This window comes from Myripristis murdjan, chromosome 12 (assembly GCF_902150065.1).
Source record: "Myripristis murdjan chromosome 12, fMyrMur1.1, whole genome shotgun sequence".
Lineage (NCBI taxonomy): Eukaryota > Metazoa > Chordata > Actinopteri > Holocentriformes > Holocentridae > Myripristis > Myripristis murdjan.
This window is the reverse complement of record NC_043991.1, coordinates 19633309-19775869: the sequence shown is the minus strand read 5'-3', so window position 1 is coordinate 19775869 and position 142561 is coordinate 19633309. Positions and strand designations below refer to the sequence as shown.

Below are 142561 nucleotides of genomic sequence, written 5' to 3'. Positions count from 1 at the left end.
ACTGGTCACAGGCTGGGGACTGATCCCCTGGATAAATATGAAGGAAAAGACAGAGGAGAACATGACAAAAACAGCCACTACAGTGACTACAAAGATGTTTTTTTCTGCAAAATACACATAAAAAGAATCATGGCACATAAAACATAATCATGGTTATGGTTTTATACTCTGGTGCATCTGGATACATTCAGAGGCAAGCGTCAACTTTGTAGGGAGGCGGTTACAATGACCAGCGCAATAATTCCATCAGGGATTTGAACTGGCAACAGTATGGCCACCAGTTGGGCCTTTCAACTTGAAAAGCATGCTGTGGAGGAGTGATCCCAGACGGACTGCATTTCCAGTTCATTTTTCTTTTTAACATGTTGTTGTCATGCTACGTGAGCAAATGCTACTTTATGAGCAAAGGCAAAAGCCCTAATTTGCATTTACATCCTTTGTATTTATCCACGAACATGAATCCACATCCCAACCAGCCACATCCTGCCTAGTCCACCTCCACTAAACAGGACAAGGCACATTTTAATTAGTTAAGGCTCATTTGAACCTGCAAATACAGCAAAAGGTTAGACTTTTAGAGCAAGAATTAAACACAAAAATCAACAAAAGCTTCTGATCCCACAGCAAGAGTTGTACAAAGCACATCATATGCCAGAGGGCAAAAAGAATGCATGAGAATGATCTCCCTCGCCTATCAGACCTGTCAGAGGTGAAGGCAATATTTCAGAAATGTTAAAGGAGGAGGGTTCACCATACTGCTAAGACTTCATGCCTTTGAGAACAATTAAGATAAATCTCATGCAATTAAAAACAAATACAATGAGTCACAGTACATTTGTTGAAACTGGCTGCAAACTGTTATGTAACCAGTGATTACCATGACAACATAACAAACTGTATCAAAACTCTTCCACCTCAGTGTTTGGTGATTTCTCAGTCTACATATTCTCCATATGAAAGACTGAAAATGGTCACTACATTATTATATGTCTTTGTTCACATATGAAACACACCACAATTAGGACTGTGTGAAGCAATAAGGGCTGCTGTCAGACAATTTTAACTTTTATTCTCATTTTGGTAACAAGAATCTGAGCTTGAGTGAATTATGTGAATTTTCAAGGCAATTACTTATCGTAGGAAAAAGTCCAATAGAGCTGTTCCAGAAAAGTGAAACAGTTATTAACTGCTAAAACAAATGGAGCAAGATACAGAGAGAGAAATCAAAATAAACTTCTTAGAAGTATATTCCTACACCATCTCTTTCATTCATTCAAGAGTTTTAAACTTTTTCATGTTCTGGACCCCCAAGTTGACTTAGTGTTGACCTCGGGACACAGATTTGAAAAGATATTTTGTTTCGTGTTTATTTTATAACTGTTTAGGTGTCATACTTGTTAAATAAATTCAAACTGGTGAGAATAAGTTCTTAAGCCAAATGTTTACAAGAAAACTACCCAAAATAATACGGGAGCCCACTTAGAAAACCACTGGTCTAGCCTGTTAGAGCTCAGTAAAGAAGCACCAGGGTCAAGATCCACATGCAACAAACCTGTGACCTCAGTCTGTAACACTTGCAATTGCTGACAGCTGTGGCTGGACGGCTCTCCCAACAGCCTCAACGGAAGGAGACCTAGGGTAGCTAGATTAGACAAGGGAGGCTACGGAGAGTTTGTGGGCTGAGTTGTGTGGGGGGTGCAGAGGACAAGGGGAACTAGGAGCCTATGTCTAATGCCTCCATAATCTCTCTTGTCAAGGGGAGGGGAGATGGGTGGAGCCATGGCTCACAACTTGATTACTTCTAGTAACAATCAGTGTCTCACCATTTATGGCATGAAAGCAGAAGGAGGTACTGTGTCTCAGCAAAAGGCAACTAGTAAAACAGATTGCCTATGAATACCAGGGTTGACTGACACGTGTTCGACCGGCGTGAGGGAACTCTCAGTTTGGGACTTACCACTTGACCACAAGGGCTGAACAGTCCTGTGCTTCAGATGAATGAACTCATCAGTGAAGAAATTTGTGCATTTGTTGCAGCCACTTAAAGACTGTTAAAAGATCTCCCTCTGCAGAAAGCACCTCAAGGACCATTGAGGATTCTTTAGGAACGGGAGCATAAGTATCATGAAGAAGAACTGAAGCTGAACGACTTATGGACAAAGACAGAAGGGACATGGAATGACTGTCCATGGTGAGGAGTTTCAGTCAAACTTGCCCAAAAGGCAAGGGATCTAGAGGAAAAAGAGACTGATAGAGGAGCTGGAGGTAAGCGAGGCATTTATCTGCATTTATCTGACCTGACTTTCTGCTCCCACATGCTACCAGGCTTTTGTAGCTCTTGGGCTGGAGTGCAGATTGCCTGTGTTGTGTTTACACCGTCTGGGCCTGCTGCATGAATATTTCATAAAGTGCTCTCAAAGTCCTCTCTGATCATAACCAACTTATTTAGGGTTAGGGTGTTGGGAAGGGGGGGTTGTATTCTGTCTTAATTTGAAGGCTTAATTTTATGGAGTACTGATTAAATTTAAAGTGATAATCTAATCTATCTAATCTCTTTTCTTAGATTGGGCACCACCTTCAGGGTATTTTTGGGGTAATTTTTACCATTTTGTTTGTTTTTGTTTATTTTGTTGTAATCTTTTACAAATTTCTTGGGTCATATACAGGTCTTTTTTTTTTTTTTTTTTTGCTAATTTGCTTTTTTCTCCATGTTTTTGAAAGAAATCAAGCAAATTTGTTCAAAGATTTAATTTGAAAACCTCAAGATACTCATAAAAGCTGGCCTGGATTTCGAAAACTCAAAAATCAGGGTGGACTCTGTTTCTCCTCTGACAAACAGCAGGAATCTGAGGTTAGACCTGCTGCTTTGGAAGTTTAATCTTAACCTTTATTTACTTCAGAACTAACACTAATCTCTCAGCTGGAAATCATACCATTTAAATCTACACTTAAATCTGAAATATAGAGAATTCCAGTTGAAAAGTGCAATTTAGCCTGCAACTATAGGCTTAATCCTTGTCTGGGAAACTGCCCCCCCGCTGGTGCTTGAACCAATGAAAAGCCTGGTGCTATCCGCAGGTAGTCTCTCTGTCTCTAAACCTGCAGTTTAAATTGGTGCAAAAGCCTGTCATGCATGTGTAAGCAGATGCCAGCATGTGTTTGTGGTGCAGATCAGCTGGAATCACATCCTCCTGCCCTGGTTTCAACTATGTGTGCTTGTGTGTGGATGAATAAGTGGGTGGGTGAGAGTGAATGAGAAACAGAAATAGTGACACAGCTCATAAGGGAGTGGGAGAGACGAGAAAAGATAAAACAGGCATGTCTAATAAGTTTTGTCAATGTCATTGCCACTGAATGATTTTGAGGGCTACCAAAGACAGGCTTGGTAATCATTTGTTGTGTGGTCGCTTATGTTTAGTAGCAAATTTACGAGTTTGTCTGACAGACAGTAATCTGTGTGTGGCCTCAACTGTTTTATGGTGTCTGGGACGCATGCTGCATTTCCACAGTGATGGGTCTATTGCTGCATTTCCACAGTGATGGGTCTATTACAACCACCGCCATGTTTTGGCCCACAATTCCTGCACCACATTGTACAAAAACAAAATTTGTATTTTGCAGTGTTTCTTTGATCACACTACATTATTACATATTCTGTTAAGGCTATTTTGTGAGCGTGAAATCTTAAACCATGCCCACAAAATAGTAAGTCAAGGTCAGAAAATCCTAGCTGGTGTGCAGTGGTGATTTAATATATAAGCTGACAGCAGCCATCTGCGTTGTTGGGGTTCTCTGATTAAGGAGTATTTTGACATGGGGATCCATTATGAATCACTGAGAACCACAGCCTTTCATGTCATTATAATGAGCAGGAGGATCTTAAGGGTGCATGAACTCTCATGGCATCAAAATACTGATGCAGATCAAGTCACTGAATTCAGTGTAAACCAGCTGCAAGGCAAAGGCAGATAGCATGACTATATATGGATGTACTCGGAGTTTACAGGAGGGTATCCAAAGTTTTAATGTATTATGAATTATTATTATTAAAATTTATATTAAATCAGATAACTTATTATGATCTTTTGGTTAAGTTGGATATAGTAACCATCCAGTTTGCACATGCAACAGTAGGGGTCCATTCTCAGACAATGTGGGCACTATTTCTTTAAACAAGAGCACAACTTAGGCTAAATGTGGGCATGCACAGTTTCGTTAATTTGAAAGCTCAAGATAGAAAATTGAGAGCTCAAAACAAGTAAATTGCATGCACGAGTTAGGATTCCATTTCCTTGATTTAGTATTTTGTGGACACAAATTAGTTCACCATGCCCACAAAATATGAAAGTCTGGGCTCCACAGTAAGCCAAAACAATTTCTGCTTATCATAAATTTGCACCAAATTAAATTTGCAGATAGTCCTGGAACAAAGAAATTCTAGGCCCTTGGACAGCTAACTATTTTTGCTATGAAAACCTTCCAAAGTTTAGTCAAATTTTGTGGACAGGCTCTAATTTACAAAAAAAGTCAAAAATAATTACATTAATGGGCCATCTAAACCAAACTGGCTACAAATTTGCAGGTAGATATATTAACGATGAGTTGGTGTACCAAAATGGGTGACATCATTCATGAAACATCAACATCCACTGCAATGGGGTCAACCCCATCTATCCAAGCTTAAGAGTTTCCCCAGTCCCTCAGTAAAAGCTGGTCTTTGTGAATAGCTTTTATGCAGCTTTCTAAATAGGTTTTCAAAAACTATCTATAAGCTAGGAACTTTTAGTGATAATTAGGAGAACTCTTACAGGTAAAGGTTTTGTGCATACGGCACCTGATCTTTAAGCGTCTGTAGAGGTGCAGGTCTACATTTGATTCACAATATTCATTTACCCTATTGAGCTTCCTCTAGCTACAATAAAAGGATTCCTTGTTGATCACGGCTAAAAAGCAATAGCCCGCCTCATGAGTGCATTAGTAGTCAAAAAGAGAGAATGCTGTGGCCTTGAATAAAGAGTAGTCTCAACCATTCAGACAAAATCATGGGCCATCTGCAAATGCTATGAGGCCTCATGCCAGGCAAATTAATGTGAAAAATGAATTACGACTGAACTGAAAAACTAAATATAATTACTCACATATCAAATTCAGCCATGGTTCACTTTAGCGAATGATGGCTTTTGAATGATAGTCTAATCTTCATTGCACATTTTTGAACGCTGTGATTTTCTAGGCCAAATGGATAAAAATCCCCTGATATGGATTGAACTGTCTGGGCTAAGACACAGGAATTGGATGACTATGTTATGACGTAGTTACCACTATCTCCAACAACTGATGATAACACTGATATTGTCATGGGAGATTCTTCTCTTTGAGTTTTATGTTGTTGAACATTCCGATCCTCTGATGACATTTTTCCTCGAGACCCACAGAAAACACCACCAAAACATGGAATGCTTTCACAACCAACTCGAAGCCAAGACTGACGATAGAGAACGAAATCGAATCAACATAAGCAAGGCCCCCTCAGTTAGCAACATACATTAATACCTTGTGCTTTGAATGTTTCTTCTTCACTATTTTAGAGGAACTGTTGGAAATAAGGAACAATCTTAATGGGTAGTTACCCAGTACAGTGACTAGAAATTCTAAAAATTGCAATGGCACAAAAATGTGTCTCAAAATTGAAGCCTAAAGAGTAGCTATACCCCAGACCCAAATCACTGTGAAGCCTGACCTCTAGTTGTGAAATAGTTTCTGGCGTTTGTTGGCAGGTGACGTCTCCACCTGTTGTTCTCTATGGATGATGACATCACCTGCCACCAAAGACCAGGCACCCTGCAGTTCACAATTAGAAGTCAGGATTCACACAGATTTGGATTTGGGGTTTAGTTACTCTTTCATATATTGGAAAAAAAATGACAAAGAAAAAAAAACAATGCATTCCATACCAAAACTAAATTGTCTGTTGGATTTTAGTTCCAAAATCTATATGTAGCCTTTACACAAAAGTAAAGGATACATCAGGAACTAGCACTATGTTAAGATGAAAAATGTGAAATCTGCAAAGAATCTGCAAAGTATATAAGACCACATCAAAATCATGAATCAGAGTGCATAGAGTTGCTTGGTCTAAGATATTGTGAATTCAGAACTGAAATGCATAAAACCAAATGCTTTTGTTTGAATGTGAAACTTCTGAATACACCCTCCCAGTGTTGTGCTGTGGTTTCAGATGAGGTGAATGAATGCTACACTGGACAAACCTGACATGCTCCACCTGTTCAGGAAGATTGCTTTTAATACTTGAAAGAAAAGTTGATCCAAAAAGAAGTTGTTTTTCCTCATGAGGGACAGTGTACCTTTTGGCAAACCATACCCTTTTGGCAGATGAAATGTTTTTCTAGGCCATACACTACCACGTTTCAGTATCACTTTAAGGGTGAAAACAAAATGTTAAAAACAATTAACTGATAATCTCTTCACCTTTCACATCTTTCAGAAAACATCTTGGCAGGAAGGCTGCACAATGATTTTCCCTCTGGTGGTTTCACTGGTTCTCCAGTTGGTCTGTCGCCCTGTATCTTCTCTCCAGGGGGAACCCCAGGAAATCGACAGCAGAGATGAAATCCAAGAGAGGGATTACATCTATGGACAACGTCAAAAACGTGCCGTGGCCGCAGAACCCACCATCTCTGAAACAGACAAATGCTCCTACACTTTTATTGTCCCTCAGCAGAAAAATACCGGGGCCATCTGTGTTAACTCCAAGGAGCCGGAGGCCACGCTCGAGAACCGAGTCAATAAGCAGCAACTGGAGCTGCTGAACACCGAGTTGCAAAAGCAGCGACGACAGATTGAGGCACTGCAACAGCTGGTAGAGGTAGATGGAGGAGTGGTGAACGAGGTGAAGCTGCTGCGCAAGGAGAGCCGAAACATGAATGCTCGTGTCACACAGCTTTACATGCAGCTGCTGCATGAGATTATCCGCAAACGTGACAATGCTTTGGAAGTGTCACACCTGGAGAACCGTGTGTTGAACCACACCTCTGAGATGGGAAGGCTGGCTGCACGCTACCGTGACCTTGAGCACAAGTATCAGCACCTGTCAGTGCTTGTAGGAAACCAGAGTGCTCTAATTGTGCAGTTGGAGGAGCACTGTAAACGGAGCATGCACTCATATGGCACAGAGCGAGAAAGAAGCCGTCAAGTCCGTCCACCTGTGATCCCTCCCCCTCCACAGAGGCCTGCAACACCCATGAACACTAAACCCTACCAGCCACCAACCTACACCCGCCACACAAACAACCAGATTACAAATGAGATCCAGAGTGACGAGAACTCAAAAGCGTTACCACCTCCACCGCCTACAATGCCAAGTGGTGCACAGAGTTTCTCCACCACAAACAAGCCCTCAGGTAAGTCTGTGTCCATAGTGGATTATGTACTGTCGACCCGTCCCCTCATGTTTAACATTTACAGATGTAGCCAACGGAGCTGGAACATTAATGCCCACCTTTTCAGTCTCTGCAAGTAATTTTCCCATTATTTTCTCACACAGACTTTTCAAAAAAAAAAAAAAATTACTAGAATATTCACTTGAATGGCACTAATCCCCTATGAGATGGATCATGACTTTCATTTTGAAAAAAAAAAAAAGAAAGCAACATTAAATAGGGAAAGTCACATGACTATGTACAAAACAACAAATACTCATTCCCAACCCTTGGGCCTCCTGATACTCATCTCCTCATCTCCTCATGGCTTAAAAAAAAAAAAAAAAAACACAAAATATTTGACAATGAAATCATGCTTGGAACGACAAACGAAAAACTTCATCTAAACAGTCTGACATACTCAAAGCCGTTCCCATCAGCTAACAGCTATCATCAAAATTCAGAGACCCCTATCTCTTTGAACAAGGTGTTGCCAGTGTACATCAGCAAAATAACATTTATTCTCAAAGACATGCTTTCTCTAAGTGCTGTTGATAGTCAACAAATTGATTGATTGGTTTTCTGTTGTACTCTAACCCATCAGGAACCTATTTCCAATTTTCATTTTTTTCCACTGCTTTTTTACATGGATTACTGGTATTACTGACTTAAAATTAAAATTGTATTTTTGATATGCAAGTAAATGTGTCTCCTAGGTTAAGAATTTATATCAACGTAAAACAGGCAAACACAACATACATGAAGGGGTTTGTTATTTTAAAGGTGAGTCCACCTCTACAAACTAAACTAAAAGCACAAAGTGCCTGCATCTGTGCTAAAGGGTGGTCTGATCTCTGGTCTGGCATCCTGATCTGTACAGATACTCCCCTCTGCTGGACCCATTTTGGTGCAAGCAAACAAGCGCAGGCAGGGAAAATTACATCTCTGCCAAATAAAATCACCACTTCACCAGTGGTTAATCTGCAATGGCACGAAAATAGCCCTCAGTCTGATAACCTCTGGGCAAACTTCACAGGGCCTAATAGCATTTTAAAGCTAAATTGGGGCTCCAAATGGAGGTGACAAGGAACTGCAAAATTTGAAAAAAAAAAAAAAAAAAACAGAAACAGAAATCATGTCTAGTATCAGCACTAAACTGCACACACCACGCTCATGTGTACCAAACCCTTTGGTCTATGATAATTCATACTGTAGGATACCAAAGATGAGACAAGCAAAAGATCTGATGTTGGTGAGCCCTTTTATTTATTTATTTATTTATTTTTTTGAACAGCACGTTCGATATAATTAGGCTCTTTCCTCTGGCAGTAAATTAAAAGCAATTCTTCCAAGCTGGTTTCAATCTTTAGATGCAAAGAAAAGCAGATTTTTTTTTCTTTTTTTTTTGTTGAGAAAATCAGACAGGGTAATCAGCAATGCTATGAAAAGTGGAACTCAGGGCTCTGAAAAAGGCAAAAAGCAACCAGAAAAGTGATGAGGAGGGAAACCACTTCAATGTTTGTCACTGCTGCCAGAAGAAGAGTGCAGCCTGAAACAAATTGCAATGCAAGTGATCTGCGTGTAGATGTAAGGCTGTGTTTTTTGTGTTTGCATAAACCTATGACGCTGTGCAAGATGAGTATTTTAAAGCAGTAATCAAAGGTTTTCTGCACATTGCAGTGGTTTCCCTCCCCATCACTTTTATAATTTGAGTTCTACATTTCCAGAAGGAACTGTGAAGTGTGCTTAACATAAAACACGTCATTAAAAGTCGATTGTGCACCAAATATTTAGAATTATATATCATTACGGTTCTGTGTATGTCTTGACAAAGAGGTCACTGAAGCCATGAAAATATAGTACAAATAGCAATATGACTGAAAGTTTTTTTGAGGTATAGTGTAGTAGTCTAATTTCTGTTCGGTAACTTGTGCACATATCACTCACTTTCTCTCTCTCTCTCTCTCTCTCTCTCTCTCTCTCTCACGCACACACACACACACACACACACACACACACAACTCTGTTACAAATCAACAAACAATGCCATAATTACCACTAAATTGCACTGGAAAATCACTTAACTAATTAAAAGTGAACACTAAATTATGCCTTGAGGCAGAAATACTTCTGTAAATGCTCAGGGTGAGACAAACACCTCAGTAGAGGGGTAGCACCATTAGACACTGGAAGGGTTTATAATTAAAAGCAGAACATATAAAAAGTGTCACATTAACTGATTATTTCCAATCTTCCATTTCCCAAATAAAACTTGATCGCAGCCACTGAAATAACACCAGACCCACTTTAACAATCAGTTGCTGTTGCCATGTGGCCAGCTGGCTCATGTTTGAGTGGCTTCATTTCTGTCCTTATCTGTCCAAACACACACATCATTATACTTTGTTTTATAGTTATATATCTCATCCTTTTTGGATGCTAACCGAGTTTCTCTGACTTTTTTGTGCTGTGTGTTGTGCACATTACTTTATTGACATTCCTTAAGCAACCAGCATAGAATCTAGTCAAGTATACTGTCTGTGAGTTTTCTGTGAGAAACATGAGCTCTGAGACAGATCTTAAGCTCTTAATACCTGGTATGCATACCCACTAAAACAAGCTTTTCTTGAGTGTAGCACCTTCACTTCAATCAGTGCTGCAATGCTTTTGCTTTGTAATCTCTAATCTCTAGGGAAGGATGAATGAGGTGTTTAAATGTAATTAATTTATTATCTATGTATTTAATTCTTGAAGCCCCCAACATTCATTAGGGTTTCGTCTTTGATTACTTTTGTAAAATGTATCTGTGCAGCTCAAATGTGTAGCACAGCTGGTATGCGTCACATCGTCATGATGACAAGCTCGGGCTGGATGTTGATCTGAGCTTGCCTCCCTCCACCCAGTATGTTCAAGAAGACACTCGTGACCTAAGCCAGAGAGAGTGCAGGCACTTAGCTGAAATATCTGGCAGAAGCATCTTTTCCACAGTTGTGTACAAGACAGGCATAATGAGGCTTATCATTTTGTCCAAACACAAGCCCACACTTCAGCGGGGTAACCTTGGATTGTTAAAGTCAGTGCTGTGCCTAGACTGTTGGAGGTCACTTTAGTGCTTTTTATTTCTAATTTTCTAGAGGATTATTTTTTGGCAATTTTCTTGTATTTCTTCTTTCAAAAAAAAAAAAAAGAAAAGAAAAGAAAAGAAAAAGAAAAGAGTGACTGGGTGTGGGGGCCTTAAATTGAGGCAAGTAGAGCGTCTGTGGCCTCGGCTGTGCCTAGCTCTGTTTATAGCGCTGGGCTTGACTTGGCACACAACTACCTATGGCAAATATTTTGTTATGGTTTGTTAGGGCACTGTATCATAAGTATCTTAAAGTCAGTAAATGACAATTTTACATTATAAAATAAAAACTGATACAGTTAAGTTTTATTTTATACAATTTGCCACAGTAAACACTAACACATGCCCATTTAAAATCAACAGCAATAAAACCCTTCTTAGATTACGGACATACTGCTACCTTTGCTTGTCACTGATTACTTCAATGTCTTCCGCAGGTCCTTTCAAAGACTGTCTACAGGCTCTGGAGGATGGCCACACCACCAGTGGCATTGTTCTTGTGAAGCCAGAAAACACCAACCGCCTTATGCAGGTTTGGTGTGAGCAGAGACACGACCCCGGTGGCTGGACCGTCATTCAGAGGCGTCAGGATGGCTCTGTCAACTTTTTCAGGAACTGGGAGACTTACAAGGTAATAACCACAAAAGCAGAGTACTGTTGCCAGTAATCTGTAACACTATGAAACTACAGCCCCTGCTGACAAAACAAGTACTGCAACATCTTCTACAAGAAAACAGGAAGTTCCCAGCAGACATTACAGCTATCAGTATTTTACTCTTAGTGAGAGCATGTATAATCTTTTCTGTCTCATATTTAGTGCAATATCTACAAAATACCTCAATTCCACTGCATGAAAATGAACTTTCAGAGACCGCAAGTTGCTGTTTCATTGTGACTTTACCTTATTTAATACAATTTGTATCAAGTCATGTCCTCATTAAAAAGTCATTCAAAGCACTTACATGTGAACAAAAACAAGAACAAAAGAAGGATTGCCAACTTCTTACCACAAACTTCGGCCTTGCAATCACTAAAGCATGGCTTGTCACCCTTTATTGGGATTATCAACAGAGCTGGAATGCATGTTTGACCAGTCAGTCTGCTTGGCTGAAACTACCCATTGTATAACACGAGTAATCAACAGGGAAACTAAACAAATCAATTCTGTGAGACCACATTCGCCATTGCCGAAGTGAAGTGAGATCATTTCTGTCAGTGTTGTAACCAATGCAGTGATTTAAAGACTTAATAACCGTACAGCACAGTTCCTACTGATCAGACTAAAATTATGTAAGAAGAATGCACGAGGTGAAGTAATTAGTTGCGGAGGACTTGCGTTCTTGCATCCCAGAGGGTGGACAGGCCAATCTGGATAAATTCTAAACCCTTTAATCTTAAAACTAAAACAGAATTGAATACTCCCAAGTTGCCCTCCACCCAACTACTCACCCACCCTCGATGAGTCAGTGAGGCATTTTGAGATACACAAGAGTTGCCAATCACATGCTCACATGTGGCAGGGAAAAGGGTTCTCTTCTTCTTAAATCCACGTGCACTTTAATTATTGCCAGCGATTCAGATGCACGGAGAGCTTTGGCAGAGAGCATATCTTAAGAACATTACGCCACTGCTCTTGCTCTGACATTATGCCAGTGCTGTACAGATGCTTGGAAAACATTGGTGGTTTGTCATTTGTGTTGTCACGGCTGTATCCAAGGGGAGAGAAACATTTTTTCTTGTAAATTTTTGAATAAGCAAGTGTGTGTATGGCTGGCATATCCCATCAAAATGCTCTGTGGCGTAAGATTATGAGCACAGATGGATTATTATTAATTCAATGTCCTCCTCCTCTCACAGCAAGGGTTTGGAAACATAGATGGTGAATACTGGTTAGGCCTGGAAAACATCTACTGGCTAACTAACCAAGGGACCTACAAGCTCCTGGTGACGCTGGAAGACTGGTCTGGACGCAAGACATTTGCAGAGTATGCCAGTTTCCGCATCGGGTCTGAGGCGGACTCCTACAAGCTGAGGGTGGGCCGGTACCATGGCAATGCTGGAGACTCTCTCACATGGCACAACGGCAAACGTTTCACTACACTGGACAGAGACCATGATGCCTACACAGGTTAGTAAAATGCAACAAATAACAAGGCAGTCATAAAGGTTAAACGGCTTTGAATTACAAGTACTGCATGATTCTGTAAATCATATTTAATCACCCCTGTGGTTTAGGCCCTTGATAACCGAGGACACACTCTGGCAATCATAACCTAGTTGTTTATGTGATGTTGGAGCAGTCTACATAGGGGTGCCTCTGCCACATAGAGACACAAATATAACAAATCCCAGAATCACAGCAATATTCTTATGCCATGCAGCTTTGACGTGGTCTTAAGTTCAAATCCCTGCCACCCTTGTCACAAAAAATGCACTGTGCCGCCTGATTGCTACTGACACACCACCAACCACGCCTCTGAACCCACTCTGGCTCACTCAAGTTTAAGGTGACTCATCAGAATAACAAACAGGCACAGGTGAGGGAGAGGGAAAAAACATACTTATCCTGCCTTCAAGACCAAGTTGGAAGCTCTTACTGTACTTCCAACGTCAGAACGGCTGCTTAAGACTTACTTGACTGGCAATCAAATCCTTTGGCTGGCCAGAGCACGGCAAAAAGAAAAAGATGCCGTTCAAAACCTGATTTTGTTGAAAAACTACAAAAAGCAAATATTGCATTCTAAGGTAGAGCTGTTTTTTTTTTTTTAAATCAGCAGCAGGATAAAGAGTGTATGCACATCAGATATATCCTGTATCTGTATTCCTTTCCCCTTTTAAAATCATTCATTTCTGTTCTCATGAAACATCAGAACTTGGAAATTTAAGCATCATTGATATTTCCCAATTTCCCATGAGTAAATACACTTTGGAGGGGGCATTCAGGTGCTTGCAATTCATAATTGTGGTAAATAGAATGATTCCAATGAGCATTTGAAGGCACTATTATTGTCAAGTATCATTATAGTACATGCAAAGTTTAAGTTAGATGGGCCTTGACACATCCTGTAACGAGACTCAATATCTGAAGACAGAGCTAATTTCTGTGGTCTGATTTTTTTTGTCCTGCATTAGAGCAAATATAATCGCCCTATTGCTGTTATTCTTGTTGCTCTTGTACCTAATTTCTATGCTGCACTGAGTATGTATACATTACAATACCACTTATAAAGAAATTAGGGAAAGATCAATATTTAATAGGTTATATACAGCAGAGCTGACTGATAAGTAATAAAACTTTTGCACTCACCTAGTGTAAGACTGGAAATATAATGCAGAAAGTCCTCTCAAATAAGATTCAAATATCCAATTTTCTATCATGGTAGCCTACATGCAATTATACAACAGAGTATTATCAAAGGGGAATGAAAATGAGAAATGATATTTTCATATGTAATCTTTGTCTCTCCAGGTAATTGTGCCCATTACCAGAAGGGAGGGTGGTGGTATAACGCCTGTGCTCACTCTAACCTGAACGGTGTGTGGTACCGCGGTGGGCATTATCGCAGCCGCTACCAGGATGGTGTCTACTGGGCTGAGTTCAGAGGTGGAGCTTATTCCCTGAAGAAAGTGACCATGATGATCCGGCCCAGTGCAAACACCTTCCACTAATACTTCAGTCTCAGCAGGGCTGACTGACAACTCAAACTGACTGCAGGCATTTTTTTCTGGATAGGCATTTTGCTCAAAAAGGGCCATTTTTTGTATCCTGAGAAGAGGTGCAATTAATTTTAACTTCAGTCTCATCTTTTTTTTTGTTTGTTTGTTTGTTTTTCTTGGTTGCTTTACATTCCCGATGCTAATGCAGTGTAATGGCTGACATGGCAACATAGTAGAGAAAATGCAGGATTTGGTATTTTATTCCTTCACCGGGTATAGATTTTATTAACCTTGCTGGACTCAACAAGCAGTGCTGTGGAGGATTCTCCCTAAATTTGTTCTCAGAAGTCAATGTGAATGAAAGTCAGGTAACACATTCTTTTGATAGTCCCCTATAGATATTCAACAGAATGTGAGTTGATATGCAAGTTAAAATAATATGCAAGTTAAAAATGAACAAGAGTTGAGTAGAATTATTTTGGATCCCACCATTCTTCTGAGCAAAATACGGCCACCAATGTTGTGATTGGTCAGAAAATTTGTTGGCCTGTTGCCCCTTCACTAAAAAAGGTTTTACATAAGCCCTCACCCAACCATAATCTTAACTTTAACCCTGTGGGTGGGCCTTGCCCAGAACTCTAGTGGGTTTAGTGACACTGGCACAGAGATGTATGGATGTGGTAATATAAGCACACTCAGGCACATGTAGTATAGGTGCAACAGAAAATATGAAAGGCTGAATATAATGTTTACCATATTATAATTCAAATAATTGCAATAATTACCAAAATAAACAATATATGATTTTTAAGTCCATATTCTGTAGCATTATATGCAATCATGGTGCTTTCATTTTGTCATTGGTATGACGGCGTATTAGTGCCATTGTAGGGAAAATGAGAATGCCTTACTGGCAGAAACAACACTGAGACTTATGTGTCAAACTGTGTGTTCCGCTGTTATATGAGGAGCTGATGTCATAGAATTCAACTGTCAAAAACAAACAAACAAACAAACAAACTGCATCCTTGTCTCAGTGACTTGTTGGAGACAATCATAATCAATATACAAGAATGAACTGTTAATGGAGCCAGGGTCAGCGAATCCACTCACATCTATTCTGGAGAGGACCTGTGTCCACATTGTGCATGTGCATGTGCATACTGAGATTACTGAGAGCAGCTTCTGTCTTTAGATCAACATAACACTGTTGTTCTGAATTCAGCACACATGTATTACCCAATCACAATGTCCATGTGAGGATGTGAGGATAATGACTTTATTTATGCATCCTTTTTTTATGACAAATTTACATGAGTTCTGCAGCTATGACCAATATCCAAATCAAGTGTGTGCACGTTTGTCATGTTTTCAATGCAAGTTTGTCATGTTGGAGGAGCATGTAAAATACATGTGGTCACTACAACTATAAAGGCTGTTGACCGAGCAGCTTTGGCCAACAGGGGTTACAATAGTAAAGCTGAGCAAAAGCAGTGCTGGTGCGCCACCAAATAGGGTAAGATGAAAGCTTAAAAAAAAAATAAACATAATCTTGTGCTCTTACTGTACAACAACATTTAGTACATTCAGGTATTGATGTTAGAATTTGAAGAATTGATTCTGAATCAGATAAAATGAAATTATGATAAACTGCAGTGATTTATTTTGCCCAGCTCTACTTGAAAGTGCAGATGTATTTCATTTTTAATGGCTTGTCATGACACTATGTACTTAGACAAAACTCAAATGACATCAGGTCCAGTTGAGTTACCAACGCATAACCATACTGATTATAATCACCACTGGTAACACTTTAAAGTAAGATTAACTTAATTAACAAGAGTTAATGTAATAATGAGCATAAAGTAACAGTTAACTAATATGTCAAAAAATCATTTAACAATGGTGTTCATGTAAGATTAACATCTGAAAAGTACATTACTGTGGTAACATGGTATTCACCACTGTGGAAATAAGCATTAACAGTTACGTAATGTTTCTGGTAATATGTGTTAAAAAAGCATTAATTAACAGTTACTAAATGCAGCAAGAATCATCTACTGCAACAATCATTTAATCTGGAATGAATTATTTTAAAACACAAAGCTGACATGGTGAGGGACAAGAACATGTCTACTTGAGAAACACATTTTCTCCAGTACAGGCATTTTGGTCCACATTTTGGTGGACAAATACGTCCAAAAGTAGAATGAATTGTTGTGCATGAAGGTTTTCATGGTGATTATCTAATTTTCCTTAATACATTACTAATTTTTGCACACTACAGGTTAATGTTAGATAATTTTCCAAATTTGATTAATGACTAACCTAAATCATCATAAATTATGCAGTACTGAAAAATACATTCATTACTAAACATGAACAGCAACTGATTATTAGGTATTAACTTTTAATTAATGCTTTTTAATGCACTGCATAGTAACACAACTGTTATGTAATGCATATCTACATTTACTAATGTTACTTTATGTACTCTGTGACTGTTAATTAACATCTTTAACATGAACAGATTAATAAATGATTACTAGTGACATTAGTTAACTCTTAATTAATGCGGATTGATTTATTACTAGAGACATCTTATTGAATTCAATGTTAATTATTGTAATTATTGTAATTAATATTTACTGCTGTATGAGCTAAGGTACTCTTAGTGTGACGCCTGTCCATTTATACAGGCTGAGCTTTGGGCAACACACAAAATGGTACAATACACAATAAATGTTGCATTTTGCCTAAAGAAGAACAAATAAACAGCTTCACTTATACAAACACAAACAAATAGATGCTTTCTTTTATCATAACACTTAGGCTGAGTGTTTACTGTTCTGATACATTAGTCAGTTTTACTGGTGCCTGGATATGCACCTGGTCCCCTCTGTACATATGCTGTTTAAGATCATTTTCATAATCTGTATATTACCAGTCTTGCAATAAAATATGTACATTCATTTCTGTGTAGTCTAATCTCCCCTTCTGTTCCTGAGTTATGGTGTTGAAAAATGGCCAGAGAAGTGTTTTTGCAGACCATCAGGATTGCCACGGTATAAAATGCCATCACTTGATTTTATCCTATTACACATGTAAAACTTTGTCACAACTAGCAAATAACGTCCAAAAACATGTTTTATGAGGTCCAAGAGAACATTTCTGCCAAATTTGAAGAAATTCCCTCCAGGTGTTTCTGAGATATTACGTTCCTAAGATGGGACAAACAGACAGAAAAACCAAAAACATACTGCTTCCGGCCATGGCTGTCACCGGCATACCAAATATATTTTCTTATTATGGTCCCCAAGGCAAAATAATTTTAGATGGGTGCCTATAGGGCAAATCAAGTCAACCTGGGGATCCAGAAGATGAACAAGTTTGAAAATCCCTGCCTGAATGAACTATTCATGGGTGCAAGGTTCAGCTCAACCACTCAACATGTTAGACAGGATCTGAGTTCACAGTGTGCAGTCTCTCCATCTTATTGCTCATGATAAAAAAAACTGTGGAGATAATACACATAGAGGTTTCACCGATATGCACTTTGAAGCTGCCAATATGTAATATTTTGCTTGTTTTTCATTCAGCCATACATCACTGCAATCTTTAAGCGTAAGACACTAACAAAGCCACCAGCTTTGTCCTGTCTTTTCCCAAATCCTAGTCAGCAGATCAGAGGGCCAACGTGGCAACCATCTTCAAAAGGAGACACAGTAGTGATCATTTCAAAAGGCGCCCTTGATGTCACTCCAACTACACAAATCAAACCTGAATTTAACTGCATGCCTTTGTTGCCATGATAGATTAAATTTCCAGAGAGACTAAGAAAGTGTTCCAATAAATGGGCCTGGAAATTTATTTCAAAAAGGAATGAACTCTATCACTCCAACAATCTGCAACACATGCAATCAATTGAACCTTCAAGGGTGAGTAATTGTTTTTGTATTTAATTGAGTCAGTGATATTAATGATAAAGAGCTCTATTTTTTATTTTTAAAATTGGGTTGTATTTCACTGACACATTAGAAAACTCATGGTTCTCTCTGCAGTTTCTCATTTCTATTCTGATCTAAATGTCATACTTACTGACAGTAACTGAGAAACAGCTACTTAAAATAAACCACAGATAAACTCTGTCATGAAAAAACTCTTTACACTGGCAACATAGATGTATTATGTACATATACACACTTAGCCCATGTCCTAATGTAATTTGCAATAATCTGCACGTCATTCATAAGGCTCCATAATACGGTGAGAAAACCACTGCCAGGAGACATATTTACACTGACCGACGAACTGAAGAATTGCTAATGTAGCACGGTATAAAGGGGATTACATTACAAACATTGTATGCATTTAGTTGACTGCTATCCACAGAAATTAAAAGTTGCTGCCTGTAGATTTTGAAACTTGTTGCCTCGTGTCCCTCGGTGGTTAATGTAGCAGTAGCTATCAACAAAGAGATTTGCCCCACCCCTCCTCCACCACAAGGTGCAGAGACAAGATGTGTACAGAGGAGGTGATGTAAAATTCTTATAATGCAAACTGGTTAGTGTAAATGACATACAACTTTGAAAGTTATTCCCATAATGCACGCAGGAAAGCTGCCGTGAGCTAAGCATGGCAAATTGTGATCACTCAGTTACTCATGGAGAAACGGAATCAATCCTTGTAAAAAAAAAAAAAAAAAAAAAAAAATCTCTTAGTTATATTAATACTGTTCATGTAAAGCAGCCATTTCAAGTTGGACTTGATATTTGGAAAATAAAACACTCGTCTGGGAGGGCTCATAGACAATGGAAGGAAAACTAGTCAACATGCCCACAAGTGACCAGCAGGGCTTCAAAGCAACATGAGAGAGTCCTGTCTGCAGAGGAAAACAAACTCCAGAAAAGCAGAGTCGAGCCAAGCCGGTACCATGTAGTGGAAAAACGGCATTAGTAGGGATATTTAGTAGGACGTGCGCAGGTGCATCGTAAGTCTGCATGGTTTTGTGCTTGTTTTTCCTGGGGCGTGAGATGTGCTCATCAGGAGTCAAATTTAGGTCAGTCAGTCTATCACTTTGTCAAAAGCGCTGCCTCATGATTCAGCCTGGCACAGCCATACAAAGTCAGCAGTAGTATCGGTAAGCATTTCATTCTTTGCCGTTTGTAGGGAGGAATATCTACACTGCAGCAGGGTCACTTTTTGTGTCACTTAAAAAGGACTGAGTTTGGTTTGTTTAAAAAAAAAATAAATAAAAAAAAAAAGATTCAGGGTGGCTATGACAGATACCCATGTCTGCTGTCATTAAAATGCAAAAGAGGCCAGTGTGAAAGTGAGAAGCTGTACATGTAGGATGGGTCAAGGGAGAAAGCATCATCTGTAAAATACTTTCAGATAAGAGATAAGATGTGGCCAAACACTCATGTCTCTGTTTTTAAGATCTATTCTTTGAACAAATATTATTGCTAGGTCTGTAACAACTGGAGTGTTTTGAAGGATCATCATACTCAATGTATTATGGTTTCTGGGGTCTCTCTACCTGCTGTAAGGTTTGTACAATTTTTTGAAGTGAGACTTAATGTATCCTGGAAGCATTTTGCTGAAATGTTGTTGAGACAGAGGTGGAGAACTTACCGAGGTAGGGAATACAGGGCACCATCTTGAGGGAACGGATGTATTCTCTCATGCGAGTGTAGTTCTCCTCCTTCGATGTCAAGTAGTTGAGCTTCTCAAATGTGGCCTTGTCTTTCCGGCTGATCAACTAGAGGAACAAGGAGGGAAAAAAGTCCGCTTGTCTGATGCATCTCTGCTGTGTCATTCAATGCCTAATTCTTGAAATGGAACTGTGACATGAACAAATAAATGTGCCACTGATGTCCTGACGATAACACAGTGCAAACTCTGTTCTACAATCCACAAACATAACGTTTGTAATGGACCTTTTTCACAGCAGCCATATTGACATGAAATAGCAGGGTAAACATAGGTGTTACTGATGACATTAATAGAGATTTTCATCCTTTATCATTTTTAAAATACAGGATTCAAATGTACTTAAGCTTGCTGTATCACTCGGTTATGTTTTTCAGTTTTATTGCAATTTGAAAATTGCAATATGCATTTATTTTATGGTCCTGAGCTAAAAATGAAATGCTCCTGACCTCCATTTTACAATGTACAACAGGGGTCACCAATCATGTGCCATGGAGGGCCGAGAGGCTGCAGGTTTCCAACCAAGACCTCCACCAGGTGATTTCACTGATTAGCTCCTCCTTTCTGATACAAGGTAAGGTGATCAGTGAAATCACCTGGTGGAGGTCTTGGTTGGAATGAAAACCTGCAGCCTCTCGGCCCTCCATGGCACATGATTGGTGACCCCTGATGTACAATCTACTGTTTTACACTTAAACTTATATGTGAGTAAACAAAATGCATTTTTTTCACTTTCCATAAGAAAATAATCATAGTTTCCCATTAAATGTGCAAAAACATACATCACATACTGTATATCTTAGACCCTGAATGCTGATTGAACAGCTTTAAGCAGTGATGGGCAATAGGCATTTAGCTTCTGCACTACTTACCAGTAGCCATTAATGTAATTGCTCATCTTCATGGGAACAAATACACAGTAAAGACAGTGTGTGGTAAACTGCAATTCAACTTGGCCTCTAGTCTGTCTTTAATGTGCTCTGTAAAATCCTCCCAAAAAATGTGTTGATGTGATTTCTTACCGCCCAGGTTTTGCTCAGTCTGAATATGGGAGCGCTCTGCAGGGCCGATACCACAGACACCAAAGAGTGGAGGTTGTTCAGCTCCAGGAGTTTCTGAAAAAAAAAGGAAGCAGGGACAAATACCCTCAGAAGACAGTGCAAAGTGTGCTCTTCAATTTAAAAAAAAAAAAGACATTTCTAATTATTACCTCTGCAAACAGTCGGACAGGGGTTGGGTGCTCGCCCCATTCTGTTGTTTGTTTAATTGTCTGTTTGTTAGCAGAATATCTCAAAAAAGTAAGAATAGATTTGCACAACCCTTTGTGGAAAGGCTAATTATGGACCAAGAAAGAGCTGATTAACTTTTCAAGCTGATTGGTCAAAAAGTGCCAAACAATATATTTAAAATGATACAATAAGGATGCAATACAAGAACGGCAATAAAGGAAAGCTTGAACACCAGGGAAAGTATAGAAATACATTATGTGTGTGTGTGTGTGTGTGTGTGTGTGTGTGTGTGTGTGTGTATGCGTGTGAGTTAACCACAGGGAGAAGACAACTCTGTAATCTGATCTGGATATGTGTTTAGGCCTTTAAAAATTAGGAAACATATTGTTTCCTACAGCTGATTCTGACTTTGTGGATATGATCAAATGTGTGTATTGATGCAAAACCAATTGAGAACCATTGTTATTACATTTAAAGACTTTCCTGTTTTTAGTGCTCTATATCCTTGTTTATTTGCCAAGGATATTATGTCATGGCTCCACAAAGTTCTTGCCTTTTCATCCCACGCTCCGACCTCAGGGAGCAATTATTTGCTGATCCCACCAAAGCCAGGAGGAGAAAAGCCTTTTTGTTTTTGTGATTAGTTTGCCTGCTTTTTCCATTTCTCCTTGAACACTGTCATAAAATTTCAAGGTAGCTCCTGTACACTTCCGTACCTGGAGGTCTACAGAGTATTGGCAATCATATGATCATAGTTCTTCATAGGTAACAACCTGAAACAGTGATTCTTAGCTAGTCTTGCCTCAGGGTCCACCTTTGTTTTTAGGCACTGAGTCACACACAGTCATCCACAATGCTTTCATGCATCATTAAACTCCTGAAAGCTAAATGAAATACTCTATTTCTTTCCAAAAATATTTTAAAAACGCTACTTGGGTTTATGAAGACAAAATTTGGTCAAGAACAGTAAACTCTCACATACACAATGAGCATATCCATTCAAACACTACACACATTTCATTTTTTTAATAATGGGTTTCACTGACTATAATAATGACTGTTAGATACCTTTAAAAGATCTAATTTGCTTTTTTATTACATTTTCATATATCTTTTTACATTTACTAACTTTAAAATTTTTATTCTAATTTTTTGTAATTCAAAGTTTTGTACTTTTTAAAAAGGTTTTTTAATTAAATTGTGTTATTTAGATTTTTTAACAGATTTTTTTAGGCAAGCAACTGCACTGGATGACAGCAGTTCAACGTAAATCAGCTGTGCTGGATATATGCACATCACAATTTTTTTTCTTTTGTGAAAAATTGGCCTGGGTCCACTCAAAATCAACCTGCAGACCACCACGACCCACCAGCTGAGAAACACTGACCTAAAATACTCCTAAACCTGCAGTTTCAGAAATCTGGATCTGTGAGCCATAATACAATGAACCAGGGGTGGAGATGTTCAGCAGTTTTTTGGTATAACCTTGAGGTGTCTTAAGGTAGAAAATAATTCTAAAAGAAAATTGTGTACCTTCTTTGTTTCTTTCTTTTTTTTAAAGAGTGATTTAGGATGAGTGAACAGGTAGAGGTTCAATCTTGAGGTTCAATACTCAATACTCTATAAATCTCAGAATAAAAAGAGCTATACTTTAAGGGGCAGTTTCCCAGACAGAGATTTAATTAAGACAGGACAAGTCCTTAATCCAGTATAGCTAATTATGGTCTAAAAGATGACTTTCCAAAATACAGTTTAACTTCAGATTAGTTACTTCTGGATTCTTGTATGGCTTTAATTAAATTTGAATTGATAAGCCACCAAATCCATGCTTTTCTGGGTTTGGGTGTCACCTTTCGGGTATTTTGGAGATACTTTTTTTTTTTTTTTTTTTAACCATTTTTTTGGGAAATTTAGTTACTTTTGCCTTTTCTCTTTGAGCAAATTCACTTTGCTCAAAGAGTTGATTTGAAAACCCAAAGGTGCTCATAAATCCTGGACTGAATTTGGAAAAGCCCAGGACTGTGTGGGACTGGAGAAGAGACAGGGGATGGACATTGTGTAGTTTCTCCTCAGACAAACAGCAGTAAACTAAAGTTAAACCTGCAGCCTTGGAGGTTTAACTTAAATCTTCAGTGACTTCAGGGCCACTAACCTTTGACCTGGATATCAGACCATTTAAATCTAAATTAAGATACACCTAGGGATATTTCAATCCATGTGAATTAAAGTTATTCCAGTTTAAAAAGGCCATTTAGTCTCTGACCAATCTTAATCCCTGCCAGGGAAACTGCCCAAATACGACTTATTGGTACCAGTTTAGGAAACTTGACTCACCTTTGCTATTTTGACAAAATGGCTCAGGATTTCCGCTCGGATTTTCAGAGTCTGGGCAGTCAAAATTTCTCTCACGAGCCAAAAGCTTACCTGAAAAACAACAGCACAAACAAACAAACACAGCCAGGATGATTAGAAAGACATGAAAGCCTCTGCATCACATTTTCTCCCAAACATGTCCTTAATATAGATATTTCATTTTCATATAAAAATCTTCTACTTGTTCATGGAATGGAACGGAGCCATCTAGAGTTAGTCATTACTAGAGCAACATGCATGATGTGCTGCCATAATGCCACAATCTCAACCAAAGTTTATGGGTAAACACCACATGGTCTCTTCCTCAGGCTGGAAAGGCAGTCCTCACTGAGACTGACACACATAACCAAGTGCTGAGGTGCATGGCAGCAGCACTTGTGGAAAAACTGAAGAGCCAGACAAGCAACAGACAGAAATATTCAGTGACAGCAGTCATGATCATCTGTGTAGTCACAATTCATGATTTGTATTCTCGCCACAAACCCTGGAGCTGCTCATGATCTATCATCTGTACCTAAATCATCCTGCTGACAGCTATATAATTAACTCTTAACATGCCTGCTCTGTTGACAGAAGCATTGAGGCTTTAGCGTTTCATGAAAAAGTGAAGAGTGTTCAGTTGTTCGGGTGCAGCTCAAACATTTCAGCGCGCGAACATCACACCAAACAACAGGAACGACATGCACATGACATTTGACTGGGTCACATGGTGAGATGACATGACAGAAATCGCAGGTAGAGACAGTTTCCCTATGAAAATGGCACAGTATTTATATTTTAGTAAACAGGATGTACACTGACCAGTCAAAAATGAGACATTAATAAAAATAACGTCAATTGGTCCATTTCAGTGAAGGGCAATGTCATCACAACCAAGAAAATTAATATTTGAAAGTGAATGGGCAGAATGTTTACTAAGGTTTTGGATAACAGTCAAAAATTAGGGCTAAGATGTACAACTATTTTAATTTCATCTACAGGAAAAAGCTTAATAGCAGCTCCTCAACCGTAAAGTTGTCCTTGTGAAAATCTATCTGTCTTCACACTGCAGCGGTCAGTTTTTCCCCATCTCCTCCACCATGTGCCTGCATGAGTTTTTGATTTCAGATCAGAAAGGGTGTGGTCCGCATCTTTAAAGTGACACATTTGAACTGTACCTGAGCACTTTTTGGGCTCTCTTCACCTTGTCATAACACAAGAAAAGCAACCTCGCTCCAAGCTTGCCTCACTGTCAGTGGTGTGCAGGCTTTATGGATCTGTGCTTGGATGATTTTTTTTTTTTGGCGTACACAACTACAATAAAATGACTTTTGAATTGGACATTATTAAAGGCGCAGTGAGGGTCCCTGATACCATTTCATCGCATGCCAAGTATATTTTTGTTCTGGATTCATTTCAGATGCTGTGATGCATGAAACTGCTGCCTCCTGCTGATGTAGTTTTCCAACCATCAAGATTTCACAGTTACTCCTTTACAGCTCCATTTCGACCTGAAACGGTTCTTAATACCCCGGCATTAATGTTGTCACGGCACCAAAATTATGACTTCAATATAATACCCTGTCTAAACATCTCAATACTGATACTGAAATGAAACCACTACACCACAGCAAAAACCTAAAATATCAGGAAAAGTAATAGAATATTATATTAGATGACAGCACATGTAAATTAAAATTCTATTGTAAGTATTTTGATACTGCTTAAATGTAAAAATAAATAAATCAAAATAAATAAATTCAAATATTTTTGTCATGGCTACTGAGCTACACAGCTATTGAATATGTTTTTTTAAAAAAAATGAAATTAGTTATACCTCCTAATCTTTGTAGCTATATTTGAAAAAATAAAAAGTAGCTCAATATGTTGTTTTTTGTTTTGTTTTGTTTTGTTTTTTTGTAAAAAAAAAAAAAATCATGTTGATCCATTCAGAACTTTTCAAGATTACCTCCTTGGTGGAGGTAAATATGGTAGTTCAGGGGAGAGCTGTTTTCCACATTGTTTTTATGTCAAAAATGGTATAAATAGCTAAGTAATAAACACAAATGTACACTAATTTTAGGGTGAAGTGCTATGTTCCCCATGTCTACAGCCACAGAAACTACATGGCCGGAAAGGTTAAGCCTCCCCATACACACTCCTTTTTAACCTTTGTCTCTCTACCACAACTGCTGATCTATTAATGGAAAATAAGGGTAAGTATATTTAATATTTCAACGCAGATCCACTTTGCTAGACTCCAAAGGAAATCCACTGAGCTATGGAAGCACTTGTTCTTTTCATCTCATTCTAATTGAAGGGCATGTCATTATGTTATCTGTCACACTCACTAACCTGTCGCGCTTTGAATTTGTTCAACAGGTCAGTATGTCTGTCAGCACAATGCTATGGCAAGCTGAACGTGTTTGCTCCCTTGGTCTGCGTGCGTTTGAAATGCTGCATGCGTCTGCTTTGAGCACACAGAGCACTTGTACTTGTACTTGCAGCTATGGCTCTCACTCATCACCATGAAAGATGCGGCGTGCATATGAGAGGAAATATGACACACTCATTCTTAAAGTACCGGTACTAATAAAACGGGGTACAGTGCTATTTTTAACTGCACGGTGATACCTTCCTAGCGTCGGTATATCGTGCAACACTACCTGGCATAAGCACATGCCACGGTATGGACTCACCTGGTTGAACCGGCGTGTGAATGCCACCACATTGGGAGCCAGCGTGTGTTTCTCCTTCCTGTTCCATCCACAGCTTGCCAGCTCCTACAAACCACAACTCGATCAGCAATTCAATCAAACCAACCACTAAGCTCTGAGGACATGTGTCAACCAGATTGGTGATCTTATTTTTACACAACAGATTAAAAGACTAAAGTGCATGAGACAGATCAAAATTAGAGTCTGACAAATATGGGTTTCTAAAGACCCACAGTGAGTGAGTCTATGATCACTTATCCTACCATTCCCAGTTATAAAAACCAGTTAACAAAATGCATCTGTCATACCTCTGGTTGTATCGCTTTGAATACTGGGGCATCCATCAGGGTGATTTGGCTCTGGAATAACAAGACATAAATCCAAATTAGCCTCCCAATACATGCAAAAGTAACTGTAAAAGTTAAACTAGGAATTAACTGCTCAGGATTGTTTGAGGACATCAGCTGACAAATGTGTTTCATCACTGTTGTTGATTGATGAATGTGATGTGCGGCTGTATTTCCTGAGGCTGCAAGTTGTGCTAAATGTGGATACTGCTGTTTCTGCTCTGAGAGAAACAAGCAGAATTACTCCAGTTATCACATGGCAACAACAGGCTGGCTGATATTATGTCTAAGTTGCCAACCATCCCTGTTAAAGTGCCGTTGAACCTGGAAAACCTTTTGCCATTAAGTGATCAAATACTGTGACTGGCTCATTAAAGAGTAGACCTCAAACCCAAATCTGTGTGAAGCCTGACCTCTCATGGTGAAAAGTGGGGCTCCTGGTTTTTGGTAGCAGGTGATGTCACGGTCTAAAAACCAGGCATCCTGCTTTTCACCACTAGAGGTCAGGCTTCACGCAGATTTGGGTTTGGGGTTTAGTTACTCTTTAAAGGACTATACCAGTGAATTTTGAATCTGTCCCTTTTACTGCCATATACTCACATGGTACACTGCAACAAACAATAAATCATGCAGGGGCACCAAAGTGTTCACAACACACATTCAAAATTCCACTGTTACAGTTAAATTTGAATTTTTGGTTGAAACACCCACCGTATAATGCTCCGCTTCTATGGCTAACAAAATCATCACCATTTATAAACCACAGAACTGATAACTGGCTGTGTAAAGCAAATGTGTCCCTGGGGACTATTTTTCCTGGTAGAGATTGTTTCACTCTGCTCAATTTCCCAGTTTCCATTGACACAGTGCTGCCGCTTTTAGGAAAGTTGAAAGTTCATTTTCTTATCATAGTGGAATGAATGGAAACCAGTGTCTGGATAAAAGATTGGAAAAATGATATTGGTGTTCTAAAATACGACTGTTTGGTACTGTCCTTTAAAGAAACCATGAAATGAAACTGAAACAGAATATCTGTAATGATGACCTCATGCAACTCTAGTGGATATAAATAAATTTTTACACAATAAAGCTTTCACAAATTCTTGAACAATCCTCCCCCTCCTCCTATTCAAACTGTGTTTCGTTTTGTAACTGATCTCCAGTTGGTTTACACTTTTGATCCTTTCCCACGTTATCCCCCGCCCCACCATCCTGTTTAGCAGGAAATACATATATACATATACACTATTTCATGGTGTCTTTAATATACCATATGATACCTCATACCGTATAATTAATTTGAGAAATACTGAGTGACAGTTTCCTCATACTCACGGCAAACTCCTCTGGTGTCACCTTCAGCACATCAAAGACGACTGCATCGTAGCTTTTGGCGTAGTCCACACCAGGCCCATCTAAGGAGTCAGAGCTACTGCTGGCCTGAGGAAGACAAGGTGAAACATGAACTATAGAATCAGATCAACACACAAAGGAATTTGTTTTTCATTGTTGTTGTTGTGGTTTGGACTTTTGGAGTATCAGAGAGGAGTCAAGGTCAAATGACCTTATGAGCCCTGTGAGGTATGCAATAGTGTGTAGAAGAAACTATAAACAAATATAAGCCAAAAAAGTAGTCTAATACTGCTGGTCTACAGGTCTTACCTCTGAGGTGACCGAGTTGATGCTGGTGCCATCTGAGAGCCCGTTCCTGCGATACATGCTCACTGAGGGACAGGTGGGATGCACAGGTCGGGGCGACAGAGGCCCTTAGCTGGATGGCACACATAACCTCTCACCCATGCTGCTGACAAAAGGATAGGAGAAATTACTTTTAATATGTAGGAAAAGAGAAGAACTCAACATTAAATCGTGCACACTCTAGGTCATTTCTAAAATTTCATGACTTCTGTCTCCAAAGTTGGATAGATTCTTTCTCGCTTAATGCAATTAAAATCATCCATTGTCCTACGAAGTCATTGCCTTACAAAAGAATTAAATGGTATTTTGACAAACTATTTACAATGTATATTGACATAATATTCACTGTTTGGGTGTAGTCTCCACATTTTAACCATGAATGGAAAAAAGAAGCAAATACAGCTTTGTGTACGGTAAGAATTCAACATGACCCTTAGTTATAATTTCATACATGCAGCGCAAACTATAAATCGGTGGTGTTTACAGTTGCAACAAATGATTACATAGCAGTAGTTAAACGCGTAGGAGCCACTTCCTTAGTAGACAATATTTCTACGGCTTGTGAGGAAACAAGGACCAATACCAAGACCGAGTATAGATACGCACAGACAGTAAAGACAATAACAATCCGCTCATGGTATCGTTAACATTTATTCTGTTCTGACAGAACAGACAACATCAGCTACAGTCACTATCATATTTGTTATACAATGACATGAGCTCTCTGGCCACCATTACACACATGTAACCAGTAGATGGCAGTAAAAACTAGTATTAACCATATAATCACAGCAGGAGCTGGAGATAGCCACTGCTGTCTCATCATGTTCTCTCCTGCTTCCCTTGTTTTACCAACAGCAACAATGCATTGCAACAATTCCTAGTGAATTAAATCACAGTGAAATTAAACTAGCTCTGATTTTGTTGAAGACCCCATGGAAGCCCCTCAAGGACCCCTGAGGGTTCCCAGCCCTCACTTTCAAAATCACTGGTCTCTGTTAGCAACAGAATAGAACAGTACGTGAAATTTGCTGACATTAATAAAAGCTTCTGGAGGTTTTATGTGTGGATGACACGCATTTCTAAGTCACTACCTGAATTTTGAGCATATGTACTCAAGTCAGTCATCCCAGAATCCTGTAGTTTTATGTCACTGTGCAAAGCAACAGACGGTGTGTGAGTTCTATTACACACTGAAATAAAAAATAACCTTTTTGCACAAATTATACACACAATCATTTTCCATGTACACAGCACTTTGGTATTTCAGCAACAAATCTAATCTCTTTTGGACCCCAGTCGAATACAGTCAAAACACACAAACCTAGCTGTAAATTACCTGCAACACATACAACCATCATATTTCTAAAAATTATTTTTCCGCTTACACTGTAGATCATTAACTCTTGTCCCTCATGAAGGAAAACAAATTAATTTTTATTAGTCATACACAATCATACACAGTACAACGTGCAGTGAGATGCTTAGGTGTCTGTCTCTGGCAAAGTGTAAAAAAGAATAAGGTACAAAAAAATAAGCAATGGAAAAAAAACACAAAAAGGTAAAAACAATGTAAAAAATTATGTAAAAGTAAGTGGCGTGAACACCTCTTTAGGGGAGTCCCGTGGAGGTTTGCAAAAAAGGGGTCAGAGAACTCTATGGTGATCAGATTTCAGAGGGGCATCTAGGGAGTGAAGGCAAGTGTGAAAGCTATTAGTGTGGGTTGTCTGATGTGACAAATCACCCTTTCCCATAAAAATAGATTGTGAATTTTCAAAATAATACACTTCCATCTGTTTCAATGTTAAACTTAAACTGTAACAACACTGCCATAACACTTTTGTTCATTCCGTCTTGCAAGTTTCTTCCCAGTTTCTTCCCTCAGCAGCCTTTGAGGAGAGGGTGTAAGATCTTTCCTGAGGTATGTTTCACTCGTCGCACTAGGCAGTCACTATCATATACTCTCCAGGATGACCCATGCATTTAAGTTTAATCCCATTCAGTGAGCGGAAATAAGTGTGTCAGCCAGTAGGGGTTGGACAGACTGAAAGAACTTAAACTCCATCCATCCATTTTCAAACTGTTCATATAGCACAGCATCCCAACTGTACTTTCATATGCAGAAACATCCTCAACTGGATGCAAAAATGCCTTCCTCAACTACACACAGAAAAATAAAAAGTTCTAAAAGAAAAAAAAAACTGAACATTTGCATGCTTCTAAGCAAATTCACTAGATTTCCTTCAAAAACATGGAAAAAAGCAAGAAGTGGCCCAAAAATTAGCAAGACATTAAAAAGTACAAAAAATGGGATGTAAATTAGTAAAAAAAAAAAAAAGAAAAGAAAAGAAAAGAAAAAAGAAAGAAAGAAAGAAATGAAAAGAAAAAAATGCACAAAAAAGTATCAGAAAATTTGCCAAAGCATTACCATAGCAGTAATAAAACATTATTGGATCAGATTTCTTGTGTTTAAATGCTTGTGAAACCTTTGATAAACATTTGATACCTAAAACAAAATATCCCTTGAGATCCCTGTAATGCAAAAACGACTACAAATGAGGGTTTGTGGCTTATTCAAAGTAAACTTGGAGGTCCAGAACATGAAAAAGACTGAAAACCCCTGACCTGGACACCAGTCCTCTCTTCTCTTGCCCAGATAAAAATTAGTGTAACACTGTATTCTCATGATTGATGTTATCTGACTGACAGGGAGCCTCTCTAATTATTTCTATGCTCATTTTTTTCAACTGCTGACAAAAAGAGGAGAAGTAATTGTGAGTGCAACATCTTGTAATACTCCCAGCTAAGAAGCAAAGCAAACAATGTGTTCATTAAAATGAGAGGAGAGTACATTTTTGACAGCATAAGCAGAAAAGGACATTTTAGTATTGCGAGGGAACATATGATGCAAGAGATTTATGCAACAACTGTGTGTGCGTCACATCTGCTGACTGGACGGTGGCATTAGAGGGCAGTGGAGGTTAATGGGGAACCATTTGGTGTTGGCAAGGTTGCTGTCATTTCTATTTTAAGTTTTGGTTTGTTAGATTATCACTGTATGAAGAGCAGTGGATCACTGTGAATAAGTTCAAGCTTACAGATTCTAATGCTGAACTTGTTGGCTGCATATTTAGTTTATACATACCTGGATATATTCTTAATCATATGATATTCAGCCTCAGAAATGTAAAGACAGTTGCTTAGATATAGGGCTGGATAATAAGATGGTCATGGAAGTGGGCCTGCTGGTTATCTTAAAGTGGCACCTTCGTCAAGAGAATCTTCAGAAATAAATGCTTATTCCAACACTCATATTGTTGGAAGCCTATTAATATTAGGCCAGTACTCCAAACACACTGGGAACCTAAAATGTTGCCTAAAAAGCCTCAAAAGTAGTGAAATAAAGAAGGCACATAACAAATAAACCTTTTGTTGTTCCAAGGGCAGTGTTTTTTTTTTTGTTTGTTTGTTTGTTTGTTTGTTTGTTTTAAATTACTGTTGCCACACCCTAGCATGGCAACAAAAATGGAAAGATTTGTGATTAGGATACAAATGTGCACTAAATTTCCTGTTCTGATGCTAAGGAATAAATGACTGATTAAAAAAGTACAATGAGCTGCAGATTTCCCGGGGTCACTAATGAAGCACAGGTGCCTCGCTCTCACGCTAACGGGTTGCCATGGGAACCACGGTGACGTTGCATCACTGCTCAGGTTTGATTGCTCAGCGTGTGCGGCTGCGCGCTGTTATCAGTCAATGTAAAAAATGAAGAAACAAGTTTTGCTTGATACTTAGATTATTTGGTCCTTGGAGTTTGTAGTTTTGTGGTGCAATTGATTTGATAATTAAAATTAGGGGTGGTGCAACATTCCAGTGTGAGGCCGACCTATTCTCTGGCTTACACTACGTTTTGGTGAAAGGATGCCACTGTCTTGTTCTTCTTTGTTATGCCTCCCACCCACAGACTACAACCTTGAATTAAGTGACTGATCCCTCCAAATAATACACCAGAAACCATCAACATGGATGAAGTGTGTTTCACCCGTTCTGCCTACTCTCCCAGTGGTGTGCAGAAACACAACAGAACAAAACACACAAACACAGAAACAAAGGGGGGAAAAAAGAAAAAGGAAAAGCATTGGTGGTAATGCAAAAAAAGAGGAAAAGCTGCACATAACGCTCAACTGTCCCAGACAGTGCAATCAGTGGGACAGGTGGAGACTACCGATTAAAAGCAATGGCAAAAATGTCAATGGAATGACCCCAAGTTTGCAGCTTATTACATTGTAAAGATTCATGCAGCAGTTCCTTGGCCTCTTGAACATTTCGTGTAGAGAGGTTTCTGTGAATATGTTTTGTTACCGAGTGTGAGAAAAGTGCAATCTGTGCACAACTTTAAATTGTATCAAAGCACGCCTAGCATCTATTGAACTGCAGTGAATATTTTCAGTACAGGTTTCCCACACTTCATACAGTCTAATTTCCAAGGAAGGCAATTATTGGGAAAGTTAAATCACCTACTAAAGCCTGAGACTTGATAATGGCACTCTAAGCACATTGCTGTTGTGCTTACCTCTCAGTTTTCTCTTTTGATGAATGAGGGAAACTCAAGAGTTCAGCCTCCTATTTGTGAAACAGCCACACAACCTGAATGGAGCAGGACGGACATTGTGCTGTCTGCTGTGGTCATTTGGCCGGTACACAATAAAATGGCGACTGTAGCTCTTTGCTACAAGGGAGGATGTTTGGTTACTATAACCAGGAAGCCAAGACAAAAATCAAGAAAATGGATTTGTGGTTGAAACATAGCAGCGATACAGCTGAAAACATGGACAAATTAGTGAAAAAGAAGTGAAAACACAGCAGCCAAATATTGTCAATATCAAGTTGTTGTTTCAGACACTGATGGAGCCGCATTGGACGTCTGTACATGGGCTTTTTTTTCTAAATTTTTTGCACTGGGGCACTTGGCTGAGAAAATATTGCAAAGGGGGTAGATTATTGGAAAAAGTTTGAGAACCGCTATTCTTTGTGGGTTTCCACCGGGAGCACCAGTTTCCTCCCACAGTCCAAAGACATGCCAGTCAGGCAAACCGGAGATACTAAATTGCCTCTAGGCGTGAATGTGTGTGTGAATGTGCTTGTTTGTCTGTCTGCCCTGTGATGGACCGGCGACCTGTCCACGGTGTTTCCCCTGCCTTCTGTCCAGTGAGCCCTGGGACAGGCTCCAGCACCTCCACAACCCTGATTAGGGTAAGCAGTTTGGAGAATGAATGAGTGAAAGTATCTCCCGTTTCCTCTATTCCACTAAAGGCCAAACTGCAGACGGTTGTTTTGAGAACTGAAACATGTCAGCTTTCAGAATGTTCACCGCTGACTTTTTCCAGACCCAGTTTGCATTTGGTGATGTTACTTGTCTTTTTTTTCTAGCTAGCAGCTTTAAGTCTTTGGCTGTCCTAAGGGGGAACTCTAATGTCCTTGAAAAGGGGTCTAACAAAATGATGTCCCACTTTGCTCGCTGCTAAGTGGAAACCTGCCACCTGCTGGGCACCACAGGAGAGAAGTGAAGCAAACAAGCCCACACATAAACAGGCAAACACACAGACACACGTGACTAGAAAGTCAACAAAGGCTGACATTGTACTGTTGCAGGGGTTATTGTAGTGGAACCTGTGGCTGTTATTTTTGTCTTTAATGCACCTCATTCCTCAAAGTATAATTTTACCGCCATACGCATGTCCATTTGCATGTTGAAGTTAACATTTGGATACCTGAATGAAATTTTTCAGCTGTCAATTACGTCTTTTATTTAATACAATGGAAGTAAAAGCTGCTCATTGGCTGTTAATGTTACATCAGAGAGTTAAAATCATGAGGTCATGAATGGGTGATAGGCATTTGGAAATTTTCATAGATTTTCCATGTAAATGATACGTAATAATTAGGCTAATGCAACGGCTGCAGTTCTTTGAAATGGCAACGACACATAAAAATGGCCACCACTCCAACCATCCTGCTATGTTGATTTGAATGGGAAAGTCCGTTATACTCCAATTCAGGTTCAGTGGTTACCTCTGTTCTGAGCTTTAAAAACACACAGAATTATAATTGTTTTTATTGCGTCACTGCTAGACTACCTTTATGCCCTGATCTTGTCCATAAGAGCGCTGCCAGGCTTTTAGCTGCAACTAATAGACAAGTTCACATTATCTTAGCATTTCCACACTGGACTAACTCTGACCTTGAAGGCACTTTAGGAAGCGCCTACTTCCAGTTCAGATCACTTAACCTCATGTTATTGTGTGTGTAGGCTGATCTCCTCAGTCAGGAGCCTCTTGTCTGTTGTGGAGTCTTGCATAAAAGGCAAACAAGCTTCTGTCTAACCTGTCAGAGGAAATCGGGAAAGCTAAGTCAGTGTCATTTTGAAAATCTCTTCTTAAAACTTCCTTAAATCACATAGCCAACCTTTGATCCAGTTGTGATTTCAGCTTCATTTATTGCTGAATCTTTCTTACTGAATCATCATCATTAGAATTATAGCTATTTTAATACGGTTTCGATTGTGTCTCTAAGCCAGCCACAAATGCAAAATCCTACCATGATACCGCACATCCAATTTATGCCAGCCAGGTCCCTCTCACTCCCTAAAGCAGACAGCAAAAAGTGGACAAAGTAAGATATGATAAATTCAGAATCACTTATGAGTCAAGAGCCAAGCTCACATCCAGTGGTCTTCATTATAAGCTGCTGCTGATAAATTCAAATTCAGAGTAAGACCTAGACTTAAATAGTCATCTTATCTAGGATGTTACCTAGCTGGCAGACATTTAAAACTGTAACTCAGACACATTCAGAGTTATCCAAAATAAAGTCACGTGAGGTCCGGCTTTCAAGAAAGTTTCACTGAAGCAACCCAAGCTAGACCATGCAAAAGAAATCATGAGGTCCAATAAAGTCAAGTAACAAGAGGGATGAAGTCAAATTTCTAGTCAAAGTAAAAGCTATCTGGGTGTCAGAATGCATGTAATACAGTAACGCAGGAACCAAGCCATTCTAAACCTGCATTATAAAAAATTTTACATTTATTTATCATTCATTTGTACACATTCAACATTTCTGTAAATGTGCCAATTTAATCTTGGCTTAATTTCAACTGCAGTCCCTGGGCAGGTATAACGACAGCGAAAAAAAGACGCATATATTAAAACAAGGGCAGCGATACACAAAGCATGCTTCAGGGTATTTGAATAAATTACAGGGTATGATGTTGCAATACCATATATAAAAGGTATATAAGTAGTAAAGGGCAGATCTACCTTTCAGGAATTTTTTATGAAAGGCAGCGTCAGCCAGTTGCAGTCATGTGAATGCAACAGACCAAAACATGCAGAGACTTCCAAAACCACTAAAATAACATGTTTACACTTGGTAATAAATGTACAGGTTTGTTTTGATGCATGTTCCTAATGGGTGTTGTTCATGTGCTGCAAAATCAAGAGCTGTGTTGGTCATAGAGAAACGAAACCAACTTTCCTGGACTTACTGAGCTGCTATTGGTTCGAGCACTGTTAAAGTTCAAACCAGAGGCCATTCAGTGTTGTCAGGAATACACTTAGTTTCACTTAGTTTTTAACACCTGTCTGAAGTCTCAACACCAAATATAAAAGCATCACTTAGACATGAAGGCAAGTCTGTTTCACATTCACATACTAATGCACACAAAGGTGTCTTTGTGAGCATTATCAAAGACCCCACCAGACATATTCTGAATCCTTAGAAAAATTCTGTGGTCAATTGTTTTACATGTTTATTCTGCATTTTTAAAAATAAATAAATAAATAAACTACTGAAAATGGTTTGCAAGCACCCCTATTTCCTATTCCTCACTGAGGATTAGGAAGGCCTCAGTCAGACTCTGATTCTGAACAAGAGCCTTGTGTGCATCAAAATCAGCCTGGTCTGCATCAAAAAAAGCTCCAGTCAGACTCTGATTCTGAACAAGAGCCTGGTGTGCATCAAAATCAGAGACCTGTCAATGGGTCTGAATGGTAGATTTATTTCTCAGTTTGTTTAGATCACTGTCAGCCTGCAGCTATCACATACAAAGCAATGGCAGCTCGCTCTGTGCGCTATAAAATTAGCTGCAGTAATTGAACATACAGCATGTCTAGTTTGTGTCGGTCATAGCTTTGATTTTAACATTTGTTTCATGGGAGACTTATTTAAGTTAAAGTTCACTCACCAATCACCACACTGCTTCTGACACTAGTGTTTTGGCAACGGCTGGCATTTGTCTGCTGTCCACAGTGGGTAACGTTTTACATCACCAACGGTTGCTGCGCTAGTTTCAGCATCATCAGACGTTACTCTCTAATTTGCAGATTTGCAGGTTTGTGGCATGTGGCCGGCACAACACCAGATTTAAGGGAAGTAAAGACAAGCCTCTCCCCTTCACAGGAGGAATGTGAAAACGGTGCTGCAGTGGCAGATTTGGCACAAATACCAATCTGTTGTTAAAGTCAAGCATTCAAGAGTTTTTTGAGTGGATGTCTTTCGGTGAGCCTGATTTGGCTTCATAAACACATTTGCTATAACCAAACATGTTTAACCACATTTTGTTCACATTACAGTCTCATCCTCGCCTTTGTGGAGAAACAAACGGCTGAGGTATTTGCAGCAATTACCACAGGCATGATTCATGAATAAAATATTTCACTTTTCATATTTGCAACTCTTCCTCTGTGAACACAGTATAACTATGAGTATTGACTGCCCAGAGTCATGAGTCATTCTTTCGGTCACAATGGACTTCTCCTCTCAAAGTATTAGCATACACACTACCTGAGTGCCAAAATGTTCCTTTAAGAAAGCGAAGAACATAGGGGACACCAATGAGCTGCATGCAAATTACAGTGGGAGAGATGAACGCAGTACTCTAACACTTGTAACACTAAAATATCTTCCCACCCTCACACTGGTAAAAAAAAAAAAAAAAAGAAAAAAAATACACGGTCATGGTTCTGATGTCTCTTCTAAATTTGTACTGTAGAAAACGCGTCATTCCTAATCCCAGAGGAAGTAATACTATATAATCATAATATCAATCAGTTGTTGAAAAGGACAGTATAGTGTATCTACACTCCTGACTCTTTGATATCACATGTACTGAATGAGCCAGCTGTAACGTTTAAGGACAGGCATAAGAACAGCAACTGTAAATGGATGGAGGATCTATATTATGTGCATCATCACGCAGCAGAACTACACGCATTTCTGAGACTGGAAAAACACTCAGAAACTTAAATCCCAGCATCGCACAAAGATTTCAGACAGTCTGTCAATCATATATGCTCACACTAGATGATTCGGGGAGGATGGAAGGGATGAAGATGCAACTGAGATTCTTAAAAATGTGACATGTATTTACACACAGAAAAAAAGACCACTAAAGACTTGGAGTGCATAAAGCAAAGACACGGTGGGACAGAGTTGGTCATCGTGTGCTGTAATTCTCAATAGAGTCAGAGGGCAGTGGGCTTCATCAGAAAAAAGTAATGCAACAACTGCTGCTGGGCTCTACTTTGCCACATGGAGGTCACCAAACTGCAGAAAAGCTGTTTAGTGGCAAAAACGATCAGATGACTCCACACTCAATTTCGTGGAATTTTGTGCTGGTGTGCACACACACACAAACACACACGCTAGGACCATGCAGGACCATGGCAGAGCAGAAACTACTCAGCGTCAAGCTGCTGTGGTGACACGGCTTCAACCAGACTTGCTTATTTTTGTTCAGTTCATTTGTCAACTACCTGAATCACCAAAGCCCTGAACCTCCCTCTGCTCCAGTGGAGCTGCTCAGTGACCAGCACAAGGCTGCAGTTGATCTGGGCAGCTCCCAGTATACATGTTTGGAACTGTGTGAAGGTGAAACAGGGTGGAGCTGCATTTAAATTGAAGAACAAAGGGTAACAGGAAATAAGGATATAAGGAAATAAGTTGGTAACAAAAAGTACTCACTGGGAAATTGTCTAGAAGCTGAACTGTAAATACTAAATAAATTCCTAGTAAGTATTTAGGAACTTAATTGGAAAGTAAATGATAATAGACGTCTGTTATTTATAACCAGATACAGAACACAATATGCTCATGTTTACCAGAGCAGCTGGTCTGTGATGCTTTATACCAAAGAATACCAAAGAGAAAGTGAAAAACTGAATGTGGGCGATTCTAGCTTCTTCTGAGACAGAGCGCTGCTCACCCCTGGTTTAGGAGACAGTCTGGATTTCACTGTTGTGATTTGTAATTCAACAGGTCTTGCGGACACAGAATTTCATCTAGAAAAATAGGATGAAGGGATAGGATTCACCTCAGCGCTGCCACCTCACTTCCTGATGCGTGGGATGATAAGATGGCTGGTTTTTTACAGAAAAATCTTGCTAAGTGCAGCTTTAACTACACTGGCTAAATATATTATTTAACAGCCTACATTAGGAATCTTTGTATTAAAATGCAATTAGATCACAACTTACTTGTAATGGATAGGGAGTAGCAGAATGGAATTAGAAAAATGGATAATATGAAGTCTCTGTGGTGCGATACTACAGTTTTGCTATTCTGCCTCATGCTTTTTCTTTAATGATTCATTTATAGGTTGATATACTGACGTATTTATCTCTGTCTAGCTTTGTGTGTGTGTGTGCGTGTGTGCGTGTGTGCGTGTGTGCGTGTGTGTGTGTGTTGTTGTTTTGTTTTGGTTTTGGTTTTGAATGTGAGTGCGTATGTTTGTAAGCTTGTCTGCAGATGTCATGGGATGATGATAAAAAATGAATGCAGTCATCAAACATTCTGTCATCTCTGTTGTAGCATTACGTTTGTGAATTCCTTAACTAAAGTTTCAGCATTTGAGGTGCATAAGTAGTACAGAAGATTGTAAGTTAGTGATATATGTTAGTATAATTTTGTGGAAATCCATCTCGATAGCAAGTGTGGACGGCTAACATTTATCAGGAACATGAACCACAACACAAAAAGCAAAGAGGAAAAAAGGCAGAAAACAAATCAAACCAAAAATTACAACCAAATCCAAACAGGGCTGAACAATTGACTGAAATATTATCAAATTCGCAATATGACCAAGTGCAACATTCAAAACACAGGAGCTGCTTGATAAAGGTCAAATATGTGACATTGTTGTAAAGAATGTATGATGGTGCTACAGAGACGCCCTGGCCTACAAATTTGCTATTTTTTCATGTTTTCAGCAAAAAATCACCAGCACAGCATTATCATTTTAACAGCTCTTTCTACTAAAACCGTGAATCACGGCACAATATCTGCAAAATTCATCTTTCAGCCCTTACTGAAAGATTACTCTCCTCACTTGCGATAAAACTAAAAAAAAATGAGGCTATGCTACCAAACTACGCCTGGGTCAACCTCTATGTAAACATGAATGCAGGTGCTCTTGAGGAAATCCCTGAAGAAGTCGAGGAAGGCCCGAAGGCAGGAGGAAGTAGACCAGTAAGGGAAAACCCAACATCTTGGCAGCTGAGAATCCCTTTACACAGACACCCTGACCTTTTCTACTTCAAGGATGTGATTGGACAGGCTCAGCGGCACTATCCAGGGCAGAACATTTCCCTAGATCTAGATCTGACAAGTCACAGTTACAAGGAAATAGCAAGTTTGGAGGAAGATTATTTGTCAACTCCACTGCCATGTATGCGATTTGAGAGGGACTACTGTCATATATGATATTCACATGCATCCTAATCATTATTAGCAGTGCATCAATGCCTCACAGAGATCACCTCACTTACTTGTGCATGTCTCTTAACCTGCATGGTTTATATTTATCCAATACCTACAAAACAGCTAGGCATGATTTGCCTTTGTTATTACACCTGCAGTGAAGCCAAACACACAAAAAAATAGCACTAAAATGATGCAAAGCACAGTTCATGGTGCATCAAACATGCACAGTGATTAGTGACATTGCAGCAAATGAGGGAGAAATCTGTATGTGCCATTGTATGTGTGTGTATTGGTGGTGGTGGTGGTGGTGGTGGGGGGTGTCCAGCAAGGAAAGCAAATAACTGGCATGGCAGCCACAGATCTGCACAGGATAAATGAAAGAAAGAGTGATTTAGCAGTGTCATGTCATTTCAATCGGAATCAAAGCCTTTCTTTATGCAAAAAATACATATGAAGAAAAAAATCGCACACTCTTGATGTATCAGGCTCCTCCACAATATCATCTTATATCTTATTATTACCGAATCTACCTTGGATGTAGTCATTTAAGCTAACACCAAGACGGGCAGAGTGCAGCATGCATCCGAGAGACAAATAATTAGCACAACAGTCTGTTTTTTTCCACTGCAATCACAGTTGTGTTGCAACCTGCTGACCTACACCCAGCGGAACATCACACGGAGGAGAATCACGTTGCCAAGACAGATGCGATCAAAGTCAAGTGTCGCATAACCCAGATCCGTGCGGCCAGCCTACGTGACAGCGAGACGTACACAAACACGCACCTCCACGTTATCGCCCTGTGGCACCGTCACGACCATGACCGCCTATGGCAAGGTGTTCATAGCCTGTCCCATAAGTAAAACGCCTAAGCCCCGCTGCTGTGGCTTGAGAAATAGGCTTCACCTCTGTAATTGTAATTCACAATGCCGTACACTTGAACGGTGCAGACATACCTCCACAAATCAGGGTCCCTCGCCGCCGCCGCCGCTGCTACCGTATCAACAAAAAAGACAATACAGGTCCACATAAAATAGTTCAATCACTGTGCTCCTATATATCCGAGCGGTGCTTCGCTGCCGCCGACGGGTTCCTCCTTTCAGGCGAACATGAAGCCAAGGTCGCAACGCTTGAACCGCAGGGTCCACAGACCGTACGCGATACATTTGACGAAATCATACAAACATGGCAGTGATGTGTAAAATTGCTATTCGAAAAGGGGGGGAAATATATATATAAATACCAACAGCAGGAAGTGTCAGGTAGGTGCACTTATCTTGACGGTCAGGTGTATTGCCTAATCATCCGCTCGCATCCGGATCAAGTCCCGCCTACAGTGAGGGCTGGCCAATCACAGGGCGGCTCCGTGCAACGTCCAGCAGACGCAGGTGCATGTATGCTGCCTTCACGTAGTCGGCGTAAGCTCCTACATCAGACTTCCCAAGTCAGGAGAAATATGAAAGGTCGACGCATTCAAGGGCTTTTGTATAGGAGAGAGAAAAAAAATGGATCCTCTCGCAAAAGTATTTGTTTTGCTGCTTTGTTTTGTTCTGTGAAGAGACACAGGGTCATGCAGTGCCGTCCCAAGACATTTGGGCGCCCTGGGCGAAAAAATAAATAAATAAATAATTTGCTGGGGAGGGGTTGCGTTTTATCATCAATAGATACATATAGGTGCAAAAGATGAACAGCCTCACTTTCATTTTTATTTTTGGGGTAATTTTTTTTAGGATTTTTGGTAACTGTGGTAATTTCATGTTTTTGTTTTAAGTATTTATTTATTTATTCATAGGGGGTTAATTTATTTGTCTTGTAAAGTAATTTTAGATATATAATTATTTACTTTATGGATTTTTTAACTAGTTCTTGAGAATTTTCTGGGATTGTTTTTCTAAATGTCTAGTAATTTTCCTTTCATTTCTTACTGAATTCTTACTGATTGCACTGCATGTCTTCTCATGTCACCATGTCAAAAAAAAAAACCCAAATATTCCATTTAAAAAAAAAATTAAAGCTACATTAAGCCTTACATTGACCCCTTGCATATCAGAGTCATTACTGTAGGTCTTCTTTCTACCGTACAATTTACAGCCTCTTGTTATTTGAACTTTCTAAATTTCTGTATCGGTCGAGAATAAGCTCCTCCTCTGCTTTCGTCTTCACCCCCTCGCTGCTTCAACTTTCTGCAGATGAAGGTATCCAAAATAACTTGTTTATTTGTTATCTTGAGGTGTCATTGATTATTTGTTCTTGGGCTAGCTAGTTGGCAGATCAGGAGGCACTAAAGTCAGGGCCAAGCCAAGCCAAGCCAAGCCAAAAAAAAAAAAAAAAAAAAAAAACACTTGTTACACATTATATCCACAGACTGAAGTGGAAAGCTCACGTAAAACTCAGGCCCACAGCTGCTATAAAACGAAATGGCTCCATCCCTGGCTAGCTGATTAGATCCCTAGCTAGCCGCTCTCTAGCTGTCTCCCAGAAGCAAAACACAAAATCTGACCACCGATGGGCTCTACTTTCCTCCAGCGAGGTGATCGAGCCGCAGAAAGGCTGTTTTAGCAGAACAAAGTGGTCAGACTGACAGACAGTGGGCATGCTGATTCTCGTGTACACACAAACAACTAGGTGCATCTTGTCTGTCTGCATAAAAGTTGTTTGGAGCACAGTCCAAATAACAGAAGACCTACTAAAGCAGAAATGCATTCCAATATGCAGAAATGAGTCAGCGTGACCCAGGGAGTATAAGAAAAATATATTATGGCTTACAGTTCAAAATTATAGGACAAAATGTAACATTCATTATCATAGCACTTTATCTTGACTATACGAAGCTGTATGAAGTTACAAAGAAATGACGCAGATGAGGACAATTTGTCCTAATAACCAAATAACAAACATGAATCATCAGGACTTTGCTTTAAAGAACTTGTTTACAACATTTTGGATGAAATATTAAATAGTTATTGTATTATGGAGGATAGGTTTTCTCAATGCCACATCTGTGCCACTGTGAACAACCTGAGGTACCTGTATGTTAAAGGAAGCAATGGGAAGTGAATAGCTTACAAAGGCGGCTGGACACTGAGTGTGCATATGAATGCCTACACAAAGTGATCATAACTGTATGATAAGCTCATGTAATTCTTAATCATAGAGAGATTAGCCTACTAAAACTGTCACAAAATTCACATTTTGGTTAAATAATAATCATGTAAATTTAAGCACAAAGAACAAAAACATAAGTTATCACCCTTCCATATAGAAGAAGGATCTTCTGTCTAATAGTTCAGTATGAGTCATCCAAGGACAAAACCACAAAAATAAACACATCAGTGAAATATGAGACTCACAAACATTTATTGCTGAAGATACCATTTCATACAAAACATTCACAACTTCTTCTATAAGAAGAAAATGACCCTAAAAAATGAGTGGGAGGAGGATATTTTGTTAACACTAATAAATGTGCTAGATTTGTGAGGTAGATTTTGTTTGTGAGAGGATATGCAGGGGGCATATTCCCAAAAGCAGACGTGGGAGTCAGGTTTTCTATATAGCCTATGATGTACTCACTGATTAAAGTAGTTTCAGTTTTGTTTACCAGAAGCCATTCAGTCACAAAACTAGCCCAAGAGACATTACAGTAAACTGTTTACAAATCATTTATAGGCCTGTGGTCATGCTTTCAGTCCACATATCCACAAATCTATAAATTGATTTGTTGCAGAATTATAGTTCAGTAACTAAGGTAACTGTTTTTCGGCATCACAGATAATCAATGGAGAAGTCAGCATTCTGTTTTGAAAAGCATGTTAGCCTTTAAAACATGAAAAATAATAACTGGCCATTGCACTTCTCCAGGGGTTCAAGTCCCACGAGGGTGGTTGTTTTACTACTTGGTTGCGTTTTGTTGTTAATGAGATGTAAGGAAAAATTCTTTTAATATTGTTTAAAAGTTAAAACAGCAATAAATGATACAAAGGCCATTTTCAGCTTAATTTAGTTGGAATTTCAGCAGATGTGGTGCATTTGCTCATCACCAAAAACTGAATTTTGATTCTGATTTGTACATGTGGAGGGGGCCTTTCAAATAAGGGCTTCAAAATTGAATAATAAATATAGGTTGGCACAATCACTAGAAGTCACACATACGCACTCAACATCATGTTATGGCACACTGGGGGTAATGCTGTGGCACATCTTCATAGTTACACAAATCCTCTATTTATTATAAAATGTCAAGGATCCTGATCACAGGCAGGACAGATCGTCACATTGAGTGCCTCACCATCCTCAAAAATACAAAGATGAATACATAAGATATAAATTACAGTCTCACTGAATGGATGTACTATGAATTAAGAAAGGTGTTTGCTAATCTATGTTTATGATGATCGCAGTTTATAGTGGTTTGATATATATGATGGGGAGTGGATGCAAGTGTATGTCTAATGTTTGTGATACATGTTTTCTTGTATTGTGTGCAGCAAAACACAGAGACAAATGCCGTACATTGAGTTATGACAATAAGTACTGAATCTTAAGTATTTGTACACTCCCCTTAAAAGACCATGCCAATGATTTGTTGTTTATTATAATATCTGCAAAATGCATATACCTCAGGTTCTTCATAATAAATATCTTTAATATCCTAACATGGGCTTGAGCCCCTGAGTTTGTACTGGTGGCTGTATTTGCCTTGTTTTGAATTTACAAAGCGTAACTGTGTTGCTGTATTAAAAAAAAAAAACATAGCACATATCCCATACATGTTAGACAGTTAAAGTATGTACCTCTATACAGAACACACATTTTATAGAAAAGCTATTCTATTAAAAGCATTTCATTGGCAGGTTAACTGGCTAGTGATACCTAAAAATAGTTGAGAAAACATTAATGAAAGGCATAACTTAAGTACAGTGTTTGTTTTGTTCTGCATTGAACAATCTCCTTACAATAGAGTGATAATGCTAAATAGTAGCTGGTTCCTCCAAAAATGCTGTTAAGTAATTTTCAAAGACACATTGTGACCCGTAAAGTGAGGCTCAATAAGCTGAGAATTTTTGCTATGAAATATGAACATCAAAACCTTTGTCCTACATCCAGTCAACAAACCAGCTACAAAATAGTTACAGTACTACAAAAGCCATTTATGGCATGCATTAAAATGAGAGGTAGATTATACATTATCTTGGTGTTGTTGTTTTTTTGTTTTTTTTTAGACAAAGTGTGTCAATAGTTCACAAGCAGATCAATACCTCATAATCTTAAATCCTTAATTCCTTGAGCTTTGTAATGATTCTATGTCTGAGAGGTAAACATACAACTATCTGTATTATATATATGAACCTTTATCATGAAAAAGTAATCTCAAAGCCCAGTATAAGTTACACTGACATTATTTGGGTAATACAGTACACTGTTACATTTCTGTTCACCAGCATTCACTATGAATTGCTACCACTAATTCTAGTAAACATAACCTCATTTACATTATATGTTCCCAAAATCTATAGCTATGCTAGATAAGAGCTTATCTAATCCAATGCTGATATCAGATCATAAGAAATCAAAAAAAGACAAAGAACATAAGATAATCACCTTAGAGGAAATTACATAAGTAGACACCTGAGGAAAAGGATGTACTGTTCTTACAGTTAATAGAGGAAAAGCCAGTGCAGGATCACAAAAACCATACTTATCATGGCTCTTGTAATTGTGCTCATTAAGACTGTGTGAGGTAAAGTGGATATTCCTTAGGTTGTTGACTCTTGTTTTGATATGGATGCTTGAAATCTGGGTATCTAATGCAATGGTCCCTGCTGCACCAGCCTCTATAAATTAGGGTGTAAATTCTACACTCAATAATTTGACACCAAAGCTGTGTCTTTGTTTGATTGCACCATGGAGACTTATGTTGCATCTTAACTGTAAAGGGGCCACTAGCTAAAATAGTGTTGCAGACTAGTGATGCAAGGATTGGCTCTGACCTCATCTGAATCTGCATGTAAGCATAAATCATCCCCCCGCCACATGCCCGAATGAATTATTGCCTCCAATTTAGAGACCCGCACCCACATGGACACTGCACTCCACCTCTGGCTGTCCTTGTAGGCTATGTTGCTTTTTAAATTATGTTGAGCAGCACAAGCTTTCCAGGGGATTTTTTATTGTGTGCTGTATGATGATGTGTTATTTCACTTCCCCGCACCTTGGACTGCCCCTGAACACTGAAGAGATGATTCATCCACTGGAAACCCCCTAGATGACCTGAGATTCTTCAAGATGAGCAGACGTTTTTGTTTTTGTTTCTGTTTTGTTAAGATTGTTACTGGGCATTGCAATATGACAATAACACGACATATTCTTGTAAGAATGAGCTGGGAATACACTGAAATATACTACATTTTTATGTCCTTTAAGAACTGGTAGATGCACAGTTAATTGGCTTAATTAACTGGAGAATTGCGGAGGACAGTACTGAAGTCACTCTGACAGCCAATCTGTCCATAATCAACACAAAAACACATCATATGCACATGTGCGAAATCAAGACAATACCTTCAGAACTAAACAAAATCATCAAGCATCAATCTGTCATATTGAAATGCTGACTCTGAGTCGACTCGAGTTGGGTACAGCCCTTGCCGCAACCCATATGCTATTAATAAGAATGTTAATTTTATAACCTGGCCTGCCTGATCCACAGATTATCTACCACTGCCCGTGGATATAACTGCAATCTGCAGTGACTTTCTACAGCGACCAAAATAATCAACAGTTTCTAAAGTACCATTAATGTCATCTGACCCAGGGTAGTCACAAAAATAGATTAAGTGACATTAAAAAAATTGTTAAATTGTAAATGACAAGCAAAGAGGTATGTTATAGAGTACAACTTAAGCTTACAGTGATCAAGATGATATATTATAAGGATTCATTGAGTTCATAGGGGCCTAAGCAACAAGGACATCAAGCGGTTTAATTATTATTAACCATGTTCTGAAATGATCCAGTCGCAAAAATATCTTAGTGCTAAACACACTTGACGAGAAATGCGAAGGAAACTGTCTCTGTCCATGTCAGGCTGCAACTTGGTGAGAAGATCCACAATTTTTTGTATCTCTGCGCAGGAGAAGACAAAAGCACAAATGTATGTCTAAATCATCATACAGATCAAAAGGATGTAATCTGTGATGGAGGATAGATTTCAAAGGTATAATGGACTAAATGGACTAAATCCTCCTCCAGCATGTTTCCCCACCATGTCAACAGCTTATTTTACAGAGGACAGGATACCTAATAGGAGGCATGTGTAACTTTAAAGTTGCAACTGAAGTCTATGTTGGAACTATTTCAGTGGATGCATCTGTTAAAAAGTTCAGTAATGTGTAAACTTGGACTTCACGCTTAAACTAGCCCACATAGAACTTAAATGTAACCGGCGCAACAGGCTGCTGGATTAAACTCATCCACAGAAGTGGCCGAACAACAAAGACAGCGTCCAATACTTGGGGTGTGCAGGTAGTCTTCGTGGATAGGACTGACCAACCCATGTCAACCCATACTAGCCTTGTGAATCTTATCCAAAGATCAGGAAAAACAACCTAATGCATTCATTAAAAACAAACCCAAGGCTGTTGAAACAGTTTTAGGGCATGGACTGATCGGTGACTCCCTGCCTGGCATGGTGGGTCTTACTACAGGAGGAAATGTGCCGGTTGAAACTGTCCCTCCACATGAATTTCTTGGAGCAAAGCCTGCACTCATATGGCTTAATGCCTGTGTGTATTTTCATGTGGCCTACCAGGTGGTGCTTCATTTTGAAGCTCTTGCTGCACACAGTACAACAGAATGGCCGCAAGCCTAGGTGCATGCTCATATGACGGTCTCGCTGACTCTTGTGGGTGAAGCTCTTGCCACACTGGCAGGGATAGAGCTTGTAGACCACTGATGCAAAGCCAGAGTGGGACGTCTCATCTTGATGTCCACTCGCAGTCTGCCTTCTGGTCGGCTCGTCATCCTTGCATTCCCCTATTGCTGCCTCTAGTTCTTCTTTTGGACTTAAAATGTTGATTTCACACTTGCCAGCAGAAAAGCCATCCAATGAGGTACCATAGAAGTCCAAAGGATCTTCATAAGTTTGTTCACCATCTAGGGTTTCCTCTAACTGAGCTACAAGTTTCTCATCTATGCTGTCAGCAAAAGAACCTCTACTTGTCGAGGCTTGGGAACGGTCAAAGTTAAAATGTCCTATGTCTGGACCTGCTTCACAAAACAAGCCACCACAATTATCCCGTTCAGGTCTCTCAGCTTTCACATGAAGCCACTTCCTGTGGCCCATGATACTTGGCGGGACATACGCAGGTCTTGTGTGCAGGTACTCCCCATCACCTTCCTCTTCACCATTCTGACTAGTAACCTCACTGCCAGAGCACTCTGGCTCAACTGGAGAGGAACAGCTGCCGCAAGCCTGGGCATCTGGATCCAAGGCAGGAGGAGAGAAGCTGCTGTTCTCCAGAAGTTGCTCCATCTCGATCTTAGCAAAGTTGTCCACACTTCCACCAGTGCAAGAATCAAGAAGCATGTCAACATCTCCAGGACTGTGGTAGCTACTGTCTCCCGGGGAAGGCTTGCCTTCAGCTCTTTTATTGCATGCCAAAGTCCCCAGTCCTTTTTTTGACTTCTGCTCTACGTTGCCAGTACACCCACCTACCTCCAAGAGTTCAGTGCACTTGTCCACCACGTGCCACATTTGAAGGAAGCTAGCTGCAGTGAGGAAAGCTACTACTTCACCAGCAGGTAAGACAAGTGTTCCAGTGTAACAGGAGTGAAGGAGGCGCTCAAACACAAGGGGTTGCATGACATCTGGGAGCACAACCCGAGCACTATTTTTTAGGAGCACCTGGTCACAAAAGTAGGGAGAACTGGCAGCTAAGACTGCCCGGTGTGCGCGGTACTGGTGACCCTGAATGACCACAGTAACGTCACAAAGTTGACCTCTCTGTCGCTGCTGGTTGAGCTTCTGCAGAAGGGAGCAAGGGAAATCTGGAAACTCAACTCGAAGTGCATTCCCATCTGAAGTCATGGTTGCCACAGGTCTAAATCTGCAATGTTAATGGGACATTTCAGAAAATTGTGCATACACATTTCAAATGGTGTGGCCATATAATCCGAGCTAACATTTACTCTGTTGTTTGTTCAAGGTAGAGCATGCTAAGACAGGACAGCTGGTGCACTTGAAGAGTTGTGTCCTGATTGGATCGCTCCACTCTTACTGGCTCTTGTGACAGTAACTTTTTAATCCTCAGCAAAACCACTCGTATGAGTCAGGAGAACACAACCAATTTGCAAAAGTTAAAGGCAGACTATGGAGGTACAAAATGGCACATCATTTTGTTTACAAATGTTAAGGATGAGGCTGAGGAAGGAAAAAAAAACCTGAAATTCATGCCAAGACTAATAACCCATAAAATTAATGTAACACTTTGAAATGAAGGGTAAAAGACTGAACTTCAGAGGCATTTCCCAGTTATATTCAGTTGAGAGTTGAGTGGCATTCATCGTGCTTTACCACAAGGTGAGGCTTCCTCCCCTTTGAAACTGCACAGTCTGCCTTTAACTCTGTCTTACATCACAACAGATCATAAAAACACATACTGTTGTTCAGAATGAAACAGATAGTATAGATTCAAGGTACGTTATACCATATACAATAAAGCTGAAAGAGGAGGAGGCAATTATGACATGTTTCAGCCAATAGTTAGTTGTTTATAAAGGCCTTTGCTAAATAAATAACAATATGATATATTGTTCAAGACATGCAAAAGCAAATGTTACAGCCAGTGACAAAAGTTGGCAACCCTGATTTAGGCTAAACTTGGTTTACACACCTATTAAGGCTGACATAAAGATATAAGTAGAAATTTATGGAGTGGAGTTATACTATGACCGCAATATATGTCATATAAAGTATTATCAAACTGAGGTACAAAAAAAGTGTGTGCTGCAGAGTGTTTCCCATTCAAAAAAAAAAAAAAAAAAAAAATAGACAGCCATAGCTGTATCCTTGCCATTTTATACAATGCCTTTTATCATATGAAACAGAATAACAAAGAGGTTGTGAAAGGGGCATTAATTAATCCCTTCTGAAAAAAAAAACTTTATTTTTGTTTACCTTGGTGATTGCTTGCATTATCATGTTCACAAACTTAAATTACATCAGATGTGCAATATAAATGTAAAACTATAAATGCATTTGGGACTTGTGTATATGGTTAATAAATTATTCAGCCATAACATTCTGTATAGTTGTGATATACCTTGCTGTGCATACATACAGTATTCTAGTTATTATTCCTATTTATTTCCTTTTTTTCTCTTTTATGGCCTTTCTCTTTTATTTTTGAGCGATACATTTAAGTACAGATTCTGATCTGCTAATCCTTTTTTATTATTATTTTGCACTGTTATGATCAATGACTCTATTGATGACTCTAGGTGCAGGCATATAGCTCTTGTGCAAGTTATTGAAAATCCTCTTCAGCAAAGAAAATCCATGGCTACAATTTTACTACTTTTGGCTTATTTTGTCTTTTTAGGCAGCTCTAACTGGCAACCGATATTACACCGCATGAGCCGTAGGTGTAGTAACGTTACCTCAGAGGAGATGTCAGCCTGTATCCCAAGTCAAATTAAACCAGATCTGGGAGATTAATCGAAAATCATTCCGAGTTGATTTAAGATTGCAGTGCATCTGTGTGTGCAGAGCATGTCTGTATCATAAGACCGCCGGTGCTGACACGTTTAAGGTGTTTATTCTCACAATGCCGAGAGCATCACTGTTACATAGCCGTGCACATAGCGTGGTTTGAGGCTGTGCAGCACTGCGAAAAGCTCCGCGTCGTGCTACCTGGGTGCACGTACTGTTCATTTCCCACGACGCCGCACACCGCTCTGGTGATACGCCGAAACACAAACACAGTTTTCTCACCTTGGGATTCATTATAGCGAGTAGAAAAAAAAAATCGCCGCTTCTCCTCACGAGTTGCACGAGCAGAATGTCCCTGTTATTACGTCATCACGCAGCGAGACCGGAGCCGCATGGCGCGTGATCGACAATGTAAACAAACACGCCCCCAAAGTCCAGGTTGCCAGGTTTGACTGAAAACCCCCACTTTCATAGGGAAGGGGTTTTCAAAGTGGGGTCCAGGGAACACCAGGGGTCATTGGGCGTCTTCCAGGAGGTCCTGAGCAAAATGAGTAACTTTTTAAATGGAAGATTTTTTTTTTTTTACTTCTGCTCTTTTTTACTCATGTCTTTGTTTTCCTGTTTTTCACTTGATTCCTTCACTGTTTTTGAAAGGAATCAAATGATATTGCTCAGGTTTCAAAATTTCACTGTAATTTAATTCACCACAAAATGTTACAATACAAAGAGATGCAGTTGTGATGTGATTGTTTTGGGGTTACGCTTTGGTGTCACCACTTTTAATCGGTTTGTCAGTGTTCAACGCTCGATCAGTGTAATGCTGAACACAAACTTAAATCTTCACATCAGGGTCCACTGGGCAAAATCACTTCAAGTGGGGGTCTGGGACCTAATGGGATCATGTATCTTGTACCGTGACAAAATTAACAGGTTCTAATTTTAAGATGTAAGATATTCTCATGACTTATAAATGTGATTAATTAAAATGTAATATGACACAAACCAAAGGCATTACTTAATAAAATTGCTCCATTATAGAAAGTATTGGAGGTGCAAGTCCCTACAAACAACAGCAGATGGCGATACAGGCAAAAGGGAAAAACAGGGAGATGGTGACTGGCTGTGACTTATTAGAAATGGAAAAGAAAGAAAGAAAGAAAGAAAGAAAGAAAGAAAGAAAGAAAGAAAGAAAGGAAAAGTAATGAGATGGAAAAAAGATAAACATCATGTTCTTTATGACCTTATAAATTTTAGTGTTTGTGTCCAACTTGTCCTTATTTGTTGAAACAATGAAACACACAAAGACACATGCACAAGGACAGACACATGCTCACACACACACACATACACACACACACTCAAGAAGCAATCTTGATGATAGACAGATAGATTAGAAATGCAGAAATGTAGTCCATTGAGATATAGAGATTTTTATTCATTTTATTTATTCATTGCTAATTTATGGTTGCGTAATTAAAAAAATAAATAAAAAAAAATACAATGTAGAGGCATTTTTCTGGTTTTTGTTTCCAGTTTTCTGGATATTGTAGTCTTACACTAATATACTTATACTCTGCACTAGTATTATATACTGATAGGATTGCTGGACCAACTGCTGGAAACTATTAACACTGATTACGGCTTTCAGCAAGCAGCCACAGCACAGCATATCACTAGCTAGTGTGACGCACACTATGAAGTCCCTACTGACGTGTGTTGTCACTAACTAACCACAATCACCATTTTATTGTGTACCAGCTAAATGACCACAGCAAACGGCTCCAGGACTGTTCCACTCCGCTCAGGCTGTGTGATGTGGTTCATCAAGGCCACAGCAGTGAAGATACAAAGGAGCGAATCCGGGAGCGATAGATGTCTGAACTTTGCATCGTTCCAGTGTGGATCTCAACAGGAAAGCCGGGCAGTTGAGCATCTGGAGGGAGTTCAGAGGCGGTGAGAACATCTGCTGGGATATGGCTGAGCTTTGCTTCATCCCGGAGCTCAGGGTGACTCCAGGCGCTCTGGCAGGGAGTGAGGAGCTGAGGGAGTGAGACTGCTCATGGTTCCCAGGAATACATTTTGTTAAACTATTTCACAGAGTTATCCTGTGGCAAGCAGCATTAAACTCTGAATGTTAGTCATCTTCTGCTTCTTGATTATTAAGATACTTTGATTTGCCAAGGGTGGGATTCACACCTGGGGGCTGCCAGCGCCATAGGCATCATTTCAAAAGCGAGCGGTGGGCTCTGCAGGAGTAAGACTTTTAAGTTGTTGTTGTTTTTACATAATTTACATAACCATTTCTAGCATGATTTGCTCATCATCTTTTTCCTCATGTTTTTGAAAGAAATCAGTTGAGTATGCTCAGGTTTCAAACAGTTCAAAGGGTTTCAGAAGCATTTGTTGCCTTTCATACTTTTTTTTTTTTGCATTTCTGCTTTATTTAATAGTGATAGTAGAGAGAGGCAGGAGATGCAGGGGAGAGAGAGGGGATTGCATGTAGCAAAGGGCCCGAGACACTGCAGTAAGGATTCAGCCTTGATACACGGTACACACTCTACCAGGTCAGCCATCGGGACACAAGCCTTCACAAGCATTTAAATGAGACCAAAAAAATTCCAGAAGTGAGGTGTCCAGGACAACCACAGTCTAACACTGTTATGCCTTACCCAAAAGAGCACCAGGGAAGGTAACAAACCACACCCACACTTTGCAATTCTTTTCTTTTTTACCTTTTTTTTTTGGCATTTCTGCTTCATTTGACAGTCACAGTAGAGAGAGACAGAAGAGACAGAGGGGATGACACGCCGCAAAGGGCCTGAGGTCAGATTCAAACCCAGGATGGATGCTGTGGTCAGGACTCAGCCCCGGCACATGGCTCTCGTCTTATCCAGTGAGCCACCGGGGGGTCCCACTTTTTACTTTCTTAACTTTACTTTTGAAAATATCCAATTCTTTTGAGGCAAAAACAATATTTGTTTTTCTGATTTCTTTTGGTTTACACAGAATTATTCAAATGAAGACTGATTTTCAATAGTCATAAATGAACCTTGATTCTATCATAAAACAGTACAGTTTCTATCTATGAAATTCAATGTTCCAGTATATGGGGAATTTGGTGTTACCCTGTTATTATGATATTACTGACAGTGCTACTAGCTTTTGTTAAAGCATAAAGATCCTCTCTACTCAAAAACTGGTTTGTTAACATTACAGTGCCCAATGCTAGCCATTGCAGTGCAATTGAAAGTTGCAGGGTGACAGTGATATAAACAAACTAAGAAATAAACCATTCTGACACATCTGCAAGTCTCCAGTTTTACATTAAGCACCAGCATAGAGTCTGACTGAACAATTTGAAATACATCTGGAGTTTTCTTATTTTTACTCTTTCTTATCAATCTTATTAACCCAAACTATGCCATCGAACTGCTTCCAAACTGGAGACCCCAGAAACTTCCCCAGTGATACAAATTGTGAGGCCTTCAAAAATGCAAGTTTCACACTATATAGAGACACTGTCTGTTCCTCCAACAATGCTCACAACATAAAGCCATGGTTTACTGAGGAAGTCAGGAACCTGAGGAAAATCAAGGAGCAGGCCCAGAGGAAGGGAAATGAAAATGAATACGGCTTGGCCAGAAGCCACTTCAATAAGGCAAACAGAGCTAACAAATAGAAAAAGGAAAAAAAAATCAGAGGCCATGAGAAGTTATCCTCGCCAGCTGCAATGATAGGGACTGAATACTGAACACAGAGCTCCATGCTTAGTCTAAGCTGTACAGTATCTTGCACTGTGCCATTAAATTGTATGTGAGGTTCTGTTGCTCCTGTGCCATGCCTGTCAGTCTGCTCTGTGGTACGGTGGTAGTGGTACATAAGTATTTGCATCAATTCCACCAAGATAAATCACTTAGAATATATTACTGTCGGCAAATGAATCAATGCTGATTCTGATTTAGCATGTGAGTAGGACTGCATGATCAAATCCTTTGTGTACTGCTAAATTCTAGGTAGTCAGGCCAGTAAAAGGGTGTGGCTCTACATGCAAGTTGTTTGATAGTCATTTTTAAATATCTTGAATGACCCGAATTGTATTTTATCTGGAAACAAAGTCAGCAGTTCTGCATGCATTTAAAAAAAAAAAAAAGAAGAAGAAGAAGAAGCATACTCTCCCTAGAGTGCACTTCTCAATGCTTTACAGAGGAATGATCCTAATATTTGAGGAAACAGAGGCTGACCAATCAGCAGGGTCTGTTATATGCTCTGTCAGTGCATGAGGCCCATGTGACCTTTCAGTGCCCTGTAATGCAAGTTGTTTCTTTCGCTCCTGCCGTTCGTTTGTTTATTGTTTCATAAAGTGGCCGTTCTCTCGCTCTCTCTGCTGAGATCATTAGAAGCCATGGAATAATTTTGGGCCCGAACTTGCAGTGAAACCTAAGCTCCGACCGGCAGACATTATTCATTAATAACACCAGGCTCTTGATGACATCACTAGCACAAGGGGAAAAGCACTCTGTCATAAACATTAAAGATGGCTGACACCTGTCTGCAGCTACATTAGCAACTTGCTAGCACGCCAGGAGTGGCTCGGTGAATGTGGAAAAGCTTGCCCTTTTGTGACCTGGCATTTCAGGTGGGTCTGAAATATGTTTGTCACCAGCTGGTCCTGGCATGTGTAACTGAGGTTTATACTGTGTGAGCTGAAATTATGTATTTTAAGTATTCCTAAGCAACAAGGTACAAAATTGGACTATGAACTCATTGTGAAATAAGAGAACACCCATGGTGTGACATGGTGTATGTATGAAATGAATGTGAAGCCATGTATTTTGTAGACACAGATATATTACAGTAGGTGGAGTTGATATTTGATATTTACAGAATATAGAGACTGCAGCCAAAGCAAAAAAAAATATGATAATCAACCTTTCTTTGAATGATTTCTATCTAAAATAGCCATTTCTCTTTATATGAAACTATTTCCCTCAATCCTAAACCAATCAATCATGACTTCATCTTACAACAAAAGGAATTATATTTCAAAATAATAAGGCATAATTGACTACATTGAGGTGTATGGTGGATTAAACAGATGTGTGATTATCTGGATAATTACTCATAGTGTAATAATCCATCTGATCTGAGGTCATTTGACTCTAATCTCTAGTTTGATAAACTCTGGCCTATATGTTATTTGTACTGATTATACAGATAGCTCACCTGTTATGTCATTCAGTTTGTCAGAAGAAGCCTCTGTGCGCATGTGTGTGTGTTTGTATGTGCATGTGTGTCAGATAAAGAGCGAGAGAGAAAGAAAAAAGGCCATTAAGTTGTACGTAGATGTTATCTAGTTTGCATTCCTCCTGTCACTGGTTACTTTGATTGGCCTGCTATTTTTGTTGTAGTTGGAAAGGTGTTGAAATTCCATAGAGATTGATGGGAAATCAGCCAATCAGATGAATTAGTAAGCAGGAGGCAAACTGGCATTCTGCAGTGTTATGGATCTAGTTGTTTATACACCTTCACCAAAAAGGCATAGAATTCAGTGATGATCTGCAGCACTCAGCCTGTGGCCTTGTTCCTACGACCAAATCACCTCTTGTGTCATATTGCTCACATCAATATCTCACAATGTTTGTCCTCTGTGCATGCAAATCAATATCATAAACCCTACAGATTATACATTTACATGGCAATTCAACTGATTGTTTTGAATAGATTTAAAGCTACAGTTATAGACTTTTCACTGAAGTGACTCAGGTGATGACTGTTTAGAGACTTTTCTGACAAAAAGATTCACTGTTTCAACACAAATACGCCCACAGCCTTACTTTTGTGGTGCTCTTTTGTTGTTTTGCAAGTTAATTTCCTGACCTCGTAAGTTTCTGTTAGTGAGTGAGGATTATTATGATATAACTCTGCGAAGTAGAATCTACAAGACTACAGGGGGGATGGATGGGAAGGACTTACATCCACAAACAGCACAAATTTCTCTGATGGAGCTATGGAGCTCCCCAATGGTCTTATGCAGATTTCTGATAATGAAATTCTGTTTATTTGCCTTCTTCCTATTAAAGGCAGAATGGATTAAAGGCAGGAAAAAAAAGCATGCATAGATTCATATAAAAATAATCCCTGTTTATCATCACTGATGAGCCACTAGAAGTGTGTGTCTGCAGAGACCCTGCCCTCTGCCCAGATTTTCTTGTTTTGCTGAGCTTGGGACTTTTCTGGGTGGCAGCCATTGGGCAGTGGGTGTGTAGCTCCAAGCCAATAGCATCACAGTACCAGATCAACAGCATGACATCCAATAGGAAACTACGAACATCGCAGGCTCATGCTTTGTATAACAGGCAAGAGGTCTCTGATGTTTTCCTTTTGTACATACTTGAGGTTTTTTCCTCTGATTCCACACCAGCATGAGCATCCTCAGACAGACTGGGCAAAGCCCTGAGCATCACCTTTATACCATCACCAAATGACAAAATCAATCTAAAATGAAGGGACAGGATGATGAAAAAGGCAAAGACCTAAACTGAATATTCAGGCCTTGGGTAGTGACCAAGAAGCTGTACTTGCCTGACACAGCAGCAGGCTTTGTGTCAGTGTCAGTGATGGAAACACACTGCAGAATCCTTATGACTTTTTGATTTTTCCTGCTACAAAGTCTTCATCATTATAACCTACCACCATAAACACGTTGCTCTTATATTTTGCCCCTTTACTGTCACATTATGAGTAGTTAGGCAATCTAGAGGATCAGAATTAAGACGAGCAACAGATTATTTTATGTCATCATCACAGCCTCCCTCGATAAATTTGGTTCCCGTCTCTCCCACAGCAGATGGTGGGAATACGGTCCCAACACTTATTGCTAGAGTCAGTGTCTCTCAACAAGGGCTCCACCGAGGTTTTTAAAGTTGTGCAAGTTTCTTGTGCACTGCTTGAAATAAAGTATGTTTCAAATCTTCATGTCCACAGGCGGATGAATGTCCCAAAGTGAACAATCAGCTCTGGACAATCATTTCAGTAGTGATGCTTAGGCTTAAGTGAATGATTCTGAAATGTCTGATATGCAAATACTCATCTATCAAAGCTCTCAAATATGCTACCAGACCGATGGAAATGGCTGGAGCAAAACCAAGGTCCACAATCTCTCTCTCAGCTGTAAGACCGGCTGGAATACTTCACTGTATCTGGGGTATTTTTATTTTATCACCAATCAATACCAATAACATTCCAGAAAACATCAAATCTGAAGTGCATGTCTATGTTGTCCAGCCTTTTGGTTCACCTCACAAAGTTTGCTGTTGGCATCATCACCAAGATATCAAGATATTTAAACTGTTGTAAGTCTTTTAAGGGTAAGTAAACCCTTTCCTTAGTAATAATGTTAAATGTATAATGCTAAAGCATATCAGACAGTGCCTTCAAAAGTTCACGGCCAAGACAAGGAGGTAATCCAGGCTGACAAACATAAACATTTGTGAGCTCTTTAAATATGGAGTCAAATGTAATACCACCACATCTTCTGCTTCCACATTACACTCTGAGCCTCGGCATGTTCATGATATGACTGGCATGCGGTCAGAGCCCTTGGCTAGAGGATCTGCCAGAAATGCTTCCCTATGAATCTTACAATATCTGCAAAAATGTGAGCGCTTGTCAAAATTCTCAGTAAAGCCCCCAGTTTTGAACCCAGATGATGACCTGCTATGGCACAGGTTTCCTTTGCAGAGCCGACCATCCATTAAAGTGAATCATCCTTTACAGATCTTTTACATCTTTAACTTTAATGACCTTTTTAAGGGTTGCAGTGTGTACTCTTTGTAGGCTAGGAGGAAAGCAGAGAGAGAGAGAGAAAAAAAAAGAAAAAATACAGAATTATACTGTGAAATTGCACAGTAGCTTGTTGTTGACATTTTGTTCCTCTCAGTATTCAGCTATATTCAAGAGGAATGGTACATTATTGTACCATAAGGAGAAACAGGCCTGGTGTTATAAACATTTAAATCTCTCAACAATGGCACAAAAAATCAATAACTCAAACCAAACAATAAGTTTGCCCCATTTACTAGAATTTATCCACATTTTGCATTGCGGCAAACCATTTTTCAAATCATCCAGTTGAGTACTTCTGAGGTGGGAGGGGATCTTTGCATTTCTGTACTTTGGAAATGTGGGAGAACAGACGAGGGAGTTTACCACACATTTTTATGGCCACTTTGATCAAAAACAGTCAAATTCACAATATCATCATGTGCTCAATATCTTCATGGTAGTGATACTTTTTGTTGTCTGGGTTAGGTTTACTGACAACACAGCTCGTGAATTTGATGCTTTTAGTGGAAAATGAGTGTAATTTTACAATTTTTTTATTATTATTATTATTATTATTATTTTAAAACTTTATACAGGTAATCTCGCTGAGACATGGGGTCTCTTTCTAAAGAAAAATCTGTCCAAGACAAACACAACAATACAACACTGAGTTATAAGCAAGCAAGTCATTCAGTACAGAGGAGTTTCCTTTTCGGAAAACAGTTTATCTTCACCTCCGTTTAATCACCTTGGAAAGTTGCAGGACAAAAGCTCTTCTATGTAATTTTGATGTTTGCCTATTTATGATCACTTTTTCATGGTAAGGTTAACGATGGTTTCAATTTGCCATCTGCCCTCTGTCACTGTTAGCAATTTAAGTAACAGTTACAATACACATCTCTGCCTGCTTGTGTTGAGTTTGATTCTCAGCAAAGTTAATATTGGAACTTGAGATAACACAGATGATCTGTAACAGAAGTATTTGTCACTCTGTAACATAAAATAGGTAAGTAAAATAGGATCTATAGCAAGTTTAATTATGCTTTATGTTAAGCATTTGCTTTTATATTAAAGGCAAGGTAACCTAAAATTTAAAAAAAAAAAAAAAAATCATTAAAATGTTTTTATTGTCATCACTGTGTGCAGAAATCAGGAAACTGTAAGAATCTGAAGTCCTTTCTCTGCAGAAAGAGGCCTGTCAGATGATTTCTCCTGACTCAGCAATCAGTTTTCGTGGAGATTAAAAAGCTACTTCACATGTAGGTTTGTGCACGTGCAAAAGAAGACGGTAAATTGAGACTGTAAAAAATAGCTGGCAGTACTGGTTTCAAAGTAGAAAGGTTCAAAATGTGGAACGTATGTGGACAGCTACCTGCCTCCTGGCAGCTGTTCATCTGTCTCAGATGTAAACTCAGGTGTTATTGACTGTTCTCTGAGGTGAGGGAAGGTATGATAGCAATGTGACTGAAGGTGAGAGAAGTATTGTAGAGGTTGCAGTGTCAAGCAGAAAGCAGGTTCCTTTCCCACCTCTGTCAAGAACAAGATGTCTGCCCTTTGCATGAGGTCAGCTAACAGAGAGCCTGTTATGACTGCTGTCCTAGCAGAGCTGTCCCCAGGGCAGAGGCCCATGATGTCAGATTACCACAATGATAAGTCAAGAAGAAATGGTATGCTGTCAAAGGTTCTCATTGTACCAAATCACTCTCACACCTTGCTGACAACTGCTTTAGGCCAAGAGCCCAAAGCCCTGGGGACACCTTGGAGAAGTTCGTAATACTTGTCTCATATTTACATGAAAGCACCAAGTCTTGCATGTGAGGATTCCTGTAACAGATAAAATCAACAGAAAAGTGAAAGGGCAAAGCTGCCTTCACTCATGTTTAACTATCAGGAATGACATCTGAAATGCAGTGGTTTGTCTTTGTAATGTACACCCATGTATTTGTGTAGGCATGTGCACAAGCTCGTCTTTTCAAAAGACACTGTATATGAGTGCCACATCTAGATTCTAGGTTTCTATCATTGTCTCGGTGTCTGCTCTGGAAATTAACTTGTATCTGGTCTGTTTTAGTCTTGTCATGTCTGGTGGGACCGCTGGCATGGTCGTGCATGTGACACTGAGTAAAATGCCACGCGTTTTGACAGAAACATAAATTCAGCAAAATTAATTCACAAAAGTATGCAGCAAGTTGAGTAGTGCCATTTTGTTAATGGACAAGTTTGATTTACAATACACCCAAACCAGGATGCTGTGAGAAAAGTGAGGACTACACCAGTCTGAAAGTGGTATGAATGGTAAACTTGTCCATGTTGGCTCGGCAGATTGCTAAAAGCAAGAAGGCACACATACTTTCACAACTACGCAACTCAGGAGTATCCTTATCTCAGTGGCAATAGTGATGGAGGGTTGATTCTTCTATTCTGACAAGCTGCAAAGTTGAAGTCGAAATTAATGCAATCAAGGCTACATGAGAAACGACTTTTTCTGTTCCACAATTCCATTATTTTTCCCCACGCTGACTGGCCAAAAGAGGCGGGAGAACAGTGGCCTCAGCTGACTTTGTGTTTGTGTGTAATGTTGCCTGTAACGCCCAAAACTGCACCTCAGGTCCCACAAAAAGAGTGCATATGTATGTCTGTCTGGACAATGAATGAAATGTTACAAATGGACTGAGAGTCCATGGAACCATGACCAAGTGAGGTCGAGGAAGGGTCTGGACAGAGTTGGAGTTGAGTTAGAGTTTGCAAAAATGCGGGAGTCGTGCACATCTAACTGGCAAAGCCATGAAAACACTGCTCGCCTTTCCTGCCAAGCACTGAGAAACTGCAGTGAGTGATAGGGTGACACATCTCACTAATTTACAAGGTAAGCTACCACTAATTAACGCTGACATCCAATTATTTTTTTATTCGTAAAACAATGAAACACAAGCATTAGCATACCACTACACAAACCTCAGTCTAGCCCTTAATGCCACCTATTAACATTCAAATCAAAAACCCTTGTGTCTTACAGAGCTCAAAAAATAAAATAAAATACAATAAAATCAGAACTGCTTTTCACAGAATATCTTTTTTTCCCCCCAATTTTAAGAGGGGCATTACATGCTGAAGCTACTGAGAGGTAGAAGACACTTTGCTAGAGAGATGTGAAGGGAAGCATATCTAACTGTTAAGATTTTAACCGACTCTGGTCCTCAGGAACCCCAAATATAGCTAATAAGGGACATATCTCAATACCTATTTTAATTAAGTTCAATACTGCTGAAAAGAAGAAGTGCCAAATAATGTCCCGTTTTTCTCTTTATTGCTGCTGGTGCACCTGAAGTATTGCGGCCTCAGCCATTTTACTTCATAAACACAATTTCCTTGATAAACTTGTGTATGGTTTATGAACTTATGCATGTCTACTACTGCACAAATAAAACTATTTTGTGAACAAATATGTCTATACATATTTCCAGTAAAATAATGGAATAATAATAATGGAACCACAGTGAGGAGTCTTGTAACCATGTTGTGTCACCTTGGCCTCTGAATCACCTTGGAAGTGTTTGTTAGTAACGCCAAACCCAAACGTTGTTGGGTGACAGGTTTCATCGTGCCGAAGGCCGGTGACATCTGTCTCGCTTTCTAACTTCCACCTGACTGAGCTCAAAGGAAGAGGCGTCTGTCGGCCGCTTTGTTCACTCCTGTGTATACGGATGACTTTTTTATGACCAATTGTTTGGCAGTGAGGCGGCTGTTTGTCTTTCACCCTCCGGGTTGACGGAGTGGAACAAATTGGGTTATTCCACTCGTGTTCACTATTGCTGATATACAGAGGAGCAAGGGATTTGTTGCCAAGTGTGTAAATATTGTTGCCATCTGTCAGTCATGAAAACTACTTGAGTTATACTCGAATATGTTCAGTGACCCTCAAGAAAGCATATGCATCTACCATGTAGGTCTAAAATGTAAATCATACTTAAGTGAATATTGATTAAAAATTAGATGTGTGAGTGTTTGCAAAGCCAGTTGGGCAAATTATTGTTGACTTTTACAGTGTACATTTGTGTGTGTGCATGTGTGTGTGTGTTAGTTAGTATTAGGTTTAGGGTTAAAGGTTCATACCAGTGACTTTGAATGTTTGGCCCATTTACTAGTTTCCCCACATTTTACATTGCAGCAAACCATTTTGCATATCTGCTGGGGTGCTAAAGATTTCACAACATACAATCAACTAATTTTTGCTTCTGTGGCTAACAAAGTCATCACCATTTACAAACCACAGAGCAGATAATTGGCTGCGTAAAGCAAATGTTTCCCCAGGGACTATTTTCCAGAGGGCCTGTTTCACGATGGCTTTATTATGTTTGATGGCTTTATTATGGTGAGGGAATACTGATGTGAAGAAAGATTTGAGTCTAGAGCACCAACTAGTACAGAGACATTGTTTTGGTTTTGGACTCCAGAATAAGAGCCCCTGTTGATTGTCTTTTCTCTTTCCTGCCTCACTTAGAGTTGCAGTGCCTAATTTGGGGAGAAAGTTTTGGCTATGGGTGCACTGTTGTTCCATAATCAAAATTAAGGAATGTGCCTTTAAGAAGGGCGATGAGTCATTCTTCTTGTGGATGATGATCCTTTTACCACAGAGTTCAAGCTTTAAATTCAATTGGCATGATGTAATCTTATTTTAGATTAATCCTGAAACTGGAAGCCTATGTCCAAGAGAATAAAAAACAAGAAGACATGACAAGAAGACCAGAGTGAATGTATTTTTAATTGAAGTACCAATAATCTTTGGAAATTCAGCATTAAAAATGCACTCTTGATGACACGGCAATGAACTCAACGGACAAATAAATAGCACAGTGTTACTGAATTACAATCTCAAAAAATACTATGATAAATATCAGAATCAAAAAATATAATCAGTAAATAAGAATGCTTTCATATTTACATTTGGATCCTTGTTTTTTAAATAGTAGTTTTTTCAATCTATTGTATACCAGCATTTTGCTGATCAATAAATAGACTGCTGTCCATTTCAACAAAACTGCTTTGTTTTTTTGGACAACATTACACGTACAGTATACTGTAATATATACAGTCAGCAAAAGGTATCAACATTGTTTTCACTTTCTTTGATAACTTATATCCAATGAGCTTAAATGACAGAAAATCTTGCATTTAAGCTGCTTATGAAGTGTCCACGATGATAATTTACCAATGTAGCAATTATTAAATTATATCAGCCTAGGTGTTGATACACAGCACATCATTTTGCGTATATATTAAGAGGAAAGCAGAGCATGAACGCAGGGCAGAGGCCTGTCGTCCTCTATAAACACTGCTTTGGGAACACTTCCAAGTTTTCATATTACCAAAAAAATATTTCTTTCAGTTCCTGCATGTAACTTTCTCTCCAGCATTACATTGTCCTGTTGAAAATGCTGAAAAGAGAATTCCAGTCTAATTTTGAGCTACAGCCTGATGCTAGTGTCCACAAATATACATTACCTTTCATCATAACAATAATAAGTGTACCATGTAATTAAATATTTAAACATTTCTTAATTTTTCATCATTTTAAGTTTATCAACATTTCAACACCTGGCTTGAATTTGAGCACTGTCTCCACTAACAACTCTGCCATAAATTTAAAAGAAATTTTGTGATGCGACATTTGTAAAGTGATATGCTAAAGAGGGACTATTTTCTGACAAACACTTGTGACAATACAAATGAAACGGATGTTTTGACAAAAGAATTAAGGAACCATAATAACTGGGATGAATAATCTCACTCACACATTAAAGGCTGTGGGAGATCTTTTTCACACCAGATGGCAAGAAGGGCTTCTACAGCAGGCAGGAAAATGAAACCTTACATTAAAACATTACAAAACAGTGTGCTACTGCTATGACTTAGGAAATGATAGAAACTTTAAAATATGACTGGCATTGTCATGAAAGCTCCTACATTCACAATACTCGTATAGACAGTGAGAGGCTTGGGGAGGAGCCCAGTTTCAGTTTCAAGTATGTCCTTTCTCATTTTCCTGATATTCAGATTGAATGCTCATTCCCTTCCCACTCCATTATTCAGTCTGAAATTGCCCACATTAGACAATTTCTGTAGGCAGATGGCTTTGAATCCCGCTAATCAGTCACTAAAGGCGTGTCCAGCTGCTGTGACGTAGTTTCCAGTCGACATGGTAGCCTCTTTAGCCAGTTTCCAGCGCTATTGCAAATGAGCATAACTGAGTAACTTTAGCTTCCTACAAAAATGCCAGTCATTACTGACACTTTATGCCGTTATGCCAAGTAATTTTTTTGGTGAGAGGGCTCATAACAAATGCAAGAGCTCCATAGTTCCAAAAATCCAGTGAGAAACATGTGGGCAAACCATTCAGCAGAGGACTTAGTTTCTGGGGCCAATCAGCGCTGGTGTAGGGCAGGACGTAATCACATTATACCAGAGCCAGAGAGATCACAGCATATTGTAAGTAATACTAGCTAACTCAAGAAGATGGGTGAAAAGGTTGCAGTTGCTGATACTGATATTTTAAATAACGTAATTATAAAAACAGTCAAAGTGGAGCAATGTTGTGTGTTGAAGGTACTTGAAAGAGGGAGTTTTTTTGTGTTCTACCAACAGGACCTGGTAAAAGTTGAATTCATGAACCAAGCCCACTAGAAAGGATCCCGGGTCTGTTTGTTAGAATTAGCCTGGCTCTGTTCCAGGGAGTTCGTTTCCTCTTTTAATGTTAGCCCATTGAGGAACATCAGAAGTGCCTTCAGCATACAACATTGCTCTGCTTGGAGTGTTTCTAGTTTAAATTTTATTAAAACAATATTCATAGCAGCGTCTAGGACTGCATGGTTATGAGAACAATGTTCATCCTGCCCCACAACGGCACTGATTGGCCCGGTTGGGTTTTTAACCAAGACATAACACTTGAATTTGGCAATAGCAGACCTGTAAGAATGGCTTGTATATTTTTTAACGTGAAGATGCGATTCATGAGTCTAGAACCAGGCTACTTTCTCATGGCTAGTGGAGGTCTGTCAGGTTAATTTGGGCAATTTGCTCTTGAATGGCAGTCCTTTTCCCAGGTGTCTGATCATTTCCCTGCAGGGCACAGCTTCAGTCTGTGTGTTTCATAGCTGTACAGTTGTGTGCTTGCTGTTATTGGTCCAAAGTGGCACAATGGAATGGGAGTGGACAGGGGTGGCAGGCTTTCAGGAGGCAAAATAGGAGCTCTGCATGGAGTAGAGGCGGTCAATGGGGTTACCGACCCGAACCTGCAAGGATCCCTCATCTGCAGTGGTCATGAAGCAGTCACTCATACTTGTCAGGGACGTGTCGCTGTCAATGTCGTGGAAAATCGAGTCGTTACCTATCAAGAGCAGAGAAGCCGTGCAAAGAAGTGTCAAATACAACTTGTGTAAGGCTACATGAACTGGTTGAATCAGGGGATAGCACTTACAGCAGCATTCCCTGCAACAAATGAGGAAGAACAATTACCCAGTAACAAAATAAAATTGCACCGTAATAACTTGGTTGTAATAAGATAAAAATGAGCTTGTCCCTGCTAGCAGGAAGCATATGGCATGTTTTGTTTCTAATTGCATCCCGAGTATTACCACCTAAAACAAAATTCTACTTCCACTTTGAAAGCTCCAATAGATATGACGTTAATTAGGGTTCTGTTCAATTTAGGCTAAACAGAGCTGGAAAGATGCTGCTAAACCTTCATGGAGCAGAACCTTTATTAATGTCAGTAGTAACACCTGAGTTTGCCTGTTATTTCAAACCAAAATGGCTGCTGTGGAAAAGGTCTATCGTTGTCCATACTGTGTCGAGTATGACACTCACCGTAAGGGTTCATGTGGTCACCAGGCATCTGTGGTGGGGTGAGGCCCTGCTGGCAGGGGTCTGTGCTGTAGCCGTTCAGCTCCATGGCCACCAGCTGCTGCTGCTGAGGAGGAGGTAGAGGCCCTGAGTAGACGCTTAGCAGGCCCTCCATGTGACCTGATATAACCTCTGCAACAGGAATTAGTGGGTATCAAGTTAGTGAGAGCATCCTGCTTTTTCATCATACTTCCAAGGACATGCCTAATTTACACATTTAAAGGAGCATACTAGTGATTCTGCATGTTTAGCGTAATATCTACAAGAAATATATACTTCAAGTTTCTGTTAATATTTTCCCAAAGCAAGCAGTCATATTTTAGAACTCCAACATCATTTTTCCTATTTTTTCTTCTTACTTTTTACTTCAAACTTTCTTCACACCAGTATTACATCACCGTAACAAAATTATCCACATTAGTTTTCCTAAAAGCAGCAGCACTGTTGTGTTGAAGACTTGAAATTGGGTGGAGTGAAACGTCCTCACTGCCCAGAAAATAGTCCCTGGGGAAATGTTTGCATGCTGACCAGGGGCAAAAGTACCAGAGCACTGAGGAATCTTGCTTAACAACATGGCATTACAGAGTTAAATCTAATTTGTCTCCTAAACAGCAGTGAGCAAGCACTTACTTACTAGCATTAGATCAACCCTTATTCTAAAAGTAGACCTAATTTTATTTACCCTGAATTGCTAATCTTCCCCCCTTAAAGAAATGAGGACCAGCCACAATGACCTCACTTGAAATACTGATCCCACTCTAAACAAACTGGTTCTCATAAGGATAGAAGTGAAATAACACACACACACACACACACACACACACACACACACACACACACACGCAAAAGTTAACTGATTGATTTTCCCAGTCCTGAAATGAAAAGACTGTGCTCAGTGATAATCAAATATATGTGGTTTTCCCATTTTACTTTTATGTACACACAGCATCACTATTTCTCACCTCATCCTAACATCAGTTTGAAACAACCCACATTTGCAGCTGTACCCGGCTCATTTTGTAAACAGCAGTTTCCACTATAATAAAGCCTGCTGATATGCCAATATTGACATGCTGGAGCTTCCAGAACAAACAGAACCAGTGCTTGCCAGAGCATTGAGTCACTTATCTATGCCGTCTGTTCATGTTCGCTGTGAGCCCATGGTGGCACTTTATAGCACCACCTTTAGAAACATTGATATTTGCGTGGAGAAACATCACTCCAGATTTAAAATGTGGGATTCACACAAAGCCTAAAAACTAGTATGTTTCCCTTCTGACACATAATACACTGTTGCTCATAACCACTGCGATATTAGCCTGATATGGAGGCCCAACGCCCCTATGACCTCTGTCCCGCCGGCAGTGCACCGAAACCAAGACTACAGACCAGCCAGCTTAATAATGCAAGGTCGCCAAGATGTTTAAACTTGAGCAATCATCACTCTTTAAATTGATAAATAATAGATTCCAACTGGACTATCTCCAACAGCAGCTGCTATCAAAGCAGCAGCCGATGTTTATCAGACAACACGGACCTCCAACGAGGTCGTGCAATCCCGATCCCGGTGTTAAAACTTTGCTCAGCAGAGAGGCCAAACCTGCAGCATCAGACAAGCCAGACCCACTTCAGCAGTTTTTTTTTTTTTTTTTTTTTTTTTTTATAAGACAGGGACTCAATAGCCTATCTAAGTTCTGTGTTTTTTATTTTATTTTTATTCTTCTTTAATTTATATCAGAAATGATTGTGCTATATGGTATGCTGTCAAAGTACCTGTTTACAGACTGTCATAGATTGATTTACAATCACGTGTTCATATTTGCTCTGTCCAGTGAAGAGCCAAGAGGGTTAAAGCACCTCAGTTGGTTTGATAATGTTAAGGATTAGGCTGAGGAAAGATAAAACCCCTCAGGTTCACACCAGGACTAATAAACCAAGGAATTAATGTAACACTTTTAAATGCTTGTCTTGAATCAAATGTTTTGTATGAGATGTACACAAAACCATGAATGATGGTGCAAAATACTCTTATATTTCAGGTTATGATGAGGTAAAAGAGTTCTCCAGAGCGTCATTTCTAAGTTCTGTTATTTTGAGAATTGAGTGGCTTTCATCATTATTTACCACATCATAACAAGGAGGGGTGTCATCCTGCCTTTTAAACATATAAAAATGTTAAATACAAACTTTTTTAGTAGATGTTTTAGAATACATATAACAGATTTTTTTGTGTTGGTATGTGCTTACTTCACACAGCGTAATAATCATACAATTTAATGATTATTAAGGTCTTGTTTAATTCAGGTTGTGTTGGATATATCCAAAACTCTAAAAATTCTGCCTAGGTAACTCCATTTGGCTGATTTTTGAAGGCAGCATAGATGTATCCTCTGTGGGTTAACATATCCCACAATCCTGTAATCCTGTGTAACCACTGGTCAATGGCAACTGTCAAACCAAAATAAATATACAAATTTTAATACTATCAAACGACTAACTTCTGTGAAAACACAGTGCAGGAGTTTGCATACAAATATAAACCATTCTTGAGTATTTTTACTTTTATAGAGAGAGTCAGTTCAGTCATACAAATATAAACCATTCTTGAGTATTTCTACTTTTATAGAGAGAGTCAGTTCAGTCACTAAATACTTGGGTTTAACCTTGGGCACCAATTTAAGTAATTTTCCCAGAATTGGCTAATCACATTACAGGTTTCAGTGATGATCAATAAGCTGCGGTATGTTGATGATTCCTCATTAAATTACATTACTCTGCCTTGGAAGGTTGTCCAAAACCAGCTTTGCTCAGAAATACGGTCATAGAAAAACATTGCCTGCTGAGGACTAATTGGACAAGGGCCATGGTTTTGGACACAGTCACTGTTGTTGTGAGCTGTGTGCTGAATAAACAGGAGTGCAGCGGCCAGGCCCAAGTAGACACCAGCCTGGGAGCTTTTGTTCTCATGACCGAGACAGATTTACACACAGCAGCCTCCTTCACTCACACTATGGTAATACAAGAGGCATCCAGCTGACTTTACTATAATAAATGGATGGCAAATGATTGAACAGTTATGTTTTTGCTGTATTCTCAACAACAGGGTTCTTTTCTCCATGTAGCATTGTGGAAAATCACTATTCATATGAGAAAAATATTTCATGCAGGTTTGGGAAGGAAGAAAAGGAACCAGTAAGCTCCTATTTTCAAGACCAGCTCATTACCACCACACTAAGGGAAAAATACCATAGCCAAATCACAATAGTACTTGATATGATATGATATTGATATGATATCAATAAAAATAACACAAATATAAATAAAAACAACATAAATGTAGTCATTCACAGAAGTGTATGTGTGTGTGCTTGTGTTTTTCTGTCTCTCTCACATCCAAATACAAGCACACACACACGCACACACACACACACAAAACACAAATCCTTACCTTGGCCTAGCCTTTGGGCATTATGTTGCTCCTGCTGTTGCTGTTGTCTCCGGGCTAACTTCTTCATCTGTAAACAAATTAACACACTGAAGCTGAGGGGCAAGTGTATTTACTGGTGTGTGTGTGTGTGTGTGTGTGTGTGTGTGTGTGTGTGTTGGAGCACTCATTGCAGTGGAGTGGTGAGGGCATGCTTTCCGGCTACAGTATACTCTTCTAGTGGTGACAATTGGCTAAGCATTCATTTATAAAGCCGTTATGCAAGAGATGACATTTTGACCTTCTCTAAATGATATTCAGAATGAAAAGAAAAACTGCCATACAGTATGAAATAATTTTATACTACCAGCCCACAAAAGGAGAGAAGGATAATGAAGTAATAGTCAGAATTTTAGCTTCAGGGAAGTACTTGGTCTTTGTTTTCAGCAGCATCACAGTTCCCAATCTTGTCTTACTACTGACTTACAGAACCAGGAGCACATTAAGGTGAAAACATTGTTCTGTTAGGATGTTATCATATACCAAGATGATAACTGATATTCAAACTGCCAAAATGCTCTGTAAGTTAATTTTCATGTTGTAGTGGAATGAATGGAAGCCAATGACTGGATAAAAGGTAAGAAAAATTATGCTGGAGTTCTAAAATACGACTGCTTGCTTTGGGAAAAAAATAGTAGAAAAGTGAAATAGATACATTTTGTAGATATAATGCTACATGCAAACATACAAAGTCACTGGTATAATTAGCAGCCCTAAAAATTGGCAAGTGGCTGAGTTGGTTGATTCAAGCTCTAATATATTAGTCTCCATCGCGGTTGCTTCCTCTTCCTTTTGGCTGGCTAAAACATTTCAAAAGACCACAATACAGGTGTCATACCATTGCCATGACCAGTGGGAGCCATGCTTTTCTCCTTGTTTACTGTATATATTCAATAAGAGATGTGCTGGTTTTGCACTGGCTTACTGACCTTGGCCCTCTGGTTCTGGAACCAGACCTGGACCACACGTACGCTGAGACCGGTCTCGGCTGCCAGTGTTTCTCTCACCTGGAAATCACAGCACATTCACACTCTTCAGCCCAGTTCACACAGGCCTATTATACAGGACAGCATGTACAGTCTTGCAGGAATAACCTCACAAACACGTAGAGGATAGTGAAATTCACAGAGATCACTGGTGCCCAGGATAACTTGTCTCCAAGATATTGTGTAGAGTCACTCAAAATACATTAAGACTTCACCCAATAGATTTCTTTACTGCCTTTGATATTTATGGCAGATCCTTATGGGGCATTCAAAGGAGCAAAATGAGAGATAGTTTGACTCCACAATAAATTAGGTCACTAGAAACTGTTGCAATACAAAAAATGTGACTGCCCAGCATGTTGTCGCCTGTAATTATCTCACCTTTCTGCACGGTTTGGAGGAGACCTCAAAGGAGGCCTTGAAGGCTCTCCTCTGCTGGGTGGTGAGGATGGTGCGTGGCCGCTTGGCACGCCGAGGATCTTTCCCGTCGTTGTTCCCCTTCCCCTGAGCTCCAGAGCACCTCGCTGGCTTCACATCCATGTCCTCATCCTCACTCTTCCCTGCAGCAAACCAAGAGGAAACAAAAACACTGCTCATTTATTTTATTTCCTAAAATAGCCCTTTCTTTTTATTAGACAATTTATTATTCTTTGACATACCAAAAATAAACAAATGTCAATTAAAATACATAGAAAGTCAATGCATCTATCTTCTTTTAATGTAATTCCCACTTATTAACTTTTAACAATTATTCTTTGTTCACACTATCACTGAAACTGAAACAGCCTACTGTGTGTATTAAGTTAATTGTGGCACAGAATTTGATTAACATTAAACCTCTTACCCACACATCTGCAAAAAATATTGTTTAAAGGGGCACATTGCATTTGAGTAGACACAGAAGTAGATGAACCAAAGAATCAAATAAATTAAAAGAACTGATTCATCACTTTCAGACAAGTAAATTAAAATAATTGCTCTTCCTGCTATAACTTTAATGTAGCAAATTATGGGCGTCACTAAGGCACTAATCTTAACACTATTACATTTCCCATAACACCAGTTCTTAAAGCTATGTCTCCTCATAAACATGAAGGATACATTACAACCACAGTGCAGCTCCTTCAGAATACAAGTTGGATTTATACAGCAACATGTAGCTCCAGCCAACTTCAGCTCTAATCAACTAGAGATAATTAACATTAACGCCTCGATCAGGTTTCAAAGTGGGCTCTGGGGATTCTCAGAGATGCACGGGGTCCTCAGCAAAATGTGGAATAATTTAATTTCACTAAAAATTATTAGAATGCAGAAAATGTTTGACTTTAACATGTTCTTCTTTCTTTGAAACCTGAGCAAATTCTCTCATTTCCCTCAAAAACATAGGAAAAAAGGCAAAACAATTTACCTTTGCTTATTAACCTAATGATTACAACCGCTCTGCATCCGAGTTACAAAGCCCATGAGTGCAATGCTACTTTTTCACAAACCTGGAAGTGGGAGTGTCTGAATTATGCTGTGAATCTAATGAGAATGTGAACACAGTATCCGACCCTCTGTGTATATTGGTGATTAGTTAAAATGAAGTGCTGAAAAAGTCGTTTCAAACCATTTTATGATATCAAGGCTCTTCAAGGCGCTCCTGATTTTAAAAGGGTCTTGGTGAGGACACAGCCCTACCTGAGTCGGAGCTGTCAGGGCTGACTGTGCTCAGGAGGTCCTGCTCCCTCTTGTAGTCACTCTTGCACAGCAGCTGACCCTCTTTCAGGACAAACTCGTCGCCTTTGCACAGCTGACGCTCACAGGCGCAGCAGCAGAAGCAGCCGAGGTGGTAAAAATTCTCCAGAGCTCGCATCACTAGGTCGGTGGGCGCAATCTTGTCGAGGCAGCCGCTGCACTTGATGGCAAACAACCTGTAGAGACAAAGCAGGATGAGCTATTAACAAACTCCTGCAGCATGGAAAGGCCACGAGTGGTGACAGACTAGTGAGCAAATGCATTTACAATCAATCAATCCAACAATATAGAGCCTAAATTAAAAATAGATTTATGAAATACCACAGAAATGAACCAATAAATAGAGCAATTATTTATAGATTATAATTATACATAAGCAACAGAACTGGTAACTTTATTTTAAAAACTGAAATAAATTGCCGGATGCATAAATACAATTAACATTTTTTTTAAGGAAATTAAATCATGGATTCCTTTTTCATTCATTCAAACCTTTATTTAATGCTGGAAACACACCAAGAACTATCAGTGGTGCAGATACTCAAAGGAAAATAAATTGCATAAAATCAAGAAGGAAAAGAAACAATGTCAGAAATTATATATATAAGATATGTGATCATTTTTTCAATTTGCCTTTTTTGCCTTTTACCTTTGGCTAAAGACAAAGGGTGTCTCCATAATCATTATGAAGCAATTCATTGATTGATATTGAATCAAAATCAAAAAGACAATTAATAAAATGAATAAATCCATAAGAATCAATAAATATTTCAATTAAAAGGCCAAAATAAATAGCTGAATTTGTAAATCAGTGTGTTAATACAGTTTTTCAAACTGTTCACTGAAAAACTTCATGTAACTAAAAAAGATTCAGAAATTTGAATTTAGAAATTTATTAGATGTGAATTTTTTTCTAAAGAGGAAATTACATGTGAAAAACAGCAGGGGTTTGTTAGCCAGGTAATTGCTAGTAGTGTCAAAATGTAATATAAACTAGATATCAAAATCTATTTTAGCATTTGAAAACAGAGCCAGTCTGGGTTATTTAACATTTCAAGAGAAACTGTGTGAGTCTGTGTATCACAATACCAAGAACATTAATAAATTATAAGATGTTAAGTGAATATCTACAAAGTCAATCAGTCGGCAGTCTTGTTGCCAAAAACATGTGATAAGCAGATGTGTCCATGCTAAAGGCATAACCAACTGTTAAGCAATTATTTTTAACCTTTTCAAACCCTTTCAACTTTTCTCCCGGTATTTTAAAAGCTTTTTGATGTTATAACATCAGAAAAGGCCCGCTTATGGAAAGAAAAGCCACTTTTTTCCAACCGCTCTGCAACCACCTAACAAGCCAATATGAGCACTACAAAGACAAAGTGGTTGTTATTCAAAAGAAAAAGAGTTCAGCCTAAAATGGGTGCAAAGATTCAGAGGCGGAAACATTTCTGGACCAAGATGTTGTGAATGTGGTCTGCTTTGACACATTTAAGTCTCTCTCTCTCTCTCTCTCTCCCTCTCTCTCTCTCTCTCTCTCTCTCTCTCTCTCTCTCTATCTCTCTCTCTCTCTCTCACTCTCTCTCTCTCTCTCTCTTTCTCTCTCTCCCTCTCTCTCTCTCTCTCTCTATCTCTCTGTTTCCACAAGTCTGGGACAGCACAAAGGTCACCACAAAAAAAAAAAAAAAAAAAAAAAAAAAAAAACATAATAGTGATGAAAGTAGGGAGTTGTAGTACCCCTACTAACCCTAAGATAAAAGTGATAGGTAACCAAATGGAAGGTCACCATTTCTTCTGCAATCTAGAGGACTCTTGGAAAATCTTGGAGGGGAAAATGAAAAAAAAAAAAAAAAAGCACCAATGAGCAAAGCATCTCACCCTTAACTGCTCCAGTGACGGTCCTTTGTGATCAGAGGTAGATAAATGTGTGGCGAAATGTGTGATTATGTCAACTATATGACTATGAAAAAGGAGATAAACAGGCACCTGAATAATACTGCAAAGGTATTTTGCACCCTGATATTGTGAGTGGCTTTACCAGTGTTAAATGTTAAGAGCTGACTGTTTTAAATGCAAACTGTATCAGACTACATCAACATCCTGTAGCATCACTCTGGGTTAAGTCAGAGGACTGTCTACAAAGTGCAAAATGCAGCAGCAAGGCTCCTGACTCACTCTAAAAAACGACACCACATTACCCCCATCCTCTCCTCTCTTCACTTGGTTCGGTTTTAGGATAAAATTTAAGATTTTATTGATTTGATTTTTGGTTCTTCATGGTTTAGCTCCCTCCTGTATTTCAGACTTGTTGACTCCATCTGAGTGACAGTGCAGAGCCTGAGATCCTCAGGCAGGGCCCTTCTGCTCATTCCTAAGTGTCGACCCATCACCAACAGGGCCGGGCCTTCGCTGTCAGGGGCCCCTGCCTGTTGAACGCCCTGCCTGAGGACCTCTGGCTGACAGATTCAGCATCTTATGTCTCTTAAAAACCTTTTAAAACAGCTTTTGATTAATTTATTTTGCTTTATTTGCTTTGCTACCCTTTTCTATTACTTTTTTAGCATTGTTTTTTTAATCTTGTTTTGTAACTATTCATTTTTGCACATTGTAGTTATTAATCCATCAGTTTATTTCAGTTATTTTATCCATTTTTACTTGTGTCTGTTGTTACCCATTGCACAAATACTTTGTGGCTTTGATTAGAAAAGTGCTATAAATAAATACAAAGTTTGTAATCTATTATTATTATCATCATCATTATCATCATCATCATTCTATATTAAATGACAAATGCCATAAAAACAATTTCATTACCAGTGAAAATCCTATATTAATACAGTCCCATGAACTGGCACCTAATTATAGAGTTAAGTACTTCTCTGCATCGTACTGAGGGTATGATGCAAATAACCTCCATAGGTTTGCAAAATATGCATGTAAGTAGATTATGCTAAGTGCAAGAACAAAAAAATACCAGATAAAAACTATGTGTCTTTAATGAACAACCAAACTGCTCAGGAAGCAAAATCCCCGGCTTATAAAGTGCTGCTGCACAGAAAGAGAGATATTTTGTCATCATGCTTTAAAATACAAAAACAGGGCAGTCATTTGGCTGGAAGGAACACACTGGAAGCAGGAGTAAATTTGACAATGGAATACATGTTTGTAGCTCAGTCCCCCATCCCATCCCATCCCACCCCCCCATCAACCCCTTTAATCTCAGAAAAATAAATACAGAGCAGTGCTGGTGTGTATTTACTCCGCAGCAATCACAGTGTTTACAGTGAAATGCAATGAAAAACTAAATGAATGAAAATAAATAAATGAAAAATTCCACTCAGCTGGGAGGCTGGGTCACCTCAGTCAAGTGCACAATCAGACGACAGGTGCAGACAGTTCGGTCTGAGCCGTGGAGCCGAGCAGCTGCGTAATGAACATGTCGGGAGATATTCTTGTATTCAAACCCAATGTGAGGGATCAAACATTGTGTTCAATTGAATTGAATTTGTAGACACACAGATTAGTCACTGCCCTAATCCTATATTGCATTTGAATTCATCTGAACGTCACCTATAGACAGCCATCAGTCCTGTAACTTCTAAATGTATTACTGCTCTTTTCTAACAAACCCAAATGGCGGCAGGAGGATCAGCCTCAGATGAGGGGAGACAGGCCAACAGTGTTGAGGTGATTAGATGCTGAAATGGCTAAAAATGAATGAATAAATAAATAAATAATAACAATTATAACAATAAAGCTAAAATAATTGTATTTCTGGTTTTCTGTAAGGCAAAGCTGAGGCTGTTATTGGTAAAATAGTCATCTCTCAAAAGATTATCATTGGTCAGAAAGTCTCAAAAGGTGCATTACACTGATAAGAGGGTCTATGTCACAGATAGGGATTTATCTAAAATGCATCAGCATCTCCTCAGTCAGTCAGAATCAAGTGTTTACCAAGGCTATGTGTGATGAATGGAAATGGATGATGTTTTGAGTGATTTTTGTCACGTCATGTTTCCTGTTGGAGGAAGCCAGTTTGGAGGGATGTGCCACAAAGGTGTCGCTAGGCTGTTCATGGTGTTCTGAGTAGTTGCCTAGGTGTTGCTAAGTGGTTGCTATGGTGTTCCATGTGGTTGGGAAGGTGTTGCTAAGTGGTTGGTATTGAGTTCTAGGTGGCTGCTATTGTGTTGTGAGTGGTTGCTAGGGTGTTGCTAGGTGGTTGCTATGCTATTGTGTGTAGTGCATGGTAGGTAGGGTGTTGCTATAGGCAGTTGCTGTGGTGTTCTGGGGGGGTTGCCTTTGTTTTCTTTCTTCTTTCTCAGAGTAATTAATATCAAAACATCCTCATAAGTTATCTGGCCAAACACACTTCTAAACTTGAATTAATGGCCTTACCATCAGAATACAAGCATGTGTAATGTTATGCTGTGGATATTTTGGAACAAGTCAAGTTACAGCCCTCTTTAAAAATGATTTTAAATGAAGCATTTGGGAAAATAAAATTCTGGCTAGCTCCACCCAGCTAAAAATCCCCCAGGTGCTGCGTTGCCTCATTCAGAAAGGAGAGGCGAAGCTGAAATGCATGCATTTCAATCGCAATTACACAGTGATGTTTTGTTGTTGGTGTATAGAGAGGGTGTTGTGTGGATTAGGGCCATAGTTGTTGTATGATGACTTTACACTGAAGAGAGGCAGGGCAACCAGCAAATGAAGCCAAGACTCTGATTCAACAAGGGCCACAGTCACAGCCAACACTAATCTATAGACACATTCTTTTCCCCAACAGTTTAAAACAAAGGAAAGAAAAGGCCCAAGTCAGAGCGGGAAGATAAAAAAAAACTGGGGAAGGTCAAAAGAAAGAGAAGATAAAGAGGGGACAACAGAGAGAGAGAGAGGGAGAGAGAGAGAGAGAGAGAGAGAGAGAGAGAGAGAGAGAGAGAGAGAGCAGGGTCCCATAGCCCTGAGGAAAAATAAATATGTGTGGGGATTAAGAATGAGGGGAAAAGGGGCTTTATGTACTCAAGAGATCCTGTCTTTTCTTTAACTCCTCAGCCATGAGCCGCCCGGTAGATTAGGACGTTTTTTGGAGACTGGTCCTACATTCACTCTGCTGTGGGACAGTAGGTGACTAGCATTATCTAAAAAGTGAGAAAATGACAAGTTGTAGGAGCTCTGACTCTAAATGGAAAGTAATCTTAAATGATGTGTGGCTTAGTATGTTTTTTTTTATGTAAGAGATTAAAAATAATTTGCACAAACGATAATAACATAACATGACAAGACATCAGTCTGTGGAGAGTACACCTCCACACACACTGCGGCTCCCTAGTGGTCTGCGAGGGTATTGCAAGTGGACGATTCACCTCATATCTTAATCAAGGTCCACCTCATATTTGTGTAGCATCATAAATATGCCTGTAGTATCATAAATGTGATACTACAGGCCGCCATGCATGGAATAATTTAACTAAATGGCTCTAAATTAGAATCTCAATTTTTCAAGATGGAGAAAACACATCACATCTCCTGTGAGTCTTGTGAGTTGATGTAGGGCCCCAAACATTTTTGACATTTTCAAGTGGAGAGTGAGTGTGAAGACCCTGTGTTTATGAATGGGTTTGTGAATGAATGAATGAATGAATGAATGAATGAATGAATGAATGCAGAATATGTCACTCCTAAGTAACATATTCTGTAGTGACAGCTACAGATATAATTTACTTGTAATTTTCTAAAATAGTTTTTAATTTCTTTTTCTTTGCTTTGCTTTGTTTTTAATTTTGTGGAATGTCTTTTTTTTTTCTTTCTTTTCTAATTTTCTGGTAATGTTCTTGTAATTCTTGACCTTTTTTTTTTTTTTTTAATAATGTTCCAGTAATTGTTTGCTAATTTGCTAATCAGCTTTCTCTCCATGTTTCATCATTTATATTTAACACAGAAGAAAAATGATAAAAGGATCCCTCATGCATTTTCTTCATTCTAACATTTTTTTTTTTTTTTTTTTTTTTTTGGTGAAATTATTTTAGTCATGGCTGGGGCTTCCCTGGACCCCTCTTTGAGAGCCGCTGGGAGGAAGGGATGGCAGGAGGAGGAAGGAGGTGGAGGTAGAGCAGGTACATCAGGGCTCAGTGTTTAGACAGCTGCACTCCTCCTCCTCTCTGAGTGTGCTGCCCCACTCTTTTTTCAACAGCTCTTTCTTTCTCCTGTCCACCTCCCCGTGTCTCTCTCACTTTCCCTGTCGTTCAACCTCTGTCTCTCTCTCTCCGTGTCTATTCAGAAACTGACGTTTACACAGGGCCAATGGACAAAGGCTGACAGAGAGAGAGAGAGAGAGAGAGAGAGAGAGGGACTTGAATGGGGACAGAGCCCAGTCAATCAGTGGTTTTACAGATATCATGGGTTATGCAGTGCTGTATAGTACATATTTGAAAATATATATTTATTATTCATATAGAAGATAATGTAATATTGTATGTTGCATGTTTTCACACCAAATAATTCAATACTGATGTTTGTCGGCCTCTGAAAGTCTACATCTTATAAAGAGAGAGAGAGAGGGAGAGAGAGAGAGAACGGAGGTATAATGTAGTCATTGTACGGAGGTATAATGTAGTCATTTGAGAAAGAAAAATCTGCTCTGCTTTCCTGAATTAATTGCACAATTATCTAATTAATTGTTAATTATCACATTAATTCAGAAAATCAGGGCAACATTTTTAGTTCCTCAGTGATGCATTACGCTTCCCAAATCCTAAGTCAAAAATATGTAGCAGTTTTGAAAATGGTTCCCTAAATTAATATATGTATTGCATAAGGAATAAAATAAAATATGCACTATAATGCCCCACCCACAGACATGAGTGATGTTCAAATGGAAAAAAGAAAAATAGATGTGTTTTGTAATAAATTTGTCTCTGATTCAGTAATGCTTTGGTTAAAATATTGAACCATCTGGTAAATACAGCTGTATTCCATGCTAAAATCCTTTAACCTTAATCCTATATTTATTCATTTATTTAGTTTAAAATGTTATTTCTTTAGATAATTTTCTCTATTTTTTCAAATTTTGTGTAATTTTCAGTTTTTTGTGTAATCTGAAATATAGAATTATAGTAATTATGAATATAGTTTTCTTTTAATTACTTCACGATTTAATTTACTTTTATTGATTTTCCTCTAATTGCCTGGTCTCTTTTTTAACAATTGTATGGTGGTATTATGGTAATCTTATCATTTTCTTCCCCCTCTTCATCTTCTACTACTCTTTCTTCTTCTTCTTCATATAATTTTTGGTGGGTAATTTTGTGGTATTTTCTTTAAAAGAAAGCAGGTGAATTGGTTGAGGTCTCAGAGGCTGAATGTGAATTGTCACTGGGAGAAGGAGAGCAGGATGACCTGATCTGTAATTTATGGTAACCTTCTTGTAGTTTCGAATAAAGATTTTTTTTTTTTTTTTTTTTTTTGCAATTACTTTACCTTTTTGTCAAAGTTTTTGTTTTGTCTAATTTTCTTCTTTTCTTTTTAGGTAAATTTCCTGTATCTGAATTTTGTGTCATTTTTAAAATTGTATTATTTATGTATCATTTCTGTTCATTTATTTATTTAAAGTGAGATTTATCTGGTCATTTCAGTGACTATGACTTTTTATGGTAATTTTCTCACAGTTGGTCTAATAGTTTTCTCTCATAGTTTTCTGTCAATTTTTTAAAACAATTTTTGGGGATAATCGTTCTTTCTAATTTTCTAGTCATTTTCATAGGGTTTTTTTTTTTATTAGTATTAATTGTTTACTTCAGGTAAATGTCCTGTATCTGAATATTGTGTCTTTTTTAAAAAATGTTATTATTTATGTATTCTTTACGTAATTATTTATTTAATGTTCTTGTTTCTCATAATTCTCATAATTTTCAACAATTTTTGGGGTTAATTGTGTAAATTTTGGAGAGCAAGTGATTCAAATGATTTTGTCCAGATTTCAAAGGTTTATGTATTTATTTAGTTTTTAATAGACACTCCAGTCGTGTGCCATCAGGAGCCTCATTCAAGGAGGTTTCGTTGAAGCCAAACACGGCACCGGTCAATTCTAGAAATGTATTTCTTCTTTCTCTGTGGCTGGAGGTAATAATCAGCAGGCGTGGTGTACGGCGCTCTTGACTGCACCTAGCTGGAGGTCAGTTCTCTGAAGCTCAGGGGGATTACAAACACAAAGCAAAAACTGCAGTAAGATCAGGGCTTTTGATCACATGGATATTTTCATAAATGCAAACCCTCTGACTCAGACGGAGACCCTGTGAGTGAGAACAAACAGCAGTGAGCTCTGAGGCGGGGGGGTGACAGGCAAACTCCATCCCGGCCCGATGTGACGTTTTCCCCCTCATTCTGCATATCTGCCCTGCTTTTAGTGTTAAATGCAACAGCGTTTACATGCCTCTGCCATTTTAAAGATATTTTAATCCTAGTTTTTCAGCCTGATTCAGTCCAAATGGAACGCAGATTCTGAGATGTGCAAATAAAGGAACGTGTAAAGAAGGAAGAGACAACAAGAGACAATATTTGATATATGGGACTGTACATTTCAAACTAGCATGTGACTAACATTAGTGTTTTGTTAATGTTAGCTAATGGCAAAGGCAGATGTGTTGACATTAGTTATTGACACAACTAATGCACACACTGGACACAAAAAACACCAGTCTGCATTATATAAAGTGTGTTTTGTCGTATTGATGAATCTTGTCCTATCCATGTGTTCAAACAGCAGAGCTATAGTGGTTTATAGTGGGATTTTCCACACCCGTCCCATTGACTTCACTATTAGTGGCACCAAAGTCTGACACAAGTGCAAATTATTCCTTGCAGTAAATGCAATCTGTAATTGTGAATGAGAAGGCGACATTCATGTTTTATGAGGTCAGCATTTCATATTAATCCACGCATATGGGAAAATCACAAGGGCTGAGCCACCTCCCTGATTTCCGTGTTTCCATCCAAAATAAATGTTGCAAGCAGTAGCTCCTGTTCTCTGTGGACTCGTGTTTTGGCCCTTATATCATTCACAACCCATTCAAGCCAACAGTGGAATGAATGGAAACCAACGGCTGGATAAAAGGTAGAAAAAAATTATGTTGGAGTTCTAAGACACGACTGCTTGCTTTGGGAAAATATTAGCAGAAACATTAAGTTTGTGCATTTTGGAGATATTAGGCTAAACATGCAGAAGCACTGGTATTATCCTTTAAACAAACTCCCTCTGCGGTGCACCTAAAGCAAACACCATTTTTGAGTCAAATGTTTGTTAAATCCCTCACTGTTTGCAGGGCCTGTGTTCACTGCAGAGGTTGCTTCGCTGCCTGTTTGGTACGAGGCAAAGCAGCACCTCGAGTGAAAAAGTCCTACAGTGATCGGCAACATGGTGGCCAACAAGAAAACAGGAAGATGTCAAAAATTTCCGACTGCCCCTTAAACAGCTGCATCAGTAAACCCCAGGTGGCACTGAGAGGCTCCTCAGGATGGAACGCACACAGCGCACTACTTTTAAGAGAAAGTTCAGGATTTCACCACTTTGTGATTCAGGCCACTTTGATGGATTTTACATGTTTCATGTAACCCTTGGGACTCTAATTTCCCCTTAAACTGCCTCTTAAGTAGCTTCAGAGTGATAAAACCATGTGTTTCCATACTGTACGACAGTGTCACATCCATATTGTGTATCTGCTGGTTGCAGCCTCAGTGAAGCTCCATCACACTTATACTGAGTGAAATATTCAAAAGGATTTATGGGTGCAGCATTACACAAAATAGAAATTATCTAGGTGTCCTGTGCATCATTTTATACACATTTTCCTGGAATTCAGCAGCACATATTTGGGTTCTTCAGGAACTTCATTATCTCCACTAAAATTTACAGTAAAGTTCTGTGGGTTTGGAAAAAACTCAGCCAAACAGCAATGACAAACCCAGCCATGGGAGTTTAATCTGTGAGTCGGTCAAGGCGCTTGTTCCAGACTCAGCTCATTTCAGCAAGGAGCTGGCACCCCACAGCTCTCTGGCGGTGCCTCCTTGACCCCCTGGCCCTACGCCCTGTGGCTCCACACTGCTCCTTAACAAGCCTCTGAAAGAGACACAGGATTAATGAGGATAAGAATGGCGGAGAGAGGATGAAAGGGTAAAAGCAGCCTGTGTGTGTTCCTTCACCGCTCTGTTGTTTGTTTTCCCTCCTTAGGGAGCTGGATGACCTCAAGACAGAGGCTGGGTGGGTGGCGGCTTGTTGGAGTTTTAATTAGCAGGAGCAATCAGAGGATTATTGCGAGGGAGGCTGGGAAAATAAATGCAGGATTCAGGGACAGAGGGGCGTTCTGTTTGCTCAGCCAAAGCTCAAGAAGTCAGACGAAGGCCTCAGGATCCTCTGAAGGCTCAATTCAAAAAATTCCTTAGTGAGGAAATACACTCATTTATTGACCTTCTGGAGGTAAACTTTATACTGGGAGAGTGCACTGGGGTGTTGATTAGCAGAGGGCGAAATTAAGCAGAGATAGACGTAAATGAGTTGCTTCAGGTGGAATGGGTACAACAAAAAAGGCAATGCAATATTCATAAAGCATGTTTCATACAGCAAGGTAGATTCAAGAAAAAATTAAAACAGCAATAAAATTAAATGATTGAATTGCAATGCCCTATAAAAAAGGCAGAAAAGATCAATCAAAAGATATAAATATATAGAAAAGATTAAAATAGAGGATTGGATAATATCAAATGAATAATAAAAGATAATAAAAGGCTTTAATAAAAGATAATAAAATTAAAATATAATAATAAAAGGTAAAGTTAAGTCCAGGCCCCACAGATGAATTGGAAAGAGAGAATTAACTTTTATCTGAATATGGAACAAACAGTTTTTCTTTAATTTGTTGTTATTAACGTGTTCCATTGATCTAGTGTTTACGGAAAATGTTGCTAACACGTTTATGTTATTTTACATATATTTACATATATTAAGTTATATCAGTTTTAAGTTAAGTTAAAGTCAGCGTCATGCCGTGCTCAGATGAAAGGACATGAAAGGAGATGCTTTCTAATGTCAAACAACGGAGAGGAAGAAATATTGGGCACCAAACCTCAGAGATGGAATTCTTAAATAAAGGTGAAATTGCATTGTGGGAGGGGGTAGGTTGCCATGGCAGCTGTTGGCTGGTTGCGTGATATTAAATTTTGGCTGTGATGGAGGAGGGTGGACTCCCTGTGTGAGAGGGGGGAATCCTCACATTCTTGTTCTTGACGTAGATGGCTTGAGTGTGTGTGTGTGTGTGTGTGTGTGTGTGTGTGTGTGTGTTCCTATGTCTGCATGGCTGTATGCATTTATGTGTAAGTGTATTTGTGCGCATATACACATGTGAGTATATTCATGCACACATGATAATGTATGACAGAGCTTATGAATATGTAAAAGTTACCGTGACTAGTTTGATGTTGGGCTGCATCAACAAAGATTCATTCTTAAAGCAGATTAAATCGTGTTTTACCACTTACTTCTATTCCATCAGACCTTAAGATTGAAGAAGCATTCAATTTAAAGCTCCCTTAAATTCAAACCTCTGTCAGTTGTGGTATTCAATTTAAAACTGACACTTGCGGAGATTTAACTTTTAACCCTATGAAACTTAGCAAACATTGTGCAGAAAATTACAAAAAAAAAAAAAAAATCATTTTAAACCTTGCACTAAATTTCCTCCACAAAAACAAACCCAGAGCTCATTTATACCAGCAGCTCATTATGACCCACAGCTACATTTCAAAGTTAAGCGACCTCTAGTGGTCATGTAGATAACAACAATGAGCTATGTGATGGGAAGTGAGGGTGTGTGACCAGAGACTGTAGTCTAATTCCAACATAAAGCAAGTCTGGTGTTTGTGTGCGGGTGTTTTGTTTCGTTTGTTTCTGTGTGTTTATTACTGTCACCATGACGACAAAGGTCTTCTAACCTTAACCTCAACCTTACCCTAACCTTAACCAAGTATTTTAAAGTTTACCAAACTGGGATTGTTTTGACACATGCACACCACAGCTTGTTGCATATGTTGCAGATTGTAGGGGGACGCTCATTTAGGAAATGCTCCGGTGGGTCAACAAGCAGCCTGTGTGGCTGTATGAAGGCCTTGTTGAATGCACTCAGTAGTTAATGTCCAGTGTTAGGTGGAGCACAGCGGCTTTAACCAGCAGAGCACACACAGTGGAGCTGGACAGTGCAGTAAACAGGAGAGCGAGGGAGCGGCTGGCTGGGAACTGTTTGCTGCTGGACATTCACCAGGATGAAGTTTGCTGCCAAGTACCATGCAGAGAGAGAAAAAGAGAGCAGGAGAAAGTGGGTAAGGCCAAGAGGCTTGTGAGAATATTAGTGAAGTATCTGGAAGAGGTTTAAGATCCTCTGGTCAAAGGGGAGGAGAGACTCAGAGAGAAAAAAAATTAGAAGGAAAAAGTGGTAAAAGTGTGAATTAGTGGTAAAAACTGGGCAGTTAGGTGGTTCATTCAAGCAATCAAATGTGAGTCAATAACATCATGATGTTATTGACTATAACACACAGCCACAGAAAATGCTTCACCAGAAAGTATAGTTAACTAAAGCTTTAACAACACAAACCAGTGTGACAGGTTGACTTTAGCCAGCTGTTAAAAGTGTCCCATAGCTCCTCACTTCTTGTCCAGTTTGTTCTCTGACGCTGAGTGACAAGGAGTCTAATCGTTAATCTGATGACATTTCTTTCTTTAGACTCATATTCCAGCAGCGGAATAATTCAGATAAAATGATGCAGCTCCTCTGATGTTAGAGTTCATAACACACAGCTCTGCACCAATCAGACTGCTTGAACAGAAACACTGGTGGTAGAAAAGCCTTATACTACAACAGGACCACCTATGCAACACATGGCTGTGCTCTCTTCTCCCAGCATCTCTGATTGCACTAATTTTCGATTGGTTATCATGTTTTTGAGGTTTTTTTTTTTTTTTTTTTTTTTTTTTTTTTTTTGGTATTTCTGCTTTATTTGAAAGGCAGGAGAGAGAGAGAGAGAGGGTCTAACAAGGGGTTTGGTGCAGAATTGAACCCAGGCCGCTGTGGGCAGGACTCAGCCTTGATACGTGGGGTGCGCCCCCCACCCCACCACGAGCAAAATTTACAAGAAAATTGACCAGAAAATTAGTTATCAATTTTACAAAAAGCTATCAGGAAAATATTTCTTTTTAAAATGACCAGAAAATTAGTGGATCATTCCTGAAAAATTTGTTTTATACTACACTTACTACTACTACTAATGCTACTACTACTAATAATAGGGAAATAATTTAAATGTATTTACTATAAATAAAATGTAAAAAATTATTATAAAATTAAAAGGAAATTACACAACATTGCCACAAAATTACCATGGAAAAATTGGAAAAAATAACAAAGCAAATAAATAAATAAATAAATAAATAAATAGAAGAAAATTTCCCAAAACCTCCTCCAAAAAGCGTAAAACTTAAATGTCAGAAAAAAGAAATAAAGGGAATGTCCAAATTTTGGGAGGTTTTTTTTTTTTTTTTTTTTTTTTTTTTTTAATTTTGTGGTGGTGGCATTTCCGAATTTCTGATTAACTGGCATACTTCTGATTCCTTCAAAATGCCACGGTGCTCCTTTAAGAAAATGGTTAGTTTTCCAGGAGCAGTTTGGAAGAAAATTTGAGGCTGTACTGCGTCTGAACCCAAAAATGCTTGCCAACATGGCGTAGGATTGTGAAGAACAAACATATTTCACATTATAATGCTGCCAAGTCTTCCTGGCTCATGAAAATTTGACAGCCTGCAACATTTGTAGACTTAGATTTTTGCTCAAGGCAGCGCGACATCAGCCTCAGCACAGAGTCATGTTTCACACAGCATCTGGCCACCACACAGCACCGCTACACAACCACTGAAAACAACAAAACACCACCAGGACAAAACCTAGGGGCCACTACAGAAAATGTAGCACCTTAAATCTAGTTTTGGAAAAAAAAACAAAAAAAACATTGTCATGTCTTTGTAAATATCAAAAATATCACCCAAAGAAAATAACTGAATATATGTTGATTCATTGATTGATTTTTATGTTCATGTCATGCAAACAAAATGCCAAATTCTCAAGACACCAAAAATAGTCTTAAATAATATTATGAGCTCGTAACTGCTCATAATAATACTCAGACATAGCATAATTAATGACTCTCATTTTAAACACTCTAATCAATAATCACTTAAGCTGCTTTGTTCAATAACAGAACAAATATTCTGCCTTCTCTCCCAAACTCGTCTAATAACATCTGCTACAAAAAATGCTTTTCTTCCTGAAAGCACAGCTCAAGTTTTTCATAATCATGCAGCCAAAAGAGATCAGCAGAACAGGAAGATGTTTTATTAAAAAAATACATTCCATACGCACTCGTAAACAAGACAATAAAACACAGAATGAACCTCGTTCTCAGTTTCACCTCGCTCACACAACAAACAGAGCCTGTCCTCCTCTAGAGTGGCAATAAATTTGTCATTTTTGTTAATACCATATATTGACTAACCATTTTTCTTTAGACATATGAAACATTTTTCTCTTTGTCCCCTGAATATCACAGTGTAACCTGTTGTGAAAAACTGATGACGGCAGTTATTTAAAATGATATCAGAGCAGATGCCTGCCTTGTCTAGTCAGGGCTCTTCAACAGCACAGTTATGTCAACAGCACAGTTATGCTTTCAAGTTGTTTCAAGTTGCTTTGTCGTACACTATTATTCCAAGCTGCTTAAAAGAGATAGTTTATATTATTGAGAGAGAGGGAGAGGGAGAGAGAGAGGGAGAGAGAGAGAGAGAGAGAGAGAGAGAGAGAGAAACTCTAATACTCTCGGACTGTAGTTCCTATGACAACAGCCTGAACACTGACAAATAACAATAGAGCCACTCCCCAAAACACACTGCTGTAACTTACTGTGAGTGAGTGTGTGTTGTGTGTGTGTGTGTGTGTGTGTGTGTGTGTGTCTGGCTGGGGACTGATTGGAAAACAACATCCACCAAGAGCTGTCTAGACATTGCGCCACAAAGCCAAAAAAAAAAAAAAAAAAAAAAAAAAAAACGCGCCCCTGAAGCAAACCACAGGAAAGAACAGTTAAAGAATTGCTGGAAGAAGAGCACGAGGAGGAAACTCTTTGTTGAGCTTGCTGCGACATGCTGCGTTTGTGAAAGTGATATTTGTGTTTATCTGAATATGGATTATGCAGCAGCCCCTCCTGGGAGATGTGCCTCGCTGGCCAAGTCATTGTGACTTCCAGGGCTGAGCTCCATGTGCTGTGTGCACGCGTGTGTTTGTGCATATGTGTGCATGTGTGAGCATTACTCACTTTACATACTTTTCATTACATTACATACTATTTTTCATACCTCATCCTTTTTATTACCATTTTGTTTTGCTATATGAAGTTTTGTCCACTTTCTACTGGTCTTAATCTTGCCTCTAGTGCTCCCCCAGTTCAAATTGAGGAGATTTATCACAGCATTTCCTCTGTTCCTGTCTGACTGACTGATTTCATAGTTTCTGGTATTTTGTATATTGTATTTATTGTGTGAAGCGCTTTGTGTTACACTTCTTTGTATTAAAAGTGCTGCACAAATAGTCTCATTGATTTTTTTTAAAAAATTGTTTCATCTGTGTCAGTCTTGAAATCTCCCTCTGTATTGAAAACTGTATGTAATAAACATGAAGAGGTGTAAAAACACCAGGAAAAGCACTGCGTCTGACAATCCTCCTATCACAGTCAGATCATGAAATCAGCCCACAAGAGACAAACATTATCAACAACAAACTGCACTATCATGCTATTTTACGGTTGCACAAGAAGGATGTGCAGCCTAAACACTAATGCAATATAATGTTTGAATGATATGTACATTTTGCTTATGTACGTTTGTTTGATATCACCCTTCACTCAGATACAGCACACTGCTGGAGTGTGTAAAAGAGAATTTGATCAACCTTATTACCATGGATGTAGCCTGATATTCAGACCATTTCATTTGCACTCCATGATTCAGTCTGAAATTGCCACCGTGTTAGATGATTTCTGCAGGTGGAGGGATTTTAAATCCTGCAAACCAATCACAAGGCTACCATGTTTGACTTGGCGAGGTGACTCTAACTGTGGCGAACGCTTCAACCCGGGGTCTGGATTGTTTGATATTTTGAGGCCTCAGAAAAATCACATCACCTCAGAACACTAGGATCACATCAATTTAACCAGAAGGTATTTATCAGTGTGTGTGTGTATGTGTGTGTGTGTGTGTGTGTGTGTGTGTGTGAATGTGCCTTTGTCAATGTGTGGTTTTGCAATGTTTTTAAATCTGAACACATCTGCCATTCATACAAACCGCACACACACACACACACACACACACACACACACACACATACGCATACATGTATAGATGTTTGTATGTGTGTGTGTTTGTGTGTGCATATACATACACTCCTGTCCATTTGTTTTATGTTCTGTCTATGCCCAGTATGTGTGCAGCTCCTGCTGAACAGACAGGGGTCTCATCTCTTTCTGGGACCAGCGGGAGACACAAAAGTAGGAATCACCTGCATTCAGGCTGTAATTTTCCCTCTCTGTGATCTGGCCAGGGCCTGGCACTGACTGTTCTTCTGTCTTTGTATGTCTGGGAGACAAACAGCTGTTTATATAATGCCAAGCATACCGCTTCATGTTGCTGGAGGACAAATGAGGAAAATGAAGAAAGACCTTTGCAGCGGCTGTGATGTGTCAGCAGAGAAAACTGCTTACCACCAACCCGGCATTCAAAAATATAAACATAAACATTCAAAGATCTGAGCATGTTCATGTGTAAAGACGTGCACAGGTATCCATAGAAAAACAAAAGAGCCCTCATAGTAAAATAGGTATGCATACCTAGGAAGGCATAATACACCAGCAAAGCACACGTGGAATACTTGTCACCACATTGCCTTGGACCGCTTGCAGCAACTTCAGCACATCAGTTTTGCTGCACTAAAGCGATGTGGGTTACAAGTGAAACGGTTACAACATTTTGCGCCTAGCACTAATTTTGTCAGCCAGTTTGGGTGGACTGGGATCCAGTTCAAGATGTGTTGGATTGTTTGACGTTAGTGCCATATTTTTAGCTGTTTGACTCCCAGCTGCTACAGTCCACTGTCAAGAGTCAAGACCGCTGCTTTTTGTATTTCAGTCCTTCTTCTTCTTCATCTTTGCATTCTTCTTTTTCTCTGAAGTATTTCTAGAATGTTATCTACATATATGCAACTTGAAATTACTACTAAAGCATAAGTATTGTTACATTACTGATATTTCACTTAAGTAGAATTGTACACTAGAGTATTTCTATAAAAAGTAGTTCATTGAAAATATACTCAGAGTTAAAGTTACTTTTTAGAAGAAAAAAATGTTCTTTGAGACCTTCTCCATGCAATTCTAAAAGTACAAAATTCAAAATGGATTCTTTTAACTGGACATTTGGTAATCAGAAAGCGCACCCACACAGTAAACTCGGTTTGCTCCTCTCATTTCTGATGACTTACTCTTCACTGCAAGGCTCCACAGTTAATTTATGTGAGACCACTATCTGATGCCTATAGAGAGCTTACAATGTTTGTTTTCTGTAGTCAGCACTGAGGACACCAAGGTGTGGACCTTGGTAATTATGTCATATTTAAAAATAAAATCTGAGCTGTATCGCCTACTGTAACCGTATGAATAATCAGGTTTGAAAACGTCTCTTTTCAGTGTCTTGCTGTGCCGTGGGGGCGAGTGAAGGCGCTTATATTTGCTGCTTCATAAAAACATCAACCTCATAGGTGTGCATGTAATTCCAACAGATATAATAATAATCTTTTAAATTGTTTTCTCAACAACAGAGCAACTGCAAGTGACAACATTGTACATATGCACAGAGCTGTAAAGGTCATTTTAACTCTGGCACTGTACAGCAGCTTGGGTGTGAAAGGGCATAGAGATACACACCTTACCAACAAGACTGTGGGTATTATAGTGCGACCTGTCATTGGCTTTTGTGTGGTTCAGTATAATAGATGCACTGACAGAGGGCTGGTGCCCAGCTGCCAGCTGATAGGTGGTGACAAGCCTGTGTCTAATTCAATCAGCACGTCTCTGTGAAACTGCCCGGCCATTCTCACCCACAACCAGACTGATTTATCACACGGCCACCTACGCAAGACTTGCAGGATTTTATGGGAACCTCTTTATTGTAGCTAGCATCACAGTTTGCCAAGTTCTCTGTTGCCTTGTTCACTCCGCTCTGATGACAGCCTGGGGCTGAAAGCTCAGCAAAATAAGGTGCGGTTCATTTTGGAGCAGTGTGCATGGAGTTTTTTTTTTTTTTTTTTTTTTTTTTATGTTTTAACTGTGGCCATTGGAGCTGTCTCTCCATACGTAGATGAAATCTTTTTGGAGGGCCCCCATAAGGCATCACTCCACAAAAGTCTGACACTGAAACAGAAAGTGATGAGACGAAGCTTGTGTCTGTTTGTGACTGACAGAGGTAAATCAGACGGTTTGTGACATGGTGCCAACACAGCAGCGACGTGGCTGGTCGGTAAATGAGCCACCCTTTTGGTGTCTGACCTCAGAGCTGAGTTTGATTAAATGAACTTCCTACACTACATGTAATTAGGGGGTGAATACAATTCTTGCTTAAGGCATAGAGCCCCACCTCTGCAGTACAAGCCCCCAAAACCAATGACATTTTATTTTGAAAGCTGAAGAAACTGCTTGTGAAAGGTGCCTGAATGTTTTCAGTCTTTCACAAACACTTAAACACAAGACGTCTCACAAGACACCAGCTAATTAGGAGGAAATGACGCAAAAATTAGCAAGAACTTAATAAAATGGTTAAGAACTTAACACAAGAAAACATTGAGACAAAACTCTCAGATGAAAAATCAGTGAGAAATTATGGGAGAAATGTTTTAAAAATTTGCCAAAAAATTACCAAACTAGCTATAAAAAGCATATTTGTAATTATTATATTACAGTTACCAAAAATTCTAGAAAATTGCCAAAAAAAAAAAAATCCCCCAAAAATGAAATGACAAATAAATAAATAAAGTGATTTTGTTCGGCGGCGGAAATAAAACCTCTCATGCTGTTAATCATTTGGACCTACACTGATCCATTCATGGAAAAACGCAGGGACATTTTTGTCCCCAAATGTCTTGGGGTCCCAGCAGCCTCCATGAACTTGTCCTGGCCTGAGATCTGGTGAAGGAATCTTTGTTTTTTGTTTTTTCTTCCTACTTTTTATGGTGTGTTCTGTGTAAATTGCTGTTGTGCTGTTTGTGCATCTCTCTAATGTTATTTTTCAACTCATTTGAATAAGGCAAGCACTCTAAACAAACCATTTAGCCTTCCTTCTTCTCCTGCACTGTAAATACTCTCTTAATTACTGAAAGTAGTTATCTTTACTATTTTGCAACTAAACTAAACTAAACTTATGTCAATAGGGGAGAAATGAGAAGAATCTGTAAAAGAAGTCACTTTTCATGCTTCCATTGCACCCGGTAGTGTAGATAGTTTATATCAGCCAAGATTCCCGACTCCACTTGCTCCTCTTTAGATGAATTGTTTCATGTTTTATTCAGAAGAAAACGTCCTGTGGCCTGAACTAGACTTACAACTGTTTGTCAGGGTTTCTGTCAGGGTTTCTCAAATAACCATCACAAACTGTGAAGAGCTTGGAGACTACAGTCTAAGTTGAACATATAAATCAAACATATTATGAGTAGGTCTTTTCTTAGTGGCAAAACTGGAAAAAAATATCATTTGGGGCTTTCCCTGGGTTATTTTTTATAGTAATGCTATGTCTTTTCAAGATTGGGCAGAATAAAGCTCTTACCATCAAGTAAGTGTTTTGGGTGTAAGTCTGATTTATGACTTGTGGGCTACATGTCATCAACTCACCCTTTACTCTTTTTTCATGTTATTCTACACCATACAGGCCAACAGAGCAGAAATGCACCTTTTTGTTTAACAGAAGTATTTTTTTTTAAGCACAGCATCATCTGGTTGGTTAGAAATGTATATTTTCATAGCACAGTGCACACCATCATTTCACCAACATCCCACTCACAGCCAAAGACACTTTAGCACTTACACACATGCGTAAATACATGTATATATATACACATGCGCATGCACGTGCACACCAGAAAGGACCAAAGAGCCAGAGAAACAGTGAGCGACTTTGTGAAACAAACAATTTGTGCTCTGGTGCTCATAAACTATCCCTTGGACTTTTCACTAAAGAGTCTTACCAACCACCACCCTTATAAAAGATGACTGTCACCCTCTTTAATGGCCCAGCTCCCATTTTTGTCCTTTAGGGGTGCTACACTAGTGCAGTTACACATGGTGTTGTAATGTACACTGCAAATGTGGTGTCTTTGAGAGAAAAGGCACCATAATACATTTCAAACAATTAAAAACAACTAATAGACTAATGGACAGAGACAGAGTCCTGCTGTTGTGCATTCTGGTTCAGTGGAAAGGCTCTGTTAGCCTTAAATGGATTCTGATAGGCATGGTAATACGTGTCTGGTACACTTCAAGTACAGCAAGTAATTTTTTTGGATTATGAAATAGAAAAATTTTCTGTGGTGAGTATATTCTCATTAATTATGGTGAGTTTATGTTTATTTGTATTTTTTAAAGTGGCTTTGTCAGTGCTACATTTCTGGACCAGTTCTTGCAAAGTGAGAAAGTGACAAGGGATTTATTTCTGAAAAAGTGTTGTAGTTGAATGTCTTTGTTTTTCCAGACCTTAGAGGTGAGGGGAGGTTTATTCGACAGAAAGTGCAGATTAGGCCAGATTGGGGTGACAGGGTGACAAGTCGAAATTGCAAAGTTTATCTTTATCTAAGGTTTATCCACCAAGCTGTCAGAGGTGGCAAAAATAGTGGAGGGTTTTTGCTGTTTTGTTGAGGAATACAATATCACACAATAGGGGCGGCGTGGCTCAGGAGGTAGAGTGGTCATCCAGTAATCAGGGGGTTCCTGGTTTGATGCCATGCTCCTCCAGACAGCGTGTCGAAGCCCTCGCTGCTTCTCACGGGCAGCTTGGCACCTTGCATGGTAGCCTCTGCCATCAGTGTGTGAACAAGTGAATGTAAGGCAAAACATTGTACCAAGACCAACACCAAAGTACTTTGGTGGTTGAAGACCAGAAAAGTACTATAGAAATCCAGTCAGTTTACCAATAGATCTTTTTCACAGCAGCCATATATGTCTATAAGAGCCAGAGTCCTGCTGATGTACATGCTGGAGGGGCTCTATTACACCTAAAAAGAGCTGAACCTTCATAAATATCATCACCTGTGTTTACCTATTTCATTCCAAAATGGCTGCTGTGGAAAAGGTCTACTGAAGGTCCTTGGAGCGGGGTTGCTCTGGTTCTAACCATCTGTTTTTCTGTCAGTTGTTAGTGATCTAATAGGTGATCAGCTGAAGTTGATGGGAGGTAGTAATGAAAAATTTGACAGTTTTACATGACATGGGTTGCTTTTCCAGTATGAACCAACCCATGAGACGTAGGTTCAACTGGGATCACAGATTTTTGGAAGACTGGACCTTTTTATGGTGCCCATGTGTCATATACAGTTAGTGAGAGTGACCAGTTTGATCAAAAGTATTGGCCTAAATAATGTTCAGCAGTTTTCAGTAAGGAGGTGAAGTTGACGTGAAACAAGTCTGACAGCTTGAAGAGATTTTCATGCCACAATATGTGATGCTGCTAGTGTTGAGAGATCGACTGACTTGTTTCTAAACAGCAGTGCTCCAGGTCTTAGAGCTGATACATAGAATTGCAGATTTAGTCTAGAGATTACTGGGTAACTGGATAAATTGGAGAGGGCGTTAATCAGCGTAAAAGCTCTGTTGATGCTGTATTTTGTATTTATTTTTACTGTAAGGCGACCTTGAGTGCCATGAAAGGCGCCCTAACAAATAAAATGTATTATTCTTATTCCTATTATTTATTATTATAAAAGTTCACTGAAGAGGAAAGATTTTGTATGAAGAGCAATACATCACCTACAGAGGCTGTGGGTAGATTCAGAGGTTAGAATTTCAGTTCTTGATTTGTTGATTTTGTCAAATAGCAGTGACTAAAGATAATCACCAACAAACTGTTTAATATTTTTAGGACTTAAGATTTCCAGTTATGACATTAAAATGGAGTTTGGATTCTGTAGTGAACAGTACCAGCTTGTGGTGCGGCCCCCGAGCTGATGTAAGCACTGTACATGCACGCTTTTAAGAGCACGTGGCATGCTGGCTCTGTGCATGCTAACATGAATTAATTTGACACTGAGATCTGCAATGAGTAATTTCTGACCACTAGAAGGTGTTAATTGCTCAATCTCCATTTCTAAATAAACAGAGTAAGTCCTGCTTGCAGGTTCACGGTAGATCATTTACAGTACAAAACTAAAAGGTAAGGCAAAAAAATTTGGTTTTGGGATGGAAATGAAAGACACATTTCCCTCTCACAAGGCTCTTGTTGGATTATTTGGATTTTTTTTTTTTTGTCTTTGACCTCCAATTTGAAAATGTGGTGAAGCTGCAGACTTTCAGCTGCAAGGTAAGCTGCTTTGAATGACCTTTTTCTGTGGCCACAGTGCCGACTGCAGCAAGAGAGGTGCTTGGCTGACTGATGTGAAATTTGGCTACGTTTATCTGCAGAATGTGCACTTTCAGAAACGCTTTGAATGAGGATGAAACGGCAAGGTGGTGAAGAGGAAGGCAGAGGATGAGCTTATTCTGGCCAATACAGTAATTTAGAAAGCTCAAACCAGGAAATAACAACAGGCTGGCTGTAAATTGTGTGGTGGAAAGACGACCCACAGTGATGACTCTCACATTGCATGTATTGTAAGACAAAAATTCATGTAATATTGCTTAATGAAGCTTTAAATAGTGCTGTAACTGTGTCACTCTAGAGTGCATGCTTTAACGATGTTGCCTGCTATTTCACTTGGTCTTGATTCTCATTAGTCTTGTTATGACTAGGTCTTAACGTGCATACATCACTAGTAATATCACCACTCCATCTCCAAACTCTACCCAGCCAATATGTTTTGTTCCTTGTTTTGTAAAAATGAATTGTTTCCATGTAAATTCCCTATAAATAAGTTCATTAATGTAAAGAAAGTACTCGCGTTAACTTTTGATTGCATATCATTGCCTTATTATGTTAGTACTCTTGTTTAATCATATTTCTATACTTTTTTCATTAGACTATGATAAATATGTGTACCACTTGAACATGTTTCCTGCCTATTGTTTGGTTTTATTCAACTGTCCTGCAATGTTCCACAAAATCAACATGCCTTTTCTGCAACTGGATCATTGGATTTGGTCACCCTCTCTCACTCTTTCTCTCTCTCCCTCATATAACTATTGTTCTCAGGGCCAGGGGAATCTGGTTTTTATTTTCTCACTGGTTTGTCAGTCGCAATAAAAATTATTAATTCAACAAACTGTTTTTTTCACCCCTGACACAGTGTCCCACCCTGGGATGTGCTATAAATAAAGCTGATGTTTTGTCGTGTTGGCCATAACCACACGCCAAAACATCTCTGCTCCTTCAACCCTGTGCCCCCCCACCTCCAAACTGCTCACCCGCTGGCAGCTCAGTGGTTTGGCTCCACTACCATGGCGCACTCTTTGATCCCAGCGGCCATTATGAATCTGCCACATAAATGCCTTCATACCAAGGACACATTTGAAACTGCAAGTCCAGCGGTGGTGGTAGCAGTGCTGAGATGGAGAGGTGGATGTGGAGGTTGGAGAGCACAGATAAAATTATGAGCAAAAACTAACAAAACAAAATGTCTGCTTGAAAGGAAAACCCACATTCCAGACACCATTTATGGGCTACTGTGTTTCACTGAAGCCCAATGGACTGGAAAGGCAAGGGACTGCACGCAGTCCTAGAAACAATGCAATTTTAATTTTTTTTCTGCATTAATTGAAATTTCCTTTCCCATACGATGAGGTAACCACTGTGTTTATAAGCTGAGATGCATCAAAATGGCAGTCAACCACTTTATGTTGATTAGGAATCCCATCCTCACACTGAGACGAACCATGACGCTCATGTGTATTTCTATCCATCCCTGTTTACTCCAGGCCAAACCTAAAATGCACCCTCACCATGGTGAACTGTCCACACACTACCATTGCCTGACGGTGAACAAAGGCTCCCACTCTGTTTGGTGTATTTGGTCCATCCATCTTCCTAGTAATCCAAGAGCTATCTTTAACACATTATGTAATAAGGCTGCATCCGGTATGGTTCTCGAAGGTCATCACAAGCGCCACATCCCAGCATCAGCGGGGCACCTCTGCCCTGGTGCAGACACCCAGAGTGTGTCAGTTCAAAGCAGCAGAACCACCGCTGCTGAGATGAGACTGTTAAATGGCGGCTTGTGTTTCTCAGTGCCCCAGAGTTGTGATGAATTGGTGGTATTGCTTTCTCTGAGACAGTGGAGCTCTACCTCCTGCTGGCACAGAGACAAACCACCAGGGCAGACTGCCATCCACTGCGGGATCCACATGGTTTGACTCCGATCATATGCTGTGAGAGTTCAAGCGCAGCCTTGCAAGGGCTAATGTTGATGATTAGCGTGTAACTGGTAAGGGAGCTACATGGAAAGGCTATACTTCTGAGCACTGAGCTTTGACTATACATTTCTTTCACTTTGTGCTCAGATTATTATGTAATCCTGACATTGTTGAAAATGAGGGCAACCTCAACAATCTGTCGAGATTTAAATAAAGGTTTGAATGAATCAATAAATAAATGTGTTGCAATACAGCTGATCTTTGTTAACATCTACTTTTTCAGTGGCCAGGTGTTGCAAGTAAATTTCCCATTTCATTTAATTTCTCTCATAATCTTCTCAAAAATCAGTATTTCAGAATGCTCCGGCTTGAATGACACCAATCTCCTACAAGATGGACACTGATTCTGACCAAAAGTTTTTTCAAAAGGCCAAGGTTCAAGACTGTGTACATTTTAGGAATGTAAAAAATACCCATCCCTAACCCTCATCCCTGCTGATACCCCTCTCCTCATCCCCCAAAAACACAAAATATCTGACACGATATCATGCTGCTATGACAAACAAAAAACGTCTCCATCAAGACTGTCAGACACATTCAACGCCATTCCTGTCCCCATAGCAACAGCTCTCTGATATGTAGAACTGGTTTAAAGACTTGTGGTTAATATAGTACCTCTGCATTAGCGTTGGGAATAAAGTTGATCTCTTACAAACAAAGAAATCAGAGTGAATAATGGCTTCTGGAGGAGCACATGCTATTGTCTAACAAAGTCATAGCTGATGTTGGAATTGGAGTTGTACATCCAGAATCCTACTTTTTACTGGTTGCTCACTCATGACACTGTCCACTTTCAACAGCTGAAAATGCCACAGGGGTGCTCCATTTATGCTATGGAAAAATGAAAATCTTACTTAATGCACTTTTTAAAAATGTGAAATAAACAGCTAGAAAATATGTTACAAGGCAGGATGGAAAAAAGCCATTAGAACCCTTAGGAGGGTAGATGTTATCACAGCAGCATGGTCAAGGCTGAGAGGGAGGACAGATGCAGCGCTTTAAGCCTTTTGATCCCAGGACAAACAGCAAGACCGGTCCACTCGCCCGAGCTGGAGCCAGAAGGAGGCAGAGCAAGAGGAGGAGGAGATCACTCGTGGCAAGTTTAAAAGTACATTCTCATCATCCAATCAGAATTTCATGTGAGACTGCCAAGTCCCTGTGGACCCCAAGGAGTTGGGGCCATGATGAGAAAACATGTCACGCACGCACTCCCAAAACATAGGGCACATAGGGCAACTCTCATAAGGCACAAGGTGCACATGGCATGACTGGTGCAGTTAAGATAACACGTGTTAAGATCAAGTTTGGGAGGGTTTAGGTGAGTTCATCAATTCATTTTCAAACCTATCTTATCCTTGTTGAGGCTGCTGGGGGTTGGCGCCTATCCCAGCACACACTGAGCAGACAGAAGGCGGGGAAACACCCTGGACAGGTTGCCAGTCCATCGCAGGGCAAACACACGGCCAGACAAACACACTCACACACACATTCACATCTAGGGGCAGTATTTAGAGTGTCCAGTTCACCTGACCTGTATGTCTTTGGACTCTGGTAGGAAACACACAGGGAGGACAAACTCCATGCAGAGAGGAGCCTGGCTGGCCACTCAAGAATCGAACACAGGGCCTTCTGGCTGTGACGTAGCAGTGTTTACCACTGAGCCACCATGTGCATATTTGGGTAAGTTGTGTGAATATTATTACAATGAATCTGCGGATGTTTTGGGTTGTGTGACGGCAAGTGAATATTGACCCAGACTTTGACTGGGTTACAGTCTGGGTCTACAGTGAACCCCTTTCCCGTCACAGTCAGGATAGGGATGCAGAGGGAGCATCTTAGGGCGTTGTCACAGCTGTAGTCTGTGCTGCTGTGGTTTGAAACAGTGCAGTAGTCGATGCTTTGTTGCATTGTTCAATTGGTTTAGTTTGTTTTCACATGGCAAAGAGGTTAAATGAATTGAAATGTATCAACAGAAGCCATGTGGGAGTTGTCAGCTCGTTGGTCAGGGTCAGACACATGAACCTAGGTTGATAATGTTTTTTTCCCTTTACTCACTTACACTCTCACCAGCCATCCCACCATTATCAAGCACACAACAGCATGTACAATAAAATTCTCAGGTTTAACCAAACCACCTGGTTTCAGTGGCCTCCTAAACACCTGGGGCCAATTGCATAAAAACAGGCCTATGGCTATATTTTAACGATCAAAGCACACAGTCTGAGGGGCATGGTGCATTTAGGGTGTGTCCAAGTTCACTTTTGCTATTTTAACAGCAGAAAAAAAGGTCCTTGCTTGTATTTAGCCTCTTAATATATTATGGGCGTGTTCTGGGTGTAACATGCAATAAACCAATCAGAGTGTCATCTCCCATTCCCTTTAACAGACATGTACTTGCACCTTTGTGGACTTCTGTTATATTGGTGCATTTACCAGGTAAAAAGCAACACCTCTCTTCAGAGGAAACGGATCTGCTCATGCACGAAGTGAAAGAACATGAGCAGATCATCTTCAGCAGCAGCGGGATTCCATCAAAGCGTGTAACAAGCAGTGTATACACATTGGCATGTGCCTATGTAGGCGTGCATTACTATCTTGATAATGTGCCCTTAAAATAACAATGAAAACTTCAGTTTCACCTGCCTCAAGACAGCAATGTGCCAAAAATGTGCTGAACACAGACACGCCCATGGGCTCACAGATGGCCACAAGTTCATTTGCTATTCACACAACATGGGTGCTGGACAGGAAAATGCCAACTGCATCATTTGGAAACTAGCAAAGACACTTGTGTCACGCTTTGGATTGCTTTTTGTCAGGTGTGAGATAGGGCTACTAGTCTTGCACTTAAATATACATACCTTTAAGTCAGACTTGCTATAGACACCTAAATTTACCTGGTGCATAAAGCTTCCCCATGAGTGACTGATGTATGTAAGACTGACTTAGATTGTCTGTGATGCAATGAATTAAGGTTAAAATAAGCCACTTTACAGAAGAGAAAACTTGGTAGATGCAACAGTGATACTTAGTGGCAGAAGACTGACACATTTTACAGCTGAAAACCCATGTTTGCTGGAGCATTACAAGACTGAAAAAGTGTTATCTAGTAGTTTTAATCAACCTAATCAATCTGAGACCACACTAAGCATAAGAGAAAATAACTAAAAAGGTAAGCCACACTGATTACCTGAACAGTACCTACTCCCAGATCGGTGCTGTACATGTGCAACTCTCATTTGATCACTGATTAACATGTGCTTCGTTGATTGTGTGTGGGTAAGACTATAGCCGAGTTCGAAAACGATCACTATACCTGAGTCTGTGTGTCTTCTAACTGACGCTGTACAGACTGTTGACATAGCCACAAAGCTCTCACCTCAGGCTTAGCCAGGGGGAGAGGTGGCTAACTTTGCTACCACAAATAAATCCGTCATAATATGCATGCAACAGACAGGCTTGATTGGACTAGTCTAATCTGACAAGCTAAGATCAGTCTAAGGCCAAGACAAGCCTTAAACTACACTTATTAATGTATTAACTTATTAATACATGTGTCTTCAGTGTCCACATTTAGATCAGATTGCGATCAGATCCCACTGTGACACACATCACATCCTCTGGTCTAGGCTTATGTATTCATTGTTCTTACATACAGTAACAGCACTGTGTCCAGAAACTAACTGCCTGCTTGTGAGAGAAGCATTAAGCATTATTTAGGTTTCACTCTCACTTTTAGGGTTTAGATGGCACTTATTCTGACAGAACATTGCATTATGCAAGAGACTGATTCCAACTAATTACATACTTTATACATGGACCATGTGTGTGTGTGTGAGTGTGCAGAGACACAGAAGAAAATGCAGTGAAGGCAACTATAATGATCATATCAATAACAATGCAATATATTTTTTCTGCAGCAATGTGAGCAGCAGTAGCAAAATGTAGCATCCCATCATAGTTAAATACATTTATGGGAAGCCCTGGATATTGATTGGAGACACTTGATGTTCAGTGTGGTCACACTGTATCTCTGACCACCTCAGTGCATCTTTGGTGCATTTACACCTTTACGTCTGTGTGGTCAAGCGCTATCCAGTTGCAATCTGATCACCAAAAATGCATTTTAATGCAACATGCAAAGGGGGTCAGTGTTCTGTTTTTGGGTCCAAAAAAACAAAAAAAACTGTGACATAAATAATAGTATAGCACATCCAAAATCTGATGAAAACTTAACAAAAAGAATCAAAAAGAATTTCTGTTGTGCAAGTTTAGGTTTTAGTCCTAAAAAGCAGACATATTGGAGATGTGAGGTTTTCCTCACTGTGAACACTGTGAGGCCCTACCTATATACAAGTCCCTTTACTCAGTGTCTGCAAAATATTAAACTTTGCCTAATTTTGAAGCTGAGTTTGGGTCAGAGGACCTGTGGCACAAATCATTTTAGTTAGAGAATGGTGGGGAGTGTGGGAGCAGAATAATCTGCGGGTGCCAAGGCAAGGGTTGACTGAAGAGACTCCGGAGGCAATGAAACCCTATCTGCAAAGTTTTCACAAAGGCTTGTTTTTGTAGTCCTGAGCGTGGCTGGTGATCAGCTGTGGTATCCAAACAAAAAGGAGGTTTTAAGGAGCTTTTGCTGGTTCTTGTGCTGTTTACTTTGCCCCTCCTCATTCTTTGCTCCCTACTCTCTGGGGACGGAGCATATGGACAGCCTGCTGTGTCCAGGTCCAAGATTTACTCATGGGCACTCACCTAGGTTCCCCCCTTTGATAAATGGGGACACACTGGGTCTTCTGGTTTCTAACTGAACAAAGCTGTTCATTTTTACAGTGTGACATACCACATGCCTTCTTGTTGGCTAATGATTAATAGATGGCTTACTCAGAAGAGCGGGGGGCAAAACAAAACATAAAAGGCTCTTCTATATGAAAAAACCACACTGCCAAGCAGAAGGAAGATGGTCTGGTCATGGGTGCAGGTTTGATAAGAAAGATGGTAGGGACACCAGGTATGTAGACGGGTCTGAGGGGTCAATTTCCAGTGAAAATGAGCAACTAAACGTCCAACTTGAGACAAAAACATGCCATGTGTTGTCATGGTACAACGATTAAATTTAGACTTAAAGTTACTGAATAGTTAATCTCACACAACATCTGTGTTAATCCAAGACATAAATGCCCAGTTTTCTCTCTTGTTATATGAAATATTACTGACACTCAATTCCTCCATTTATTTTCCAGAGATTCAGTAGAGTGATAGTAGTACGACTTATTTTTTGTGGGGTTTTTTCCCTTATTGTTTTTGAACTTTTGAACGTTGGGGTAAGTTTACAATTCACCTTCGTGGAGGATCCCAATAATTTGGTTATGGTTCTTTCATTTTGCTATAGGCTTTCATTGTGTAAAAAAAACAGGTATACACCACTATACAGACTACTAGCTTCATTCACATCAGTTCTGACTCAAAGGAAGTCAATGAGAAGTGGATACGGGAAGGAGAAAGGGCTGTCAGTACTGTTTTTGTGGAGCAGCCTTAGAAGATGAGATTTATTTCAGCACATCGACTCTTTTTCCCTAACTAACTTTCAAAAACAGTTGGACAAATAAATAATGCTTAACCTCTGACATGAAAAACTGCCCCATGGGGGAAACCACAGCCTGGAAATTAGTCACCACTGGGAGCATCAGCGCCAAAGCAATGAAGGTTGTCTAGTACCTTGAGCACAAAGTGAAGTTATAAGACTACAGGTAGAGCAATGCAGAGGCACCGATCAGAGGGACAAACTAATGTCAATGACTTCATTATGGTTATGGAACACTGGTGTAAAGAAAAGTCTCAGAAAGTTCATTTTCATATCGTAGTAGAAAGAATGGAAACCAATGGCTGGATAAAAGGGAGGAAAAATGATACTGGAGCTCTATAATCTTAATCTTAAACTATCTCTATAATCTTTGGGAAAAGACTTACAGAAATGTAAAGTATATACATTTTGTAGATATTACTTGTACGGCCCTTCCAAGAACAGGTTTGGATTTGTTGAAGTCTGTTCCCTTTATTCCAGTCACATGTACTGTCAAGCAGTGGAGGTCACATTTTCACCTTGATCCATCCTTTGTGGTGTACCAGAGGCGCAGCACGAGCTCCACAGCTACAGCTCAATACAAGTCTATGGGGCCAAAACTTGTCAATCATCTGTCAGTGCAAAAAAACCCAATACTTCACGGGCAAAGATAATAGGATGCTGCAGAAGGCTCACTTTACAAAATCAAGCGATAATTTATTATTCCCACATAACTGGCACGGTGCTATAGTAACTTGATAGAAAGATAGATCGATCTGGCAACAGATGTGGCCTTTCCTTTTGGATGAGACATGAGGTCACGACAGCACCCGTACCTTCACAGGCTGCCAGAATGTGGTGCCTAGGTGTTGAAGCAGGCACCTGGGTACAAAGAACCAGTGTGGCAGTACTTGCCACCATGGTGGCACGTTCTCCTCACACCAAGGCGACGGTGAGAGGGAGAAACCACAAAATATTTGGAGAAGCATTCCTCTGGTAATGGAGTGTGTGAGGATGAATGCAGATAGCATGAGGATACAGAGAGAGCAAAAGCACTGTGACCTTATTTCACATTTGTGTTAAAAGACAGCTCACAGGAACGTCTCACCGTAACATCATGTAGCTCCGAAACAGTTGCATGTGAGCAACCCAGTTGATGAGTTGCTCTACTCTGACTGACTGTACGGGATTTGAGAGGCTTCAACTGTATCACATAGATGCAGCAGTGGTATGCAGGTACATAGTTTTGAGCAGGCAAATCATGCTTTTTTGCAGCTTTGGTATTGCATTTCATAATGTTACATCATGATTTATTTCCACATAAATCAAAAACCCTATCAGCAAAAAGCACTGGAAATCTGGAAACCGGTGTCTCAGTACATTGATAAATAAAAAAATTCAAAATAATTTTTTATGTTCCTTAATATATTGTGATTTTCCCTCCTGTCAAATTGAAAATGACATTGGATATCGGTATTTTCCTGGATGTTGCCTGATGCATGAAAATGAGAAATTCTTGTACACTCTACTGTCTGTTCTAATTTACCCAAAAGGTGTGAATGTGAGCATGGGTGTGTTTTAGGTGCATGATGTGGCATATGTAACGTGTATGATGTAAAATAAATGTAGTGGTGTGTGTATATAGTAGTAGGACGTGCCATATGTGATATGGTTTGTATTAGTTATGTTATGTAAAGCTCTTTGAGACAAGCTTGTGATGGAGGCCTGTATAAATAAACCTGACTTCACTTCAGCAAGGCAGACTCTTGCCAGCATGCAACCTTGAACCGAAATCCTCCGACTCTGAAAGACCCACTGGATAACAAATGAGCACAAACCCACAAATTGTACCAGGTTACGCACACAGACACATGCACATGACAGTTCCAAAATACACACAGCCTGTGTACAGACTGTGATTACCCTCATAAATTATCAATTATCATCCATATTTTGAATGACAGCGTAGGATAGCCAAAGAAACTTATGTGTGTTTGATATTCTCACTTTAGACTCGTCTGACATTCCGAATGACAACTTACTCCTTGTTCAGACTGCCAATCCAAATCATTTTTTGTCATATCAATCAGATTTCTGTAGATGCATCTGAGTCTGGATGCTGTGGATACTCAAATAGGATTTCAAGTTGTCTTTTGTGTCACTTGCAATGTGACATACAAGAACAATAGTGTCACATCTAGAGTGATGGAAGTGCATCAGAGCGGCTGAGCAGAATCCATGCTGCTACTAGCAGAGCAGTGTTGAGGACAACATAGAAAACAGCACTGAAGACAGTGAAATACATTGTCTGCTGGCGCTTTAGAGTTAGTCCTCTGTACATTTCTCTTGCTTCTGCATTGGAAAGCAGCATCACCAGTGCACAGAGCTACTGGTGCCTATGTCATTACAAAAGCAAGCCGTGCAGAAAGGTTGGTGATGTCTGCACAAAGAAATCCAATCTGATCACTTATAAATAACAGTGTGGACAGTCTGTCTTAAAGTTCTGATTTGACAGAGAAATCTGATTTGTCTGTAGCCTGAACAAAGGTGTCCAAAAATCTACTCCAAAAGAAAGAAATCTGAACTACCAATTTCGGGTTTCAAATTAATATCAGTATCAGTTTAATAGTTTGTATGCCTAGTTTGACAAGTGCAGACAAAAGTATGGGCAGTGGACTAATTTGCGAAAATTATCAAAATGTTAAGCTAAAATGATTTATTGGCCAGTGAGATTAAAGCAATGGTGCAAGATATGATGTCAAAAAAGAGGGCCAACCAGAAAAACTAATGTCTACAAAATGTATATACTTGGAAACCAATGGCCAGCTAAAAGGTAGGGGAAATTATGTCGGAGTTCTGAAATACACCTGCTTGTTTAACATACGGCTCGAGCATGTTCCATTAAATACATAATTTGAGTTTTAAATGGTTAGTATGTCTAATAGCAAAATCATGTAATAAAGAATTTAATTCTGTCAGTAAGTTTCCCTTTAGTTAATAGTTGTAACGTGTATGTATTTGTGTTGTTTCCTGGTTTTATGCTGTTATTTTATATTTCATATTCAATATTAGGCTACATAGTATCCAGGTATATTCAGGTATAAAAGCACCCTCATCAGGGGAACAAGTCAGACGGGGCTTACATCCTTCAGGCGAGTGTGTGACTGTTAAAGGAAAACCTATAAATACTAATTTCATTTTTAATATTAGGCTAACCAGTATCCAAGGTAACGATTGAGCTACAAAAGCCCATCACTGGGGGAACAAGTCAGACCAGGCTTATATCCCTCAGGTGAGTGTGTGACTGTTAAACTAAATGAAAACCTATGATTATTTAAGTATAGCCCATCTGAGCAAGACAGTAAGTATACTGACATTCAGAGTGATTATCTATGTGTAATGATCTGTATTAGTAATTTCTTTGGCCGATTTGTAATTTCACACCTGCATTTCACACACCTTGCTTGTGTCTTTCCGTGTGCAAAGCAAACAGCGAAATAGGTGGCCAAGCAGTTGTAGAACTATTTGTTTTGTGTGTATGAGAGAGGATCCATTCAGACCGTGGCTCCAACTTTGAGTTTCAACTTATCTGTGACCTCCTTCACATAGTCCACATTCAAAAATCTCACACCAAAAAAAAAAAAAAAGAAGTGTAACACTTCTCGTACAACTGCACCAGCCATGAGACAACAGGTGATGCACCTTTCTATCTGATGTTTGGAAGGATTCCCCATTTGCCAGTAGATGTCATGTTTGAGTCTGCTGTGAGAGATGAGAGAGTGGACAATGATGCCTCCTAGAGAGGAGAGAGACCGACCCCCAGTACACTTGCTGAGGGAGAAGAGAGGCAGCTAAAAATGCAGAAACACTGGTTTGGTTCTTTGAAGTAGAGGTGGAGAACACATCATTTAACAGAGTTAAATGATCAAAAACAGCCTTTCCATTGATATGTTTGTGTTTTCAGTTTGGATTTTCATTTGACACATAATGTGGTTCAGCAAAAAAAAAAAAAAATCAGAAGCATGCCATGATTTTAATGCTAACAGAATTGAATGAATGTGCAACCCTACCCCTCATAGTTAGTGAACTGAAGGACTGGCTAACTGAGGCTACTCCACATAAAACTTCAGTCAGTTTTGATCCTGTTATTGGAAGACCTGTAATCCTATATACAGTTGTGCCTGTAGGTGTGGTTTCTTTTATTTGTACACACACCAAAGATGGTGAGCTGAAGCACAGGACAGCTTGAGAGCTCACATACTCTGCTCTGCTCGACAGGTGAAATCAACAGAGCTACACTGTAAGCTCATCAGTTATGAAAAGGACCACACCAGTAGAGAATGGGCTATAACAGGGGCAGGCAACCATGTGCCATGGAGAGCCGAGAGTCTGAGAACAGTCCCTCTGCTCTGCTTGAAAGTGAGGGAATCAGTGAAATTACCTGGCCACCATAGTGAAACACATCTTTATATAAACCGAGAGCACAGACTCTTTGCTCTCTATGGCACATGGCTGCCTACCGCTGGGCTATACCATTAGCGTGGTGGGTGTTGAGGATGGCCTTTTAAACAACTGCCCCGAGATTTTTGATGGAAATCTGAACAATTATAAAAGGCCAGTGCTGTATAGCCTGTACAGTCCAGTACAACCTAGTCAGGCAGGGCAAGACAGACCAGACGGGCTACGGGACGGGTGTAGGAGCGGCCCCCCACCTTGACACAGACAGTCGTTACTATGTAATCAGCTCCTGGGAGAGTCTGGGAAACTCTCAGTCATTACATCTTACAATAAAAATACAAACCTCCAGAGTTTAGTGCCTGAGCATAACTTTTTGATTGCTGACCTTTTCTTCAATGAGAGTATAAATAAAATTAAAAATAAAAAGAACAAATGTTAATTTTATTCAAAGGGTGAAATAAAACCTTACAGGTTGTTCATCTTTTGGACCTGCAGTGATCTATTCATGGTAAAATGCAAGTGTCCCCAAATGATTTTTTTGCTCGCAAATGCTCATATAAAGACGTGTTTCACCATGCTGGTCAGGCAGGCAGGCCCACACACACACACACACACACACACACACACACACACACACACACACACACACAGCTTTACAGTATGTAAGGTCTCGGTTTAGATTTTGAATTTTTATGCCTCACATACATGCTCATTCCCAGGGCCTCAAAAACCTCAGCTTGGTCATGCCTTTCTGTGTCTGATACCAAAGGCACCCTGTGGTGTCAGTGTGAGACGCAGGGGATAATGATGTAACCACAGGATCATTATGCAGGAGACCCAAGTTAAATTCCTGTTTCCAGCAAGAACTTCAGTGTGTGACCATGACCGTGTCCAGTTTCTGTTCTGTTGCCTAACCTTTCACTAACCTGAACCAAGAGGTTTTGTTGCCTGAAGCTAACCACGCAGCACAGACACGCGTTTAAAAGCGAGACAGCCTAATGCCTCTCATCCCGACACTGAACATTGCCTGTGGCATCATTATCAGACACGAAAGGGGTGTGACCAAGCTGCAGTGTTTGATGACCTGGGAGTGAGAGTGTGTTGCGTGCACAAGCTGATTTATCTTTGTGTATTTTGATTGTTTTAACAGAATTTGTATCGAAGCCTAAGGCACACTACATTAGGCTATTCTAATTTTATCAGCTCTACTTTATTATACCTGTTTTCCTCTCATGGATCAATGAAGTATTTCTGATTTGGATTCTGATTATTTATAGACCATTAGGTTAAACAGGCAACTATAACCCTCTTGTGTAATTAGTTACTAACCTAAACACTGGCCTAAATGCAGAGGCATGACGAGTGATTTTCTAACATAATAATGAAAAGATTAATATGTGCAAAATGTTGTAAATGGCTACAGCTTACATGAGAAACTGTTAAAGGCTACTTTATGTTATGAATTATATTATTTATGTCACTTGTTAACTATAAATCAAAATCAGCAGGCTGAATCATGGAAATTCTCCAAAGGCATCTTGAATTCAGATGAGCAGTACTCCTGCATGAGCGCTTTCACCTGAATTTTACACAAGCATTTTACACAAGCGGGCTAAAAAAAGGAATGTGTGATTGTAATTGTAATTAGGCTACAGACAAATGATGATGATTTCCATTTTTACTGTTTTTCCATATTTCCACCATACTCGCTCACCTGAGCAGATTCATGGCCTGCGTGAGCCTCGGCATGTAGGCCCATAAACAGTAAACCATAAGGCCAGATGGCAGGTGACACAAAACAGCTTAAATCATGTTCCTATTGATGAAAAGTAGTCCTTTGAACAGGCATTATAGACCTACAGTGGGCTATACTCTTCTTCTTCAAAAAAAAAAAAAAAAAACTGCAGAAACATTATAACCAAGTTCATTTTCAAAGTGGGGTCTGAGGAACCCCAGAGCTCCTTGAGGGTCTTCTTCCTGTGGCTCCTCAGCAAAATGAGGAATAATTTAAATGCTTGTGAAAGGCGTATGAATGCAGCCTAAAAATCTGATTCAGTATCATGATCTGACCTTAAAATGTACCAATTTAATATTCATAAATATATTGTTATATAAAATAAATAAAGTAAAATGTTTTGTTGCTAATTTTCTGTTGTTGTTTTCAAAAATTGTCATTTTCTTGTAAATTCTGACAAATTTCTTGCCAATTTTCATTTCATGCTATTTTACTCATCACCTCCCATGTTTTTGAAAGAATTAGTGGGGAAAAGGGTGAAATTACAAAACTGGCAAAAACGAAAAAGAATACCAGAAAAGTATCATTAAATTGGCATAAAAAGAACTTTAAAAAAATAAATAAATAAATAAAAATAGGCCTATTAAAGGATTTATTTTAAGATAAGATCAGTGATGCTGTCTTGATATAGGGGTCCCTATAGCGCAAAATCGCGTCAAATGGGGGTCCACGGTTTATTGAAAGTCAACTTGGGGGGTCCAGAGCATAAAAAAAAATCCCTGGTCTAGTTTAGGATCAGAAAAGTCTAACGCTTCAAACGGCTCAAAATATGCCGTTTTTATGAAAGATAAATATGTTTCAATACTGTGCGAATTTGATTGACATCTACATCCTGCACCTGCCATAAACCCAGAGCTCCGCCCAACCAAGCAAATATTTTGGCATTTTGGGTCCCACAGTGGCTGCACATGAGCAGGGACGGTTTTTGCTATGGGCAATGTGAGCGACTGCAGAGGCTGTGCGCAGGTTGTGAGTCTCAGGAAAAGCAAAGGGGAGGGGGGCGGGGGATAGACTAACCTCTGATATGAAAGATCCCAGGCCAAACAACACAAACTGCTGCTTCCAAATAAATTGTATTTCATTCATAAAATTAATATAGACCCCTTATAGCTACATGTAATTTATTGGGTTATGTGAAAATGCCAAACAACAACAACAACAACAACAACAAAAAGTCAATGGAGTATCATGGACAAAAGGCCAAAAAAAAAAACATCAGGTGCCCAGTTCAGAAAGAGAAGGAGAGAAGAAGAGGAGAAACATTCAAAAGATAAAGGTATGCAAGTCTCTATGCGTGACGTTAATTGTGCATGTAATGAAACAGTAGCCTATACCCTATTTATTAGCCTCTTGCTAATATGTTGCCACTTAGCCACAGACGTTTTTTGTTTTTTTTGTTTTTTTGGTTTTTAGTTTTGCTGAACTAGCAACTATTAGAATTTTAGGCATCATGTCATGGAATTAATTTCACCCATAGGCTAGTTTGTGTTTGCAACACAACAAGTGCAAGTTCACATTGGCCTGTTAGTCTGTGGATTTGGTAAACAATACGTCCTGACTGTGGAATTTTAAATTTTTTTTGCTATACGTGGGTCTATGGTAACCTAAATAACTTCCTATACAATGACATGACATTTTGTAAGCTATATGTGATATAGCTTTATGAGTAATTTGTGTTATTCTTAGTTAATAGGATGTTAACAAATGATAGGCCTGATGTGGTGGGGGTGGGGGACGGTTCGCCCAGGGCGCAAAACTAGCCAGGACCGCCTCTGCACATGAGCCTCGGCTGTGTCGGTGCATCTCTTACCGCTGGTAGTCGTCCTTGCAGTAGAGCTGCCGGTCTCTCAAGTAGCAGGAGGCGGTGAGCGGCTGCAGACACACGGCGCACTGCAGGCACTCCTCATGCCAGGACGTGTTGTTGACCCGCAGCAGAAAGCGGTCGGAGATGGGCCGCTGGCAGCCCTCACACACCGCCTGCTGGGCACACTCTCCTCCTGAAGGTGGGGACACAGTAAGAGCAGAAAACGTCACAAACCATGTTTAAGTTTTTCCTCAAGTAGCCGAGAGGGAAAGCGTGGCCTGAATATAAAGAAATCATGAACGCCTTATTCATTAATCTCATCTTCCACAGCCAGTCAGCGTGGTACATGAGGCTATGAAAACACTTCTTATAAACGTAAATGTACACGCTTTAGTGTGGTTTGCAAAGGTGCGCAAGTGCGGAACGAGCTTGACAACATTAAAGCTTATCTGTTTTTAAAAAGAGCTTAAAACAGCAAGCGTGAATACCTTGAATAACTGGGGACTTTTACTGTGAAATCCATTTAATTTCATATTCCCCACTTATGATGTTTCTCTATTTATTGTATCGATTACACTGGTTTAATCTTATATTTTGCTATGCTTAGACTGTTTCCCGGCATTTTAAATGATAAACCACAACTTCCAGAGCCAGTCAATGTGGTACATGAGGCTACTAATTGACAGACTTACCTGGTCAGTGTGCTAAATTCTTAAATGTAGGCTACGGCCTGGCTGGATATTTTTGATCAGCAGCTGACATCAGTGTCATAATTTTAACCTTTAGGTCCTCACACTCTTCATACTGGTCCTGAATGCTTCCTTGATGCGATGTTTTGCTTTTGTTGCTGTTTTAAGGGACTTCCAGTTGGATTAAAGTTCTTTCTGACTGGCCTATGGTCCCCAGTAATAAAATCTTAAAGATCATATGTGTAACCACTTGAGTTAAAGTATGGCGAGCATCATGACTATTTATTGGACGCCCTCATAATGCTTCCTAAACCCCATTTAGTGACTGTTTTTAAGACCCTATGCGCAATATAATTTGCATCAGTTTAATTGTACTTATACTCCAATTTGGCTATTGGTGTACGATTTGTATGCCATTCAGAAAAAAGTGAGTGTGCTGCATACTGAAATTTTGCATCTCTTCCTCTCTCTCTCTCTCTTTCCCTTTCAATCACACACACACACACACACACACACACACACACACACACACACGAATAAAGAATAATTTGAGGTCACTGTATATACTTTGTCATATAATAACAACAATAATAATAAAAACAACACATTGCCCAAAACAAAGCAAATGAAAGGCCTAAAGAGAAAAAAAAGAGGAAGGTCGCTCCACAGCCACAACTGAGCCAACATATTTCGACACAACAATATTGTTTTAATTTGCATGGGCTTACTAGCAGATGGCTTCAATGTCTATAAAAGTGCGTCAGTGTCTCTATAAAAGCTGTTTTTCCAGTAAGACCCATATAGAAAACAGGCTTTCTCTGCAAGCCTTCCATCACAATGAGAGCAAGGCAAGGTGAAGCTCCGCAGGCGATTCTGAGCAGATGACCAATGACAGTCCCCGCTCCTGGACTCAATTAGACCACAGGAATAGCCCATAACCAAAATGCAGGCTACAACTCACCGATCATAACATCCAGAGTCGTGGCCCCGGTCCGAAGATGATTTTCAATTTTCATATCGCCCAGCATCTTTGAGCAACCAGAGTGATTCCTGGCTGAGGAGTGCGTTTCCACAGAGTCGAGGCCTGTTGCAATGTCCATAAGCTCACATGCAGTGTGGGTCTTGTCACCCCCACCCCCCCCTCCTTGTGGTCTAATTGCACATACAAAGCTATGCGAAAGGCTCTGCAGAGGCACAAGAATGAAGATGGTCCAGCGAAGCTCCAGCCAAAACTCTCAGAGGTCAGGCTACAGGCCTATAAATCTCTTCATGGCGAATGATGGGCGACTATTTGTTGCTTTTGAAAATTTTTTGGTTGATGGAGCTCTTCTTCAGGATTGAAATGGCAGGCTTTTTTTTTTTTTTTTTTTAAATGTCAAACGCATATGTAGGAGCGAGTTTCCAGTGAATTTCCCTCTCTCCTAGAAGAACTCTGTCGAGCATCAGATCACCAGGTGCTGTGAATCCAGCGATGCCGAGTGCGGAAGGTCTCTCACCTCTAAACTTTGTGTCACGTCGAGCCGCGGTCTCTGCAAGAGGGTACAGCGCTAAAACGGAGGCAGCCGGAGAGAGAAACCCTCCCCTTGCCCTCCTCCAAACCCTTTCCTCTGCCTTCTTCGGCCGCTGCACTTTGCTATTGGTGCCGTGCGGCTGGCTGGTTCCGCCTCCAAATGCTGCTGAGGCCACAGCACAACTCCCTCAACAATAAGGTAACCATGATTTATTATGGCAAGAAAACTGTGGTGACTAATTTTTTTTAATTTTTTTTTTTTTGGGGGGGGAGTAAAACCGTGGTTCTGTTTTTCTACAGTATTACTACCAATTAATCATAGTTACCATGAATACCTTAAAACAAACAAACAAAATACATGGTCAGGAAAGTTACCATAAAGTACCACAGTAAAGTCCTGGTAGTACCATGGTACAGCATATTTACCATGAAGCACCATAGCCAAAGCTACATAAAAATCATAGGAAATGATAGCGATTTTTTGTAATGAGCACTATGAGGATGCGTTCATTTGCAGCAGTACAACTATGCATGTTTGTATACATGGACACAGGTTCCTATGAGTACCTGTATGCACATATATTGTCAATGATTTATTCTCTGTATTCGCTCACTCATTTATTTATTTATTTTTTTAAATATATAGCCTATCTCCGGTTTGTCCCTCCTTGTCATGGCCATTGAGATTATGATTTTTATATTATAGCCTACACGGTAGGCGCAATACGCTCTATGGCTTCAGCCTACACACCTTGTTGGAGAATATCTGTAAATGCTATTCATTATTATTATTATTATTATTATTATGTAATTCTGTTTATCTAAAGACCGAAACAATATATCCTAACAGGCTACAGCACAGTGTGAAATGTGGCCATGTGATGAGACAGGCTGCATCCAGGATGATGACCATAAAGAGTCGGTATCATTAGAATATATTCTGGCTTATTACATCTGAGATATAGTCTTATGACCTAAAACATGATCAATAAACATACAATTACAATAATAATAATACATAGTGAACCGTTTCCAATAAACCAAGTAGTCAGGGAATTTATAGGCCTTTATTATTATTATCATTATTATTATTAACATCATCATTATTAGGCTATTATTGGTTAATTTTATTTTTAATTACTTTTTTCCCAGTAGGGCAATCCTCCCGTCTCCATTTGCCACACAGTTCCACAAGATCATTTTGTTTAGCGGTCCTACAAATAACGCCAACAGATGAATCTATAATTAACCGGAAAACGAAATGACAATAAATTCGAGAGTTTGAAATAAAGGGCCAGAAAATCATCACTTCTATATTAAAGAGCGATAGTGGCTGACTAGGGGGCCGAACTAGGTAAGTTACTCAAGGAATAAAAAGTTACACATACCACACAGAGCAGGCCTACTCCAGTGTCTAAGTACTGACCAGAAACCCACAGAGGAAATTAAATGCTTGGTTTGGAGTGGGTTTAGGCCTGTGGCTCTGACAACGCACACGCACCTTTGACTACATTTTTATTCTTTAAACAGGCCGTTATACAACGAATAGAGTGGGGACAACAAACACCGAATATCAGACTTGTTTTTAATATCTATTATTTTGAATATGAGTCAGGATTTCTTCAAAATTTCGCAAAGATAAGATTTCGGGAAGAGGAAAATCTGTTACTCCCTCTGTCTCAGCTGAAAGCATGGCGGCTTCATCCACCTGCCAATCACACCTCGCCTGTGCAGGCCATAGGCGTTATGATACAGCAGACATGTCTGCCTTTTATCCTGCGTTAAAGTCATTTTGGACACTTGTTATCACCAGATAGAGGACAGATGCGAGTGGTGCAACGATTGTATTTCATTTTATTTTTTTAAATGCCTCACTTTTGTGCACGATCGTGTTGGTTTATAGCCAGGATCATATAATTTACTGAAGTCATTTGTATAATGTGTCCTTTTCCTAATAGGCTAATTATTCTCGGCTTGTGGCTATAAAATGACAGACTGCATCAAAAGCAATGGTCGTTACAGCTCTGGTGATGAAGCCTTAAACCACTGGACAGTTTTCATTTTCAGCATATCTTATATTAGAGCATCACTGATTTTAATTTGACTGAATTAGCCAAGTCTATTTTATAACACTACCCACCCCCTTTAAAGGAACATTGTGCAGGATTTAGAGTGCTGTTTTGGCAGAAATGGAACATAATATATAATGTTCTTAAGAATTTTTATTAGTATATCATCACGTGGAAATTTTTGAGTTTTTTTTCTGCTTAGGATAAGCCCTTTATATCTATACAGGGAGCAGGTCCACTTCCTTGGAGGATGCCATGTTACACCTCCATGTTTCTTCAGAAGCCCAGAAGGGAGAACTTTGATAAATTGAGACAGGGTCCGGGCAGCTAAGATGCCAGGGCACTATTGTATTCCTAGGTATTCCTTCTTTCTTTCTTCTTCTTTCTTCCAAGGAAATCATACTTCCCATGGGTGAAAACTCACAAAACTTTGCACAAAGGTCCAGTTCCATGCCAGATTACTGATGGTGGCACTATAGCAAGCCTCTAAAGTTCAAAACTTTGAAAATTCATAACAAATCAACCATATGTGCTAGAACTTCACAACTTTCATCAAACTGTAGCCTCAATATTGAAGAAACATTTGTACCTTTAAACCTATTGAAAATTATGAAGTCCATCACTCTGTTTTTTTCAAAAACTGTAAAACGTCTTAAACATATCTCCTCCCACAATTTTTGCTCAAATGTCACCAAACTTGATACAGAGCATCTTCAGACTGTCCTACATAAACAATGTTCACAGATTTTTGATTTATCAAAAATTAAGCCTACAGTGCATCAAAATGTTTGACTGTAAACGCTACTGTAAACATATACCTGCAAATTCTTGCTAAATAAATCTTCAATGTTCATGAAAAAAATTGACAAAATTCTGGAGTCATGGTTGGGCAAATTTCAGAATTTTATCTCAAAAACTGAATTTTTGACAGCATTTTGAATTTTGCTCTCATGTGAACAATTGGAGTAAATGTAAAAATGGCATTTTTAAACATCAGTTTTTCACTTATGGAGCCAATCAATCATTGTTAACAACAAATTACCAACATCTCCATGTTGTCTAGATGCAATATGTGTATTTTTAGATTTTTGTCTTAATAACTGAATTTTTTTTACACTGGTTTCAAATCTGGCTTTCCATGCACGGACGGTTGCTTTCCTGCACAACAGTGAATGGCTTAGTCAATTTGTCAAGCTGCTATTGAGTTGCTACTTGCCAATTAGGTCAGAGCAGTAAACGATGTGAGCATCTTAATCATGTGCTCCAAACTGCCTGAGTGTGACTGATCACTGAGCAGCATCTTCCTAAAAATGCCCGTACCCGAGCCATCGCTGCGCAGCAGCTATAATTATACTTATTATTTACCACACAACGCACAAGGGGGCTGAACCTTCATCGTTAAAGACACAAAACATGAAGATGCAAAACAACTGGAGACAGACGATGACAAAACACAGGTAAACACCTATGTGGCCCAGATGGATATCGCTGACGAGGGACAAACATTTTCACAGTGACACTGAAGTCGCCTGTTTGCTGGTGGACAGGTAATGTAGAGTACCAGTGTAAATGCTGTGTGGTGTGTGCTGCACAAGGAGCCCAAGTTACCATTTTGGCCCTGTTGAAATATGTCTGATTTACAGTTGTTTTGTTGAGGAAACCCTGATCCCAGCAGGTTAGGACACAGCACAGCGCATTACAGGGGAATGTGACTGTATCATGTAGCACTTACAGTCTTGATGTTACTATTCTTCCTCCAGCTTTGAGCGAGATCCTGCAACATCGACTCCCATGAAGGGAAAACCTTTTCAAGTCACAGCTTTGGACCGGAATACCCACTGCAGCCGACCAACACTGAAAACAGCTGATGAGAAAGAGACGTAAGTTTCACACGTGAATTAGTGAAACAAGTGAACAGCTCACACATTTGAAATATTCCCATAAATGGAGTACATTTTTTTCAAGCAATGTTTTGTATCCATTGATTAGGTATACACTATATACCATTATTTTTGGTCAACTGTTATGATTGGCATATAACAACAACTGTTGTTATATGCCAATTAATTAATTAAGGTGCTTCTCAGACAGTGCCTGGAGAACACTGATAACCTCACAGCTCTTAGTGACTAATGTTCTGACAGCTTATTTTGTTTTGTTTTTCTGAGTCGATTCTAATCTAGACAGAATAACCCGTTGAAATTGTACACTAAAAGCTGCATGTCTATGATTGTGTGCTAGCATATCTACTTTTATTGTCACAATAAAAAAAATTCATGGTCAATGTCTTTATAAATAAGTCATTCATTTTACAAGTGTCAGTATTACACACTTTTGGTTTCCAAACTATAAGGTACAGTTGTCCTTTGTAATGATATACATTACTAAAAAGTTTCTATGCACGTCATTGTTCATGGACCATCATTAGTGTGGCCCCTCTCCTGAGAGCAGTTTGAGGCGGGGGGGGCCCGACCAGGAGCCAGAGGTTCTGGACAGCACAGGTCTCAGAGTCACAGGGACACACAAACCCCTCCACCGCAATAAGGTTGTGGTCCAAGGAGGGGAACTAATTTTACCTAGGTTTAATATGTTTAACTACTTAGTTACTACAGCTACTTTTAGTTACCTGGTTACTTTTCATTACCTTTAATTACTTTAGTTACTACATATGGCACCTTTTGCCTCCATGTCATTATATTATTTGAAACTGCAATGACTTCAAATTTCTTTTCATTCAAGTCATTAAATAAAGTTATATAGCTTTTATTTATTTAGTTACTTTTCTCTATATTTAGTTATTTTAGTTACATTTGATTGGGCCTACATTTGGAACTTACATGTATTTCTATTACATTTATTTGCTGCCACTTTCATTTATTTCCTTTGTTATATTTACTGTAGTCACATTTAATTACTTTTAGTTGAACTTACTTGTGGCCTGCTTTCAGTTACATTTAGTTCCTTTAACTTACATGTAGTTACTTTCAGCTTGACAACTTTTAATTAATTCCATTTACCAGAAGTTAACTTAAAGTCCCTTTTAAATTTTTGTTATTAATTACTCTTAGTTACATTTAGTTGCATTTACTTTTATTTACACTCAGTTACCTTTAGTTGCTTTGATTTGCATTTTGTTACTTTTAGTCGCAATGTTACTTTGAGTTACATTCAGTTACTCCAAGTTACTTTAATTACATTTATTATCTTTTAGTTACATTTAGCTACTGTGAGTTACATTTAGTTACCTTGGTAGGATTTAATTACTTTTAAATACATTTGATAGCATATGGATATATCTAGTTGCTTTAACTTTACCTTCTGTTCCTTTGACCTATTTTTAATTACACTAATTTAGATTTAGTTACTTTCAGTTAGATTTTTACTTTTACTGACTTTTAGTAACACTTAATTGACTACTGAATTGACTAAAACTGCTTCTGCTGTTGTTACTACTGTTGCTGATTCAACCATCTAGTAAAAACTTCGAAATACTCTCCATAGTGCTTCCTGTCAACCACCACAAAACACCCTACCAATCACCTAGTGCACCATCAATCAACCACAAAGGAACAAAGTTGGAACCACTAACAGTAACAACAGCCCACTGTATTGACCACTTACAAACATCCTAGCAATCAATGAGCAACACCATGGCAGCCCTGTAGGACACCCTGTAAACCACATAATAAACACTAGCAACCACCTCCTGCACACTCTAGCAACTACCAAGACACACTAGCAGGGGTGTCAAACTCGTGCCATGGAGGGCCAAGAGGCTGCAGGTTTTCATTCCAACCAAAAACTCCACCAGGTGATTTCACTGATCACCCTACCTCCGAACAGAGAGGCGGGACTAATCAGTGAAATCACCTGGTGGAGTTGTTGGTTAGAATAAAAACCTGCAGCCTCTTGGCCCTCCATGGCACGAATTTGCAACCACTTAGCAACACTTTAACTATCGCTTAGTCACACCTTAGCTGCCAATTCAAAGTTAGGATTCTTTAGACTTCCCAGCTGCTTGCAGCTTACACGCCTGGTGTACCAATCAACCTCAAAGAAACACAGCTGCAACCACTTCCAGTATCAACACCCTAGCAACCATGTAGGACACCCTATCAACTATGACAGATCCCTGCACGGGCACACTGGGCACGTGCCCAAGGTCCTGGCGTCCTTGGCCCTGATTGGCTTCAATGGAGCCCTGATTTGACGATTCACCATGTCAAGTGAAGTAAGTACAGTACAGAACTGATGACTAACAAGAGCCCACTCAGCAGATCAGACACCAAACTGGATCAACAAACAATTAATCTAAGACCTGAGGACATCACAACTATCACAACATCTATGCTATTGTATGACAAATATCTAAAAACCAACTTCCTAAAACCCTGTCATTTACAGTATAGAAAACATAGCTACAGTCTTTTGGGGTCTCTTGGCTGGAGGGCGGCTGCTGCTGTCGTCGTCGCTGTCCCTCTTCGTCTTCCTCTGGCCACGTGGAGCGGGATGGGAGCTCCACACAAACCTGGCATCGGGGAAAGAGCAGAAAACGGACAGCATCCTGTGCCCCTCGGGGGTGTAGTCAGTCACCCTCCACCGACCAACCTGCTCCGGGAGCGACGGGACAAAGCAAACACTGTGTCTCCATGTTTCTCTCAGTACCTGAAGATCGCCGAGGAGCGGCGCTGAGCACCAGGCACAGCAGGAATCTCTCGCGTCTTGTTTCAGAGGCCATGCAGTCTGACTTTCCGTAAGAAGTTCAGGAGCAAAGTGAGGAGCCTGAATGCTGACCTGCTATTTTAGAGCTCCGCCACAGACTCCACTAGTTTTGCATGCTAGCCAACGCAAAAGCTGTCTACAAAAACCGTCAAAGAAAAAGAAATACCTGCTGACAGCGGTCCTGAAATCCTCAACTCCACCAGCAGGTGACATTAATGTGGAAAATGCTCAGTAATTTGTCCTGTAGCTCCCAGAGCCAACGGGGACGGCAGTGACGGCGCTGAACTAGCTGAAATGCTAACCGAGCTGCCTCCTAAAATACAAGAACAACCATTTAACCGTGAGATAATGTCTGAGAAACATGTCTTCATGATCCAACCGTATGATAACATGTCAGTATTTGGGATTGAGGCACAATTTTTGTCCAGTTTCATGGTTTTTATCAGTTGTTCTCCAATACTCGCCCTTTCTGTCCAGACGTTTCCTGTCACACCTCCGCTATGCGTCACGTTGTCGCCAGCTCACAGTCCACTGAGCTTTAACATTGCCCCTCTACTAAATATTTTGTATAAAGTTGTTTTTGTAGTATTTCGGTAAATTACTCACAGGGCCAGCTGATTTGATGTTTACATGGTAGGCAGTGGTTACCGTGATCAGCATGGTAGCTGCTCTGTCTAATCCCGCTTCTGATCTGCGTTTCTGAATGAACCGTTTGCCTCCTCTAATATTGTAAACCAAAGCAGCCCGGGTGGTCAGCTCGCTTCATGTCAGAATATAACTTATAGTAGCTTTTTTTTTTTTTTTTTTGTATTACAGTTGAAATACCAGGGAGTATTAAGTGCTGCCAGGTTAAAATGTTTGAGAAACTTGTGTGAGTACATCTGCCTGATAACATAATTCTACCTTGAATAAGTAACTTAAAGTAGAAGGTATGGGTTTTGTTTTATAGTATGGTTATCAACATCAGTAAATGGGTAGATTTTGGTGTGACATTGTGTGGTCCTAACTTTTTACAATTCAGAGAGAGGCTCGATGATATTTCAAGTGAGAATCCAGAAAACTGGGTGAGATTCATGTACATTATTCAATTGTGCAAACAAATTACAGCAATATGAAGCCTAAAAATCTGTTTGCCCTTTTCCCATTTTTTTTTTTGCCATGGATGTTGCTTGACATGATATTACGTATTATTTTTTTAAGTAATGCATCATGTCTTTTGTTTCTTTGCCCTCAACTATGACATTTCATAGCATTCATCCATGGTGTTGTTAGGGAGAGACTTCCTTTGGTGTGAGTGGCCACAGTCTGACCCAGCATGCTGCAGCAAATTTGCTTATCTCAGGTATTGCACAAACAATGCTGCCTATTTTTTAAATGCTGTGCATTTCCATTTATTTCCTTAATACATCATGTACTTGCAGTTACATGGATAATTATTCAGATGCAGTGTTTTTTGTACTGATCTAAGTTTTTATGATAAAAGAAATAAAGGTGTGATGGATAAGCAAATGGATAATGCATTTTCCACTCATACAAGTACACCTTTTTTTATTCTAGAGGGAAGTCAACAGTGATGTTGCAGATGCACAAGAGTACCAAGCCTCCCTTTTGGACAACTTGAGGGACCAGATCAAAAATGCCTTTGACACCCATATTTTAAGTAAGGAGAAGCTCCAACAGCAGTCCTGGCACGATGTGATTATTTTAAAGACTGCTTCACAAAAGTCTCATCTACGCATCTACAGGACAGACATTCCACATTGCAGTTAATTACTCTACATAACAACAGCAACAATAATTATAATATTGATAATATTAATACTAATACTGGGAAGCTTTTCCAAATTGTAATTGTAATTGTTTATATTTCAGCCTGCCTCTTGCTGGCTGTAGTGGAGCTTCTACTGCACAGGAGCTTTACTTTTAAATTGCAGTTTATTGGGTGCCTATCCGTTTATTTATCTTATTTCCTATTTAATGTGTAAATTGAACATCAGAATTGGGATCCAGTCTGTTAGTGATGGTTTGTTGGGTTGTTGTGCAGATAAACGATAAAGTAAACTCTTCCACTTCCCACAAACAGGGTATGAACCTGTCCTTATGTGTTTTTAGTAGCTTACCCTGACACCCTGTGGCCACAATCAGAAGTGCATTTTTCTGCCCTTCAATCATTAACCCACTGATTCCTGTGTTGAGAGATGGTGATAGGCAATATTTAATGAAAGACTGATTTAATCGAGCTATGAAACCCCAGTTGTCCTTTACTAGCCAGCTTTTGTGATCTTTTTTAAAGTTGGATTTTTAAAATAAGTTTGCTATTTGTTATCCCCATTTTCTTGTGAAGATTGGGAATTTAAATGTATAGTTGATTTTGGGATGCTACAGATTGACATTTATAATTAAAGCTGTTTGCATGTACAAAAATATCACCTATAGTGATTTTAGTGATCATGTGCTTGCTTATGTAGTATTTCACAAATGTTAAAAAAAGACGTGTGCGTGCATGTTTGCACTTTTTGCAGTCAGTGGTGGTTGGTGGTTTAGCTCCAGATGTCCCTTGTTGTTTAACTACTCTCTTTAAAGTTATTACAGAGAGACGGCTCATGTTTGAGCACTGCTAAATAACTAATTTGGCCATGTTTGCAGCTACCACTGAGAAAAAACATCACAGGAAAACTTAGACACCAGAAGCTTGGTGCTGAACGTACAAGATGCCTGCACATTCAGAACAATGTCAAGACAACCACACTAAAAGGCTCCGTTTGGCTTTTACTGTCTGACACTCAGTTAACTAGGCCATGAAACATTAATGGGCCACACAGATGTGTGCATCTGTCCTGGCCTGACAGCCAGTGTTCTCCAGGGTGAGAGGAAGTTTTAAAAAAAATCCAAAGTAACTTTAGGCGAAGGCCTTGAATCCATTGTAGTTTAAATGGAGGCTGCTCACTCAAGGGAGTTGTGATTTATATTCAGTTTCCTACAAAACACCTGTCTTCCACAGGACAATGTCAGTTTTACCTGTTTAAAGGAACATACCTGTGATTTGGAAAGTTTGGCCAATGTACTGCAGTTTGTCCACATTTTACATCACAACAAACCATGTGGGGTACTTACGATTTCGCAACTTATCAAAATATGGATTTTTGGTTGCAACACCAACCTTAACTTCTGCTTCTGCAGCCAACAAAGTCGTCACCATTCATAAACCACAGAACTCATAATTGGCTGTGTAAAAAACTCCCCGGGGAATATTTGTGGGTAGATACTCTTCCACTCCAACCAATTCCAAGCCATCAAAACACAATAGTGCTGCTGCTTTGAGGAAAACTAATGTGGACAACTTTATTACAGTGATCTAGTGTGAAGAAAGTTTGAAGTCTCTGAAAGTTGATTTTCATATTGTAGTGGAAGGAATGGAAACCAGTGGCTCGATTAAAAGGTATAAAAAAAAATTATAAGGGAGCTCTAAAATTCGACTGCTTGTTTTGATAAAAGATTAGCAGAAACAAAGTATAGATTTTGTAGCTACAACACTAAACATGCAAATTCACTAGTGAGGTCCTTTTTAAATTACCATGCGTGCAAAATAACAGACAATCAAATCATTTAGGATTGTTATTGTTTGTTAATACAGACATAAACCATATTAATTTGCGACAAAATATTTCATTAAAACTGGAGGTAAACACCACAGTTGAGAAATAATACAGATGTAGCTTATCACAGAGCAGGCAGATACACTGACTTTACAACCAGATCAAGCACACACTGGCATGAGAGCATCTGTTATAGATGGGCATTTATCTTTTCACCCCCAGGAAACAAGTGAAAATATGTATTGTCAGCAGTGCAACTGAGAAACGATTTAAATGTTACATATTACAATCATTTCTCATTTCTGAAACACAATAGAGAGCATTGGAGACAAAATGGTCACAATACTGAAAGGACTAATAAATTACAAAAAACAAGAACAGAGTACAAGTGGTTAATCCATGCATTTAAGAGTTGTTGATAATGTAGAGAGGCATTGTAAAGACAAATTTTCAACATTTTCCTAAACAAAGAAGGCATATAAACTATTGCAAAAAAAAAAAAAAAAAAAGTTGGACGTTGATGTTGGGACAGGGCTAATAAACTTCACCAATGTTCTTGAATAACCTTTGGTGTTTTTGAATGATCAGAGGTAGGAAAAAACAAAAAAACAAAAAAAACAAAAAAAAAAAACGCAGAGCCTGAAGGTATGTAAGAGCAAAGCAAGATGAACTGATGGCTGGTTGTAATGAAGGTCAGGAGTTAAAGACTGTATTGATGCATGCTTTCAGAGTGTTCATTAAAGAGTAAGTAAACCCCAATCTCGATCTTGATCGGTTGTGCTATGTGTACAAGGTAGAGATATACTGTTAGATGAAATACTTATTTAAGGATGTTAACTCTGACATTAAAATTGTAATTGGATATTTTTCTTGACACTTGAGGTTTTCAGTCGCTCTCAAAATGTTTTAGACTTAGCATTCTTCAAGTTACAATCCAAAATTCAAAATGCTGACAAGCACCTTCACAGTAAAGGAGACTTGGTTTACTGAAAACATTGTTACCTAAGAGGGAAAACATTTCTGAAACAAAAATTTCCAACAGTAACAATGTGCCTTAAATACACAGTTGCCAGAAAGATCTGTTGCATTTAACTGTATTGAAATTAAGCGATAAAAAAGCATATCTGTTTGACCACAGTTGTTCACATTTATAACACATTTATAACAAAGAAAGGCCTATTATTTGTAGAAAATACTCAGGACATTACAAACATCTGTTTTGTTTGTGAATCATGGTGCTTAGAAAAGTAATCTAATGAAGACAAGACAATGTATACTTTTTACTAGCATCTGAAACAGTCAGGGCTCCACTTGCTAACCTGCATTTAAAATAAAGCAGTGTTGCAAACTGATACATAACATTATGAATAAAAAATGAACAGCGTTCACAAATCATTGTGATAATGTAAAACACATCAGAAACAACTAATAACTGGTTGTGAGAACAGGAGTAAAAGTAGTTCAGCAATCTTACCAATATGGACGTGCGTAGAGGACATGTATTATTTTTCTCTGTTTTGGTATCTCCTGATAACAAAACTGTTTTTCCGGGGAAAAACAGCAACAAACAACAAACTTATTCCTCTAGATAAAAGTTGTTTCCTAGAAGTAAGCTGTTATGTTAAGAGCTGTGCTCTTGTTTGGAGCAGTGAGTGGGCATCAGTGGCACAGCACTGGAATGGCTCAGGTCCTACTTATCCCAGTTGACATTCTGTGTCAGCCTTGGTGACTGTGTCCTCCATTGCTCCTCTCTCGTGTGGGGTACCACAAGGCTCAGTTCTAGATACTCTTCTTTTCTCCCTCTATTTGTTGCCGCTTGGTTCCATACTATTTATACTTTGTTTTCAATGATTGTTGACATCTCTGCAGCTTAACTGCTTCCACACTTGCATTTCATGTCAAAAACATTTTTTCAAAATAAAGAACACAGGTTCCATATTAAGGAAACATGTCATTTCTTTCCACTATTATGCAGATGACAGCCAAATCTATGTGCCTCTTAAAAAGAATAACTCTGCAAACCACTGCTTGTGTCTTGATGACATAAACGACTGGATGGCTTTTAACTTCCTAAACTTTAATAAGGAAAAGACTGAAGTGATGGTTTTTGGTGGCTCCTCTGTCACCCCCCTTGTTGATCTGGGTTATCTGGCCCAGCATGTCAAACCCACAATCAAAAATTTACGGGATTTAGTCGGCTCTGATTTTAAGCTCGACAGCCAGGTAAATGCAGTAAAGACATTAGGAGTAGAGCTTTTTCCAGTTGAGGCAGCTGGCCAAAATCAAGCCAGTTCTGCAGAGGCAGCACTTTGAGGCAGTAATCCACGCCTTTGTCACCACTTGGCTGGATTACTGCAGTGCACTTTATGTGGGGGTTAGTGGTTCCTCCATTGCGTGTCTTCAGTTGGTGCAAACTGCCGCTGCGCGTCTTTTAACTGGCACACGCAAGCATGAGCACATTTCACCGATTTTAGCCTCACTGCACTGACTGCCTGTACATTTTAGGATCCATTTTAAAATCCTTTTATTTGCTTTTAAAGCTCTTAATGGTCTTGCCCAGTCCTACCTCTCTGAGCTGCACCATCCTTTTATGCCCTTTTATGACGGTGGCTAAGACCAGGCTAAAGCACAGAGGGGACCATGCTTTTTCTGCTGCAGCTCCAAAACTTTGGAACAATTTACCACTGCACATTAGGCAGGCCTCTTCACTGTCTGTTTTTAAAGGTCTTCTTAAAACCCACCTTTTTTCCTTGGCTTTCCACACTGTGTAAGATACTGATTTTATATTTTTATGTTTATATGTACGCATATTTTTGCATTGTCTTAGCTGTGTATTTTACTTTATTTTAAATTTATTTTAGGTTGGATTTGTTTTATATTTCCTATTATGCTGTTTTTACTCATTTATTTATTTTACTGTACAGCACTTTGGCCCCTGTGGTTCTTAAAAGCGCTTTATAAATAAAGTTGGATTGGATTGGATCTTGAGATAACTTGTTAAATACAGATAACAGCTTATCTCTGGAAGATAACTTTTGTTATCTCTGCATAGGAACTTATCATTATCTTCAGATGATGACACAGAAAACATTAATACTACATGTTCTCTATGGACGTGTCCTGGAAAGTCTTACTTAACTTTGAACAGTACTGGTGGGTCTGTTTTTAATCCAAGGTGCTGGCACATACAAAGAGACAGTGATAGGGAGGCTAGCTAGCACACTGAAATAACAAAAAGTAAACTCACAACACCAGTACACTACAATAAGAAGAAAACAAAAAATCATTCCCTGCTATGACGCTCAGTAAATGTTGCAAGACAAAATGCCAAGATGTTTTTCCTTTTTTCCCCATGAAATGTTATGATTTACTTTCCCCCTACTGGTGCCTTGAGTTGGGGTACTTAGACCATTAAGAGACCAGCAGGTATCTAATGAGCAAGGAAGGAAAAATGAATGCCATCAGCCCATTTCAAAAACCAAAGTTGTAGCTGTCATTCTTCACACAAACATCCATTTTCAAAAATTACAGTTCTTTTAGATGAAGGAGGTTTGTGTATGCTATATGAAACACAACTTCACAAATCCTTTAAAAGAAGAGAAGGACAGAAAAGTACTTTATATCACTCTGGTTTACGGAGTGAATGAGTGAGTTTCCCTTCCATCCCTTTGGGCATGAAAGGTCTGCTTTGTCCAACAATGGATGATCCCATCCAATTTTAAAACCCAAGTGTGCAGTGGTCTCCATCAGACCCATGAAGTCCTTCAGCCTTAGTGGTTCATTCTTTGCATATTTTCAATTGCCCCTTCAAATGTAACAGTTCCTTTTTTTTGTCATTTCAGCAGAACAGCAACATAACAGAGAAAGAAAGACCAAACATACTCTGAAAAATGAATGAGTGTTTCTTGTTGTTTTTCATTCCATATGTCACCTTACACTGTGTTGTTTTTGAGAGGAAGGATGAAGATCAGAGTGGAAGTAAATGGCTTCTTTTTCATTTCCATGAGTCTGTTGTTGTTCGTGTGGGCTCGCTGTCAGTAGTTATGTACAGGTCTCTCCTCCAGCTGTAGTGGCCACAGGAAAGAGGCGATGTCACAGGGTTGGTTGTGGAGTTTCTCATGCCTCGGAGCTCAGAGATGTCCGTGTAGGACTTGGTGGGAGGCGGGCTGCTGCACTGTGCTCTGTGCGGAAACTGTAATCATACTGAGACAGAGAGAAAGAAATAATTAGACATAAAAACATGAGGGAGGAGAAGTCATTTGGGTGGAAACAGGATAGGATTAATGGGACGGTATACTAAAATGGGCGCTTTTTCCATTGTAATGGTTTTTATTGGCATCACTGAGTGCAAAAATCCTCATGAAACTGTGAGCATGTGAGATCCTTTCTTTGCAAAGAGAAACCTGCTGGTTGTTTTCTCTTGACTCAAATCAGCAGTTTTACTGGGGATTTAAAAAATACTTTCACACATAACCTTATCTGCAATAACATGAAAGTCTGTGTTAAAGGCCTATGCTTTAGCACCTCCCTGTGGCAGAAATAAAAAACTACAATGAACAGTTGATCTTTTGATGCCTTGACAGTACTGTAAACATAATCAAACGTACTGATATATTTTTCAAAATTTCATATCATCCCAGCCTTGCTGTTAATTAAAGTGATCAGACCAACAGACAATAAGGGACGTTGCCTCTGCCTCATGCTTGATTTTGTGGAATATGATGCTGACACACATTAGGAGCGTAAAATACTAGAAACTGTTTAAGTTTTGTGATTCAAGCTGCAGTGGCTGTCAGGCTAGGCTTACCTAGTCTTGTTCAAAAACTTCTGATAAGGTTAATGTAGGCACATATGCAACTGCAATTTGGAGAACATGGACATCATATCAAAAGGTTGTGTGTGTCTACTCACTTCTTTCTCAATCTCAGCCAGAGACTTGATTGTAATACCCATCAGATTCACTTGCTGCAGCTGAAGGTGGAGAGCATTGAGATTTGGTCATTAACAAGGTATAAAACAAGTTTCTTCTTCATTAATCACACAGTATATTCAGATACAGAGAGAACAGAGTTATGCTGTTTCTGCTCATTACTGCTACGGCTTTTTAATACTGCTATACTGTCCATTAATAAGTCATACAAATACCACCTACCAGTGAAAAAAGTGGGATATGAGTGCTGGCTTTAAAATGTCACTCACATTTCAAAAATAAAATTAAACAGAGTGCAATGAGATTCTACTTGGAATGAAAACAGCAAACTAAATACCAAAACTTACATCAGATGAGGCACAGGCAAACTTCTCAGAGATCATGAAAGGCACCCCATCCATTGCTGAAAGAGTAAAAAAAAAAAAAAAAGCAGTTTACACAAAATATCAGGCCTTTAGAGTATCAGCAAAGAAAAAATAAGTATTAATAAAAAGGACAAGTCAGTCAATTAAAAGATATTTTGTGACCAGAGTTTAAATCATAACCTGTATTTATTGAAACATATATACAGACAAATCAATCTAAAAGCAGCTATAAAATATCTGCAGCCAACAATGGATTTGTGAAATTTCACTAAAAGTAGATTGTACGCCAGATGCATTAACCAGAGTTGTGTGACGGAGGATCTATCGCTCATGTTCCCCTTTCTGCAACTGAAAAACTATTTTGCTCAGTTCTAGCAGTTGCTTGTCTGAAAAACATGACACTGCTGCAGTTCCACAAATGACTAATTAATATGCAGTTACACCACTGCCTCTGACATGGTGCATTTAAAAAAAAAAAACATCTAGGATGTTCAGCAGAACAAAACAAACAGAAAGACTAGCTCACCTGAGATGGCGTATAGGTTAGAGTTCTGGTGCTCATAATCTGGTCTGGTAGTGTTCTTGCCTCTGAAGCTGGCTGGGAGAGTCATGGATATATGCCTTTGACAGCAAGAAAATATATGTCAGTGTTGGGCTGGACTGTACAGTGGGTTGATGGAAACTTGCATATGGCACTGAGATGAAGCCATTGCATATTAATACAGAAATAAAGTAGTTTTTGGTAGGGTTGTCCCGATCCGATCACGTGATCGGAAATCGGGGCCAATCACGTGACTGCAGACTTGATCGGAACTCAGACGTTATGTCCCGATCAGGTATCGGATAAATAATATATATACATATGTATATTTATTGTTATTATTTTTAATCACATTTACAATATATGGGATATTAGTGATTAAAAATAAATGAGAATAAAATATTATTTATTAACTACCAACATTTACAGGCCCGGTCTGTGTCTGTGACAGATGCCACTGAACAGCGCATGCGCAGAACACGGCAGCATGCAGCAGTTTGTTTTGAAGCTGAGGTGCATGATATGCTGCTACTATGTCTGCAGTGTGGAAATATTTCAAAGAGAACGACGAGAACAATAGTTAGTTAGTTTCATAATGTTTTATCAGGGCTTTCAAGTCTCACGCATTGGGCATGAGACACATGCATTTCAACCTGTTCACATGCCACACCTTGTATTTCTCACGCAGAGAAATTACCAGGATAACGCCCACCAAGTTGCGAGGCTATTTTTTTTTTTTTATAACAGTGTAGGGCCCTATAATTTCCGCGATCACGGAATCACGGACGGAATCGTGGAATTAGCCAAATAAAACGGAAACCGAGTCCAAAAGGCAAAGAAACTTTCCAGGCTACAGCAGCGCATTGACATGGATTGTGTAACAAAGCAAAGAGGTGCCACTCCACTCTATTTTCACTGACTAACAGCAGCACACTGGCTTAACTTGTCTATTCAGAGAAGCGGTATCACTTTGGCTTATTTTTCAATCTATGTTATCACATGCATACTACTGCTCACTCATTGGTAACTGAATTGTTAGGTCTGTTTGATAAGTAATTTACATTGTTAAAACAAATAATATTTTAACATATTGTCACTGTAAAAAGTACTCTGTCAACCCTCAGGTGAAATAACTAATGATGCATCCTCTTGTCATTTTTGTTCAATCATTAATAACATATCATTTTCACCTTTTATTGCTACAACAACGTAATCATTAAATAAATAAATAAATAAAGTGTTGTTTATTTGTTACCTCAATTAATTTAAGCTAATTTCTGTTTCATTTGTGTGCATTCTAGTCATTAACATTAAAAACACCACCGCCATAATCTCACTCTGAACTCAGTTCAAAACTTGAGAGCCCTGGTTTTATAGAAGTATCGGATTGGGACTCGGTATCGGCAGATACTCAAAATCAAATGACTCGGACTCAGGGCCAAAAAAAACGTGATCGGGACATCCCTAGTTTTTGGTCACTGATCAAAATTTGGTTTGTTTGTTTGTTTGCTTGAGCTACAGGTTTAGTGAGATGCCAATGCATGGACACATCATTTAAAGAAACCTACTTGGGCATAAGAGCGGTTGGGGTTGGGACTGAAGTGGTGGTAGAGTTGACATTCTGGGTGTTGCTGGTTGGTGTATGTGTGGAGTCCTGGGCCCGAGGGACATTCCCCATGCGATACCAAATTCCCATATTGTTGAGCTCTCTGTAAAAACAACCACAGCGTTATGAGTAACCAAACAAAGTGACTTGTTTCAGGGAGAACATTCTTCTGATAATGTAAAAAACTGAGCAGAGTTAACGCTGAGAGACAACGCGTTAGATTTTTGTCACGGCTAAGAAGACGATTATAAATTATAGTAAGCAATCATTCACTTAGTCACTTAGCGTATTGGCATAGAAAAGCTGACTCAACTATGCAGAGGTGGTAATCTAGACAAAGTACTATTTGGGTTAAAGTAACTAATTAGGTTTACTTATGATACTGTTATTGAGTAGATTTTTGTGTACTTTTTTGTTTTTTAAAGATTATTTCCTGGCATTTCTGCTTCATTTGACAGTCACAGTAGAGAGAGGCAGTAAAGACAGGGGAGAGAGTGGATCACTTGTAGCAAAGGGCCTGAGGTCCGATTTGAACCCAGGACACTAGCATCAGGACTCAGCTTTGGTATGCGTACTTGTGCCTTTCTTTTTTTTTAGTATTTTTGGGACTTTCAAGTCAGTAATTTTACTTCTAGTTAAGTACAACAGTACATTGACTTCTACTTCAGTAAAATATAAGCAAAGTACCAGTATTTCTACTTTAGTTGCAATTTCTAGTACTCCTTCCACCACTGCTACTTTTCTATCTAATACAAATGAAGATTTTGCCTCCTTTCCCATGAAAAACAAATATTTGCATAACATTTGGCAGGCAGTTATTACATCATTATTAATATAATGATGTGCACTGAAGATATAATGTGTGATTGGACAGTGTCCACTGTGTAAAATTCTCTTGATTATTTGGGTATTTTTACATTGTTGTATGTATGTTATTTACCAGCTTACCAAGGGAAATTCCTGATACAAACAAAAGGACTCAGCAATTACAACAAAATCTGAAGCCTGATGCACAAACTATGCATAATCTGAATAGAGGGGGCAAACATAATTATAATGAGAGATTGAGAGAATAAGGAAAGGAAAAGGAGACACAAAAAGAGAAATAGGGAATAAGAGTGCAGTGTGATGGGGCGTTAGGGGTAGGGATGGAGGCACAATACAAAACCATATCAGTGGTTTAAGATCACTGACTACATGGTTGATTCCAGTGTCATGATAGTTAAGAGCAGAGAGAATTTATGTTTTCCAGCTGAACATCTGCCCAAAGGACAAGGGCCTCTCCTTGGTGGAGAGTGAATTTCCCTGCATCTGCTGGGGCTGTAGTGGTAAATCACTGATTACAACTAGAATCTGCACTGCAACCCTACTGGTGAAAAATTTACGAGTAAGGCTGATGATAAGCAATGATAGAGGATGATAGCAATTCCCCAAGCAAAAATAAAAACTCTGTAGTTGAACAAAAAGAATATTCATTTGAATGTATGGGATGAATTTATGCTTTAACTTTAAGTCAGTTGCACCACATAAGTTAGTGCCACCATAAAGTAAAGACATAACTTAAATTTACACCTACCCCCTACCTAGGTGTAAAGTCATTCCTAAATCAAATGTTGATATGATGGAACAACTAAAAAGATTAGAGAAACTGTTAGTTGATGATCCACTTGAACAATTTCTCCCTAATTTACGCTGGCCGTGCATTCTCATAGAGGAGATCACATCCTTTTGGTATGCTTGATGACTACAAAGGAATAACATTTGTGACATACTTGTCATTCTACTATTTTCAGGGAGTTTGATGCCATGTGCAAAACTGTAACTAAAAATAACATCTACATCTTGCAAACTTGTGCATCAGTGCTGCTCACCCAATAAAGGTGTACTGTGGCGGAGCCTGCTTAGATCGTCCAAGGATGCGAATGTCGCAGATGGCTGCTTCTGTCGAGTCCCGTGGAATAAACTTGATACAGAGCCGTCTCTTCCTGAAGGCCTGCTCCTCTGTAGGACGCCCAAAAGAGACAGAAAGTGGTAATGCTACACCTTAAGAACAGCACATGGGTCTTTACTGGAATAAAGTACTAAATCACACATCACTTATTACTGTTCTTAAAAGAACTGAATTACTTAGCATTCCCTCATTAGTTTAACTACTGATTACATTACTTTAACTTGCACACTAAAATCATTGCAATCAGTGCATTCCAAATATATCTTGATAACTTACGCGTGTCAACAGTCTCCTGGATTGGGATGAAGCCTACAGGCAGGGTGTCCTTGATATCAATCAGCTTCATGTCCACAAGAACATTACCTAAATGGCTCTACACAAAAGGAACAACAGAGAAAAGAGGGGGCAAACATAATTATGAGAGATTGAGAGAATAAGGAAAGGAAAAGGAGAAACAAAAACAGAAATAGGGAATAAGAGTGCAGTGTGATGGGGCATTAGGGGTAGGGATGGAGGCACAATACAAAACCATATCAGTGGTTTAAGATCGCTGACTACATGGTTGATTCCAGTGTCATGATAGTTAAGAGCAGAGAAAATTTATGATTTCCAGCTCAACATCTGCCCGAAGGACAAGGGCCTCTCCTTGGTGGAGAGTGAATTTCCCTGCATCTGCTGGGGCTGTAGTGGTAAATCACTGATTACAACTAGAATCTGCACTGCAACCCTACTGGTGAAAAATTTACGAGTAAGGCTGATGATAAGCAAAAATAGCAATTCCCCAAGCAAAAATAAAAACTCTGTAGTTGAACAAAAAGAATATTAGACAGACAAAAGACAAACTGCATGCTGTTTAAATAGAGATAAGTACACAGAGTGGACTTTGGCTAGTTTGTTCATTATACCATGACAACACATTCATTACTTTTGGAATGCATATTGAACCCTTTTTCACAAAGTCACAGTATAAAACATTGTATTGTTAAATGTACAGTTGGGTGGTTAAGTGGTGTTGAGGACTTACATTTTCTTTTGAAAAGACTCGGGTAAAGCAAAGGTATCGCGTCACCTTGGATTTAAAAAGACCATCTTTCCACAGGTCAGCATCCAGACCATCTGTTGTTGTAGAGACCTGAAAGAAGATGAGTTGATTAGGGATGGGATCATCCAAAAAAAAAAAAAAACAAAACAAAACAAAACAAAACCTCACATTATCTCAATGCCAAGGCATCTCTCTACCTGACTAAGCAACTCTTCTAATGAGCACCTTACAGTCGCTATCATTAAACTCCTACTTTGTCAGTCAAAAACAATATCCATTTTCCAGAAAAATCTAATTTCTATACAGGGATGGTGCCTGCTAACTGCAAGATGAAGCTGCAGTGTTAACAGGTAGTTGTTAATGTGCTGCTGGTGGTTGGTGGGGTGTTGCTTAGTGGCTGCTATGGTGTTCTTGGTGGTTGCTAGGATGTTTATTGATGGCTGCTAGGGGTGTACCATGTGGTTGCTAGGGCACTCTAAGTGGTTACTAGTGGTTGACAGGCTATTCTGGGTATTCAAATAAGGTAACTCCCAGTCATCTCTCTGGAGTTCTGTTTAACAACTTACCACATCGTATCCAGTGGGTGCCCTGTTCCTGGAGGCGACCACCCCCACACCAGTGATGGGATCCATGGGCATCTCTGGCAAAGCTTCAGAAAGGTCCCTAACCTCAGGCATCTTGTTAGAATTCTGGCAAAAAAAGGCAAAAATAAATACCTAAAAATAAAAAAGGCACCATGAAAAATAAGTTTCTTGGACAGATTAAACAGAATATGAACAAAATGTATACACTTCATGTTGTACTAATCTTTTCCCAAAGCAAGCAGTCCAATTTTAGATCTGTCATTTTTCCTACCTTTTATCCAGCCATTTGTTTCCATTAATTACACTACAATATGAAACTTCATACATATGAGACTTCAAACTTTCTAATAAACCAAATTTTTCAAGTGTCACCCAAGTAGGTAATTACTCGTTCAGGTTATGTCAGATGTGATGTCATCTCATGTGGCTATATTTCTATAATACTTAAATGATTAAGAACTAATTTCACATCATTTTAATGTGATGTGCATATGTAATAACTGATGTCTGTAATAAAATAAAATTAAATGACTTTTTTTGGTTTTGTAGTTAAGGACTTGGGCCAGCCGGAGTTAAAAAGTTGGGCCTTTCAGCAAGGCTGTGCGTCTACCACAGTTTGGGAATCACTGTAATACAAGATTTGGTTCTGTTAACAAATACCATGAAGCCCTCTGTGGTTCCCATGACAGGTTAGTGATCCAAGCACAAAGGTGCTGGAGTCCTCTTATTATGGTTCTTTCTTTCTTTCTTTCTTTCTTGCTTGCTTCTTCTTGCTCTCTGAAACTGTAACAGCTACAGCCACCAAACTGGCAAAATAGGTTCCAAGTCTTATCTGCTACTCAGCCAAGTAAAATCATACCAAATAGGCCAGATAGTGATTCCATAATTACATGTGTGCATTTGGGCCTGTAACACACAATAATACAGTTTCTATCAGAATACAGAATACACTGGCATACACACAAGCCTTTCAGTATGTTTAACCTTATTGTGGCTTCCGATCCACAATATAAGCAGGCGACACCTACGTTTTCATTGCCTAAATGTTTATTTATCTAATCCATTCCCAATCCATTTTCTGACCCACCCATATCCCGTGTCGCTTTTCATACGTATTTTCATGACAAAAAGTAGTTTGGAGACCAGACAGACTAGTTGGTGCTCCCTCCTGGTGAAATATCTTGAAATGTCTGACCCCCAGTCGCCGCTCAGTCTTGTACTTTGCAAACGTCAATGACTTCAAGATTCCAGATTACAAGACAGCAAATTGTGCACTGTGAACAGTACAGCGATCTGACCACTTTAACAATCTGTAACGTCACTTTAACGTCAAAAGCACCCAGCATTGCCAACTGAGATGTATTAATGTTATCAGTGTTGCTATGAATGGGATCATAGTCAGTTCTTGTTGATGGAAATAGTTAATGAGACAGCAGAAGGAGAAATGTATCATGTGACAGAGCAGAGTCATTTTAGTGTCCATAATCACCCCCCAACACTGGCGATGGTATTCTGGTCCCCAGATGATAAATTGGAGCTAACGCTGACATAAAAATAAATCAACCAAATTGGCTACCTGTTTAGGAAGCCTAAATGCATAGGAAGGCTAACTGTGGCAGCTGTATCATTTTGATTGGGAGGAAGGAGGGAATACGTGTTATGCCTAGTACACTTGTGTTTATATTTGATAAATTAAATATATAATATTTTATAGTTGAGCAGGGTGGAGTGCAGAAGCAGCGTAACACAAGGCTTTATGCTTATTTCAAAAATTATTTCAAAATATTGCAGACTGTGTAGATGGAATTAAATTTTTCCACAAAACTTCTTTTGAATTTTATTGTAAACTAGAGATTATATAAAATGTGTGTTGAGGTTATACTGTCAGATGGAGGAATTCTACTTTAAGGCCTAAGGCTTACAATAATAATTATTCTCCTTTGTAACATTTTTGGTATATTGTATAGAAAAATAATAACAATAACAGAAAAAACAGAAAGGCCAAGCTTAAATATTCTGTGGTAAAGAGATCTCAATCTTTTGACAGTCCGATGTCTGTATAGAGTACAAAATCCAAACGGTCAGCATTCTCTTCCTATGACATCATATTAAAAACAGACGACTTCATGACAACACCCCAGATTATGGTGTGCACTTCAAAAATATGCTTCCTCCTCCAGAGAAGATCACTTTTTAAATCTCGTCACTGGCTGCCAAACTGCAGCCTAACAAGTTGAAACAAATCTCAAACTATGTCTCATGGCGAATGCATGACATTTTCAATGTGTGGGAAGTGACAGACAACCTCGCAAGCAGAGAAGATTTCACGCTTACAAAAAGCCTATTATGTCCACCGCACATTAAAACGTGAAGGAAGAAATTTGTCATCTTGCTTAGGACTGTTAAAAACAGTCAGTAAAGATAAAAAAAAAACAAAAAAAAAACAGCTGGATTCCAAAAAAGTTGGTTAGAAATCATTTGAAAGATTAGAGCCAAATTCACAATTCTTTACATCAAAAGGCACTGCATGGGTTGGCCTTGCTTTTTGCCCTCTTTGTGTTTATTCAGTTTGTTACTGCCTCTCTGCAAGCTCATTACCCCAGTGTGAATAGAGGATGTGTCTTTGCAGGGATCAGTAGGCTGAAAGAGCAATAGAGATTTGCTCATGCCATATAAGCCTGCAGAAAACCTGACTGGAAATAACAATGATAAATGCAATACAGGAAACAAATATCTTCTATAGTATCAGCTGATGGTGTTCTAAAATTTCCTTTTCGGTTCATCCCTAGTGTAGATTGCTAATCCAGCAAAACTGTGATACTGTGTGGCTGTTTAAACTTATTTTTAAATCCTGCATGGCATGCCTTTAAATATCAGTTACTCTTTGGGAAAAGGGCACATCAAATAGCATCAGATAGCACTTGAAATGAGGCCATAGTTAACAGGAATGGAGGACAGCACAGTCCCCCTATACTGATTCATAGACAGGAACCAGAAAAAAGGAACATTTTCTCAATTTGACCAGCTTGATTTAAAGTCCAAATATCTAGCCTTGTGGGACACTGCGGCATAGCAGCATATTAATGAGAGCAGAACACGGTGGGGGCTGCTAGAGCAGAAAACCATCTTGAAGCCGCCTGGACAACAGGGGCCGCCTGCATTGCATCTCCTTGACTACCATGCTCTGCTCAAACAAGGGACACAAAGAGGGAGCGGGTTCCAACTCAGCAGGGTGAGAAGAGGCTGCTGTAGCTGACACAGGATTACAGACTGGATATATGTGTGTCTTAAGTTCATGAATCAACATAAAAATGGACAAGCCACCCCAAAAGGCTGCTGAGAAATTAAGATGACATACATCCAAAACGACACGTGATACAACCTCTAAAGCCAGACCACACACTTCATATGTAGCTGAGTTGAGGCAATGGATTAAAAGGCTGCTGGCAAAACAGTTTACAGTCTCCAGCAGTTCTCTCTCTGTTAAGGGAAAAGCAATGTATAATTCATTGCAGGTCAAATAAAGCCAACTGATGATAAACTGGACTGCATCCACTCGGCACATGTACCTGACAGCTGTAGAGTTAAGTACCTTGCATTTTACATGGGCCCTTGCATTTAATAGATTAAATGTAGGCCCAAAATATAAACAACTTGAAAGGTTTTATTTCACCATTATTTTTCACTGTTTTTCAGTAATGTCACAGTGATTTTTCTTGTAATATAATTTTCAATATATAATTGTAATAATTATGAATATGGTTTTGACACACGTCCTTGGGGTGGATCTGCTGTCCAGGGGCACACTGTGGTACTGAGAATGGGCTCTGTGTCCAGCTTTAGTGAGTCAAGTGTGGATACGCAATGGCTGAGCCACGGTGGATCTGTCAAAAGAAAAGGCATGGTGTCTGCTGTTTAACCAAAAAAAAAAAAAAAAAAAAAAAAAAAAAAAACACTCAAATACTGACTTTGCTGTCGGTTGCCACTGCAACAACTGCAGCTTCAAATCGCTGGAATCAGCCCTACTGTTTTCCCAAGATTTTGGAGCTTTCAAAAAAAAACTGGAATCGTTGTGGGGGCCCAGTATTGAAGGTGGGGCTCTGGATTTAATGTTAAAAAAGGCTATTACATTACATAACCCACTTTTACTCATTAAAGGCATCAAAGAAAATACTGTTTAGCTAGCAGTATCAAAATCAAGGTAACAGTACTGGAATACCAGCCATCCAAGGTTAAAAAAAAAAAAAAAAAAGCAAACTGAAGGTCTAAGGACCATGACAAGACTTGCATCTGTCCATCATTTTTGTTCCACTCTGAATTTATTCAGAGTACATACACCAGCAGCGGAACACAATGGAGTTTTTTTTTATGAACCAAGCAACTACCACTGGTGACATTAGCCCTTAGCCTTTTGCTTATATATGGTCTGTTTACCACAATTTGCTCAATAGCTGGTTAGAACAGCGATTTCAATTTCTGTTCTCATGCTCTGATTCGTTAGGCTGAAGACTCTGTTCTCATGCTCTGATTCGTTAGGCTGAAGACTGAAGGGCCAATCAGAAAGGTCTCTCTTACAGACATCCTCCACCACAGATATACCAGACTGGAACGGCCAGTCATCCACTGATGACCTATAACAAAAACCATGAGTGATCATCTGTAACAGATGCTCAGTAACAACAAGGCCAAGGGCTGATGGTCTTGGTGTATAAAGGCCCTTGATTGTAGTCCACCTGTGACCAAATAAACATGATTTAGAAAGACACACCATAGTCTGTTAATGGCCCCACAGTTCACAGTGTGTATAGAAAAGGGGACAAAATGCCAGGAAGTCAGTCACCTCCCACTAGACCTCCAACATAGAACTGTGTCAAGGCATGGATCTGGAAAAGTGTATAAAAATTGCTCAAGGGTGGAAAATAACCAGGAGCACAGTGAGCTCAATGATTGCAAAATGGAGAAGGTTTGGAACCACTATGACTGTCCCTGGAGCAGGTCATCTGGCCAAATTCAGTAACTAGAGCAGAGGGGCCTTGGTCAGGGAGGGACCAGTAACCCAGAGGCACTCTAACTCTTCAGGGTACCTCGGCAGAGATGGGAGATCCTGCCAGAGAACCTGCCATCTCTGCAGTAATCACTCAATCATGTCTTTATTAAGTGTGCAAGGCTTTTCAGACCTCTCATTCATTCACGTAAATGAAATGCAATTAAGCCTTATTGGATAACTGCATAATAGTTGCTTATTCTCCTACAAAAGAGTTTGGTAAACCAATTTGGCATCAGTTCAGGTTTTATTATGGTCCAGTGCTTGTGCCCAAAGATTAGTCCATCAGTAGTATTTAACTGTAGTTGTGCTTCTCCTGATAAAATATGAAATTAAGTTGTATTCTGCACACTGCTGAATGTCAGATTTTTTTTTTTTTTTTTTTTTAAAGGTGTAGAATAAATATTTTATTATCATCAAAATGCTCTTAATATCAAGTGTGTGCACAGGTGCTATACACACTTGTGTCAAATGTTTTTTTTTTAATTTCAGTTTGTCAAACATATGCTACTGTGTGGGACACAGATAGATGTTCCACTTGACTAAGTTCAGGCACAGATTTGCCACTACAGAAGCTCTGGTGACCTGTCCACGTGCCTTCTACCCAAAGCATGCTGTGATAGGCTCCAGTTTAGTTTGATCTTTTTTCTTCACAGCATAAATTGCAAAAATTAACGTGGCATTCACTTACATGCAGTAAATGCCCTATACCAAATTGCCAGCCACACCTATGTGTGTGCACAGATTGCAGTCTTGGGTGGCAGCACCCATGCAGTGGAGCTCATTTGCATGACAAGTGTCGCTGCCTTCAAAGGCCACTGAATTCTTCCTCTGTTACACACCAGGCACCTTTTCACAAACATGCCTGGTTTCCAGTGGAGATACAGCACGTCTGCTTGTTAACGGCAAGCTGTCACTGATACACCAGCAGCGGAACACAATGGCTGTGACCCGCTGGCTTTACTGTGGTCAGCGGCGTGTGCCAACACAGCTAAGACAAACCCGGAGCTGCTCCATGGTCTCTTATGGACTCCAAACTACATTTTAAAACATCAGAGCTGTTGTGGTCAGTTTGGCACACAGATGACCCAATGAGTAGTCTTTCGATTATAAACGCTGATTTTATTACTCTTTCGCCTGTTAATCTTTCGTCCACCAAAATAACACACACCACGGTGGGCGATAGCGGGCAGCGTCTCTAATGTTGAATTACAGGTGTGAGATGTGGATAACCTATAAGCCGAATTTATAGCAATACCCAGACGATTCATGGGCTGATACCAAGTATATAAACTGGTTAACAAGAAAATGGTCAATTTAATACGATGGACTTTTATGTAGTTTGGCGTCACGTTCAAGCCATACAATAATAAGACTATTCATAGCTATCCGACAGGTTAGTTAGGTGGTTTAGTTGCTGGTTCGTGTTACCATCCTGCTGGTAAACACCACCACCAACACAACGGGCACGGCTACCACAGGCTAACCCTGGCTGCGCCAAGCTAGCTCGGTGACCTAACGTTACCTTGCCAAGTCCATTTCACAGCTCGCCGTGCAGTGATAACACAAGTCCATCTTCAAGCAACTATTACATCGATTCTTATCTCGTCTCTAACTCACCACACAGAGTCTCACCATTTAAAACAAAGGCTGTTTTCAAGCCGCGGTGTCGAGCAGCTGCTGCGAGCAGGAGAGCTAAGCTAGTTAGTTGGTGTTTCTTACCCAGAGCGGTGAGCACTTTGATCCCACTGCTCCCTCACACTCTTCAGCTTTTCTTTCTCCTCGTTGTCTGCTCTTTCTTTACGACCACAGCTACGGGAGGAAATGCATTTCCACAAGACTGCTACTTTCACTGAGCTAATCCAAAACACAAACTGCCTTGCGGGCCATTTGCCTTTTAGTTCTCCATTAAGCTCTGTGTATGAATACTGTCCGCTAACTTCCGCTTTCGGCGGCGGGGTAGTTTCCGGTCTGCTTTCTTCTACACACTGTGTGGAAAATTATTTAAGTATTTAATTTATACTTAAGTATGTAGTTATTCAGACAGTACTCATGGCATGTAACCTGATGATGTATTCATTTTATTTAATATATATTATTATTTTATGTAGGGGGCGCATAGACACTGTTATATCCAGATGTCAATTAAGAAGTTCAAATGTTGATTGAGAAGTTTTAATACGACTTTAAAGATAGAATTGGCAGGAGGGGTTGATCTTGATCTTGGCCCCACGGCAGGTGGAGCTGATGAAAAGTATAAAAGCAGGTGAGGTGCAGATTTTGAATCAGTTGCTCCAGGGACCAGGTTAGTTTATTGTGATAAAGGTGATATAATAAACCACTCTCCTGCATCAGAGTCTGAGCTTCTTCTGTGTTATTCTGCATAGCTACTGAAGAAGGTGTGGGAGATCATTCATCTGGCTAAGTGGTGGATTTTCAACCACAACTGCATAGGTTGGTAGTGGCTGCCATTAGGGAAAAGCTGATTAGTTTTCTTTAATTCCCTGGTAGCTAAACTTTAATGATGATTTGTTATTTTTTGAACCATGCAGCAAAATAAGTTCTCTGAAGAACCCACCAGTCTGGAGAGGTTTTTGGAATACTACATATTTTTAAAGGTTTGTGAAAGATAGTTTTGGGGATGTCTCAAACCATTATAATCTAAGGATCTTAATGACTGCAACCATTGTCATGGTGAGGATTTGGTTCCCAGGCCATCCCATTGCTACATGTAGTGGTCTTTTGAACTGTTTTTTCATCTTTTGATATGTTGTGGACCATAGTCTTATCTGTATGATATAATAGTAAAATATTATCAGAATGTGAAAACAATAAACAAATGTTGAATAAAATATGGAGTTTACGGATGCTACAATACAGCAGACCAGACAGATGG

General features: G+C 39.4%; 5 protein-coding genes and 1 long non-coding RNA gene across 18 annotated transcripts in view; 2 read left to right on the top strand and 4 right to left on the bottom strand.

Annotated features, from left to right (window-relative positions):
* The window catches only part of LOC115368799 (ras-specific guanine nucleotide-releasing factor RalGPS1), a 72542-nt gene extending 31210 nt beyond the window's left edge, over positions 1-41332 (bottom strand). For 3 of the 6 annotated variants that reach the window (XM_030065144.1, XM_030065148.1, XM_030065149.1), the window contains exons 1-8: positions 40986-41305; positions 28237-28378; positions 27910-28014; positions 26536-26586; positions 26210-26293; positions 23493-23582; positions 20952-21044; positions 19852-19978 (exon numbers count right to left, since the gene is read on the bottom strand). In XM_030065144.1, the coding sequence (XP_029921004.1) occupies positions 19852-19978; positions 20952-21044; positions 23493-23582; positions 26210-26293; positions 26536-26586; positions 27910-28014; positions 28237-28293 (607 nt within the window). In that variant the 5' untranslated portion in view covers positions 28294-28378; positions 40986-41305. Of the gene's footprint in view, positions 1-19851; positions 19979-20951; positions 21045-23492; positions 23583-26209; positions 26294-26535; positions 26587-27909; positions 28015-28236; positions 28379-40985 lie in introns of all 6 variants that reach the window. The other 3 variants (XM_030065146.1, XM_030065145.1, XM_030065147.1) reach the window with 3 other exon arrangements.
* Positions 2020-14229, top strand: angptl2a (angiopoietin-like 2a). The gene is made up of 5 exons (XM_030065150.1): positions 2020-2265; positions 6506-7421; positions 10998-11191; positions 12418-12688; positions 14030-14229. The coding sequence occupies exons 2-5, from the start codon at positions 6533-6535 to the stop codon at positions 14227-14229; spliced, it is 1554 nt and encodes a 517-aa protein (XP_029921010.1). The 5' UTR covers positions 2020-2265; positions 6506-6532.
* Positions 41333-46294: 4962 nt separating the features above from the next.
* On the bottom strand, positions 46295-51108 carry zbtb43 (zinc finger and BTB domain containing 43). 2 transcript variants are annotated; one of them, XM_030065554.1, is made up of 3 exons: positions 51023-51108; positions 47837-49136; positions 46295-47154 (listed from the first exon to the last, which is right to left on the bottom strand). In XM_030065554.1, the coding sequence occupies exons 2-3, from the start codon at positions 49115-49117 to the stop codon at positions 47065-47067; spliced, it is 1371 nt and encodes a 456-aa protein (XP_029921414.1). In that variant the 5' UTR covers positions 49118-49136; positions 51023-51108; the 3' UTR covers positions 46295-47064. The 2 variants fall into 2 exon arrangements, with proteins under 2 accessions (XP_029921414.1, XP_029921413.1); XM_030065553.1 differs by having other exon boundaries at positions 47070-49136.
* A 14682-nt stretch (positions 51109-65790) lies between these two features.
* Positions 65791-112805, bottom strand: LOC115368995 (LIM/homeobox protein LMX-1.2-like). Of its 5 annotated transcripts, XM_030065481.1 has the most exons (9): positions 112667-112805; positions 111023-111209; positions 72614-72846; positions 71315-71493; positions 70877-70954; positions 69902-69978; positions 68369-68388; positions 66449-66595; positions 65791-65948 (listed from the first exon to the last, which is right to left on the bottom strand). In XM_030065481.1, the coding sequence occupies exons 1-9, from the start codon at positions 112803-112805 to the stop codon at positions 65791-65793; spliced, it is 1218 nt and encodes a 405-aa protein (XP_029921341.1). The 5 variants fall into 5 exon arrangements, with proteins under 5 accessions (XP_029921341.1, XP_029921339.1, XP_029921340.1 ...); XM_030065479.1 differs by lacking the exon at positions 68369-68388 and having other exon boundaries at positions 66428-66595; positions 69912-69978; XM_030065480.1 differs by lacking the exon at positions 68369-68388 and having other exon boundaries at positions 69912-69978.
* A 6414-nt stretch (positions 112806-119219) lies between these two features.
* Positions 119220-122425, top strand: LOC115369048 (uncharacterized). Of its 2 annotated transcripts, XR_003929101.1 has the most exons (4): positions 119220-119515; positions 119689-120212; positions 121257-121348; positions 121564-122425. It is a non-coding gene; the product is annotated as an uncharacterized LOC115369048 (long non-coding RNA). The 2 variants fall into 2 exon arrangements; XR_003929100.1 differs by lacking the exon at positions 119220-119515 and having other exon boundaries at positions 119522-120212.
* Positions 122426-123611: 1186 nt separating this feature from the next.
* On the bottom strand, positions 123612-141601 carry mvb12ba (multivesicular body subunit 12Ba). Of its 2 annotated transcripts, XR_003929098.1 has the most exons (11): positions 141388-141601; positions 134604-134726; positions 134020-134127; positions 133272-133368; positions 132916-133045; positions 131007-131147; positions 129424-129518; positions 128880-128935; positions 128514-128573; positions 126293-127805; positions 123612-126260 (listed from the first exon to the last, which is right to left on the bottom strand). XR_003929098.1 is itself a non-coding variant. In XM_030065517.1 (10 exons), the coding sequence occupies exons 2-10, from the start codon at positions 134712-134714 to the stop codon at positions 127719-127721; spliced, it is 885 nt and encodes a 294-aa protein (XP_029921377.1). In that variant the 5' UTR covers positions 134715-134726; positions 141388-141601; the 3' UTR covers positions 123612-127718. The 2 variants fall into 2 exon arrangements, 1 of the variants encoding a protein (XP_029921377.1); XM_030065517.1 differs by having other exon boundaries at positions 123612-127805.
* Between the last annotated feature and the right edge of the window lie 960 nt (positions 141602-142561).

What these genes read in the sequence shown, in the direction of transcription:
- zbtb43 (XM_030065553.1), bottom strand. Translation starts at nt 49,117, where the DNA reads ATGACTTCAGATGGGAATGCACTTCGAGTTGAGTTTCCAGATTTCCCT.
- LOC115368995 (XM_030065481.1), bottom strand. Translation starts at nt 112,805, where the DNA reads ATGGACATTGCAACAGGCCTCGACTCTGTGGAAACGCACTCCTCAGCC. An exon ending in CCCTGACAGCTCCGACTCAG is followed by an intron (nt 71,494 to 72,613) that starts GTAGGGCTGTGT and finishes GGTTTGCTGCAG; the next exon opens with GGAAGAGTGAGGATGAGGAC. An exon ending in CACCCCACCACAGATGCCTG is followed by an intron (nt 65,949 to 66,448) that starts GTGACCACATGA and finishes TGCTCTTGATAG; the next exon opens with GTAACGACTCGATTTTCCAC.
- mvb12ba (XM_030065517.1), bottom strand. Translation starts at nt 134,714, where the DNA reads ATGCCTGAGGTTAGGGACCTTTCTGAAGCTTTGCCAGAGATGCCCATG. An exon ending in GAGTCTTTTCAAAAGAAAAT is followed by an intron (nt 133,369 to 134,019) that starts GTAAGTCCTCAA and finishes CCTTTTGTGTAG; the next exon opens with AGCCATTTAGGTAATGTTCT. An exon ending in TGGCTGAGATTGAGAAAGAA is followed by an intron (nt 127,806 to 128,513) that starts GTGAGTAGACAC and finishes TCTCTGTCTCAG; the next exon opens with TATGATTACAGTTTCCGCAC.
- angptl2a (XM_030065150.1), top strand. Translation starts at nt 6,533, where the DNA reads ATGATTTTCCCTCTGGTGGTTTCACTGGTTCTCCAGTTGGTCTGTCGC. An exon ending in CACCACAAACAAGCCCTCAG is followed by an intron (nt 7,422 to 10,997) that starts GTAAGTCTGTGT and finishes TGTCTTCCGCAG; the next exon opens with GTCCTTTCAAAGACTGTCTA. An exon ending in GGAACTGGGAGACTTACAAG is followed by an intron (nt 11,192 to 12,417) that starts GTAATAACCACA and finishes CTCCTCTCACAG; the next exon opens with CAAGGGTTTGGAAACATAGA.